The 144179-nt window shown below is 43.2% G+C and overlaps 1 protein-coding gene across 1 annotated transcript; it reads left to right on the forward strand.

Moving 5' to 3' along the window:
- Window positions 1-58045: 58045 nt before the first annotated feature.
- Window positions 58046-117716, forward strand: LOC123996351 (BMP/retinoic acid-inducible neural-specific protein 3-like). The gene is made up of 8 exons (XM_046299725.1): window positions 58046-58652; window positions 59053-59381; window positions 86472-86662; window positions 86843-87027; window positions 92243-92348; window positions 92716-92952; window positions 96277-96499; window positions 115847-117716. Exons 2-8 carry the CDS (start codon window positions 59107-59109, stop codon window positions 116961-116963), a joined length of 2334 nt encoding a protein of 777 aa, XP_046155681.1. The 5' UTR covers window positions 58046-58652; window positions 59053-59106; the 3' UTR covers window positions 116964-117716.
- The last annotated feature ends 26463 nt before the right edge of the window (window positions 117717-144179 follow it).

Below are 144179 nucleotides of genomic sequence, written 5' to 3' on the forward strand. Positions count from 1 at the left end.
TTGAGTCCCAAAAGCTGGCACAGATTAGAAGGAAATGACAAGATACAAGCTACAGATCTTGCTAATGAGTGAAGCCAGGTGGCCTAACTCTGGTTCCAATGAGAACCAGCACTGGAGCAACAGTACTACACTCTTGCCAAACATACCCTAGTAAAACTGACTATCCTACCGATCCTTGACTTCGGCATTGTAATTTGCAAAATAGCCTCCAACACTCTATTCAGCGAACTGGATGTAGTCTATCACAGTGCCATCCGTTTTGTCACCAAAGCCCCATATACTACCCACCACTGCGACCTGTATGCTCTCGTTGGCTGGCCCTCACTACATATTCGTCGCCAAACCCACTGGCTCCAGGTCATCTATAATTCTTTGCTTGGTAAAGCTCCACCTTATCTCAGCTCACTGGTCACCACCGTCATCATTCCTCCTGACAGAGCTGGTGTAACTGAGTCAGGTTTTAGGCCTCCAGTTCTGACAACAAATCTTCGATAGGATTGAGGTCAGGGATTTCTGATGGCTACTCCAATACCTTGACTTTGTTGTCCTTCAGCCATTTTGCCACAGCTTTGGAAGTATGCTTGGGGTCATTGTCTATTTGGAAGAGCCATTTGCGACCAAGCTTTAACTTCCTGACTGATGTCTTGAGATGTTGCTTCAATATATCCACATAATTTTCCATTCTCAAGATGCTATCTATTTGGTGAAGTGCACCAGTCCCTCCTGCAGCAAAGCACCCCCACAACATGATGCTGCTTCCCCCGTGCTTCAGGGTTGGGATGGTGTTCTTTGACTTGCAAGCCTCCCCCGTTTTCCTTCAAGCATAACGATGGTCACCATCGCCAAAGTTATATTAATGTTTCATCAGACCAGAGGACATTTCTCCAAAAAGTCCAATCTTTGTCACCATGTGCAGTTGCAAACCGTAGTCTGGCTTTTCTATGGTGGTTTTGGAGCAGTGGCTTCTTCCTTGTTGAGCAGCTTTTCAGGTTATGGCCTGGTTTTACTGGGGATATAGATACTTTTGTACCTGTTTCCTCCAGCATCTTCACAAGGTCCTTTGCTGTTGTTCTGGGATTGATTTGCACTTTTCACACCAAGGTATGTTAATCTCTAGGAGACAGAACGCGTTTCCTTCCTGAGAAGTATGATGACGGCTGCGTGATTCATAGGTGTTTTTTCTTGCGTAATATTGTTTGTACAGATGAACGTGGTACCTATAGGCATTTGGGTATTGCTCCCAAGGATGAACCAGACTTGTGGAGGTCTACAATTGTTTTTCTGAGGTCTTGGCTGATTTCTTTTGATTTTCCCATGATGTCAAGCAAAGAGGCACTGTGTTTTAACCTGTTGCGACGAGCAATCCCGTATCCGGGAGCGTAATTATAGCCTCAAGCTCATTACCATAACGCAACGTTAACTATTCATGAAAATCGCAAATGAAATTAAATAAATCTATTAGCTCTCAAGCTTAGCCTTTTGTTAACAACACTGTCATCTCAGATTTTCAAAAAATGCTTTTCAAACATAGCTACACAAGCATTTGTGTAAGAGTATTGATAGCTAGCATAGCATTAAGCCTAGCATTCAGCAGGCAACATTTTCACAAAAACGAGAAAAGGATTCAAATAAAATAATTTACCTTTGAAGAACTTCGGATGTTTTCAATGAGGAGACTCTCAGTTAGATAGCAAATGTTCAGTTTTTCCAAAAATATTATTTGTGTAGGAGAAATCGCTCCGTTTTGTTCATCACGTTTGGCTGAGAAAACCCCCCGAAAAATCAGTCATTAAAACGATAACTTTTTTCCAAATTAACTCCATAATATCGAAGGAAACATGTCAAACGTTGTTTAGAATCAATCCTCAAGGTGTTTTTCACTCGTGGCAGTTTGGTTTCTCCTCTCTTCAAAATGGAAACATGCACGCACCTGGAGATTACGCAATAGTTTCGACGGAGGACACCGAGCGGACACCTGGTAAATGTAGTCTCTTATGGTCAATTTTCCAATGATATGCCTACAATTATGTCACAATGCTGCAAACACCTTGGGGAAACGACAGAAAGTGTAGGCTCTCTCCTTGCGCATTCACAGCCATATAAGGAGACATTGGAACACAGCGCCTTCAGAATCTGGGGCATTTCCTGTATGAAATTTCATCTTGGTTTCGCCTGTAGCATTAGTTCTGTGGCACTCACAGGCAATATCTTTGCAGTTTTGGAAACGTCAGAGTGTTTTCTTTCCAAAGCTGTCAATTATATGCATAGTCGAGCATCTTTTCATGACAAAATATCTTGTTTAAAACGGGAACGTTTTTCATCCAAAAATGAAATACTGCCCCCAGAGGTTCAAGAGGTTAAGGTACGCCTTGAAATACATCCGCAGGTACACCTCCAAATTATGTCAATTAGCGTATCAGAAGCTTCTAAAGCATGACATCATTTTCTGGAACTTTCCAAGCTGTTTAACTTCTTGCGTCGAGCCATCCCGGATCTGGTATCGTGACGACAGCCTCAAGCTCATTACCATAACGCAACGTTAACTATTCATGAAAATCGCAAATGAAATGAAATTAATCTATTTGCTCCCAAGCTTAGCCTTTTGTTAACAACACTGTCATCTCAGATTTTCAAAATATGCTTCTCAACCATTGCAAAACAAGCATTTGTGTAACAGTATTGATAGCCTAGCATAGGATTATGCCTCTCTTTCAGCATGCAACATTTTCACAAAAACCAGAAAATCATTCAAATAAAATCATTTACCTTTGAAGAACTTCAGATGTTTTCAATGAGGAGACTCTCAGATAGCAAATGTTCAGTTTTTCCTGAAAGATTATTTGTTTAGGACAAATTGCTCCGTTTTCTGCGCCACGTTTAGCTACGGAAAAAAACCTGTATCCAGGATTGTGTAAATCTATCCGCAAGCTCATTAGCATAACACAACGTTAACTATTCATGAAAATCGCAAATGAAATGAAATTAATCTATTTGCTCTCAAGCTTAGCCTTTTGTTAACAACACTGTCATCTCAGATTTTCAAAATATGCTTTTGAACCATAGCTATACAAGCATTTGTGTAACAGTATTGATAGCCTAGCATAGGATTATGCCTCTCTTTCAGCATGCAACATTTTCACAAAAACCAGAAAAGAATTCAACTAAAATCATTTACCTTTGAAGACCTTCAGATGTTTTCAATGAGGAGACTCTCAGTTAGATAGCAAATGTTCCGTTTTTACAAAAAAAAAATATTTGTGTCGACTAATCGCTCCGTTTTGTTCATCACGTTTGGGTAAGGAAAAAATAAATAAAATTAAGTCATTAAAATGCGAACTTTCTTCCAAATTAACTCCATAATATCGACAGAAACATGGCAAACCGATGTTTAGAATCAATCCTCAAGGTGTTTTTCACATATCTATCGACAATAAAATCCATCGTGGCAGTTGACTTTCTCTTCTGAAGAAATGGAACGCGCATGGACCTACAGATTACGCAATAATAATTTCGACAGAGGACACCGGGCGGGACACCAGGTAAATGTAATCTCTTATGGTCAATCTTCCAATGATATGCCTACAAACACGTCACAATGCTGCAGACACCTTGGGGAAACGACAGAAAGGGCAGGCCCACTCCTGGCGCATTCACAGCCATATAAGGAGACATTGGAACACAGCGCCTTCAGAATCTGGGGCATTTCCTGTATGAAACTTCATCTTGGTTTCGCCTGTAGCATTAGTTCTGGGGCACTCACAGATAATATCTTTGCAGTTTTGGAAACGTCAAAGTTGTGTCTTTCCAAGGCTGTCAATTCCATGCATAGTCGAGCATCGTTTCATGACAAAATATTGCACTTAAAACGGGCACGTCTTTTTATCCAATAATGACATAGCGCCCCCATAGGTTGAAGAGGTTAAAGGCACAGTCAACTTAGTGTATGTAGACTTCTGACCCACTGGAATTGTGATACAGTGAATTATAAATGAAGTAATCTGTCTGTAAACAATTGTTGGAAAAACTACTTGTGACTAGCACAAAGTAGATGTCCTAACCGACTTAGCAAAATTATAGTTTGTTAACGAGAAATTTGTGGAGTGGTTGAAAAACAAGTTTTAATGACTCCAACCTAAGTGTATGTAAACTTCCGACCTCAACTTTACATACATTTTTCTATTGTGTTTTGACTGTACGTGTGTAACTCAGTGTTGTTGTTCTTGTCGCACTGCTTTGCTTTATCTTAGCCAGGTCGCAGTTTTTAATGAGAACTTGTTCTCAACTGTCCTACCTCGTTAAATAAAGGTGAAATAAAAGTAAAAAGTAAACAAAAGTTTATTGGCAATTTCTCGCATTGAATAGCCTTCATTTCTCAGAACAAGAATAGACTGACAAGTTTCAGAAGAAAGTTATTTGTTTCTGGCCATTTTGAGCCTGTAATCAAAACCAAAAATGCTGATGCCCCAGATACTCAAATTGTCTTAAGAAGGCCAGTTTTATTGCTTCTTTAAATCAGAACTACAGTTTACAGCTGTGCTAACATAATTGCAAAAGTGTTTTATAATGATCAATTACCCTTTTAAAATGATCAACTTGGATTTGCTGACACAATGTGCCATTGGAACACAGGAGTGATGGTTGCTGATAATAGTTCTCTGTACGCCAATGTAGATATTCCATTTAAAATCAGCCGTTTCCAGCTACAATAGTCATTTACAACATGTATTTCTGATCAATTTGATGTTATTTTAATGGACAAAACATGTGCTTTTCTTTTAAAAACAAGAACATTTCTAAGTGACCCAAAACTTTTAAACGGTAGTGTATGTAAATTGTAGCTAAGAAAATAATACTAAGTATGTTGTGTAGTAAGCTGTTAGTTACCGCTCTGCCTCCCCCTAATTGGTCCCTTTCCACTCATAATTTAGCCTACTGCTGTAACTTGGTGGTGCATGTGTAGCCTGTAGCCGGTTTTAGAGAAATGTAATATTGTAAGAGCTTTCTTTGTCTGCTTATATGACCCCTTTACTTATTATACAGTTCTGACTTGGTGTACAGGGAGAATATTGTATGAATGACCAATGTTCTGAATTCTGTCGCAGTACATTTCAAAAGTGCGGAACAAATAGATATATTGCCTATGTCAGTCCTAGCTCGCTCATTAATGTCTTAATCAAAATTACAGATAGCCTCTTATCCGCTCCTCATTCTCTTATGCCATAGTTTGTACATTCAAGTACAGATGGCTATTTGCTCCATCTATGTTACTGAAAAGAATGCTCTGCTGTTGGAATATCTTTATGTCGGACCTAACAGTTTGTGGCCACTGTTTGTCACCATTACAGTGCAATTCATGTGCTGTTTAGCGTTGTGTGATGTTGTATAATGGATTTATTGGTATGCATCTAAAACATTTTTTCTGAGTTGGCCCCATCAAGATTATCATGATAAAATTGCCACTGGTCATAGATTTAGCTGGTAACACAAAGTGTATTGGCATGGTAAAATAAAATGGCTAGAGCTCACTCTTACATGTGAATAATTTTGCACACCCAATTTTTCAGTTTTTGATTTGTTAAAAAAGTTTGAAATATCCAATAAATGTCATTCCACTTCATGATTGTGTCCCACTTGTTGTTGATTCTTCACAAAAAAATACAGTTTTATATCTTTATGTTTGAAGCCTGAAATGAGGCAAAAGGTCGCAAAGTTAAAGGAGGCCGAATACTTTCGCAAGGCACTGTACATTTTAGAATAAGGCTGTAACGTAACAAAATGTGACAAAAGGGAAAGGGTCTGAAAACTTTCCGAATGCACTGTATATATTTATATTCCAGACTCTGACATTGTTCATTCTGATATTGCTTAATTTCTTTCTTTTTACTTTTTGGATTGTGTGCTTATTGTGGCTAGGTATTATTACTGCACTGTTGCAGCTAGAAACACATGCATTGAGCTGCAGCTGCGATAACATCTGCAAATCTGTATATAAATCCAATAAACTTTGATTTAACCAAACACAATTCAATATCCCTTTTGCAATACAGTAATAGCCTCTTCAAAATCACTTTCAATATCACTTTTGCAATACGATAAGTAGCCGATTAACTAGTCAATGATGTTAACTTCTCCAACTAAAACAAAAATAAAAGTTAGATAACAGGAATAAACCAGTGGCTCAGATTAAATGCCTAAACATTAGATATCCTTTAAATGTTGATATTTGGTTGCATTGTCAACCAAACACAATTCAACAAATGTTTTGTAAGTTAAGGCTATTTACAAACTAATGTAACAGTGTTTATTCAACCTTAAAATTAGTAGCAAATCCGTGGCCAAATTGTGAGGTTAACCTACAGTAACAATAAATGTCTCTATTTAATCACAGAAAGTGTGCATGTTCAAGATAGCATGCAAAAGTCACAGGTTTGTGGATATCTTCACAATTGCTCTAATAATTTGGGTCTTGAACAGCATTGATCACTTGAGCTATGCACTCTAATGCAATCTAATCTCAACTGCAATCCAGGTCATTTGGTTGTTCTAATAGATGAAGGACAGTGATAACACATTAACACATGATAACGCAGCAGTCTAAGGCACTGCATCTCAGTGCATGAGGCGTTACTACAGACAACCTGGTTCGGTTCCAGGCTGTATCACAACAGGACATGATTGGGAGTCCCCTAGGGCGGCGCACATTTGACCCAGCGTCATCCAGGTTTGGCTGGTGTAGGCTGTCATAGTAAATAAAAATGTGTTATTTTTTAAAACATTTTTTAATTCACCTTTATTTAACCAGTTAGGCCAGTTGAGAACAAGTTCTCATTTACGACCTGGCGACCTGGCCAAGATAAAGCAAAGCAGTGTGACAAAAACAACATCACAGAGTTACACATGGGATAAACATGGGATAAACAAATGTACAGTCAATAACACAATAACACAAGTTCTTAACTGACTTGCCTAGATAAATAAAGGTAAAACAAAAATCTAAATGAAGTTGTTGTATACTGTAAATACAAGATTTCTGACATTTTTTTCCATTGGAATTTGGTTGTGCTTTTAGATGGTTGAAAGCATAGTGATAACACATTGGGAGTTTTGAAAGTCATTTTGAATGGGTGAAAAAAGGTTGAAATCTCATTGATCAACATCACAACCAAATATTACGCACATTTCCACGTTGAAATGGCATGGTGTGACCAATGGGTGGACAATAGACATGGTATGTGATGGAAATCATATCTGCATTTCACACCATAAGAAACACAGGGAGGTGATGGGTTGTGGGTTACAGACAAAACTAGAGGACAGAGTTTGGCCACCCATCTATTTCTGTCGTTTTATATAGGTCTGGTGTGGTAGACATGGAACTCTAGGGGATAGTATTTCAGTATGTACTGTACAGTACAAGAGGGAATCTTGCCTGTGGTGCTCAGGACTAGGAAGGTCAGGAACAACATAGCTGTTGCAGTTGTTCATGTACTGATAGTGGGAATGAGCTTTACCAAGCATCTATTTAATACGGATTTATACCCTCCACGGTGTTTACCCTTATCTAGCCATAATAAAAATGTCCATCACTAGCGAAAATGGCTAATGCAAAATGTGATTGTTGGCTGTCTTTACTTGCCTCTTGGGGATAGGGCTGTTTACTGCCCCCGCTGGAGTAATTGCGTGCCCATAGTAAACACATTTTTTTTCTCAAAAGTTGCTAATATATGCAAATAAAAAATATTATTGAATAGAAAACACTCTAAAGCTTCTAAAACCGTTTAAATTATGTCTGTATGTAAAGCAGAACTCTCAGGGCAGTCATTCTCCCAAACTCTCTCTTGTCATCAGAAAAGTTGGCCCAACTTTGACGTCATCGCTCCCACCCTTCCCAAGCACCTACAGGTCTGGGAACAGTCTCTTCGTCTTCAGCGCGATCTCAGCTTTCAATGGAGATTCTCATTGTGAAATTCGCGCACTCACGAGAGTTTTGGCGGGCCGAAACCTTTCGGTCACACAAAAAAACAGGTCACTCTCATGTGCGCTCTGCTCCGGTCCTGTCTTTTTTCCAAGATCGATTATACAATGCATGCGTTTCTGTTCGTCCTCACGATTGCTGTACACCTTTATAACATGTTAAAGCTTGATTATGAACTTAGTTTGACAAGTTTAGTCGACATATAATATGTAAGTTCGACGTTTTGGTGCGCATCCACTTGACTTTTGGCTACATTTCAACCGAAATGTGTCGTGTTTGAGAACCGAAAGACACAGACTGCAAAACTAAACGCTGTTTTTGGTAATTATAATTCCTTCCAGGTCTTCTGATGGAAGAACAGCAAAGGTAAGGGAATATTTATGTGGTAAATTTGGGTTTCTGTGGACTCCAAGATAGAGGAGCCATAATGCTACTTTTTGAGCGCCGACTCATAGTATAGCCTAGTGAACGAAACCTGTAACGTTAAAAATAAATGTAACACAGCGATTGCATTCAGAAGAAGTGTATCTAACTATATATATGTAGAACATGCATATTTAGTCAAAGTTTAATGATGTGTATTCCCTGTTAGCTGACGTTATCTGCCGGAGCTATCGTCATTTCTCAGGACATTTGAGTAGCATTTTTTGAACGATGCATCATTGAAAACAGAGATTTATGGATATATATAGCATATTATTGAAAAAAACATAAATGTACTGTGTAACATGTTATATTACTGTCATCTGATGAAGATTTCAAAAGGTTAGTGCATTATTTTTCTTTTAATCCTGCGTTTGTTGATTGCATATTTTTTTTAACTTGGCTATGCAAATTAGCTGTGTCTTCGGTGGTGGTTTGACATAAATATGTGCTATGTTTTCGCCGTAAAACATTTTAGAAATCTGACTTGCTGGGTAGATAAACAAGGTGTTTATCTTTCATTTGAGCCATTGGACTTCCATGCGCCACCTTCCAGCTGAACGTGTGGGGGGGGGGGTGTTCCAAAATTGGAACCCTAGTCCCCTTCTGGTTAAAGCTAGATTGCACCCAAAGACGCAGCACCTGTACGGTACACTCCTGTTCGGATCTGAGCACACCAGATTTTCCAACTGAATTGGCTCTACTTTCCATCCTGTATTCCTAGTGACAGCAGCAGAGTGGTGTGAGCTTTGTGAGTGCGGTCAGGTGCTGATGCAATGTCTCGCCAGGTAGACCGAGGTATAGGCTCACTACCTTCAACAACCACATCAGAGTGAGGATTATATTTCACATGCATGACTTCATGGGAACACTTGGTACTCCCAAGCTTTCCACATGTCTCGTGTTATCTTTTTGGATGTTTCTGGTTTGTTTCATTTACCTACACAGAGGAACAAACTCTCTAATAATGGTATTGTTGTTTCAATCTTGATTCAATATTTATTGAAATTGCCTTCTAACAGGGACACGCATGTAATTTGCAGATTTTGCTAATAAGAAAATAATTCCTTTAAAAGTCCCTCCTTGACGTTCAAGGAACAACACGGCTCCGTTGAATAGAAAGGCCCTACCGGATAACACAAATGTCATGCATAGTAAATTGGTGTGAAAATGACTGTCCAGAACAGTTTATAATGAAGACAGCAGCACCCACCCTGCCTCTGCTACCACCAGGCTTCTTTCTAACAGCATTCCCATCATGGATGCGGCCCTGCTCTGACTGATAACGGTGTGTACCATCTCCTATTCTCCCAGCCTCTTCCCAGGAAGAGTTGCTCAGTGTGATTGGTTTGGGCGGCCGGTCTGAAAGCCTGTGCATAATGCTCACATCATTTTCACACCACATGTCGCTGGAAATAACAGCTGCCTGGCCCTAGCTCCATACTGTGTGGCCCTAGCTGTCTCTCGATCGTTCTTTCTTTCTCTTTCACTTTTTCTCTCTCACCCTCTTCATCCTGCAGTCCTAAAGACAACGCACCGCCAAAGGAGTAGTACGCACACTGAGAGAGAGAAAGAGAATGAGACAGACAGTTTGTCAGTATCCACTCAAGCAAATGTCTGCACACATGCACGCACACACATGCATAAAAGGGAAAGGAGGATACCTAGTCAGTTGAATGCAACTGAATGCATTCAACTGAAATGTGTCTTCCGCATTTAACCCAACCCCCTTAAGGGTTCTCAGCAAAGCATTGAGTCGTCTGTATTCCACAAAATTAGTATTAGTACGCTGAGCCAAAGCCTTGGCATTAGCTTGGGGAGGTAAAACGAGTCTTCATGCAAGGTTATCATCAAGTGAATGTGGTTCAACAAAACACCTCCATTACAGAGGCACACAGACAAACACACACAGACAATATGATATATTAAAAAAATATATAATCTTATCTTCATCGCACAACCCCAAAACATCAATAATTAATTTGTGGATAAGAAACCATCCCTTAAGGACAAATATCTTAATCAGTGTTTAACACTAGCATGGAGGGAAACAAATGGATTTTAACTTTCCTTTTTTATCTTCCTCTCAGCTTTACATCAATTGTATAATATCCTGCCTCTGCCTCACCTGCTCAAGGAGTTGGTTGCAATTATAAACTGAAAAGTGGGAGAAAACAGAAAGTTCCAGAGTTGTCTGGTGACAGTAAATAAATGGATTTCTGTCACCCTGGTGCGCATAGTATTAAAGTGTGTGTCCATTTGGTTTTAACACAACACTTCAGAGAATGAAAATAATCTAAAGGAACTCAATGAGATTCTCTTTCTCTCTCTCTCTTCCATCTCCACATCTGCCTGCTACAAGCTTTATTATCACTCACTTAGTGCTGCCGCAACAACCATACAACACATCTATCAGCACTCAGAACTCTGTTATTACTGTGTGTAATACCATGACATTTGAAGGACCTTTGAGAAAAAATGTACCTTCAAGTTGAACCTGATTCTAGACTGCTCTGCTTGGTTCATCAACTGGAAACATGTCATGGTTCTGAGAGAAAAGGATAGTGAAAGAGAGAGGGGGGGATAGATAGAAGAGTAGAAGAAGCATGTATGGTTTCAGAGGGCTATGTTGAGAAACTAGAAGTATAATTTTAGTCTTTTGTTAATGAGTTGAGCATGGCTGACAGTGTGCAGGTATCTTCATTGCACTGAACTCCCAGCATAATTCTAAGTAATCTCCACAACCTCAAGGTGCACTGTTGAACAGAGCTTTGTAGCTAATACATAGCATACAATGACAGAGACCAAAAGCCTGTTGTTGAATCAAAGTTCAATACCAGTAATGAAAGAAGCAATTGCTTTTTATTTTTGTATTTTTTTTAAGAAGAAACCTGGCCCACACCTTTACTACAAACCCATACATTTCTTCTGGGCTGACATCACTGGAAAGTTGTAATTGTATAGTTATATTAGCTTTTGTATGGGTTATTTAGCTGCCTAAGGGTCTATTGTCTGTCCCAGTCTCTGTCTCTATTTCTCTGACTTTGCAGTCCTCTCACACAGGCTCAGAGCTCTGCTTTGGACAAACACAGCAGTCTTTTCATTAAGTAGCCTCCACTGTTTCCAGTCCCCTAAATATTTCTCCCCTCACACCACAGCCTCTTCTAGCTCCACACTGGCTGCTCTGTTTAGCCTCTTTGTGACCAACTCATTTGCACCTGTTCCTCTCTCTCTCTCTCTCTCTCTCTCCCACTCACTCACTGCATCGAGGTGCCTTTGAGAAAATATACTGGCATCTAGCTCTATGAAAATTCCCACAATCGATGGTTTGGGTGAGGAAAACATAATGCTTGTTAAAGTGAAGATTAAGGTTTCTCTCTCTCTCTCTCCCTCACCATCTCTTTCCCTAACCCTCTCTCACACGCTTTCTCTCAAACTCTTTCTCTCTGTCTCCCTCTCTCTCCTTCTCTCTTTATGTTAATATATGCTGTAAGCCTCCATAGATTCAGCTGAGTCAGTGTTTACTATAGCTCCTATGATGCTATATTAGGGAGGAAGTATAGCAGATCTTTAGGATCCCAGTCCTAGACGGTTTGCTCATCCTTGGCACATTTGCTGAGATTTGTTAAAATAAAGATATGGTTGCACTGCAGCAGGCAGATAGGAAGAATAGAAGGTCCTGAACAGAAACAGAGGGCCATATACTGGAGCAGACACTAGTCTAGCATGAGGGAAAGCCATCATCATTGAACGCCTCTCAGGGAGAGAGTGAGAGAGAGAGGTAGGTGAGAGAAAGGGAGAGAAAGTGAGAGTGATGGTGAGCAGCGACAGAGAGGTAGCCAGAGAGAAAGAGAGGCAGTGAAGGGTGTCAATATATATAACAAATGTAATTAAAGTATAATTAGGAGAGTCATTACCTGACACCTCTGTCATGCAGGTGAAAGAGGACCCAAAAGCGACTTGGCGAAAACAGAGTCTTTAATCCAGTAAAGTAAATACAAACAAAAAACACAACTTTCACTCGAAATGACGAGGACAAACTGGAGACTCGATCTTGAACAGCAGGTGAACAGCAGGTTGCCTCGGGAAGGCACTTGAACCAGACAGACTCAGACACCTGCTCACCACGCAGCATCTGAGGAAAACACGACACGACAGGGCGATACACAAACACAGCACGGTGAATTCTAGACAAGGAACCGACAGGACAGGAACGGAACACAAAGGAAGAAATAGGGACTCTAATCAGGGGAAAGGATCGGGAACAGGTGTGGGAAGACTAAATGATTGATTAGGGGAATAGGAACAGCTGGGAGCAGGAACGGAACGATAGAGAGAAGAGAGAGCGAGAGAGTGAGAGAGGGAGGGGGAGAGAGAGGGATAGAAAGAGGGAAAGAACCTAATAAGACCAGCAGAGGGAAACGAATAGAATGGGAAGCACAGGGACAAGACAAGATAATAAATGACAAAACATGACAGTACCCCCACTCACCGAGCGCCTCCTGGCGCACTCGAGGAGGAATCCTGGCGGCAACGGAGGAAATCATCAATGAGTGAACGGTCCAGCACGTCCCGAGACGGAACCCAACTCCTCTCCTCAGGACCGTAACCCTCCCAATCCACTAAGTATTGGTGACCCCGTCCCCGAGAACGCATGTCCATGATCTTATGTACCTTGTAAATAGGTGCGCTCTCGACAAGGACGGGAGGGGGAGGGAAGACGAACGGGGGTGCGAAGAAAGGGCTTAACACAGGAGACATGGAAGACAGGATGGACGCGACGAAGATGTCGCGGAAGAAGCAGTCGCACAGCGACAGGATTGACGACCTGGGAGACACGGAACGGACCAATGAACCGCGGAGTCAACTTACGAGAAGCTGTCGTAAGAGGAAGGTTGCGAGTGGAAAGCCACACTCTCTGGCCGCAACAATACCTTGGACTCTTAATCCTGCGTTTATTGGCGGCTCTCACAGTCTGTGCCCTGTAACGGCAAAGTGCAGACCTCACCCTCCTCCAGGTGCGCTCACAACGTTGGACAAACGCTTGAGCGGAGGGAACGCTGGACTCGGCAAGCTGGGATGAGAACAGAGGAGGCTGGTAACCCAGACTACTCTGAAACGGAGATAACCCGGTAGCAGACGAAGGAAGCGAATTGTGAGCGTATTCTGCCCAGGGAGCTGTTCTGCCCAAGACGCAGGGTTTCTGAAAGAAAGGCTGCGTAGTATGCGACCAATCGTCTGATTGGCCCTCTCTGCTTGACCGTTAGACTGGGGATGAAACCCGGAAGAGAGACTGACGGACGCACCAATCAAACGACAGAACTCCCTCCAAAACTGTGACGTGAATTGCGGGCCTCTGTCTGAAACGGCGTCTAACGGGAGGCCATGAATTCTGAATACATTCTCGATAATGATTTGTGCCGTCTCCTTAGCGGAAGGAAGTTTAGCGAGGGGAATGAAATGTGCCGCCTTAGAGAACCTATCGACAACCGTAAGAATCACAGTCTTCCCCGCAGACAAAGGCAGACCGGTAATGAAGTCTAGGGCGATGTGAGACCATGGTCGAGAAGGAATGGGGAGCGGTCTGAGACGACCGGCAGGAGGAGAGTTACCCGACTTAGTCTGCGCGCAGTCCGAACAAGCAGCCACGAAACGGCGCGTGTCACGCTCCTGAGTCGGCCACCAAAAGCGCTGGCGAATAGACGCAAGAGTGCCTCGAACACCGGGATGACCAGCTAACTTGGCAGAGTGAGCCCACTGAAGAACAGCCAGACGAGTGGAAACAGGAACGAAAAGGAGGTTACTAGGACAAGCGCGCGGCGACGCAGTGTGCGTGAGTGCTTGCTTAACCTGTCTTTCAATTCCCCAGACTGTTAACCCGACAACACGCCCATAAGGAAGAATCCCTCGGGATCAGTAGAAGCCACAGAAGAACTAAACAGACGGGATAAGGCATCAGGCTTGGTGTTCTTGCTACCCGGACGGTAAGAAATCACAAACTCGAAACGAGCGAAAAACAACGCCCAACGAGCTTGACGGGCATTAAGTCGTTTGGCAGAACGGATGTACTCAAGGTTCTTATGGTCTGTCCAAACGACAAAAGGAACGGTCGCCCCCTCCAACCACTGTCGCCATTCGCCTAGGGCTAAGCGGATGGCGAGCAGTTCACGGTTACCCACATCATAGTTGCGCTCAGATGGCGACAGGCGATGAGAAAAATAAGCGCAAGGATGAACCTTATCGTCAGACTGGAAGCGCTGGGATAGAATGGCTCCCACGCCTACCTCTGAAGCGTCAACCTCGACAATGAATTGTCTAGTGACGTCAGGAGTAACGAGGATAGGAGCGGACGTAAAACGTTCTTTTAGAAGATCAAAAGCTCCCTGGGCGGAACCGGACCACTTAAAACACGTCTTGACAGAAGTAAGAGCTGTGAGAGGGGCAGCAACTTGACCGAAATTACGAATGAAACGCCGATAGAAATTAGCGAAACCTAAAAAGCGCTGCAACTCGACACGTGACCTTGGAACGGGCCAATCACTGACAGCTTGGACCTTAGCGGAATCCATCTGAATGCCTTCAGCGGAAATAACGGAACCGAGAAAAGTAACGGAGGAGACATGAAAAGAGCACTTCTCAGACTTTACGTAGAGACAATTCTCTAAAAGGCGCTGTAGAACACGTCGAACGTGCTGAACATGAATCTCGAGTGACGGAGAAAAAATCAGGATATCGTCAAGATAGACAAAAACAAAGATGTTCAGCATGTCTCTCAGAACATCATTAACTAATGCCTGAAAAACAGCTGGCGCATTGGCGAGACCAAACGGCAGAACCCGGTACTCAAAATGCCCTAACGGAGTGTTAAACGCCGTTTTCCACTCGTCCCCCTCTCTGATGCGCACGAGATGGTAAGCGTTACGAAGGTCCAACTTAGTAAAGCACCTGGCTCCCTGCAGAATCTCGAAGGCTGATGACATAAGGGGAAGCGGATAACGATTCTTAACCGTTATGTCATTCAGCCCTCGATAATCCACGCAGGGGCGCAGAGTACCGTCCTTCTTCTTAACAAAAAGAACCCCGCCCCGGCAGGAGAGGAAGAAGGCACTATGGTACCGGCGTCAAGAGACACAGACAAATAATCCTCGAGAGCCTTACGTTCGGGAGCCGACAGAGAGTATAGTCTACCCCGAGGAGGAGTGGTCCCCGGAAGGAGATCAATACTACAATCATACGACCGGTGAGGAGGAAGGGAGTTGGCTCGGGACTGACTGAAGACCGTGCGCAGATCATGATATTCCTCCGGCACTCCTGTCAAATCGCCAGGTTCCTCCTGAGAAGTAGGGACAGAAGAAACGGGAGGGATGGCAGACATTAAACACTTCACATGACAAGAAACGTTCCAGGATAGGATAGAATTACTAGACCAATTAATAGAAGGATTATGACATACTAGCCAGGGATGACCCAAAACAACAGGTGTAAACGGTGAACGAAAAATCAAAAAGAAATAGTCTCACTGTGGTTACCAGATACTGTGAGGGTTAAAGGTAGTGTCTCAAATCTGATACTGGGAAGATGACTACCATCTAAGGCGAACATGGGCGTAGGCTTCTCTAACTCTCTGAAAGGAATGTCATGTTTCCGAACCCATGCTTCGTCCATGAAACAACCCTCAGCCCCAGAGTCTATCAAGGCACTACATGTAGCACCCGAACCGGTCCAGCGTAGATGGACCGACAAAGTAGTACAGGATCTTGATGGAGAGACTTGAGTAGTTGCGCTCACCTGTAGCCCTCCGCTTACAGATGAGCTCTGGCTTTTACTGGACATGAATTAACAAAATGTCCAGCAACTCCGCAATAGAGGCACAGGCGGTTGGTGATCCTCCGTTCCCTCTCCTTAGTCGAGATGCGAATCCCTCCCAGCTGCATGGGCTCAGACTCTGAGCCAGAGGAGGGAGATGGTTGCGATGCGGAGCAGGGAAACACCGTTGATGCGAGCTCTCTTCCACGAGCCCGGTGACGAAGATCTACCCGTCGTTCTATGCGGATGGCGAGAGCAATCAAAGAGTCCACATCTGAAGGAACCTCCCGGGAGAGAATCTCATCCTTAACCACTGCGTGGAGTCCCTCCAGAAAACGAGCGAGCAGCGCCGGCTCGTTCCACTCACTAGAGGCAGCAAGAGTGCGAAACTCAATAGAATAATCCGTTATGGACCGTTCACCTTGGCATAAGGAAGCCAGGGCCCTAGAAGCCTCCCTACCAAAAACTGAACGGTCAAAAACCCGAATCATCTCCTCTTTAAAGTTCTGGAACTTGTTAGAGCAATCAGCCCTTGCCTCCCAGATAGCTGTGCCCCATTCTCGAGCCCGGCCAGTAAGGAGTGAAATGACGTAAGCAACCCGAGCTCTCTCTCTAGAGTATGTGTTGGGTTGGAGAGAGAACACAATCTCACACTGCGTGAGAAAGGAGCGGCACTCAGTGGGCTGCCCGGAGTAGCAAGGTGGGTTATTAACCCTAGGTTCTGGAGGCTCGGCAGGCCAGGAAGTAACAGGTGGCACGAGACGTAGACTCTGGAACTGTCCAGAGAGGTCGGAAACCTGAGCGGCCAGGTTCTCCACGGCATGGCGAGCAGCAGACAATTCCTGCTCGTGTCTGCCGAGCATGGCTCCTTGGATCTCGACGGCAGTGTAACGAGCGTCTGAAGTCGCTGGGTCCATTCCTTGGTCGGTTCCTTCTGTCATGCAGGTGAAAGAGGACCCAAAAGCGACTTGGCGAAAACAGAGTCTTTAATCCAGTAAAGTAAATACAAACAAAAAACACAACTTTCACTCGAAATGACGAGGACAAACTGGAGACTCGATCTTGAACAGCAGGTGAACAGCAGGTTGCCTCGGGAAGGCACTTGAACCAGACAGACTCAGACACCTGCTCACCACGCAGCATCTGAGGAAAACACGACACGACAGGGCGATACACAAACACAGCACGGTGAATTCTAGACAAGGAACCGACAGGACAGGAACGGAACACAAAGGAAGAAATAGGGACTCTAATCAGGGGAAAGGATCGGGAACAGGTGTGGGAAGACTAAATGATTGATTAGGGGAATAGGAACAGCTGGGAGCAGGAACGGAACGATAGAGAGAAGAGAGAGCGAGAGAGTGAGAGAGGGAGGGGGAGAGAGAGGGATAGAAAGAGGGAAAGAACCTAATAAGACCAGCAGAGGGAAACGAATAGAATGGGAAGCACAGGGACAAGACAAGATAATAAATGACAAAACATGACAACCTCTGCAGTGGGATTTGGATAATCCACTCAACAATCCTTCAGTGAATGGATTGCGTCTTATAAGACATATTTTTTTTCAGGGTGACTGACTTGCTGAATGATAGGAGCTGAACTCACAATACCCTTCCTGAGACTGACAATCAAAGGTAATGCCCAATCAATTCAATCAAATGTGATGCCCAAGCAATGTCTACCTAGTTTGATCAAAGTACACAACATTATTTTGTAAACTGGGGATGTCATTAGACATAACATGTATCTGGGTGTGTCATCAAAAAATATATCTGACCACTGCCGAACAAAAAGTTATGTAGGCTACGTTTGTTACACTGCCAAAATGGCATGTCAAAAATGGCAAGTCAAATTATCTGCCAGTGCAGATCTACCAGATAAACCTACTTGGTAAGATTTTCTTAAAATAAGAGAAAATATCAAGTTGACTAAAACCAGCCTTAAATCGTAAAATAAGTGAAAAGGGATCGATTTCAAGCTTCTCTGTCTAGTTTTAAGCATGGCTAGTTTAGTGAAAAATAAGCATTTTTGTCTTTTTTCCGGAACACAATCTTTGATGAAAATGTCTAGAATCAAGATGTGAACTAAAACAAGCACAAGGCTGACAATAAGACTGAAATTGTCACGACTTTGACCGAAGTCGGTCCCTTTCCTTGTTCGGGCAGCGTTCGGCGTCACCGGCCTTCTAGCCATTGCTTTTGCCATTGCATCGTTTTACACGCCTGGTTTCAATCCCCAAGTTACTTGTTCATTATTTAACCCTCTGTTCCCCAAATGTCACGGTTGTCGTAAGAACGGGACCAAGGCGCAGCGGATGTTGAGTTCCACATATTTATTGCAAAGTGAAACTTAAAGAAAAAACAATAAATTAATAAACAAACAACTCAACAATATCCCACAAACACAGGTGGGAGAAATATCTACTTAAATATGATACCCAATTAGAGACCACGATTACCAGCTGCATCTAATTGGGAATCATACAAAACACCAACATGGAAAATATAAACTAGAACACAACATAGAAATGATAAACTAGAATACCCCCTAGTCACGCTCTGATCTAGCACACCATAGAGAAACAAGGGCTCTCTATGGTTAGGGCGTTACAGTACCCCCCCCCCCCCCCCCCCGCACAAAGGTGCGGACTCCAGGCCACAAAACCTGAAACCAAATGGGGGTTTAGGGGGGGTGACTAGCGGCGGTGGCGGCGTCGGTGCGGGTCGTAGCCCCCACCCCCCCCGGACCCCGGATCCGACCATGGCGCCGGGCTGAACACCATGCCTGGACTGGGAACCGGCGCAGAGGAGGGCTTCGGCCCAGGAGCTGGGTTTGACGCCGTGCATGGACTGGGCATCGGCACAGAAAAAGGCTCCAGCCATGGAGCTGGGCTTGACGCCGTGCCTGGACTGGGCACTGGCGCAGAGGGCTCAGGCCCTTTAGCTGAGTTGGACGCAGTGTCTGGACTGGGCATCGGCGCAGAAGACGACTCCGGCCATGGAGCTGGGCTGACCGTCATGCCTGGGCTGGTCACTGGCGCAGAGGAAGACTCCGGCCTTGGAGCGGGACTGGACACCGTGCCTGGACTGGGCACCGGCGCAGAGGAAGGCTCCTGCCATGGAGCGGGACTGGACACCGTGCCTGGACTCTCCGGACCGTTGACCGTTGCTGGTTGTTCCGCACTGTGGACAGTCGCAGGAGGTTCCGCACTGTGGACCGTCGCAGGAGGTTCTGGACTGTGGACCATCGCAGGAGATTCCGGACTGTGGACCGTCGCAGGAGGTTCCGGACTGTGGACTGTGGTAGGAGGTTCCGGAAAACTAACCGTTGTCGGAAGCTCTGGACTGGGGACTGTCACCGGAAGCTCTGGACTGTCAACCGTCTCCAGAAGCTCTGGACTGTGAGCCGTCTCTGGAAGCTCTGGACTATGAACCGTCGCCCGAAGCTCTGGACTGGGGACCGTTGCCAGAAGTTATGGACTGGGGACCGTCGCCGGAAGCTCTGGACTGTGAATGAGCACTGGAGGTCTAGTGCGTGGAGCCAGTAGAGGTGGCACCGGACTGGTGACACGCACTTTAGGGCAAGTGCGGGGAGCAGGCACAGGTCGCACCGGACTGGGGAGGTGCACCGGAGGCACCGGACTGGTGGCACGCACTTCAGGGAGGTTGCGAGGATCAGGCACAGGATGTACCGGACTGGGGAGACCCACTGGAGGCCTAGTGTGTGAAGCCGGCACAGGTGGTACCGGACTGGGGAGGCGCACTGGAGGCCTGATGCATGGAGCCGGCACAGGCTGCACTGGACTGGTGACACGTTCTTCAGGGCGAGTGCGAGGAGGAGACACAGAACGTACCGGACTGGGGAGGCGCACTGGAGACCAGAAGGCTGGAGCCAGCCCAAAAAATTATAAACTAGAATACCCCCTAGTCACGCCCTGACCTACTACACCATAGAGAAACAAGGGCTCTCTATGGTCAGGGCATGACACCCATGGTTTTTGTGAGTGATTGTTTGTATGTATACCGTCCGTTATTGTGGGCTAGTTTATTGTCTTGTATATTTTTGTATTCTGAGTAAAGAACGTTCATTACTCATATCTGCTGTCCTGCGCCTGACTCCTCCACACCAGCAACACACAGGCTGATTACTGAATCACTCACCTCGAATGGAGTCAGCAGGAGCAGACATCCTCCCTGTGGCGATAGAGGAGCGTGTCCAGCAGCACGCGACCATGTTGCAACATCTGGGCACCGAGTGCTGCAGACGATGGATTGTTGGGAGAGAGGAGGAGGATTTCTAGCGCCTCACCCAGCCCCACTACCGCCGACCCCACTGTCCACACCTCCTTCACCCAGTCCCAGTCTGATTCGGCTGGCGCTCCCAAGGGAGAATGATGGGACAGCTGCCGGATGACAGGGGTTCCTACTCCAGCTGGAACTATCCCTGTCGACCGTCCAACCGGATCCTTCGGGACTTGAGAGCGTGTCTGCTCTCATCTCCTGCCTGTCAGGCAAATTCCTGGAGTGGGCCAACGCCGTATGGACCATTACGCAGAGTTCACCCGTCGATTTCGGGCAGTTTTCGACCACCCTCCTGAGGGTCGAGCGGCGGGTGAACGTCTGTTCCACCTGAGAAAGGGGATGAGGAGCGAGCAGGATATCCCATTGGACTTCCGGACCCTGGCCGCCAGCGTGGGATGGAACGACAGGGCCCTGATCGATCACTACCGTTGCAGTCTGCGCGAGGATGTCCATCGGGAGAAACACCACCCTCACGTTGGACCAGCTGGTGGACCTGTCCATCCGTCTGGACAATCTGCTGGCTACCCGCGGACGTCCGGATCGGGGCCTGTCAGTTCCATCCCCCAGCACCTCCGCTCCAACGCCATGGAGCTAGGAGGTGCTGCGCTTAGGGCGACGGGAGGAGGGGCCATTCGCTGCACCATCTGTGGCCGCAGAGGGCACACTGCTGGTCGGTGCTTGGGGGGAGTCAAGGCAGCAGGCAGGGCACTATCATGTCACCCCAAGTGAGTCGGCACCAGACTCACCCAGAGGCTCCTGTTGCTCCCATGTATGTATTTGTTACATTTCCTGAGTTTTCCCTGCATTCCCAGCATAAGGCACTCGTAAATTCAGGACCAGCTGGGAATTGTACTGACCGTTCTTTTGCCCATAGTTTAGGGATCCCCCTTGTTGCTGTGGATATGCCTTTCCCTGTGCACACCCTAGATAGTCGACCACTAAGGTCAGGGCTAATTAGTGAGGCCACCACTCCACTTGACATGGTTACGCAGGAGGGTCACAAGTAGAGAATAAGTCTCTTCCTTATTGATTCTCCTGCATTTCCTATGGTGCTGGGCCTACCCTGGTTCGCCTGTCATGACCTCAATATTTTGTGGCAACAGAGGGCTCTCAAGGGGTGGTCATGAAAGTGCTCAGGGAGGTGTGTGTGCGTTTCCACCGGTGCGAAAAGTCCAGACCAGGTCTCCACTGTGCACAACCCCTCAGAATATGCCGATTGGCTCTTGCCTTCTGTAAGAAGAAGGCAACTCAATTATCACCCCATCGACGGAGGGATTGTGTGATACATCTCCTGGTAGATGCAACACTCTCCAGGTTTAACGTGTATCCTCTGTCATTGTCACCTACTACCGGCGGTTTATCCATGTTTCCATAGCATTCGGCTCTCCACTTCACCTGTCTCCTCGAGTTTCTTTTTTGTGAAGAAGAAGGATGGAGGTCTGCGCCCGTTTATTGACTATCACGGTATTAATCAGATCACTGTGAGGTAACCCGCTGCCTCTCATCGCCAGTGCGATCGAGTCAATGTAGGGGACGCGCTTCTTCACAAAATTGGATCTCAGGAGTGCTTACAACCTGGTGCGTATCCGGGAGTGGGACGAGTGGAAGACGTAATTTAGTACCACTTTAGGGCACTATGAGCATCTCGTCATGCCGTACGGGTTGATGAATGCTCCATCAGTCTTCCAGGCCTTTGTTGACGAGATTTTCCCGGACCTGCACGGACAGGGTGTAGTGGTATATATTGACAATATTCTCATATACTCTGCTACACATGCCGAGCATGTGTCCCTGGTGTGCAGGGTGCTTGGTAGACTGTTGGAGCATGACCTGTACGTCAAGGCTGAGAAATGTCTGTTCTTCCAATAGTCTGTCTCCTTCCTAGGGTACCGCATTTCCACTTCAGGGGTGGAGATGGAGAGTAACCACATTTCAGCCATGCGTAACTGGCCGACTCCCACCACGGTAAAGGAATGGCAGCGGTTTCTAGGGTTTGCCAACTACTACCGGAGGTTTATCCAGGGTTTTGGTCAGGTAGCGGCTCCCATTACCTCACTGCTGAAGGGTGGACCGGTATGAGTGCAGTAGTCGGCTGAGGCGGACCAAGCTTTTAGTCATCTGAAGGCTCTGTTTACCTCGGCTCCCGTGCTGGCTCATCCGCATACCTCTTTGGCGTTCATAGTGGAGGTGGACGCGTCCGAGGCTGAGATAGGAGCTGTGCTATCTCAGCGCTCGGGCACGCCAACAAAGCCCTACCCTTGTGCTTTCTTTTCGAAGAAGCTCAGCCCCTATGATGTGGGGGACCGGGAACTGTTGGTTGTTGTCAAGGCTCTGAAGGAGTGGAGACACTGTCTTGAGGGGCCTAAACACCCTTTTCTCATCTGGACTGCAATCCGCAATCTGGAGTACATCCGGGCGGCGAGGAGACTTAACCCTGGCAAGGCAAGGTGTGCCATGTTCTTTACTCGTTTTGTTTTCACTCTGTCCTACAGACCAGGTTTCCAGAATGCTAAGGCAGACGCACTGTCCCGGGTGTATGACACAGAGGAGCGGTCCATGGATCACACTCCCATACTTCCGGCATCTTGCCTGGTGGCACCGGTGGTGTCGGAGCTGGACGAGGACTTCGAGCGGGCGTTACGCACAGAGCCCACTCCACCCGTGTCCAGGTGGGCACCTGTACGTTCTGTCTGCTGTCCGTGACCGTTTGATCTATTGGGCCCACACGTCACCCTCCTCTGGTCACCCTGGCATCGGTCGGACGGTGCATTGCCTTAGTGGGAAGTACTGGGGGTCCACCTTGGCCAAGGACGTGAGGGTTAATGTTTCCTCCTCCTCGGTGTGCGCCCAGTGCAAGGCTCCCAGGCACCTGCCCAGAGGGAAGTTACATGCCCTACCTGTTCCACAACAGCCGTGGTAGCACCTGTCGGTGGACTTCCTGACGAATCTTCCTCCCTCACAGGGCAACACCTCGATCCTGGTCGTTGTGGATCGGTTTTCTAAGTCCTGCCGTCTCCTCCCTTTGCCCTGTCTCCCTACGGCCCGACAGACTGCGGAGGCCCTGTTCACTCACGTCTTCCGGCAGTACGGGGTACCTGAGGACATAGTCTCTGATTGGGGTCCCAAGTTCAGATTTCTGCGGTCATATTGCCAGGACCAGCTGGGGGAGTGGGCGGTGTTCATCCCTTGGGCAGAGATGGCCCAAAACTCACTCTGCCACTCCTCCACTAACTGCTCTCCCTTCCAATGCGTGTTGGGGTATCAGCCGGTTCTGGCACCTTGGCATCAGAGCCAGATCGAAGCTCCTGTGGTGGACGAATGGTTTAAGCGGTCGGAGGAGACCTGGGACGCCGCCCATGTGCACCTGCAAAAGGGGCGTGAGGCGGCAGAAGGCCGAACGTCGACCGTCACCAGAGTGAGGCCCCTGTGTTCGCGCCGGGGGACCGGGTCTGGCTCTCTACCTGAAACCTGTTCCTCCGCCTGCCCTGCCGGAAGCTGGGTCCGCGGTTTGTGGGGCCATTCAAAGTCCTGAGGAGACTGAACGAGGTATGCTACAGGTTACAGCTTCCCCCAGATAACCATATTAATCCCTCGTTCCATGTGGCTCTTCTCAGGCCGGTGGTGGCTTGTCCACTCCAGGAGTCTGAGGTGCGGGAGGTTCCTCCACCCCCTCTGGACAACGAGGGGTCCCCGGCATCATATCTGCTGTCCTGTGCCTGACCACACCAGCTACACACAGGCCGATTACAGAAATTTTATGAAAATTAATATTGGCACGTTTCAACCACCTTACAATACAGAAGAATGCAAACCACTTTAAAACAAGAAGTTCCTTTTCAAATAAATTGCATTTATTTCAACAAGGTGCACTCCACGACGTACTTCAACATATGGCACTCCACAATGAACCTAAACATCATTTAAACTCAAAAGTGAAAGCATAGGTTTTTCTATTTGATTGTATAAGTTAAACTTTTAAACGTCCAAGTTAAACGTTTACGAAAAAAACTAGGGTCGATATTTTGTGATAATTCAAACATAAAACTGGAATACATCAGTTATGATTTGAATGTGTCACATTTATTTATGCTTAGAAATGCAACAGCCTCAACCCACATCGAACACAGCATGAACATTTTTCAAGTTCAAATCAATATTTTTGGTGTAATCCAATGATTTGGATTGAGACCAGGCTGCATGATGGGTTAGGGTTAAAGTGACTGTCCATTGCTTCTGAATGTACTTGATACTGATAACAACTTATGTACCTTACACAATCACTTCTTTGCAACCAAGATAATACATTTTCTGATCAACTTTTTTAATGGAACTTCTCTGTTGACTGTTACCGTGTTGGATTACGCATTTGTTGAATATCAAGATACTCTTTGCACTTCGTATCAACGTTTGTTTCATTTCTAAAGTAACAGCTCAGCAACAGACACAGAGCAAAGCACATTAATTCAAGTTTTGATTGGATTATCAACATTATAGCTAGTTTCAACTGTCAATAAAAATGCAGTAAACATGTGAGGAATGTTCAGATACAGATCTGGGAAGAGGACTGTTTGGAGGACCTAGAGTTGTGTTGAAATAGTCTTTGGCTAGGGCACAAAGAGCTGCAGTTAGTTTCGGAATGGGTAGCGAGGAATAAGTTAGTCCTAAATATTTCCAAATCTAATAGCATTGTATTTGGGACAAATCATTCACTAAACCCTAAACCTCAACTACATCTCATAATGAATAATGTGGGAATTGAGCAAGTTGAGTTATTGTGGATTGTAAACTGTCATGGTCAAAAAATGTTGATACAATAGTAGCTAAAATGGGGAGAATTCTGTCCATAATAAAGCGCTGCTCTGCATTCTTAACATCACTATCAACAAGGCAGGTCCTACAGGCCCTAGTTTAGTCGTACCTGGACTACTGTTCAGTCGTGTGGTCAGGTGCCACAAAGAGGGACCTCTGAAAATTGCAGTTGGCTCAGAACAGGGCAGCACCAATATAATTTGTTTTCCGCTTTGACATTACATAGTATTTTGTGTAGATGGTTGTCAAAAAAATTACATTTAAATACATTTTAATCCCACTGTGTATCAACAAAATTTGGAAAAGGTCAAGGGGTGTGAATACTTTTTGAAGGCACTGTACATGAGTTTTATGATATGGAAATGTTAATTGCACATTTGGACTGGTGTTTGGCAAAGCTTCTATGACATCATTTAAAAAAAACATTTTTATAATCCTCAGCATCTCATCTATCAAAATACACTGAGTCCTCATAATTTACGGCGTTTCCCTCACTCAGACAACAAATGTGCAAAAGTTGCCCAATTACCGGGAGGGATGCTCTGCATTCTTAACAACACTATCAACAAGGCAGATCCTACTGGCCCTGGTTTTGTCACATCTGGACTACTGTTCAGTCGTGTGGTCAGGTGCCACAAAGAGGGACCTCTGAAAATTGCACTTGGCTCAGAACAGGGCAGCACGGCTGGCCCTTAAAAGTACACAGAGAGCTAAAAATACACATTATGGAACAGCGGTACTGTGAAGTAACACAAACATAGGCACATGCATACAAACACATGATAACATACACATTATAAACACACGAACAAATGGATTTTGTGTTGTAGATAAGTGGTAGTGGAGTATGGGCCTGAGAGCACACACTTAAAGTGTGTTGTGAATTCTGCAATGAATGTATTGTAATGTTTTTAAAATTGTGTACTGCCGTAATTCTGCCAGACCCCAGGAAGAGTTAGCTGCTGCCAAGGCCGCAGCTATGGGGATTCATAATAAATACAAATGCAAATGCAATAGAAGCAAAGGAGATAAAGCACCCCCTCCTGCAGCTGGGTTTTGGGGAAGGTAGTGACCGGACAGGTCCCAAATGCCACCATGCAGTTGGGACCTTCACCAACAATCAGGACAGGGCAGGAGAGGGAGGGAGATCGAGAGCGAAGCTTAACATGTTACAAAATATTTAGGTTACAAAAAAAACAAGGCCATCACATTAATCAAATCAAATCAAATTGTATTTGTCATATGCTTTGTAGACAACAGGTGTAGACTAACAGTGAATTACTTACTTAACATGTAACATGTAATAACAATAATAACATTACTTAACATGTTATAATAAAAGTAAGTATAAATACACACTGAGTTATGATAACTTAGCTATATACACGGGGTACCAGTACTGCGTTGATGTGCAGGGGTACGAGGTAATTGAGGTAGATACAGCGACTTCAGAAAGTATTCATACCCCTTGACTTATTCCACATTTTGTTGTGTTACAGCTATCAGGTATGAAGGCAAGACCCAGATGCAGACCACTTCGAATTAACCATAGTTTAATATTCCAACAGGGGCAGGTCAAACCAGGCAGGGGTCAATATACCAGAGGGGGGGCAATGGTACCGGGTGGCAGGCAGGGTCAGGGTAAGGCAGAGGTCAGTAATCCAGAGGGGGGCAAAGGTACAGGTCGGCAGGCAGGCTCAAGGGCAGGGGCAGGCAGAGTCGGCAGTCGGGCGGGCTCGGAGTCAGGACAGACAAGAGTCAAAACCAGGAGGGCGAGAAAAAAAGAGACTGGAAAAGCAGTAGCTGAGACACAAAATGCTGGTTGGCTTGAACAAACAAGACGAACTGGTAACAGACAAACAGAGAACACAAGTATAAATACACAGGGGATATTGGGGAAGAAGGGCGACACCAGGAGGGGGGTGGAGATAATCACAAAAACAGGTGAAACAGATCAGGGTGTGACAGCCTGAATTTAAAATGGATTAAATTGAGATTTTTTGTCACTGGTCTAGACACAATACCCCATAATGTCAAATTGGAAATGGAACCCCTTTGTTATGGGAAGCCTAAATAAGTTCAGGAGTAAATAGTAACATAATAGGTTGCATGGACTCACTCTGTGTGCAATAATAGTGTTTACATGATTTTTGAATGACTACCTAATCTCTGTACCCCACAAATACAATTAGTTGTACGGTCCCTCAGTCAAGCAGTGAATTTAAAACAACAAAGACCAGGGAGGTTTTCAGATGCCTCGCAATAAGAAAACAGACATTGAATATCCATTTGAGCATGGTGAAGGCCACTGCTACTCCTAGGGAGAGTAGCAATAGTGCTGAACTTTCTCCATTTATAGACATTTTGTTTTACCATGTACTGATGAACATCAAGGTTTTTAGAGATACTTTTATAACCCTTTCCAGCTTTATGCAAGTCAACAATTCTTAATCTTAGGTCTTCTGAGAACTCTTTTGTTTGAGGCGTGGTTCACATCAGACAATGCTTCGTGTGAATAGCAAACTCAAATTTTGTGAGTGTTTTTTATAGGGCAAGGCATAGGGCAGGGCAGCTCTAACCAACATATTCAATCTCGTCTCATTGATTGGACTCCAGGTTAGCTGACTCCTGACCCCAATTAGCCTTTGGAGAAGCCATTAGTCTAGGGTTTCACATACTTTTTCCAACCTACACTGTGAATGTTTAAATTATGTTTAAATTATGTATTCAATATAGGCAAGAAAAAATGTAAAACGTGTGTGTTATTAGTTTAAGCACACTATGTTTGTCACGAATCTCGCCGAAGATGGTGCCTCTTCCTGTTCGGGCGGCGCTCGGCGGTCGTCGTCGCCGGCCTGTTTGTTGCCATAGATTCCCTTTCCGTTTGTTTCTGTTTATTGGGTTTAATTGGGTACACCTGTTTTGAGTTAGTGTTTGTTTGTAGGCTATTTAAGGGCACTAGGCCCGCTGGGTATTTGTGCGGGCTTGTTTTCTGTTATCTAGTGTATGAGTGTTATCAGTATTTTTCCGGACAGTTTTAGTCCGTTGTATTTTGGGACGGGTTATTTCATGCGCCCTGGTGTTCTGCATGTCGTGGTTCCACAGTCTATGGAATAAAATATCCAGCGCTTGACTCCTCCACTCACCATTGTTAGAAGTTGTAACAGAAGCCCGCACCACCGAAATGGAGTCAGCAGGAGCAGCGACCACCCCTCTCCCAACTATGGAGGAGCGCGTCCATCACCATACAGCTGTCCTCCATCGGATCGGTACAGCGATGGACCAGATGATAGAGAGGATGGAGCGGTCTACTGACGTCTACCCCAGCTCCCCCACAGACGACGCCACCTACTCCACCTACGTCGTCCTCTGGGTCCAGCACATTGCGTCTCTCCCCCCCCGAGGGAGTACGATGGAGCGGCGGCTGGGTGGCAGGGATTTTTGCTCCAGCTCGAGCTCTACCTGGCTACCGTGTGTCTGGCTCCCTCGGGTGAGGAGAGTGTGAGCCTCCTCATCTCCTGTTTAACGGGAAGGGCCCTGGACTGGGCCAAAGCTGTCTGGAACAGACCAGACTCGGCTCGGGACAACTACCTGGAGTTCACCCGCCGTTTTCGAGCTGTGTTCGACCACCCACCAGAGGCCAAAGCGGCGGGTGAGCGACAGTTCCACCTCAGACAGGAGATGAGGAGTGCGCAGGACTTCGCGTTGGAGTTCAGGACCCTAGCTGCTGGTCTGGGTGGAATGACAGGGCCCTGATGGACCATTGCCAGTGCAGTCTCCGGGAGAACGTCCGCCGGGAGCTAGCTTGTCGGGACACAACTCTCTCCCTGGATGAACTGATAGACATGTCGATTCGATTGGACAACCTGCTAGCTGCCCGCGGGCGTTCAGAAGGGGTCCAGTCAAGTCCACCTTCCAGCCCTCCCGCTCCCACTCCGATGGAGTTGGGAGGAGCTGCATCTAGGGAGACCGGAGGAGGCTCCTCCTGTGCCTATTGTGGACGGAGAGTACACACTTCAGACCGGTGCTGGAGGAGTTCCTCTGGGAGTCGAGCTGGCTGGCGGAACACTTCTCGGCCACCCCAGGTGAGCAGGCACCAAACTCACCCAGAGCTCCCTGTTGGTCACATGTTTTTGTTTATTTTTTTCCCTGTGTTTTTTCCCTCTCTTCAGCATAAGGCGCTAGTCGATTCAGGCGCAGCTGGGAGTTTTATGGATCGCGGACTCGCCCGTAAGTTGGGTTTCCGTTAGTGCAGATAGACCCACCTGTCCCCGTGCACTCCTTAGATAGCCGACCGTTAGGGGCAGGGCTGGTCAGGGAGGCCACGATTCCGCTGGACATGGTAACGCAGGGGGATCATAGGGAGAAGATCAGTTTCTACCTTATTGATTCACCTGGGTTTACAGTGGTGTTGGGGGTTCCCTGGCTGGCTATTCACAATCCCCTCATTTCCTGGAAACAGGGGGCTCTTCAGGGCTGGTCAGACGAGTGTTCGGGTAGGTGTATAGGAGTTTCCATCGGTGCCACGACGGTGGAGAGTACAGACCAGGTTTCCACCATCCGCATTCCCCCAGAATATGCCGATTTGGCTATCGCTTTTAGTAAGAAAAAAAGCAACCAAATTACCACCCCATCGACGGTGGGATTGCGTGATAAACCTCCAGGAGAATGCTGCACTTCCCCAGAGTCACGTGTACCCACTGTCACAGGAGGAGACGCTGGCTATGGAGACATATGTCACGGAAGCTCTGAGACAGGGGTACAATCGGCCTTCCATGTCACCCGTCTCCTCAAATTTATTTTTTGTGAGGAAAAAGGAGGGAGGTCTGCGTCCGTGCATTGATTATCGAGGTCTCAATTCGGTCACAGTGGGTTTTAGTTATCCGCTACCTCTCAACGCTACGGCGGAGGAATCATTCCACGGAGCGTGTTTCTTCACAAAATGAGACCTCAGGAGCACGAATTATCTGGTGCGTATTCGGGGAGGAGACGAGTGGAAAACAGCGTTTAGTACCACATCAGGCCACTATGAATACCTCGTCATGCCGTATGGGTTGAAAAATGCTCCAGCCGTCTTCCAATCCTTTGTAGATGAGATTCTCAGGGACTTGCATGGGCAGGGTGTGGTAGTCTATATTGATGACATCTTGATTTATTCTGCCACACGCGCCGCACATGTCTCCCTGGTGCGCAAGGTTCTTGGGCGACTGCTGGAGCATGACCTATACGTCAAGGCTGAGAAATGTGTGTTCTCCAAACCAGCCATTTCCTTCCTGGGTTATGCATTTCGCTTTCGCTGTAAAGTATAATTTCAAAATCTGAGACGACAGGTCCGGGAGCGTTGTCATCATCTGACACTAATTAGCATAACGCAACGGACATAAATATTACTAGAAAATATTCTTATATTCACAAGTGAAATATATTGAAACACAGTTTAGCCTTTTGTTAATCACCCTGTCATCTCAGATTTTGAAAATATGCTTTACAGCCAAAGCAAGACAAACATTTGTGTAAGTTTATCGATAGCCTAGCATAGCATTATGCCTAGCTAGCAGCAGGCAACATGGTCACGAAAATCAGAAAAGCAATCAAATTAATTTGTTTACCTTTGATGAGCTTCAGATGTTTTCACTCACGAGACTCCCAGTTAGATAGCAAATGTACCTTTTTTTAAATATTATTTTTGTAGAGAAAATAGAAATCGACCGAAAATTGAGGTCAGGACAACGCCGAAAAATATTCCAAATTAGCTCTATAATATCGACAGAAACATGGCAAACATTGTTTATAATCAATCCTCAAGGTGTTTTTCAAATATCTATTCGATAATATATCCACCGGGACAATTGGCTTTTCAGTAGGACCGAGAGGAAAAATGGCTACCTCTGTATTTTATGCAAGAATCACTCTGAGAGCCATCAGGTGACCACTTACACAATGTCGTCGCTTACGCTCATTCTTCAACATAAAGGCGTGAAACTACGTCGAAATGCTGTAGACACCGTGGGGAATACGTAGAAAAAGGAAACTGGTTGATAGCCCATTCACTGCTCAATAGAGACGCATCGGAACGCAGAGCTTTCAAAAAATGAGTCACTTCCGGATTGGATTTTTCTCAGGCTTTCGCCTGCAATATCAGTTCTGTTATACTCACAGACAATATTTTGACAGTTTTGGAAACTTTAGAGTGTTTTGTATCCTAAGCTATCAATTATATACATATTCTAGCATCTTGTCCTGACAAAATAGCCCGTTTACTTTGGGAACGTTATTTTTCCAAAAAATGAAAATACTGCCCCCTAGTTACAAGAAGTTAACAAAAGGCTAAGCTGTGTTCGCTATATTTCACTTGTGATTTCATGAATATGAATATTTTCTAGTAATATTTTTTGACTGTTGCGCTATGCTATTCAGCGGTTGCTGATGACAAATATACCAGATCTGGGATGTGTAGTTCTAAGAGTTAACTTCCTTGTTCAGAGGCAGAACGATAGTTTTTTTACTTGTCAGTTCGGGGATTTGATCTAGCAACCTTTTGGTTACTGGCCCAACACTCGAACCACAAATAATGCATCAAGACAAAAACTAAAACAGGAAATGCCCGTGCTCAGGTCTGTTCAACGCTGGTCCGACCAATCGGATTCCACGCTTCATGATTGCTTCGATCACGTGGACTGGGATATTTTGCGCATAGCGTCTGACAATAACATTGATGAAAACGCTGATTCGGTGAGTGAGTTTACTAGCAACTGCATCAGTTATGTTGTACCCAGAGCGACTATTAAAACCTTCCCCAAACAGAAACGGTGGATTGATGGCAGCATTCGCGCAAAACTGAAAGCACGAATCACTGCTTTCATTCAGAGCAAGGCGACCGGAAATATGACCGAACACAAAGAGTGTAGCTATTCCCTCCGCAAGACAATCAAACAAGCTCAGCGTCAGTATAGAGACAAAGTAGAGTCGCAATTCAATGGCTCAGACATGAGAGGTATGTGGTAGGGTCTACAGTCAATAACGGACTACAAAAAGAAAACCAGGCCGTCGCGGACCACGATGTCTGGCTTCCAGACAAACTAAACAACTTCTTTGCTTAATTTGAGGACAATACAGTGAAACCGATACGGCCCGCTACCAAAACCTGTGGGCTCTCCTTCAATGCAGCCAACATGAATAAAACATTTAAACGTATTAACCCTCGCAAGGCTGCCGGCCCAGACTGCATCCCTAGCTGCGTCATCAGAGCATGTGCGGACCAGCTGGCTGGTGTGTTTATGGACATATTCAATCATTCCCTATCCCAGTCTGCTGTTCCTACATGCTTCAAGAGGGCCACCATTGTTCCTGTTCCCAAGAAAGCTAAGGTAACTGAGGTAAATGACTATCGCCGCGTAGCACTCACTTCTGTCATCATGAAGTGCTATGAGAGACTAGTCAAGGACCATATTACCTCCACCCTACCTGACACCCTAGACCCACTCCAATTTGCTTACCGCCCCAATAGGTCCACAGATAATGCAATCGCAATTACATTGCACACTGCCCTAACCCATTTGGACAAGAGGAATATCTATGTAAGAATGCTGTTCATTGACTACAGCTCAGCATTTAACACCATAGTACCCTCCAAACTCGTAATTAAGCTTGAGACCCTGGGTCTCGACTCCGCCCTGTGCAACTGGGTCCTGGACTTCTCCACCCTGCTGATCCTCAACACTAGTGCCCCACAAGGGTGCGTTCTCAGCCCTCTCCTGTACTCCCTGTTCACCCATGCCTGCGAGGCCATGCACACCATGCACACCTCCAACTCAATCATCAAGTTTGCAGACGACACTACAGTGGTAGGCTTGATTACCAACAATGATGAGACGGCCTACAGGGAGATGGTGAGGTCCCTCAGAGTGTGGTGTCAGAAAAATGACCTCACACTCAATGTCAACCAATCAAAGGCAATCATCGTGGACTTCAGGAAACAGCAGATGGAGCAGTCCCCTATCCACATCGACGGGACAGTAATGGAGAAGGTGGAAAGTTTTAAGTTCCTCTGCATACACACCATGGACAAACTGAAATGGTCCACCCACACAGACAGAGTGGTGAAGAAGGCGCAACAGCGCCTATTCAACCTCAGGAGGGTGAAGAAATTTGGCTTGTCACCAAAACACTCATAAACGCTTACAGATGCACAATCGAGAGCATCCTGCCGGGCTGTATCACTGCCGTGTGCGTATGGCAACTGCTCCACCCACAATGACGAGATGGCCTACAGGGAGGAGATGAGGGCCCTCGGAGTGTGGTGTCAGGAAAATAACCTTACACTCAATGTCAACAAAACAAAACCGATGATCGTGGACTTCAGGAACAGCAGGTGGAGCAGCCCCCTATCCACATCAACGGGACAGTAGTGGAGAAGGTGGAAGGTTTTAAGTTCCTTGGCATACACATCACGGACAAACTGAAATGGTCCACCCACACATACAGAGTGGAGAGGCTGATGAAGAGAGGCTGATGAGATTTGGCTTGTCACCAAAAACACTCAAACTTTTACAGATGCACAATTGAGAGCATCCTGTTGGGCTGTATCACTGCCTGGTAAGGCAACTGCTCCACCCACAACCATAAGGCTCTCCAGAGTGTAGTGAGGTCTGCACAATGCACGATTCTTGTATGACATAGCAGATGCAGACCTTTTCCAGTCACACCCACTTTTCTCTGTCAGACCCAATGCTTTGCAGTTGATTTAGTATACATATGAAATAGAGGTATGCAACCCACTTGGATCACGGGTCTAAAAATTGCTGAAGGTTTACTATTCATTAGTAAATATAGATCCTAAAAATATATATATATATATATCAAAGCTAACTGCAATCAGACTTCTTGCCATTGCTAAATTAAGAGAACTTGCTATATTAAGTGACCTTTCTCACCATGGTGTTGATGTGGTCCTGGAGAGAATTCGGAATGACTTGGATGTGTTGTATTATGGAGAAAAGATCCAAACTTCCAATGGTAAAATTGATTTATCTGGTTCATTTATTTCTGTTTGTGGTGACAATTTAGCCCAACATGAGCTTGGTAGATCAAGGAGGGACTTGGGTTTGTGTACAGCAAATGCAGGCACTGAGTGTACGTTTGAAGACATGCAAAGGAACTTTGATGAGAAGGATTTTGTCGGAAGGGCATTGGACATGTACATTAGGCATAGCCTTGAAATAGAGAAGGCCCGCACAGATTTTCAGATTTTTTTGTTGACAAAAATAGGATTAATAGAAAAAGTAATCTAATTGAATTTACCGGCTTCTCTCTCATACAACAAACACCACAAGATATTATACATATACACTACCAGTCAAAAGTTTTAGAACACCTACTCATTCAAGGGTTTTTCTTTATTTTTACTATTTTCTACATTGTAGAATATTAGTGAAGACATCAAAACTCTGAAATAACACATGGAATCATATAGTAACCAAAACAGTGCTAAACTAATCAAAATATATTTTATATTTGAGATTCTTCAAATAGCCATACTTTGCCTTGATGACAGCTTTGCACACTCTTGGCATTCTTTCAACCAGCTTCACCTGGAATGCTTTTCCAACAGTCTTGAAGGAGTTCCCACACATGCGGAGGACTTGTTAGCTGCTTTTCCTTCACTTTGCGGACCAAATTATCCCAAACTATCTCAATTTGTTTGACGTCTGGGGGATTGTGGAGGCCAGGTCATCTGATGCAGCACTCCATCACTCCCCTTCTTGTTAAAATAGCCCTTACACAGCCTGGAGGTGTTTTGGGTCATTGTCCTGTTGAAAAAATAATAATAGTCCCATTAAGCCCAAACCAGATTGGATGGCGTATCACCGCAGAATGCTGTGCTAGCCATGCTGGTTAAGTGTGCCTTGAGTTCTAAATAAATCACAGACTGTGTCACCAGCAAAGCACCCCCACACCATAACACCTCCTCCTCCATTCTTTACTGTGGGAACCACACATGCTGAAATCATCTGTTCACCTACTCTGTGTCTCACAAAGACACAGTGGTTGGAACCAATAATTTCAAATTTGGACTCATCAGACCAAGAACAGATATCCACCGGTCTAATGTCCATTACTCGTGTTTCTAGGCCCAAGCAAGTCTCTTCTTCTTGTTGGTGTCCTTTAGTACTGGTTTCTTTGCAGCAATTCGACCAAGAAGGCATGATTCAAGCAGTCTCCTCTGAACAGTTGATGTTGAGATGTGTCTGTTACTTTAACTCTGTAAAGCATTAAGGTAACTCTGGGACTTCCATTCCAGTGGCGGTCCACATGAATGCCAGTTTCAATATAATGCTTGATGGTTTTTGCGACTGCACTTGAATAAACTTTCAACTTTCAAAGTTCCTTATTGACTGATCTTCATGTCTTAGAGTAATGATGGACAGTAATTTCTCTTTGCTTATTTGAGCTGTTCTTGCCATAATATGGACTTGGTCTTTTACCAAATAGGGTTATGCTCGGTATACACCCCTCACCCCCTGCCTATCTTGTCACAGCACAACTGATTGGCTCAAACACATTAAGAAAGGAAATAAATTTTTAAGAAGGCACACCTGTTAATTTAAATGCATTCCAGGTGACTACCTCATGATGCTGGTTGAAAGAATGCCAAGATTGTGCAAAGCTGTCATCAATCTAAAGGGGCAGCAGGTAGCCTAGTGGTTAGAGCATTGGACCAGTAAGCGAAAGGTTGCAAACTCAAATCCCTGATGTGACAAGGTAAACATATGTTGTTCTGCCCCTGAACAAGGCAGCTAACCCACTGTTCCTAGGCCGTCATTGAAAATAAGATTTTCTTTTTTAAATTGACCTGCCTAGTTAAATAACGGTTTAAAAAAAGGGTAGCTATTTGAAGAATCTCAAATATAAAAAGTATTTAGATTTGTTTAACACGTTTTTGGTTACTACATGATTCCATAGATGTTTTTTCATAGTGTTGATGTCTTCAATATCATTCTGAAATATAGCAAATAGTAAAAATAAAGAAAAACCCTTGAATGAGTAGGTGTTCTAAAACTTTTGACGGATGTGTAATTCTTAATATAATAATAATAATAATAATATATGCCATTTAGCAGACGCTTTTATCCAAAGCGACTTACAGTCATGTGTGCATACATTCTACGTATGGGTGGTCCCGGGGATCGAACCCACTACCCTGGCGTTACAAGCGCCATGCTCTACCAACTGAGCTACACAGGACCACAAGGCATTGCCCCTGCGGAAATTAAATGTGTATTGAAACAACTCATTCTCTCAGGGCAGATGGACACATTCATTGGAGCCATGCAAAATGTTCCATACTCAACACTTGATATAACAGACAGATCATGTCCAATCACGGTTAACATCTTGGCATCGAATGGCGACAAACCTTCTGGACAAATGTTGGTTCTCTTGAAAATGTTGCCTTTTTTTGTCGAATGATATTGAAGAAAATGTATGTATACTTTTCATGCTTGAGTTGACAGAGATTATACAAATACGTTTTGCCACAGCGATGTCTCTTCAAACCATTTCAAGACTCATTATTCTGGGTTCGAGCCCAGGCTCTGGCGCAGCCGGCCGCAACCGGGAGGCCCATGTGGCGGCACACAATTGGCCCTGCGTCATCCGGGATAGGGAGGGTTTGGCCGGTAGGGATATCCTTGTCTCATCGTGCACTAGCGACTCCTGTGGCAGGCCCGGGCGAAGGGCAGGCTGACCAGGTCGCCAGTTGTACGTTGTTTCCTCCGACACATTGGTGCGGCTGGTTTCCGGGTTGGATGTGCATTGTGTCAAGAAGCAATGCGGCTTGGTTGGGTTGTGTTTCGGAGGACGCATGGCTCACGACCTTTGCCTCTCCCGAGTCCGTATGGGAGTTGCAGCGATGAGACAAGACTGTAACTACTACCAATTGGATACCACGAAATTGGGGAGCAAAAAGGGGTAAAATTTAAGAAATGTAAAAAATAAAATGTATTAATCAAGCAACATTTGAAACATAAAAAAAGAAAATCCTGATAAAAATGCAACACCCAACGAACATAACTTGCTTCACCTTCCCGCATGCGATTTGAATCAAAACACAGTTTTTTAAGCAATGGTCTTCTAAATTTGATTACAAATCATTGGAAATGCACAATCAGCTGTTTGAATGCAGTCATATAGTGAATGGCTCACAGCACGGCATTTTTTTTACAGGAAAGGGAATTGCGCCCACTCTCTGAGATGAAGAATGTACAATATGTTCAGTCAAAAGTTAGAGACTTCTGTAGTATTCAGTGTCATTCAAGTGGCTTGTTCTAAATGGGAATAGATATACATGTCAAAGAATTTGATTGTTAGCAGCGTGAATGACAATATTCAAGAATTTAGACTGATAAACGACATCATTGTAGCAAACTCTTCCTACTCTTTATATGAATATCAGCCTTATCCCAGCTGGACAAAAGAAATACCTACGGTGAATTCTGCACGTGTGAAAAATAACATTTGATTTATAATACATTCGGTCTGAAAAGGGATTTGTTAGCATATAAAGTTGCTGTTCCTAACATTTCCCAGGCCACAGATTTGGTAGATGCTGAAAAGCATATCGATTTTAAGTCCTACTTCTCACTCACGTTCAAATGCAGCATGTGCGGTTTGTTCCAGTGAAGTATTATCTTGATGGATGTCCTTTAACCTCTTGAACCTATGGGGGCGCTATTTCATTATTGGATAAAAAAACGTGCCCGTTTTAAGCGCAATATTTTGTCACAAAAAGATGCTCGACTATGCATATATGTCATGTTTTGTCTTATATTGTCTTGTCATTTTGCTTTTCCTTCTGTTCGTTTTCCCCCTGCTGGTCTTTTTAGGTTCGTTCCCCTTTTTCTCTCTCCCTCCCTCTCTCTCTTCTCTCTATCGTTCCGTTCCTGCTCCCAGCTGTTCCTATTCCCCTAATCAATCATTTAGTCTTCCCACACCTGTTCCCTATCTTTTCCCCTGATTAGAGTCCCTATTTCTCCCCTTGTTTTCCGTTTCTGCCCTGTCGGATCCTTGTATATTGTTCACCGTGCTGTGTCTTTGTATCGCCCTGTCGTGTCGTGTTTCCCTCAGATGCTGCGTGGTGAGCAGGTGTCTGAGTCTGCTACGGTCAAGTGCCTTCCCAAGGCAACCTGCAGTTTATTATCGAGTCTCCAGTCAGTTCTCGTGATTACAAGTGGAATTGTTTTTTATGCTTTATTTACCGCTCCGAATTGTCTAGGAGTATTGCTATTTCCTTTAACTGGATTAAAGACTCTGTTTTCGCCAAGTCGCTTTTGGGTCCTCATTCACCTGCATAACAATATAATTGACAGCTTTGGAAAGAAAACACTCTGACGTTTCCAAAACTGCAAATATATTATCTGTGAGTGCCACAGAACTGATGCTACAGGCGAAACCAAGATGAAACTTCAAACAGGAAATGAGCAGAATTTTTGAGGCTCTGTTTTCCATTGTCTCCTTATATGGCTGTGAATGTGCCCTGAATGAGCCTACGCTTTCTGCCATTTGCCCAAGGTGTCTGCAGCATTGTGACATATTTGTAGGCATATCATTGGAACATTGGCCATAAGAGACTACATTTACCAGGTGTCCGCCCGGTGTCCTTTGTCTAAATTGGTGCGTAATCTTCAGCTGCAGGCATTTTCCCATGGGATTCAGAGGAGAAAGCACACTTCCACGAACGATATATCATCAAATAGATATGTGAAAATCACCTTGAGGATTGATTCTAAACAATGTTTGCCATGTTTCAGTCGATATTATGGAGTTAATTTGGAAAAAAGTTTGGCATTTTGATGACTGAATGTACTTTTTTTTTGGTAGCCAAACGTGATGTACCAAACGGAGCGATTTCTCCTATACAAAATAATCTTTTGGGACAAACTGAACATTTGCTATCTAACTGAGAGTCTCCTCATTGAAAACATCCGAAGTTCTTCAAAGGTCAATTATTTTATTTGAATGCTTTTCTGTTTTTTGTGAAAATGTTGCCTTCTGAATGCTAACGCTAAATGCTACGCTAGCTATCAATACTGTTACACAAATGCTTGTTATGCTATGGTTGAGAAGCATATTTTGAAAATCTGAGATGACAGTGTTGTTAACAAAAGGCTAAGCTTGAGAGCTAGCAGATTTATTTCATTTCATTTGCGATTTTCATGAATAGTTAACATTGCGTTATGGTAATGAGCTTGAGGCTGTATTCACAATCCCGGATGGCTAGAATCAAGAGGTTAACTAATCTTAAAAGTTCTGTTCAAAACCACACATGTTCCACTTCAACTACTTCAACTCCACTTCAACTACAACAGGCACCCCAATGCTGATCTTTTTTGAAACACCCTAACGGAGTTGCCAATAACCAGATGCATCTGGTTTTCAGGGATACAGCTATCTTCAACTTAACTTCCTTTTCTGCTGAAAACCAGATGTGGGAACTTTGTTTAGGCTTTTCTTCTACGCCTGCTATGTTAGGTTAGCTCTGGTAAAGATCGGATGTGAAAAAAGCTGATGTGATTGGTCAAAACACCAATTAGTGAAATAAAATATTAGAATTGGTCTGCCTGTGTGTTCACAGCCAAAGTGACACATCCATCATGTCTATCTGGATGACTTAAAAGTAAACAACGTTATCCAATCGAAAAACCCTTGACTAACACAATTCAGGATATGACCCAGATGCAGACACCGGAGACGGAAGGTTCAATATGCAGAGTAGTTTATTAAAACCACAGAAGGCAGGCAAGGGCAGTTTGGGGACAGGCAGATGACTGTAACCAGGTACGAATGAGTCTGATAGGTACAGGGCAGCAGGCATGCTCAGGGTCAGGACAGGCAGAAGTTCATAAACCAGGTAAGAGTCAGATACAGGACAGCAGGCAGGATCGGGGACAGGGCAGGCAGAAGAGGAAGAACTAGCAAACAGGGACTAAAGAGAACAGAAGTACAGGGAAAAAAAACATGCTGATAAGCTTGACTGGACAAGACAAACTGGCAACAGACAAACAGAAAACACAGGTATAAATGCACACGTGATAATGGGGAAAATGGGCAACACCTGGAAGAGGGTGGAGACAAGCACAAGACAGGTGAAACATCAGTGTGTGATAGTATACCCCTCTGTGGACGCCACCTGGTGTCCTATCCGGGCACATACCTGATTGACCTGGGTGCAGACGATGGAATTCAACGATGAGGGCTGGGTCCAGGATGAGGGCCGGATCCCAGTCAAGCAGGTACTGGGATCTCCTGCCCCGAGGTCGAACACTCAGGAGGTGCCTTATCGTGTATGACGGATGGCCGTCGATGAGACGGGGCAGAGGGATGGGCCTTGAAACAAGGAAACAGAGGGCTGTGAGACAGAGGTTTAATTCTTGATACATGAGTGGGATGTATACGGGGCGCGGGGCAACAGAAGATGAACAGCAGAGGGGCTAAGAATCTTAGAGATGGGAAAAGGGACTCCGCCCAGAGGGTCAGATCCCGAGTGGGCAGCCATACCCTCTGCTCGAAATAATAACGGGGAGCCGGGGTCCGGTGGCGGTCCGCCTGTTGTCGATACCTGAGGTGGTCTTGAGAAGAGTAGGCTCTCTTACAGGTATGGCGACAGTGGTGGACGAACATCTGGGAAGAGGGTATGCTGACCTCTTGTTCAGAGAAGAGCGGGGGCTGATAACCCATTGAAAGGCAAGAGAACAGTGGCTGAGCAGGGAAGGGTGTTGCAGGCTTATTCCACCCACATGAGTTGCTGGTTCCAGGTGGTTGGGATGGCGGAGGCAACAAAGAGTCGTTTCCAGGTCCCGATTGGCTCGTTCTGACTGGCCATTAGATTGGGGGTGAAACCCAGAGGACAGGCTGGCAGATGAAACCAATGAGCATGCAGAACGCCTTCCAGAACCGGGACGAAAATTGAGGACCACGTTCAGGGACCATGTCCACAGGAAGTCCATGGATCCATAAGAGATGTGCTGCACCATGATTTGGGCCGTCTCCTTGGCTGAGGGTAGCTTGGGGAGGGGAATGAAGTTGGTGGCTTTGGAAAAGCCTGTCCACCACCGTAAGGATAGTGGTGTTGCCATCAGATGGAGGGAGACCAGTTACGAAGTCCAGGGATACATGTGACCAGGGACAGGAAGTGGTTGAAGGAGGCCAGACGGAGCTTGCCAAGGAATCTTATTCTGAGCACAGACAGTGCAGGCGGCAACGAATGCAGAGACATCAGAAAACATGGTGGGCCACAAAAAGTGTTTGTCACACAAAGGCCAGGGTCCGACGGGATCCAGGGTGCCTAGCAAGCCTAGAGGAATGAGCCCATTCCAGGACCGTGGAGTGGGCAGTGTCTGGAACAAACATCCAGTTATCCATCCCTCTCGCCCCCAAGGTCCAACTGGAACGCTGCGCGTCACGGACATGGTACTCTATTCCCCATATGAGTGAAGCCGCCAGACACAAGGTAAGAAGGATGGTCTTGGGGTTCAAGGGTGTAGCAGTGGGGCAATAGCAGTGTGAAAGCGCATCCGGATTAACATTCTTGGAACCGGAGGGAAGGAGATGGTAAAGTTGAACCGAGTGAAAAACAGGGCCCAAAAGCAGAGCCCAGCTTGCCTGGAATTGAGATGCTTGGCGGTGTGGCGATATTCCAGGTTCTTGTGATGTCCACACAATGAATGGATGTTCCGCCCCTTCTAACCAGTGCCTCCACTCCTCCAACTCCATATTCACCGCAAGTACTTCTCGATTTCCAACATCATAATTCCTCTCTGTGGTGGTAAGACGATGGGAAAATAAGGCGTAGGAACGCAGCTTTAGGTCAAGGGGAAAACGTTGGGAGGAGGACTCCACTCTCACCTTTGATGCGTCAACCTCCACCACAAACTGACGTGGGTGTCAGGGAAAATATATGGAGTAAAAAGTACATCATTTTCTTTAGGAATGTAGTGAAGTAAAAGTTGTCAAAAATATTAATTGTAAAGTACAGATACCCCCGAAAATGAGTAGTACTTAACTTAAGTACTTTATACCACTGTTAAATAATTAAGTGCTTTGAGAGACTAGTCCAGGATCATGTCACCTCTACCTTACATGTCACCCTAGACCCACTTCAATTAGCTTTACGCCCCAATAAATCCACAGATGATGCAATCGCTATCACTCTGCACACTGCCCTATCCCATCTGGACAAGAGGAATACCTATGTAAGAATGCCATTTATTGACTATAGCTCAGCATTCAACACCATAGTACATCCAAGCTCAACACTAAGCTCGAGGCCATGGTTCTGAAGGCCGCCCTATGCAACTGGGTCCTGGACTCCCTGACAGGACGCGCCCAGGTGGTGAAGGTAGGAAACATCATCTTCACTCCACTGATCCTCAACACTGGGGCCCCACAAGGGTGCGTGCTCAGCCCCCTCCTGTACTCCCTGTTCACCCATGACTGCGTGGCCAAGCACGACTCTAACTCAATCATCAGGTTTGCAGACGACACAACATTAGTAGGCTTGATTACCAACAATGACGAGACAGCCTACAAGGATGAGGTGAGGGCGTCAACAAAACAAAGGAGATGAACGTGGACTTCAGGAAACAGCAGAGGGTTCATCCCCCTATCTACATCGAAGGGACCTCAGTGGAGAGGATAGAAAGCTTTAAGTTCATTGGCGTACACATCACTGACAAACTGAAATGGATCACCCAAACAGACAGTGTGGTGAAGGCACAATGTCAGGAGGCAAAATAAATTTGGCTTGTCACCTAAAACCCTCAAACTTTTACAGATGCTCAATTGAAAGTATCCTGTTGGGTTGTATCACCGCCTGGTACGGCAACAACGCATTACCGGGGGAAAACTACCCGCCCTCCAGGATCCCTACAGCACCCACTGTCACAGGAAGGCCAAAAAGATAATCAAGGACATCAACCACCCAAGCCACTGCCTGTTCACCCTGCTATCATCCAGAAGGCAAGGTCAGTACAGGTGCATCAAAGCTGGGACCAAGAAACAGCTTCTATCTCAGGGGCATCAGACGACAGCCATCACTAGCTCATTAGAGGCTGCTGCCTATAGGCATAGACTACAAATCACTGGCCACTTTAAGGAATGGAACACTAGTCACTTTAATAATGTTTACATAATTGGCATTACACATCTCATATGTATATACTGTATTCTATACTATTCTACGGTATCTTAGTCACTTAATGTTTACATATCTGGCATTACTGATCTCATATGTTTATACTGTTTTCTATACTATGCTACCGTATCTCATTCACTTAATAATGTATCTTGCATTACTCATCTCATATGTATAAACTGTATTCTATACTATTCTACTGTATCTTAGTCCGTTCCGCTCAGACATCGCTCTTCCATATGTATATAGTCTTAATTCATTCCTACTTAGATTTGTGTGTATTGGGAATACAGTATGTTGTGTAATTTGTTAGCCTTGTTAGATATTACTGCACTGTCGGAGCTAGAAGCACAAGCATTTAGCTACACCCACAATAACATCTGCTAATCATGTGCATGTGACCAATAACATTTGATTTGATTTATAGGTCCATCACCTCTCTAGAAACGTAGAGGTGTAGGAGATTGATCACTTTCCTGTGATACAAAATATTTCATTCTTTCCTGAGGACACAACCTTGACTCCACCACTAATTTCTTCACACATCCCAGTATTTAAGACAGCTGAACATTATTTGTGGACTTTCCAAAACCACCCGTCTCTGTCCCACTGTTGGTGACAGCTGACGGGGTGTCGTAAAGTTATCCTACCAGTGACCTTCAGCCTGTAAAGCTTTAGTCCAGCCTGGCCATGTAATCTGCTGTCACAGTGTGTGTCCAAACAGCATCTGGCCCTGCATTTTACTGCCTGCCCACCTCTGACAGACAGACAGAGAGACTGCACCCGTCTCCATCTATTCTCACTATATTAGGAACCTATAACCACAGAGATGCAGTTGCCATGGAACAGTGCCAATAAACTCAAGGGTTTGCATGTTGTTGTGTCATCACATAAAAGCCTTCGACAGGACTGAGGAGATGTGCACAGTAATACGGCGGCAGCGTAGCCTAGTGGTTAGAGCGTTGGACTAGTAACCGGAAGGTTGCGAGTTCAAACCCACGAGCTGACAAGGTACAAATCTGTCGTTCTGCCCCTGAACAGGCAGTTAACCCACTGTTCCCAGGCCGTCATTGGAAATAAGAATATGTTCTTAACTGACTTGCCTGGTTAAATAAAGATAAATAAAAATACCTGACCTTTTTGTAAAACTAAATAATCAGCCGAGGAGCCTGATATCATCAGTGACCCAGCAGGATGTCAGTGTTGTTGGGATCATGATTCTGAACAGGATGCATCCCATCAAGCAGACCCTTAGGGGGGGCTCTCTGACCTGGGTCAGCTCTCTTAGAATGGAGACAATGCTTTGCACGTCAGTCAGGGAATCACACCCACATACACTCATATCATGCATACACAAGCTCTTGCACAAATGAACACACCCACACACAGATGCAAGGGCAATGTTAAACTGTTACAAGGTAGAACAAGATATAAGAATAAATATTTTCATCTTGCTGATTTGACGTAATCTCCACATGTCATGTTTGTGATTATCTTCCAATATTCAACTGCACTCTGTTCCTTGCATAAACTTTTGAGCAAAAGTTGTTAAACCAATGTTGCTTGGCACCTGTATTTGTACAAATAACAAAGACACACCGACACACACACACACACACACACACACACACACACACACACACACACACACACACACACACACACACACACACACACACACACACACACACACACACACACACACACACACACTTGTATAACTAACCTTGTGAGGAAACACAATTTAGTCCCATTCTAATCTCTAAACCTAACCATAACCCTTGCCCTAACCTTAACCCCCAAACCTAACCTTAACCCTAACTCCTATTCCTACCCCTAAATCTAACCCTAGTGTTTAACCCTAACTCTGAACCTAATTCTAACCCTAACACTAACCTTAACCCTAAAACCCCTAGAAACAGCATTTGACCTTGTAGGGACTAACAAAATGTCCCCAGTTAGTAAAATGTTTGGTCCCCACAAGTATGAATAAACACCTCCACACACACATTTTTTTTTTTACTGATTAGCATCATGTTGAATATTCTGATTTGCTTGTATACAGTACTCAGGTACATCCACATTCCACAGGTGTGTGTGATGCAGAGCAGAGCAGAGCAGAGCAGATTGGGTTCTAGCAAGCTGTTAGCATCACTGATGTAATGATAATTATGATAGTCAGCCATGCCATTAGTTACAGTAATTAGCCCAGGCCTCACCACCGCATGGAGAGCGGGAAATGGAAAATAGTGGGACAGACCTCTATGATAAGGCCAGGCCACCGTCCTACAAGCTTACAGCGTTCTGGGCCTAAATCATTTATCACCTGCTATTGCTGTACACGGAGGCTGCACTACTTCCTATCAGTGACCTATCAGTGACGAACACGCCCCATTCTGGAATTTTGGAGATTAACTAAAAACAAACCCAAAATATTACCGTTGATTGTTTGTATTCCCTCTTATAAAATCCACTCCAAATGCAATTTGTTTTGTTATGCAACCCGTCTATAAATTAATTGGTTTCTCCTAACAGGAGTGGAAAGATTCTGAATCTAAAATAAACATTTTGGGACCACAAATGGTTTCAATTCCCTAGTGGTTAGAATGTCTAGCTGTTCACCGGCTTAACCTTAGCATATTAACATAGTTGGTTTGTCCAGCCCTCAGGCACCAATCCCCTTCACGGATAAACTGAAGGCCTAATGGACAGTGGTAATTTTAGGTTACGTATTCCCATCCGATACATATCCTGCCTTAACTGTTAATAGATACTGTAGCTGTGTATGTGAGTGGAATCATAATTCTATTGAGGATGGAATTTGGTTTGTAGCGCAGGGTAACTGGCCTTGGTATGGAAGTGGTTAATTATGCATGACATTTGTTGTAATCATCTTGTTTGTCTTAATTGTGTGCTTTTAAAATGTAAATTGTATGGATCAGGTCCAAAACACCTTGTGCCAAGCCTTTGATATTACTAATTGCCCCTCTGCCTACTGTTACTCTTAGATTTACAATTAACAAGGAGAAAGAATCCATTTGGATCATCGGGTTCAGCATATAATTTTCTCTCTTTTCCTAACCATTAATTACATGCATACTGTAATTCAATGACATTTTCTGCTTAAATTGACCGGCAAGGTCTCTATGTTCCGCATAACATATTTTTACTGGTGAGTAAAAATCCAAGGGTTGGGCTGACTCGGTAGAGCCAAACTTCCAAGCCCATTTTATGCCTTCCAGTCTTCAAAAGGAAACTTGAGTGAATGAATCTACTGTTGATCACTTTCTTGGCTTGGAGTGTTGAAAACATTGTGAGGCTTTATTAAACAGTCTTGAAGCCTTTGGAAGGGAACTAAAGTGAACTAGAGTGCATGTGCACAATACTATAGCAAAACAAATCAAATTTGATTAGTCACATGCACAGGTGTAGGTAGACCTTACAGTGAAATGCTTACTTACAAGCCCTTAACCAACAATGCAGTTTTAAGAAAAATACAACAACAAAAAAAGAAACAAAGTAACAAATAATTAAAGAGCAGCAGTAAAATAACAATAGCGAAGCTATATACAGAGGGTACTGGTACAGAGTCAAAGTGCAGGGCACTGGTTAGTCAAGGTCATTGAGGTAATGTATGCATGTGGGTAGAGTTATTAAAGGGACTTATGCATAGATAATAACAGAGAGTAGCAGCAGTAGAAAAGAGGGAGGGTCGGCAGTGCATATAGTCTGGGTTGCCATTTTATTAGATGTTCAGTAGTCTTATGGCTTAGGGGTAGAAGCTGTTTAGGCTACAGGGCAAATCGCCTTGGTTTAAACAATATAATATTTTTTAAACTCTACTACCATTATAAGAGTTGCAAAATATTTTCAGCACATGATGATGATGATGATGATGATGACCAGAAATAAATCATCCAACAGTCTAACTCACTTACAGTGCCTTCGGAAAGTATTCAGACCCCTTGACGTTTTCCACATTTTGTTACGTTACAGCCTTATTGAAAAATTTGATAAATATTTTTTTCTCATCAATCTACACACAAATACTCCCTAATGACAGAGCAAAAACTGTTTAGAAATGTATGCATAATTTATTAAAAAGAAAAAAGAAAAATATCAAATTTACATAAGTATTCAGACCCTTTACTTAGTACTTTGTTGAAGCACCTTTGGCAGCAATTACAGCCTTGAGTATGACACTACAAGCTTGGAAAACCTGTATTTGGAGAGTTTCTCCCATTCTTCTCTGCAGATCCTTCCAATCTGTCAGGTTGGATGGGGAGCGTTGCTGCAGAGCTATTTTCAGGTCTCTCCGGAAATGTTTGATCGGGTTCAAATCCAGGCTCTGGCTGTGCCACTCAAGGACATGGAGACTTGTCCCGAAGCCACTCCTGTGTTTTCTTGGCTGTGTGCTTGGGGTCGTTGTCCTGTTGGAAGGTGAACCTTCGCCCCAGTCTGAGGTCCTGAGCGCTCTGGAGCAGGTTTTCATCAAGGATCTCTCTGTACTTTGCTCCATTCTTTTCCTCCTTGATCCTGACAAGTCTCTGAAATACACCCCCACAGCATGATGTGCCACCACCATGTTTCACTGCCATCCCAGACGTGACTCTTGGCATTCAAGCCAATGATGGTGAATCTTGGTTTCATCAGAACAGAGAACCCATGTTTATCATGGTCTGATAAACTTTAGGGGTCTTTTGGCAAACTCCAAAAGCGGGCTGTCATGTGCCATTTACTGAGGAGTGGCATCCGTTTGGCCACTCTATCATGAAGCCCTGATTGGTGGAGTGCTGCAGAGATGGTTCTCCTTCTGGAAGTTTCTCCCATCTCCACAGAGGAACTCTAGAGCTCTGTCAGAGTGACCAAGGTCCTTCTCCCTCGATTGCTCAGTTTGGCCGGGCAGCCAGCTCTAGGAAGATTCTTGGTGGTTCCAAACTTCTTCCATTTAAGAATGATGGCGGGACCTGTGTTCTTGGGGACATTCAATACTGCAGAAATGTTGGCTTGGTTATATAGACAGGTGTATGCCTTTCCAAATCATGTCCAATGAATTGAATTTACCCCATGTGGACTCCAGTCAAGTTGTAGAAACATCTCAAGGTTTATAAATGGAAACAGGATGCACCGGAGCTCAATTTTGAGTCTCATTACAAAGGGTCTGAATACTTATGTAAATAAGGTATTTCCGTTTATTTAATTTATTTGCAAACATTTCTAACATTGTCATTATTGGGTATTGTGTGTAGATTGAAGCTTTTTTTTAAAATCCATTTTAGAATAAGGCTGTAATGTAACAAAATGTGGAAAAGTCAAGTGGTCTGAATACTTTCTGAAGGCACTGTACATCATCTAAACGAAAACAGTTAAAGAAATAATGATGTCTATTTCTCTCCTTTGTTAAACTATGAATCAAACTACATAATGATTATCTTGTGAATCTAAAAGAATCCACTTGTAGTAATCCCCAACCAGTCCATCTATGTCTGTACAGCAGCACGACTCTATTTCGGGAATATACATTCAAGTGTCTGTACTGTAACCAGCCAACATTATGTCTTCAATAAACAAATCACAACACATGATACTGATCTGACAAAGTAGTGACAAAAGGTGTCAAGTATCTGGTAATTAAAATATTATCTTTGGTAACTCTTCCCTGGTTGCTTGTCACTGAGACACTTCATTGGTGTTAATGAACAAGCTATAATGAATACTCTATTGACTTTTAGGCAGTTGTATAGAGAAAATACTGTTCATACCTGACAATGTCACCTGAGTAACACTTTATTAGAGGTCTGCTTAAGAGCTGTTTAAACACTATTACATTATTCATTGGCCAATATTATCAAATAAATACAAACAAGCTGAGCATTTATGAAACATTACAATGATATGAGCTACCTATATATGACAATGGTATGAGCTCACCTCACCTGCCAAGGACACCATTTTTGCAAACTGCAGCCCCTGCAACAGAAACCTATCCAGACAAGTCCTCATTATTCTGTTGAGCCACGGCAACCTGGACAGACAGCCTGTGCTTTCTATCCCTATAATGAGCACTCTGCTTTGACACACTCTTAGATTTTCCTCTGGCTTTCCAACTGTTCTTTCCATGGCCAATCAGATAGAATACTGGCCATCAATTGCAAATCACTTTGACCATCTTTTTTTTCTAAACACTCACGATTAGACAGGCACGCACACACACATGCATAGCTCAGTCACACTTATCATTGATTCTGATCTATAAATAAAATATTGCCTCATGGTTCTCTCCACCATTGGGTAGTTATGCCATGTTGAGACACGTCAGTACACGAGTCACCTTTTATAGCACCAAACAGAAGCAGGTGGATGACCAAAGAGGAACCAGACTTCTGGGTTTTATCCAAGGAAAGTGAAAAAGCATAGTGTAGGATCCAACATCAGTTTTATTATCAAGGATCCAGTGCTACAGTTGGCTGTGTTCCTTTGTCATAGTTTGCACACAAACAAGGCTCTGGGCAAAAGTGGTGCACTATAGGCCTATGGGGATTATGGTCTGAGATCAAATAAAATACCATTTTATTAGTCACAAGCTCCAAATACAACAGGTGTAGACCTTACAGTGAAATCCCTACACATGAGCCCCTATCCAACAGTGCAGTTTCAAAAAATACAAACAAGAATAAGAGATAACAGTAACAACTAATTAAAGAGCTGGTGCAGTCTTTGTTTGGGGGGGACACCGGTAAGTTGAGGTAGTATGTACAAGTAGGTAGAGTTATTAAAGTGACTATGCATAGACGTTAACAGAGAGTGGCAGTGGTACGGAGGGGGGGGGGGACGCAAATAGTCAGGCTAGCCATTTGATTAGATGTTCAGGAGTCTTATGGCTTAGGGGTAGAAGCTGTTTAAAAGCCTCTTGGACCTAGACTTGGCACTCCGGTACCACTTGCCGTGGGGTAGCAGAGAGAACAGTCTATGACTAGGGTGGCTGGAGTCTTCGACAATTTTTAGGGCCTTCCTCTGACACCTCCTGGTATAGAGGTCCTGGATTGCAGGAAGCTTGGCCCCAGTGATGTACTGGGCCGTTCGCACTACCCTCTTTAGTGCATATGGTCAGAGGCCAAGCAGTTGTCATAACAGGCAGTGATGCAACCAGTGCTCTCGATGGTGCAGCAGAAACACTTTTCAGTCTCCTCGGGGGGGGGGGGGTAGGTTTTGTCGTGCCCTCTTCACGAGTGTCTTGGTGGGTTTTGGACCATGTTAGTCTGTTGGTGATGTGGACACCAAGGAACTTGAAGCTCTCAACCTGCTCCATTGCAGCCCCGTCGATGAGAATGGGGGTGTGCTCGGTCCTCTTTTACCTGTAGTCAACAATAATGTCCTTTGTCTTGATAACATTGAGGGAGAGTTTGTTGTCCTGGAACCACACGGCCAGGTTTCTGACCTGTATTGATGCATTGCCTGTTTGATGGTTCGTCGGAGGGCATAGCGGAATATCTTTTAAGCTTCCGGGTTAGAATTCCGCTCCTTAAAAGCGGCAGCTCCAGTCTTTAGCTCAGTGCGGATGCTGCCTGTAATCCATGGCTTCTGGTTGGGTCACTGTGGGGACTGCGTCATCGATGCACTTATTGATGAAACCAATGATATACAGTGGGGAGAACAGGTATTTGACACACTGCCGATTTTGCAGGTTTTCCTACTTACAAAGCATGTAGAGGTCTGTAATTTTATCATAGGTACACTTCAACTGTGAGAGACGGAATCTAAAACAAAAATTCTGAAAATCACATTGTCTGATTAAGTAATTAATTTGATCAAATACTTGTTCTCCCCACTGTATGTGGTGTACTCCTCATTGCCATTGGAGGAATCTCGGAACATATTCCAGTCTGTGCTACCAAAACCATTTTTTTATTGATCTAGGCACTGGTGCTTCCTGCTTTAATTTTTGCTTGTAAGCAGGAATCAGGAGGATGGAATTATGGTCAGATTTGCCAAATAGAGGGAGAGGGAGAGCTTTGTATGCATCTCTGTGTGTGGAGTATAGGTGGTCCAGAGTTATTTTCTATCTGGTTGCACATTTAACATGCTGATCGAAATTTGGTCAAACTGATTTAAGTTTCCCTAACTTCAAAAAATAAGTTACAAACAACGCAGATAAACAAACAAAAAAACAAATCGGTTGCGTGAACGTAAAACGTCTGCCTTCTGCTCCGGCACCATTTTAGGGAGATGACTCCCTATGATCGTTTAATGTCTATCTGAAGTCTTTACTCTCATTACAGAGGATTGGATAGAAGGCACAGCTTTAAGAGTTAGAATTATGTTTCCTTGAGCTCAACCTCCTGAGAGCTGATGACATGGTGGGGAATCGACTCAGTCTTTCGATTTCAACTCTTCTATGAACAGCACAGCAAACATATCTCATCATGATTCAATAGTGTTGGTTTTCTAATGCAATCTTCTTTTGATCGTCTGCAGGAATGCATTATATACCTTTTCCTTCTGCTCTACCTCCGTGTGACATGCTCAGTGTCAAACGCATCAATTCAAAGGAATAGCAGAGGTAGATTACAGTCTGAGACCTGGATTATCTTTCAAATTAGGTTTGAATAACATAGGCCTGTAGATATACCAAAGTGGTGTGATGATGTTATCAACCATGAAGAACTATCATCATCAATCTTCCTCTTCCTCTGCTCACCGTCCTCATCATCATAGGGCTAAGGGAGAGGCTAGACGAATCCATGGAGAACGGTCCCAAAAATTAGAATGGATTGATTTTGGTCCATGGTCCATGCACGTTTGTAACGTATAAAATGCACTATTTTCAAATTGGTAAACAGAGGGTAAAACAAATGTTTTGCCCATGCTACAGGCGGCTATATCAGTCCGCTAATACAGGACTAGTAAAGGCCAGGTTCATTACTTTTGTAAAGAAAATAATTATATGTATTTTGTTTTAATTCAGATTTTTCAGGATTAGCACCCCTACTTCCCACTGCTATGGCCAGGACAACAACCTCTCCCTCAATGTCAGCAAGACAAAGGAGCTGATCGTGGACTACAGTAAACTGAGGGCTGTAGTGGAGCGGGTCAAGAGCTTCAATTTCCTCGGTGTCCACATCACTAGGGATCTATCATGGTACAAACACACAAACACAGTTGTGAAGAGTGCACGACAATGCCTCTTTCCCCTCAGGAGGCTGAAAAGATTTGGCATGGGTCCTCAGATCCTGAAACAGTTCCACAGCTGCACCATTGAGAGCATCTTGACTGGCTGCATCACCGCTTGGAATGGCAACTGCTTGGCATCCGACAGCAAGGCGCTACAGTGGGTAGTGCGTACGATCCAGAACATCACTGGGCCGAGCTCCCTGCCATCCAGGACCTCTATACCAGGCGGTGTCAAAGAAAGGCCCTAGAAATGGTCAGAGACTCCTCTCTCTGCTACTGCACGGTAAGCGGTAGCAATGTCTCACCATGTTTCAGTTACACTCCGATAGGTGTCTGCGTCACATACAGTATCTTCTATAGTTTGTCTTCTTGTCTGTTTTTCAGCATAAAGTACTCTGTAGCCACTTAGTGTGGACAACAGGTGAGACCACACACACACACAATAACAGTCTCTCTTCTTCACTTCATCCCTCTCCCCCTTCTGCCTAAATCCTCTAGGTTATACCAGCTGTTTTGGTGAACCCCTCCTGCATCTGAACTGGCTGACACAGTGGGCACAGCATGATCATAGGTGAGATGTCACTTGGTCGAGTCAACAGGAAGTATTATTAAAAGAGATGCTTTACATTGAAATACAGACAGAGATGTAGTAGTCCCAGAGTGACTGACCATGTTAGAATAAAAAAATAACAAGGCATGCTCTCTCTATCCATCTGTCACTCATCTGCAGTTATGTTTTGATGTGAGAGAGGAAGCCAGTCCTGTCATCGCCATCTCACCCACTCTAAAGATAGCCACTCTATAGGAGAAAGCCCTGCCTTCAGCTGTTTGCTTAGAAATTCTAGGGACAGTAAGGAGGCCTGCGTCTTGTGACCATAGCGTACGTGTAGGTATGTACGGCAGGACCACATCGGAAAGATAGGTAGCAGCAAGCCCATTTAATACTTTGTAGGTTAGCAGTAAAACCTTGAAATCAGCCCTTGACGTAACAGGAAGCCAGTGTAGAGAGGCTAGCACTGGAGTAATATGATCACATTTTTTTGGTTCTAGTCAAGATTCTAGCAGCCATGTTTAGCACTAACTGAAGTGTATTTAGTGCTTTATCCCGGGAGCCGGAAAGTAGAGCATTGCAGTAGTCTAACCTAGAAGTGGCAAAAGCATGGATTGATTTTTCTGCTTAATTTTTGGACAGAAAATTTCTGATATTTGCAATGTTACGCAGATTGAAAAAAATCAGTCCTTGAGACAGTCTTGATATGTTCGTCAAAAGAGAGATAAGGGTCCAGAGTAACGCTGAGGTCCTTCACAGTTTTATTTGAGACGACTGTATAATCATCAAGATTACTTGTCAGACTCAACAGAAGATCTCTGTTTTGTCCAAGTTTAAAAGTAGAACATTTGCCTCCATCCACTTTCTTATGTCTGAAACACAAGCTTCCAGGGAGGGCAATTTTGGGGCTTCACCATGTTTCATCGAAAAGTACAGCTGTGTGTCATCCGCATAGCAGGAAAAGTTAACATTATGTTTCTGAATGACATCACCAAGAGAAAATATATAGTGAAAACAATAGTGGTCCTAAAACGGAGCCTTGAGGAACACCGAAATGTACAGTTGATTTGTCAGAGGACAAACCATCTACAGAGACAAACTGATATCTTTCCGACAGATAAGATCTAAACCAGGCCAGAACTTGTTCATGTAGACTTGGATTTGGGCTTCCAATCTCTCCAAAAGAATGTAGTGATCGATGGTCTCAAAAGCAGCACTAATGTCTAGGAGCATGAGGACAGATGCAGATCCTCGGTCTGACGCCATGAACAGGTAATTTACCACATTCACAAGTGCAGTCTCAGTGCTATGATGGGGTCTAAAACCAGACTGAAGCATTTCGTATACATTGTTTGACTTCAGGAAGGCAGTGAGTTGCTGAGCAACAGCTTTTTCAAAAAATTTAGAGAGGAATGGGAGATTCGATATAGGCTGATCATTTTTTATATTTTCTGGGTCAAGGTTTTGGCGTTTACAAGAGAGGCTTTATTACTGCCACTTTTAGTAAGTTTGGTACACATCCGGTGGATAGAGAACCGTTTATTATGTTCAAAATAGGAAGGCATGAAGCAGCTCTTTCAGTAGTTTAGTTGGAATATGGTCCAGTATGCAGCTTGAAGGTTTGGAGGCTAAGAGATACAGTATTAAAAAACTTGAGTTTCTCCCTTGATCCTAGGTCCTGGTAGAGTTGTGCAGACTCAGGACAACTAAGCTTTGGAGGAATACGCAGATTTAAAGAGTAGTCCGTAATTTGCTTTCTAATGATCATGATCTTTTCGTCAAAGACATTCATGAATTTATCACTGCTGAAGTGAAAGCCATCCTGTCTAAGAATGGTGATTTTTAGTTAGCTTTGCGACAGTATCAAAAATACATTTTGGATTGTTCTTATTTTCCTCAATTAAGTTGGAAAAATAGGATGATCAAGCAGCAGTGAAGGCTCTTCGATAGTGCACGGCACTGTCGTTCCAAGCTAGTCGGAAGACCTCCAGTTTGATGTAGCGCCGATCCAATTTTCTGGAAGCTTGCTTCAGAGCTCGGGTAGTTTCTGTATACCAGGGAGCTAGTTTCTTATGACAAATGTTGTTTGTTTTCAGGGGTGTGGCTGCATCTAGGGTATTACTCAAGGTTAAATGGAGTTCCTCAGTTAGGTGGTGAACTGATGTTTGTACTCTGACATCCTTGGGTCGGTGGAAGGAGTCTGGAAGGGCATCTGGGAATCTTTGGGTTGTCCGGGAATTTATAGCACAGCTTTTGATGATCCTTAGTTGGGGTCTGAGCAGGTTATTTGTTGCGATTACAAACATAATAAAATGATGGTCCAGGATTATGAGGAAAAACATTAAGATCCACAACATTTATTCCACGGGCCAAAACTAGGTCCAGACTATGACTGTGATAGTGAGTAGGTCCCAAGACATGTTGGACAAAACCCACTGAGTCGATGATGGCTCTGAAAGCCTTTTAGAGTGGGTCTGTGGACTTTCCCATGTGAAAATTAAAGTCACCTAAAATTAGAATATTATCTGCCATGACTACAAGGAACGACAGGAATTCAGGGTACTCATTGAGGAACGCTGTATATGGCCCAGGAGGCCCGTAAACAGCAGCTGTAAAAAGTGATTGAGTAGGCTGCATAGATTTCATGACTAGAAGCTCAAAAGACGAAAACGCAGTTTACAAACTGAAATTTGTTATCTTAAATGTTAGCAACACCTCCGCCCTTGCGACATGTGCAGGGGATATGGTCACTAGTGTAACCAGGAGGTGAGGCCTCATTTAACATAGTAAAATCATCAGGCTTAAGCCATGTTTCAGTCAGGCCAATCACATCAAGATTATGATCAGTGATTAGTTCATTGACTATAACTGCCTTGGAAGTGAGGGATCTAACATTAAGTAGCCGTATTGAGATGTGAGATATCACTATCTCTTTCAATAATGACAGGAATGGAAGAGATCTTTGTTCCAGTGAGATTGCGAACACCGCCATGTTAATTTTTGCCTAACCTAGATCGAGGCACAGATACGGTTTCAATGGGGATAGCTGAGCTGACTACACTGACTGTGCTAGTGGCAGACTCCACTAAGCTGGCAGGCTGGCTAACAGCCTGCTGCCTGGCCTGCACCCTATCTCATTGTGGAGCTAGGGGAGTTAGAGTCCTGTCTATGTTCGTAGATAAGATGAGAGCACCCCTCCAGCTAGGATGGAGTCCGTCACTCCTCAACATGCCAGGCTTGGTCCGGTTTGTGGGTGAGTCCAAGAAAGAGGACCAATTATCTACAAATTCTATCTTTTGGGAGGGGCATAAAACAGTTTTCAACCAGCGATTTAATTGTGAGACTCTACTGTAGAACTCATCACTCCTCCTAACTGGGAGGGGGCCAGAGACAATTACTTGATGCCGACACATCTTTCTAGCTGATTTACACGCTGAAGCTATGTTGCGCTTGTTGACCTCTGACTGTTTCATCCTAACATCGTTGGTGCTGACATGGATAACAATATCCTTATACCCTCTACACTCGCCAGTTTTAGCTTTAGCCAGCACCATCTTCAGATTAGCCTTAACGTCCGCAGCCCTGCCCCCTGGTAAACAGTGTATGATCGCTGGATGATTTGTTTTAAGTGTAATACTGCGGGTAATGGAGTCGCCAATGACCAGGGTTTTCAATTTGTCAGAGCTAATGGTGGGAGGCTTCGGTGTCTCAGGCCCCGTAACGGGAGGAAAAGAGACCAGAGAAGGCTCAGCCTCTGACTCCGACCCGTTGCTTAGTGGGGAGAACTGGTTGAATGTTTCTGTCGGCTGAATGAGCGACACTGGTTGAGCATTCCTACAGCATTTCCTTCCAGAAGCCATGATAAAATTGTCCTGCTGTGGTGACTGTGCGAGGCGATTTATACTACTATCTGTACTTAGTCGTGGCCTCATCCTTTCCTACACTTAAATTACCCTTGCCTAACGATTGCGTATGAAACTGGGCTTGCAGCACAGCTATCCTCGCCATAAAGTGATCGTTCTCCTTTATATTATGAGTACAACGACTGCAATTAGAAGGCATAATGTTAATGTTACTACTTCGCATCGGCTGGTGGAGGTCCTGACAAACCACGACCAGATAAAGTGTCTGGGGTGAAGAAGTTGAATGAAAAAAGTTGAGCGAGGGAAAAATATATATATAAAAACGGTAATTAAAAAGTAAAACAATCGTAAAGTTGGCCGGAAATGACGCCTGTCTCACAAGTCACCACAGATCACAAGACCATCTTGGAAGCCCTCACTACTGAATGCACTCACTACTGTAAACCGCTCTGTATAAGTATGTCTGTTAAATTAATACATTTAAAAATATATATATATTTGTCAATTTGTCATGTAACTTTAATGGCCCGAGCCAAATTGGTGTTTTGTTATGTCATATTTTTTTGTCCTGCAAGGTATTTTCCTCCCTTCAACCTGGATCTGAAACTCCACATCTTTTGTATAATTAACGAATGGTGTCTTTCAAGCTTTCAAGTGCTGAGACAACATTACAATCAGCACAGCCCAATAACCTACGACAAACATTTAGCCGATATAAGATGTGTAGCCTATAGTCAGATGTTGTGCCTCTCAAATATTTGTATTCGACAAATGGCCCCTGATTTATTCTGACAGAAGTGAAGAGCCTAAACTCTAAACTCTTGACCATCCGTGCCATTATACAGCCAGAGCTAAACCCTGCCTCTCTTATCTCCATTCAGCCAATGGGGAGTGGGGTGGGCTCGGTTTGGGAATACATTTGACATTTTAACCGTGCTCGAGAGCAAACCAGCGAATATCATTCTGATACATGCCACCACACTGACTGGAGTACAAGAGAGCATCGCACTCGAGTGCGTAGTGCTCCAAGTGCGTCTCAGTTAGAAAAGTGGATAATCTGGCTTTTTTGGCGTTGAGGGGAAAGCAACCACCTATTTATGCATTGTGTTTTTTCTTCTAAGGAACATCATAAACAACGTATTTTCCCTCGGAAAAAAACAACAGAAAATTCACCTGGAAGGTGGCAATTGATTTTCCTCCAGCTGAATGAGCAGCGCGCCCTTGTTCGTCTCTGTCCGGTGCGCTGTTGCCTTCTCCTTCCTTTGGATTTTACATAATCGAGTGTAGCCGACCCACTGGAGGTATGATGCGGTAAAAAGGAGCTCCAGCCATTCAGGTGGATGTCGCTCAGTCACTATTTTTTTTACTTCCCATGGCCGTGTTTTATAGCGTATGATCGTCTGACGCGGTAAACGGAGGTTTATCCAGTTGGGTCTCGATCCCATGCGAGTTCTCATGCATTGTGCTGATCACAACTTTACGGTCCACTCAGAAGATCCGCTGGGGCGAAATTGTAACAATAACTTCACCGATAAGCTTTGTACCACACCGTTCGCAGAATCAGGTAAAATGATTGTCTACTATGTTCTACCACGAATGTGTAAAAATAAAGTAGCCTATTAATTGTAGACAATTTGACCCCTGTGTTTTAAAATACTATTTACATTATCATATTAATTTGGTTGTTTATTGATTGGAAAACGTATACATTATGTACAATACACACTACATTATAGTATTTAAATCGCATAGACTTACTGAAAAATAGTCAGGTTGCCTAGCTAATGGAAGGTCAAGTAATGACAAGTATTTCACTGTGATGACACAAGCACAGTGACACACACACACACACACACACTGTGGTGACATGTTAGCCTCTGGTTATTACTCTCATTACAAAACTCACACACTCATCCCCTTCTCTAACATATAATCATCCTGTCTTTCTCCCTCCTATCGTTCAGGACAAGGGGAGAGAAGTTTGGGGAGAATGAGGAGTCGTCGGGTGCGGGGGAAGCATGAGCGGCCGGTGTATCACTGTTAGACGGGTGGCTCTGATGGTTCTATGGGAGTGTACAGTTCTAAGCCTCCTACAGTGCTGGGTGGTAGGGGCGGCAGCCAGCAGGGCTGGGGCAGGAGCTGGGGCGTCTGCAGGGGCAGGGGGCTCCAGCGACGCCACGGGGCCCTTCGCCTGGCTCCTGTCTGACAAAGGGCCTTTTCATCACTCCCGGGAGTTTTCTGACTTTACGGAGCGCTTCCAGCAAGGATTCACCACCAAGTACAAGATATACAGGTGAGTCTGTCTGCATGACTTAAGTAAAGATGCCTGCAGGGTTTAGCGAGACTGTTGAGATCATTGAAAGTTTGTTGAGTAGCAAGGTTCAGAGTAAGATCAACATTATGGTTTAGAGATACCTGTACAGGTGACATTGATACAGGTGAGATTGCCAGTGAGTGTGTGTTGCAAAGCAGAGGGGTTTAGCCTTACAGCTGGCATTTCTAGTTTCAAAAGAACAGGGAGGACGAGGCAGTTTGCAAAGTCTGGCAGAGTGGCCGCATATATCGCAGCTCACAACCAGTGTTCTTCATCAATAACATATACTGCACTGACTGCTGGCAAGGTCAGGTGGATGAATACTGGGGGTTGTTTGCTGTAGTGAGTGCTGTCGTTGTCACCTGTCCATACCTGTTGTGTTTATTGTGATTTTTCCATTTTCGTGCAAGGCGTGTGTGTGATTTTGCATGTGTGTCCCTGGTGTGTTTGTGTGATGTTGTCGGCATGGGATTGCTGGAACAGCATAGTGGATGATACCAGCTAAAGGTTCCTGACTGACAGTGGCGTTTGGCTGCTGGCTGAGGTGACACAGCCAGGCACAGATGGGGAATGTAACGCTGCTCTCTCTCTCGCTCTCTCAGTGCTCCAGTGACCTGTTCAGTCAGGACCAGGGAAAGGGAGTCAAGAGGTCTGTGAGTGTTAGCTCTCTCTCTCTGTGCCTTACTCCCCCCTGCTGGTGACTCTCAGCACAGAGCTACACCTGCTGAATCTGGAAGAGGAAGGGCAATAGTATCTTAGAATTTCAACACCTCAGTCAATGTGATCCCTTATTAAGGACTGTGATATGTAAGATAAGCTCTCCCTTCTCCTGTGCAAGCGATAGTTATTTTGAGCTGTTATGTTGTGCCATAAAAATAAATGTTCGAATTTTCACTCGTTTTCATAGGCAACGCATGTAAAGCATTTTTATCAAAAGCATTCACTTTTCATGTGAAAACACAGAATCCTACTCATCATACATGCTTAATTACGTCACATTTGTTTTGAGCTGACTCTGCTGTCAGCCAGAGCAAGGCACCTGGCTCACACCCTGGAGGCAGCCCGGATCCAAAACGAGTGCAATCACTTTTCATCCGGTTTAAACTCCTAGTACCAGGGTAACGCTTGCCAGATAAACAAATCCCTAAATACCCTTGCCATTCAACTGCATTAGAGCAGAATTCTAGATTGACAGTGGAATCAACCAATCAAACTTTGGCTACCATAAATTGGGTGTGCAGTGTGGCTGTTGCGGGTCGCATTATTCTGTGCTGGTACTGTTATGTCTCTGTGAAAGTTGCAGCCCTGTTTGATTAATTCATGATGAAGCAATGCTTTTGATGACATCTGCATTAGAGCTATATGTAATGTTGGGTGCATATAGTGACGTTATGACTCTTTGTCTCAATATTTGAGTTTGATACAATGTTTTGGAATAGGTCTAGGTCAAATAGGCCTAGGTCGAATAGCCACGGTTCGCCACCGACAAAAACATGTTTGTTCTGGAGAGGCATCTTGATCAACGCCTACAAGATTGAATCATACAATAGTGTCGTTCAATGGCTGGTAACTGTATGCGCTGGTTTATTTTCAGAGCCATCGAAAGGCAGACAGTTCCCATTGCCTATAGAATAGTCCTCCAAAAGGGAAATAATTTCCCGTAGCCTCACAAATCCATTTTCCAGTTACATAGAACATAAACTGCTTCAAATGGTTAAGATATAGACTCAGCAAAACCTCTTTTCTCCCCCAGCCAAAGGTTGAGTGATGCCTCAGGACCGTTACAGTAGCGTGTCCCTGTAGCCCTGGGAGTCGTGACGAGGAGCTCGTAGAGCACAGGGCTTATGGTTCCTGACAAGTGTGTGATGGGGGAGTTATATGGGGCAGAGGTCTGTGGTGTCACCTCTGCCATAGCGACTGTGTGTGTAGCAGAGGTCCATGGTAACGTCTGTTCCAGAGCCTATGCTGTGTGTCGGTGGTGACAGAACTCTCAGGGGCAGCCGAGTGAAGAGGTGAGGAGTGTTGATGGCTGTGTGTGCTTATGTGCACAGTCTTGCGTGTGTGTGAGTAAGCTATACAGATGTAGGATCTTCATTTGATCACTCTTTGTTGCTGAGAACTGCAAACTTGTAGTGTATTCAAGGTTTAAAAAGGCTTCTAAAGTTTTTAGTTTCCACTTTAAACTGTCAGACTTGATTTGCACTAACATTTATCAACTCTACAAAAAAATCTATTAATTTGAATTCACATAATTTACGTTTCATGTTGCTTCTGGATTATTTTCCACCTGTAGCAAACTGGCTCTTATTAATTAAGTATTCAGACCCTTTGACTTTTTCCACATTGTATTGCGTTACAGCCTTATTCTCAAATGGATGGATCGTTTTTTGTTCCCCATCAATCTACACACAATACCCCACAATGACAAAGCATAAACAGATTTTTCTAAATGTTTACAAAAAGACCCTTTTGATCTCCGGTGACTCATTTTTCCATTGATCATCCTTGAGATATTTATACAGCTTGATTAGAGTCCACCTATGGTAAATTCAATTGATTGGACATGATTTGGAAAGGCACACTCCTGTCTATATAAGGTCTCACAGTTGGCAGTGCATGTCAGAGCAAAAACCAAGCCGAGGTCGAAGGAATTGTCGGTCGCTCTCCAAGACTGTAGCTCTCCAAGACAGGGATATGTCAAGGCACAGATCTGGGGAAGGGTACCAAAACATTTCTGCAGAATTGAAAGTCCCCAAGGACACAGTGGTGTCCATTCTTCTTAAATGTAAGTTTGGAGCCACCAAGACTCTTCCTAGAGCTGGCCACCTGGCCAAAATGAGTAATCAGGGGAGAAGAGCCTTGGTCAGGGAGATGACTGAATGCCAGAGTGTGGAGATGGGAGAACCTTCCAGAAGGACAACCATCTCTGCAGCACTCCACCAAACTGCACTTTAAGGTAAAGTGGCCAGACGGAAGCAAGTCCTCTGTAAAAGGCACATGACAGCCCACTTGGAGTTTGCCAAAAGGCACCTAAAGGACTCTCAGACAAAGATTCTCTGGTCTGATGAAACCAAGATTGAACTATTTGGCCTGAATGCCAAGCGCCACGTCTGGAGGAAACCTGGCACCATCCCTACAGTGAAGCATGGTGTTGGCAGCATCATGCTGCTGGGATGTTTTTCAGTGGCAGGAGACTAGTCAGGATAGGGAAAGATGAACGCTGCAAAATGCAGAGATGTTCTTGATAAAAACCTGCTCTAGAGTGCTCAGGACCTCAGACTGGGGTGAAGGTTCACCTTCCAATAGAATGATGCCTCTAAGCACACAGCTAATACAACGCAGGAGTGGCTTGAACCTGATCAAACCTCTCTGGAGAGACGATAGCTGTGCAGCTCCGCTCCGTTCCCCATCCAACCTAACAGAGCTTGAGAGGTTCTGCAGAGAAAAATGGGAGAAACTCTCCAAATACAGGTGTGCCAAATACAGGTGTGCCAATCTTGTAGCATCATACCAAAGACTCAAGGCTGAATCACTGCCTAAGGTATTTCAACAAAGTACTGAGTAAAGGGTCTTTATACTTATGTAAATGTAATATTTCTTATTTCATGTAAATGTTGTAAAATTTCATTATGGGGTATTGTGTAGCTTGAGGGAGATTCTGTTTTTTCAAAGAAGGCTGTAATGTACCAAAATGTGGAAAAAGTCAAGGGGTCTGAATACTTTCCGAATGCACTATGTGTGAGATATTCCAGGCACTGCTACAGTAATGTGTCCTTGCGCAGAGTGTGAGATCCTGGCTCGTCTGCTTTGTTGTGACAATAGAGACACAATGATGATCGACAGTGAACATGGTGTGTAGCTCCACCCTGCTCTGCCAAACCCCATAGATTATAAACCAGGCCATATGATGGCTGTTTACAGTGAAGGTGATTACATTCACACCTGCCTCTGGTAAGGAGAGAGGCCGGGTACTAAATCCACATATGTTAGGCTCCCTCCATTATGTGACAGTCGCCTCATTTTGTGGCCCAGGCTAAAGACCTAGGATCGGGACTAGGGAGAGGGTAATACCTTAATGACCCTGTTGTGTGATGAGAATTAGCTCATCATCCTGGAGATATAGCGATACGCTACAGTGACTATTACATGCAATTCTATCCTAAATCCATGATGCTGAATCCATATCACATTGTTTACGTGAACCATACCAAGTAAATCATTCTCTGGTGAGTGTTTGATCCTTTTTGGTGGTGTTGGTGGCATGTTCACTATTGGGATCATTATTCAGAGAGGATCATAGCTGTTCTCCATCTCACTTTTCCCTTTTCTCTTGCTTGCCGTCTCTTGCTCTCTATCACACAAATTAAGCAGCTCAATTAGGAAAGTTGATCTGTGCTCCTTTGAATGTGAAGCTGGCTATTGACTTGAAGCTGGCATAGGGGCTGTTTACTTCAATGTCATGTGTGGTGACTTTGAGGTCGTTGCAATCAAAAGGATATTTTTTCCTGGTTCTAAAAATTAAAAACTATTCCTCTGTTGCTGATGGGGTGTGCACATTGTCACAGTAGCTTCATCCCTGAGAGAGAGAGAAACGCACAATGTAAGATTTCAACTTGTAAAAGAGCACAGCCTGTACAGTAGAAGCTGTGCACTGTTATTTAAAAAAAATGTTAAGTCAACAGAGGTGCTGAACATTAGCTGTACATTGACAGAACATGTTTGTAGATTCAAATGACATTTGAAAATCTTACAATTACAGACATTTAAATTTAAGTGACAAACTGTTAATTAACATTCTCTGCTTTAGCAGGGAAAAATTACAGTAAAAAAACATTTGATTTTAAAGTGTTAAGATGACTGAAACTTATTGTAGAAATGTTCCAAATAGACAATTTTAGGGGTACATTAATGTATGTTTACAGTAATTCCATAAAAACACTCATTACTTTTTTTTAGTTTTATAGATTTACTGTTAAACTGTAAATATACAGTAATGTACCCTTACTTGGCTATTTGGAACATTTCTAAAATATGTTTCAGTTATCTTAACACATACTTTAAATCAGAAATTACTGTTAAGTCTTAATTAAGCTGTAAATCAACTTGACAATTTTTTTTAAATACATAGTCACATTTTGGGGTAAATCTGAATATTTCATAATATTGAAAATGTATATTTTGATAAATCAAATTAGGGGTTTCAGAAGTAAATAAACTACTGTATATAAAATGTACTTACATCAGAAATTATTATTTTACTGTAATTTGCCTTCCAAAGCAGTGAATCTGTTAATGTCTAATTTCAAGATTTTCACATGGCTTTTCAACCTGAAAATGTTCTGTAATTTTACAGTATTTAAAAAAAATGTATATTTACAATATTGCCCTGTAAATATATGGGCCATATCTATAAAATTACAGGACAGTATTGTAACTGTCAAAAGCATGGCACCACAGGGTGCCAAACATTAACAGTAAAATTACAGAAAAATGTCATTCAATTGACGTGTGAGAATCTTAAAATTAGACATTTTCACGAAGAGTAAGAATGACAGAAATGGTTCATTAAAATGTCCTGCTTTGGCAGGCTAAAATTACAGTAAAACAAGTAATTTTATTAAATGACCATATTTACAATGTATTTTTATAATATTGGCTAGTTAATTTACATCCGAAACCCCTTACCTTAATTGAAAATGTATGTATGTGTTAGGATTCAAGTTAATGTACAGGATCAGATTGTTCAAACATTTCCAGTTAGATTATTTGCCTCAAAATAAGCAGATTATGTAATTATCTAGTAGAAATTGATGATTTAAAATATTAATTTAAAACCCAAATCATTCATAAACAAGTTTTCATATGCGTCTATCTGTCAGATATAAAACACATCGTTAACAGTAGGCCAAGGGCCTCTGATATTGGCAAAGCAACTTGCTGTGCATGATTCTTCAAATGTGTGTTAGTGATGGGCTGGAGAGGACCTGAACAGAAGCTCTCTAGGAATAGAATTGGCGAACCCTGTGGTAGGCTATAACTTACAATAGTTTAATGCAGTGTACAAGTGGATAGGGAATAAAATGTTATGGAAGCAAATCCATAGACTCCTTTATAGGAGCATAACATGTGGAGAGTCAACTCATGCATGCTCCTTCCCTCTACTTCAAAGCCAGAAAAATGATATCCCCTCATCATGAACATCTCTGGAGCACCTGATGAAAGCATATTTATAACACCATTAGAAATGTATGTAAAACAGTTATTATTTTTTTTTTTTTTTTTGGGGGGGGGTAAAAAAATACACATTACAAGTACATTTCAAAACTTACCCAGCCACTGTTTTATTTGAAGATATTATCAGTTGTATAGCTTATGGATGTTCACCCCCTAACATAATGGTTTAAGATGGCTTGATGGTTCATGTTTTTACTATTTGATTCTCCATTTAGAACACCTGGGGGTATCAGAAACAAATATGGATTTTTGTTGTTTATGAAACTTGAATTTGACCTCACTGCTATCATCTCAATAAACAAACTTCCGTTTCACACAGAGTAGTCACATTAGCAAGCTAGTTTAGATAACTACCAGGGATGAATAAACTGTTATTATTGAGTTCTGTGACATTCAGAATGCAAACGGCGCTGCTCTATAAACAGAACCAAAAAACTTCCAGGGTCATTTTCTCTAAACAGCTGCTCAGTGATAACTCTGGTGTAATTAGATCAGCTCTGAAAAATAACTGTTGTGAATGAAGGTTGAAATAATAACGTTGTCTTGTAGTGTATTGTTATATACCTCACATCTTCAAGAAATGGATAGGGTCCTCTCTCATGAATCAAGGCAGGCCTCGCAGCACAGCCTCCCTCTGAATGGAACTGACAAAAAAGCACAATTTACACCATTGTTATTAAAGTGGTTGTAAAATAAAAACTACGGAGCAACCTGAGCAAAAAACAGACAACTAACTTACACAGTCCTTACACAATTCCATGTCCTATCTCCTCACCTTCACAAAATGCAGTTAATTAAGAAGGTCTGAAGGAAGGCCTATTGAGGTATTCAAGAGTTATTTAATGGCGGAAAATATCAGATTTCATCTTGAACAGTCCTGGCAAACTGGATTTAATCTCAGTGACGAGGCTCATCTTCCAAAATGTATTTTTAAAATATTTATTTATTAACCAGGTAGGCAAGTTGAGAACAAGTTCTCATTTACAATTGTGACCTGGCCAAGAGGTGGCCAAAGGAAGAGTTGGTTTTGGAGGTGACCAGAGGGATATAACTGCTGGAGCGTGTGCTACGGGTGCGTGCTGCTATGGTGACCAGCGAGCTGAGATAAGGGGGGACTTTACCTAGCAGGGTCTTGTAGATGACCTGGAGCCAGTGGGTTTGGCGACGAGTATGAAGCGAGGGCCAGCCAGCGAGAGCGTACAGGTCGCAATGGTGGTCAGTATTTGGGGCTTTGGTGACAAAACGGATGGCACTGTGATAGACTGCATCCAATTTATTGAGTAGGGTATTGGAGGCTATTTTGTAAATGACATCGCCAAAGTCGAGGATCGGTAGGATGGTCAGTTTTACGAGGGTATGTTTGGCAGCATGAGTGAAGGATGCTTTGTTGCGAAATAGGAAGCCAATTCTAGATTTAATTTTGGATTGCAGATGTTTGATGTGAGTCTGGAAGGAGAGTTTACAGTCTAACCAGACACCTAGAATATGTGGACAACTACAAATACCTAAGTCAGAGCCGTCCAGAGAGTAGTGATGTTGGACAGGCGGGCAGGTGCAGGCAGCGATCAGTTGAAGAGCATGCATTTAGTTTTACTTGTATTTAAGAGCAATTGGAGGCCATGGAAGGAGAGTTGTATGGCATTGAAGCTCGCCTGGAGGGTTGTTAAGTGTTCAAAAAAAGGGCCAGAAGTCTACAGAATGGTGTCGTCTGCGTATGGGTGGGTCAGAGACTCACCAGCATTGATGTATACAGAGGAGAGTCTGTCCAGGAATTGAACCCTGTGGCACCCCCAGAGACTGCCAGAGGTCCGGACAACAGGCCCTCTGATTTGACACACTGAACTTTATCAGAGAAGTAGTTGGTGAACCAGGCGAGGCAATCATTTGAGAAAACAAGGCTATCGAGCCTGCCGATGAAGATGTGGTGATTGACAGAGTCGAAAGCCTTGGCCAGGTCAATGAATACGGCTGCACAGTATTGTTTCTTATCGATGGCGGTTAAGATATCATTTAGGACCTTGAGCGTGGCTGAGGTGCACCCATGACCAGCTCTAAAACCAGATTGCATAGCGGAGAAGGTATGGTGGGATTTGAAATAGTCAGTAATCGGTTTGTTAACTTGGCTTTCGAAGACCTTAGAAAGGCAGGGTAGGATAGATATAGGTCTGTAGCAGTTTTGGTCAAGAGTGTACCCCCCTTCCCCTTTGAAGGGGGGGATGACCACAGCTGCTTTCCAATCTTTGGGAATCTCAGATGACACGAAAGAGGTTGAACAGGCTAGTAATAGGGGTGGCAACAATTTTGGCAGATAATTTTAGAAAGGGTCCAGGTTGTCTAGCCTGGCTGATTTGTAGGGGTCCAGATTTTGCAGCTCTTTCAGAACGTCAGCTGACTGGATTTGAGAGAAGGGGAAGGCTTGGGCGAGTTGCTGTGGGGGGTGCTGTTGACCGGGGTAAGGGTATCCAGGTGGAAAGCAGTGGCCAGCCATAGAAAAATGCTTATTGAAAATCTCAATAATAATGGATTTATCAGTGGTGACAGTGTTTCCTATGTTCAGTGCAGTTGGGCAGCAGGGAGGAGGTGTTCTTATTCTCCATGGACTCCCTACAAAGGTAAAAGGTGGGATCTACGTAATTTTCTTTACTGCAAAACCGGACATAAAAGTATTATTTTTTTTGTAAGACAGACAGCAATTTCTGATACTCCATTATATATTCTGAACAACTTGCTTGTTCTAGTGTCAGGAACTGATTACAAATTATCAAAGCTGTTTGATCAAATTCGTAGTTATTGCGTTTTGCCTGTAGGGATTCTTTCACATATTATTCTCTGATCAATAGGCTGTAGATTTAACACCACCAAAAAGAAGGTGTGCTATTATTACTAATACCTGCTCCTTCCATGACAGACTGACCCATGATCCCTTATTGATGTCACCTGTTAGATCCACTTCAATCAGTGTAGATGAAGTGGGGGAGACTGTTAAAGAAGGATTTAATCCTTGAGACAATTGAGACATGGATTGTGTATGTGTGCCAGTCAGAGGGTGGATGGGCAAGACAAAATATTTAAGTGACTTTGGGGGTATGGTAGTAGGTACCAGACGCAGCTGTTTGCGTGTTTCAAGAACTTCAACGCTGCTGGGTTTTTCACACTCAACCGTTTCCTGTGTGCATCAAGGTCTACTATCCAAAGGACATCCAGCCGACACCAGGCCAGTGGTCAAAAACGGGTCATTGATGAGAGGACAGAGGAGGCTGACAAGAATTATTCATAGAAACTGACTGGCTACAGTTAGTCAACTGACAGTCCAGTACAACATTTGTGCCCAAAGACCCGTAAATAATGCACAACTCGCCTTACCTTGACACATGGGGTATGGCAGCTGACGATCTTAGGGTTACACTCCTTTCAGCAAGAAAGTGTGGTTGCAGTGGGCTAAGGAATGAAAACAGTGGAGAATTGGAAAAATGTTCCCTGGCCTGATGAATCCTGGTTTGTGCTTTTTTTTAGGCTGGTGGTGGTTTGGGGTGTGTTTTCATGGCACACATTGGTCCCCTTTAAAAAAGTGGACCAACAGTTTAATGCCACATAATATCTGAACATCAGTTGCATCCCTTCATGGAAGCAGTGTATACATCTGCAAAACCGAAAATTGTTTTTTTATATAAAAAACAAAATATATATATATATTCCCCCCCCCCAGCAGGATAATGCCCTATGCCACAAGGTTAGAATTGTCCAGGAATGGTTCCACAAACATGACAGTGAATTCGGCTTACTGCAGTGGCCTGCCCAGTCACCAGATATCAATCCAATTGAGCAGCTGTGGGATGAGATGGAACGAGCTACACCCAGCCAACTTGACACAACTGTGAAGTATTGGAGTCAACATGGGCCAGCATCCCTGTGGACCACTTTTGACACCTTGTAGAGTCCATGCCCCAACAAATTGAGGCTCTTCTGAGGGCAAAATGGGGTGCCAATCAATTTTAGGAAGGTGTTCCTAATGTTTTGTACACTCTGTGAATAGTAATTCAGTTTATGCAGACCATGATGCATGCATGCCCAGAGTATAAAAACAAATGTATATATATATTTATTTTACCCCCTTGTTCATTGGGTAACTGTGTAAAATGGCTGGAAATATGTTCTTTGCTCTAGCGCCTTGCTTTATCTAATGTTGAATCACAATTGAGTATTTTATCTGAAATCCACATGCTGGTGTGAAAGTCAAACACCCTACACATGGTGCAAATAGGGTAACCCCACTTGGGAATGGTAACGTGGCTTTCACTACATCAGCCTCCTCAAACATCCAGCCGTGCTTTCCAATTGCCTCACTGCTGCCATCCCAATTCTTACACCAATGTAGCAAACTTCAATGCAGAGAAGGGAACCTGGGTCACTGCCATGAAAAGCATACACCATACACATTGCGCCAATAGGGTAAACCCACTTGAGAATGGTAACGAGGCTCATATTATCGAGGACCACTATATTGCTCCCTCCAAATGGGAAGGCACGATTCTGTGCTTCAACCACATCGGCCTCTTTAAATGTCTGGCAGTGCATTCCAATGGCCTCACGGCCACCATCCCAATTCTGGCACGAGAGTAGCGAACGGCTGGGCAGGGAAGGGAACCTGGGTCACTGGCATGAAAGGAAAACTCCCTATTAACAAGGTTAACCCACTTGGTGGGAATTGTACCGTCACTATAATACATTTGCAAATAGCCTACTTAAAGAGTTCACTCAAATTACAAAATTACATTTAGGCTTTAATTACCCTGTAAAGTATGACCTCAATCCATGCTTTGGTTTAGCTTCCCCTGGCACTGTTTCCAAATGCTAATATTTTTAGCATTTACATTTACATTACATTTAAGTCATTTAGCAGACGCTCTTATCCAGAGCGACTTACAAATTGGTGCATTCACCTTATGACATCCAGTGGGACAGTCACTTAACAATAGTGCATCTAAAACTTAGGGGGGGGTGGGGTGAGAGGGATTACTTAACCTATCCTAGGTATTCCTTAAAGAGGTGGGGTTTCAGGTGTCTCCGGAAGGTGGTGATTGACTCCGCTGTCCTGGCGTCGTGAGGGAGTTTGTTCCACCATTGGGGGGCCAGGGCAGCGAACAGTTTTGACTGGGCTGAGCGGGAGCTGTACTTCCTCAGTGGTAGGGAGGCGAGCAGGCCAGAGGTGGATGAACGCAGTGCCCTTGTTTGGGTGTAGGGCCTGATCAGAGCCTGGAGGTACTGAGGTGCCGTTCCCCTCACAGCTCCGTAGGCAAGCACCATGGTCTTGTAGCGGATGCGAGCTTCAATTGGAAGCCAGTGGAGAGAACGGAGGAGCGGGGTGACGTGAGAGAACTTGGGAAGGTTGAACACCAGACGGGCTGCGGCGTTCTGGATGAGTTGAAGGGGTTTAATGGCACAGGCAGGGAGCCCAGCCAACAGCGAGTTGCAGTAATCCAGACGGGAGATGACAAGTGCCTGGATTAGGACCTGCGCCGCTTCCTGTGTGAGGCAGGGTCGTACTCTGCGGATGTTGTAGAGCATGAACCTACAGGAACGGGCCACCGCCTTGATGTTAGTTGAGAACGACAGGGTGTTGTCCAGGATCACGCCAAGGTTCTTGGCGCTCTGGGAGGAGGACACAATGGAGTTGTCGACCGTGATGGCGAGATCATGGAACGGGCAGTCCTTCCCCGGGAGGAAGAGCAGCTCCGTCTTGCCGAGGTTCAGCTTGAGGTGGTGATCCGTCATCCACACTGATATGTCTGCCAGACATGCAGAGATGCAGAGATGCAGAGATGCGATTCGCCACCTGGTCATCACAAATCTCATTCACGTCATGGGACCGATATGAGCGTATTTCATATATGTCCAAATCATCCGAAAGTATCTACAATTGAGTGTAAAGGTCAACACAGTAACTTAGATGATTTGAACAAAATGTGCAGAAATGCTATTATCGGTGCCATAACTTGAATGGGATTTGTGCCACCAATGCTAAAACGTTAGCATTTTGGAAACCGTTCCAGGGAAACTCAACCAAAGAATGGATTGCTGTCACCCCTTTTCCATGTACTCCTAACAGGGCAAGAAAACCAATATGTAATTTTGGAATTAGGGTGAACAAGAAATGCTTACCTTACATTAGAATGTGTGGCACAAATCCAATGCAAGTCAATGGTACATACAGTACCAGCCAAAAGTTTGGACACCTGCTCATTCCAGGGTTTTTATTTTATACTATTATCTACATTGTAGAACAATAGTGAAAACATCACAACTTTGATATAACACACATGGAATCATGTAGTAACCAAAAAGTGTTAAACAAGTCAAAACATATTTGAGATTATTCAATGTAGCCACCCTGTGCCTTGATGATAGCTTCATGAGGCAGTCACCTGGAATGCATTTAAATTAACAGGTGTGCCTTCTTAAAAGTTAATTAATGGAATTGCTTTCCTTCTTCTTAACTTGTTGGGGACTAGGGTTCCATCTTTGGAACACCCCCCCACGTTCAGCTGGAAGGTGGCGCTTGGAACGCAAATTTATTCCTAAAAAATATTTAACCTCCACGCATTAAGTCCAATAGCTCAAATGAAAGATAAACAAGTTGTTTATCTACCCAGCAAGTCAGATTTCTAAAATGTTTTACGACGAAAACATAGCACATATTTATGTCAAACCACCACCGCAGACATAGCTCATTTGCATAGCCAAGTAGGAAAAAATATGCAATCAACAAACGCAGGATTAAAAGAAAAATAATTTCACTAACCTTTTGAAATCTTCATCAGATGACAGCAATATAACATGTTACACAGTACATTTATGTTTTTTCAATAATATGCTATATATATCCATAAATCTCTGTTTACAATGACGCATCGTACAAAAAATGCTACTAAAATGTCCGGAGAAATGACGATAGCTCCGGCAGATAACGTCAGCTAACAAGGAATACACATCATAAACTTTGACTAAATATGCATGTTCTACATATGTATAGGAAGATACACTTCTTCTGAATGCAATCGCTGTGTTACATTTATTTTTAACGTTACAGGTTTCGTTCACTAGGCTATACTATGAGACGGCGCTCAAAAAGTAGCATTATGGCTCCTCTATCTTGGACTCCACATAAACCCAAATTTACCACATAAATATTCCCTTACCTTTGCTGTTCTTCCATCAGAAGACCTGGAAGGAATTATACTTACCAAAACAGCGTTTAGTTTTGCAGTCTGTCTTTCGGTTCTCAAAAACGACACATTTCGGTTGAAATGTAACAAAGTCAAGTGGATGCGCACCAAAACGTCGAACTTACATATTATGTCGATTAAACTTTGTCAAACTAACTTCATAATCAAGCTTTAACATGTTATAAAGGTGTACAGCAATCATGAGGACGAACAGAAACACAGGCACCGTTTAATCGATCTTGGAAAAAAGACAGGACTTGAGACAGGAAGTGACCTGTTTTTTCGCTTGACCGAAAGGTTTCGGTCAGCCAAAACTCTCGTGAGCGCGCGATTCTCACAATGAGAAGCCCCATTGAAAGCTGAGATCGCGCTGAAGGCAGAAAGACTGTTCCCAGAACTGTAACTGCTTGGGAGGGTGGGGGCGATGACGTCAAAGTTGGGCCAACTTTTCTGAAGACAAGAGAGAGTTTGGGAGAATGACTGCCCTAAGACTGCCCTCTGCTTTACATACAGACATAATTTAAACGGTTTTAGAAGCTTTAGTGTTTTCTATTCAATAATATTTTTTATTTGCATATATTAGCAACTTTTGAGAAAAAAAATGTGTTTACTATGGGCACGCAATTACTCCAGCGGGGGCAGTAGACAGCCCTATCCCCATGAACTTCTTAATTAAGGTAGAGGGGGCAGCATTTTAACTTTGGATAAATAGTGTGCCCAATTTCAACTTCCTGCTACTCATGCCAAGAATATAAGATATGCATATTATTAGTAGATTTGGATGGAAAACACGCTGAAGTTTCTAAAACCGTTTGAGTCATGTCTGTGAGTATAACAAAACTTAAGTAGCAGGCAAAACCCTGAGGACTAACCGTTCAGATTTTTTTTAGGTCTGTCTGTTCAGTAGTTTTCATTGGGAAAGGATATTTCTTAGGCACTTGTTTTCAGTTCCTACCGCTTCCACTGGATGTCACCAGTCCTTGGAATTTGGTTGAGGTTATTCCTTTGTGCAATGAAGAAGTACGGCCATCAAGGAAATGGGTAACACTATTGAGTTGTGCAAGACTTGAAAAGTAGCGTTGGTTTGTTTTCTTCCTGTATTGAACACAGATAGACCCGTCTTCAATTCAATCGATTTATTAACGTTTAAAAATACCTAAAGTTGTATTACAAAAGTAGTTTGAAATGTTTTGGCAAAGTTTACAGGCAACTTTTGAGATATTTTGTAGTGACGTTGCATATTTGGAAGCTGTTTTTTTCTGGATCAAACACGCCAAATAAATTAACATTCTGGATATATAAGGACGGAATTAATAGAACAAAATGACCAATTCTCATGTTTATGGGACATATTGGAGTGGCAAAAAAAGAAGCTCGTCAAAGATAAGGCATGTTTTATATTTTATTTCTGCGTTTTGTGTAGCGCCTGCAGGGTTGGAATATGCTACTCTCTTTGTTTACTGTTGTACGATCATCAGATAATAGCTTCTTATGCTTTCGCCGAAAAGCCTTTTTAAAATCTGACATGTTGGCTGGATTCACAACGAGTGTAGCTTTAATTAATATCTTACAAGTGTGATTTAATTTAAGATAGATTTTTATATTTTATTTGAATTTGCCCCGCTGCATTTTCCCTCGCTTTTGGCCAAGTGGGACGCAAGCGTCCCCTATACCATAAGTAGTTAATGCATTTGAGCCAATCAGTTCTGTTGCGACAAGGTAGGGGTGGTATACAGAAGATAGCCCTATTTGGTAAAAGACCAAGTCCCTATTATGGCAAGAACAGCTCAAATAAGCGAAGAGAAACGACAGTCCATTACTTTAAGACATGAAGGTCCGTCAATACGGACATTTTCAAGAACTTTGAAAGTTTTTTTTTTTCATGTACAGTCGCAAAAACCCATCAAGAGCTATGAGAGAACTGGTTCTCATGAGGACCACCACAGGAATGGAAGACAAAGTTACCTCTGCTGCAGAGGATAAGTTCATTAGTTAACTGCACCTCAGATTGCATCACAAATAAATGCTTCACAGAGTTCAAGTAACAGACACATCTCAACATCAACTATTCAGAGGAGACTGCGTGAATCAGGCTTTCATGGTCGAATTGCTGCAAAGAAACCACTACTAAAAGACACCAATAAGAAGGACAGACTTGCTTGTGCCAAGAAACACAAGGATATTAGACAGGTGGAAATTTATCCTTTGGTCTGAGGAGTCCAAATTTGAGATTTTTGGTTCCAACCTCTGTCTTTGTGAGATGCAGAGTAGGTGAATGGATGGTGTTCACATGTGTGGTTCCCACCGTGAAGCATGGAGGAGGAGGTGTGGGGGTGCTTTGCTGGTGACACTGTCAGTGATTTTATTTAGAATTCAAGGCACACTTAACCAGCATGGCTACCACATCATTCTGCATCGATACGCCACCCCATCTGGTTATTGCTTAGTCCCACTATCATTTGATTTTCAGCAGGACAATGACCCACAACACACTTGCAGGCTATGTAAGAAGGAAAGTGATGGAGTGCTGCATCCGATGACCTGGCCTCCACAATCACCTGAACTCCACCCAATTGAGATGGTTTGGGATGAGTTGGACCGCAGAGTGAAGGAAAATCATTCGTGGGAACATCTTCTAGACTGTTAGAAATCTATTCCTCATGAAGCTGGTTGAAAGAATGGCAACAGTGTGCACAGCTGTACTCAAAGAATCTGAAAAATATATATATTTAGATTTGTTTTTTCACTCTTTTGGTAGCTACATGATTCCGAATGTGTTTTTTCAAAGTTTTAATGTCTTCACTACAATTCTACAATGTAGAAAATGGTCATAATTTTTTTTTTTAAGCCTTGAATGAGTAGGTGTGTCAAACTTTGACTGGTACTGTATATTAGCATTTTCACACTTCATGTCCAAATCATTGATTTTTGAAGCAATGGCCAGGTAAAAACAAACTGGGGGTGAACTTTCCCTTTAAATGAGTAACAACCTGGGACTCTTATGTTAAACAGTAGGCTATCAATAGGCCTTATAATTGGTACTGTTCATAGTGTTTGTGGACTATTTCTTAAATTTCACTGCCTTACTAGAATTGTAAAATAATCAGAAGTGAAGGTGCATTGTTTGAATGTAGTTTCAGTGCTCCAATTCCAGTGTTTTAGCACTCCAATTCCAGTGCACCCCTTTGGGTCCCTAGGACCAGCATTAAGAAACACTGCCTGGGGTATCGGGTTTACATATCCACCGCCATTGGACGTTGCCATTAACTTTCATTCGCTGGTCGGACTGTCTGTCAACATGTTACAGAAATATTGCCCATGTTCCTTTAGTTAAGACTTCTGGGTTCTGATTTGATATTTTCAAAAATTAGATTTTTTTTTGCCATTTCATTTAACTTAACTAGTTAAAACGACTCACTTAGAGAAATTCTTTTTTACAGTGTTGGTAGGCCAATCATTTTCAAATTCAGAGCTCTAGTTGCAAGGTCAACCATCTGTGTCGCGAAGAGAAATATTTGGCCAAACAGATTAATATCTTGACTTTGAGTTAATCTTGGGATGAGACCCCCTTCAGCCCCCATCTGTGCCCTGGACACCATATGTGAATTGATCGCCCCCCCCCATCTACTCTTCAGAGTTCGTACTGTTGGGTGACCTAAACTGGGACATTCTTAACACCCCGGCCGTCCTACAATCTAAGCTAGATACCCTCAATCTCACACAAATTACGAAGGAACCTACCAGGTACACCGCTAATTTCGCAACTATGGGCACCCTCTTAGATATCACCCTGGCCAACTTGCCCTCTAAGTACACCTCTGCTGTCTACAACCAGGATCTCAGCGATCACTGCCTGCGTACATAATGGGTCCACCCCTCATCACTCTCATCACTGTCATCACTTTTTAATCGTCCTGGCCCGGGTATCCTGGAAGGATATTGACCTCCTCACATCAGTAGAGGATGCCTGGTTGCTCTTCAAAAGGGCTTTCCTCTCCATCTTAAATAAGCATCCCCCATGCAAAAAATGTAGAACTAAGAACAAATATAGCCCTTGGTTCACCGCAGACTTGACTGCCCTTGACCAGCACAAACATCCTGTGGTGTTCTGCATTAGCATCGATGGATCACCACCCTGGATGGTTCCGACCTTGAATATGTGGACATCTATAAGTACCTAGGTGTCTGGATAGACTGTAAACTCCTTCCAGACTCATATCAAACATCTCCAATTGAAAATCAAATCTAGAGTCGGCTTTCTATTCCGCAACAAAGCCTCCTTCACTCACGCTGCCAAACTTACCCTAGTAAAACTGACCATCCTACCGATCCTCGACTTCGGCGATGTCATCTACAAAATTGCTTCCAACACTCTACTCAGCAAACTGGATGCAGTTTATCACAGTGCCATCCGTTTTGTCACTAAAGCACCTTATACCACCCACCACTGCGATTTGTATGCTCTAGTCGGCTGGCTCTCGCTACATATTTGTCGCCAGACCCACTGGCTCCAGGTCATCTACAAGTCCATGCTAGGTAAAGCTCCGCCTTATCTTAGTTCACTGGTCACGATGGCAACACCCATCCGTAGCACGCGCTCCAGCAGGTGTATCTCACTGATCATCCCAAAAGCCAACACCTCATTTGGCCGCCTTTCGTTCCAGTTCTCTGCTGCCTGTGACTGGAACGAATTGCAAAAATCGCTGAAGTTGGAGACTTTTATCTCCCTCACCAACTTCAAACATCTGCTATCTGAGCAGCTAACCGATCGCTGCAGCTGTACACAGTCTATCGGTAAATAGCCCACCCATTTTTACCTACCTCATCCCCATACTGTTTATATTTATTTACTTTTCTGCTCTTTTGCACACCAATATCTCTACCTGTACATGACCATCTGATCATTTATCACTCCAGTGTTAATCTGCAAAATTGTAATTATTCGCCTACCTCCTCATGCCTTTTACACACAATGTATATAGACTCCCCTTTTTTTCTACTGTGTTATTGACTTGTTAATTGTTTACTCCATGTGTAACTCTGTCTGTTAACACTGATATTATTTATCTTGGCCAGGTCGCAGTTGCAAATGAGAACTTGTTCTCAACTAGCCTACCTGGTCAAATAAAGGTGAAATAAAAAAATATCTTGGCCAGGTCGCATTTGTAAATGAGAACTGGTTCTCAACTGGCCTACCTGGTTAAATAAAGGTTAAATAAACATGTTTTAAAAATGAGCATGCACACAAGGTAGACATATAAGAATTGTGGCTTTGCAAGAGAAAATAAAAATGTTGAAGAGAAACTTCTAGTGAGCAGTCAACATGACACGAATATTTCATTTCTTAATTGTTAAATAGATTTTTATTTCCACTTTTTTGTTTGACATTGTATCTTTCTAATTTATTTTTAAGCTTGCATGCATTATTTCAAATATGTTACTTATCTTCGCTGCTGTCAGATGCCACTCCAAATTTGGAGGGTGAGGGAGAGCTTTGTACGCATCTCTGTGTGGAGTAAATGTGGGCTAGAATTGTTTTCCTCTGGTGGCACATTTAACATGCTGTTAGAAATGAGGTAAAACAGATTAGAGTTTTCCTGCATGAAGGCTACTAGGAGGCACCGCATATGGATGAGTGTTTTCCGCTTTACTCAAGACTGTATACAGCCACTACTGGTGATTATTTTTTTTTATACTATTTACTCCTTGAAAGTGGCAGCTTTAGCCTTTAGCTCGATGTGTATGTTGCCTGTAATCCATGGCTTCTGGTTGGGATATGTGTGTACATTCACTGTGGCGACAATGTTGTCGATGCACTTATTGATGACGTTGGTAAACTCCTCAATGCCATTGGATGAAAACCCAGAACATATTCCAGTCTGTGCTAGCAAAACAGTCCTGTAGCTTAGCATCCACGTCATCTGACCCTTCCATATTGAGCGAGTCATTGGTACTACCTGCTTTAGTTTTTGCTTGTAAGCAGGATTTAGGAGGATAGAATTATTGTAAGATTTGCCAAATGGAGGGTGAGGGAGAGCTTTGCATGTGTATCTGTGTGTGGAGTAAAGGTGGTCTAGAGTTTTTTTTATTTTTTTATTTTTATGAAAAAAAAAAAATTCTGGTTGCACGTGACATGCTGGTAGAATTTAGGTAAAACAGATTTAAGTTTGCCTGCATGAAAGTCCCCGGCCACTAGGCATGCCGCGTCTTGATGAGCATTTACTTGTTTGCTTGGGGCCTTAAATTGCTTGTTGAGTGCGGTCTTAGTGCATCGGTTTGTGGTGGTAAATAGATGGCTATGAATAATATAGATGAGAACTCTCTTGGTAGATGGTGTGCTCTACAGCTTATCATAAGGTATTACCTCAGGCGAGCAATACCTTGAGACTTATTTAATATTAGACATTGCGCACCAGCTGTTATTGACAAACCGATACACATGCACACAATGTATGTCTACAATATGTTTGAGTTAATTTAGGTCTTAAAACCACTACTTTAATCAGAAGTTACTGTATTTTGGTTGTGTATTTCCATAACTGTTAAATTGTTATTTTATTCACAGTGAACGAAATGTCTTGACTCTGATTTCCACGTAAAAGTACATTTACATACAGTATGTTAAAATAGAATGATTTCCCTAAAAAAAAATCATAATTTGTTATAATTGACAAACCATTATTTTACAAGAAACATTTTAAGTTAGAGCTGATTACTGTCATTTAAAAGTGTTCATTATCCAGAAAAAAAGGAAATTACTGTAACAATGAGTTTTCTGTGAAATTATGTGTGCCAAACTGTCAATTTCTAGGCAGCGCAACTGAAATATTCAATGGCTAGGACAAACATCCATTCTTCCCACAGTTGTGCCAAGTTGGTGTCCAGTCTTGACACTTAAACTGGTGTGCCTGTCACCTACTACCATATCCTGCTCAGAGGCACTTAAATATTTTTTCTTCATTTTCCCTCTGAATTGCACAGATACACAATCCATGTCTCAAGGCTTAAAAGTCCTTCTTTAACATTTTTTAATCTTTTTATTGATTACACATTTAACCCCTTATTGTCCAAAACTACCTCTGTACTTCCATTCATTTGTATGGGTTACCTTTTAGATAGTCGTAGAGCGGAGAGGCCTAATTCAAACGGAGAATACCATTGTATTTGTGAGAGTCAACCCCTTTCTACTGTGGGGTCATATTAGTTTGTAGGCCAAACAGTTCAGATGGTTTCGTGAGAAGACTCTGCCACTTTCTACCACAGATGTGGAAGGGCGACATACTTTAGGAGGATGCAGTGAATTGAGACGCAGCCCATGCAAAGAACCTATATTTTTAGGTTAAACTAACAGATTTTGATGGGGATATTTTTATTATGTTACTTATATTGATGCACTGGTCATCAATAGACGTTGGGGGTTGTATTGCATCTATGTCCAGCTCCTGTGAAAAGTTTGGATGTTTGTAAAACCCTCCAGACTAAGTTGCCTTGATTAATATTACAGTATATGCCCACGTGGAGCAATTACAGTATGGTGCCTGTAACTGTATTTGGACATGGCCTATTTAAAACAAGTTGTTGTTGAATTGTTTTATGGAATTTAATTACAATTCACTTTTTTGTTGGTCTTACCAATAGTGAATTTCTTACTTATTGACCACGTTTGGCATGTCCATGGCTGAGACATACTGTAATTTACAGTAGACCTAGCCCTTATATTAGTGGAATGCTATGTTAAACAATATATTTTCATAGGCCTATTGAAGCCATGCAATTACTTAGAACAATATAGACTTCAAACATGTTCAACATAATATGGTATCCCAGGAGGTCTACCCCTGGGGATGGTAATAGAGGGGAGGTACGTGAGGTGATGTTGGCTCCCTCTGCTGGGAATACAGGAGCTGGGCACCCCGATATGGACAGCTAAGTGGTGGTAATTAGAGGAAAGTGCCAACCAGCTGTGGAGGCTAAATAAAAGGAGCATGATGGCACACCGCGCGAGAGAAGGGAGAGAGATGGACACCGGTTTAGAGAGAAGGAAGACCGAGCAAAACCGTACTTATTTCTTTGATATATTTATTTTCTGTCTTAAGTAGAGTTGTTTTTCTGACTAATGCCTCCCTGTCTCTGTGTCAATCTCTGCATGCTCAACCCAACACCCCACGGTTTACCACATATGGTGGAGAAAGCGGGCAACTAAATAGATGTAGGTGCCGTGGGGTCGAGTGTGCGGAGATAACCATGGAGGAGCTGGCAGCTCAGGTCATCCTCAGCCAGCAGAAGCAACCGGCTCTCCAGGAGCAAGCGCTGGAGGAGCAACACCAACAAAACCGCAGACTGGTAGCGGAGGTAGCCACTGACCAGGCTGCGAATTATGAGGGACTCAAACGGGAGATACTAAGCCGTTATGGGTTCAATCTCACACTCCGTAAACAATTGGTCCACGACTGGGCCTTTGACCCCTCTCGATGCTCAACAAACCCGTCCTGGATAAATACTTTCGGCCCTGCCCTACGAGATGAAGAAGACTGTGAGCATGTAGAATCCCAGGAGCCTGGAAGAATTGCTGACAGTGGTGGAAATTCACCAGAACATGCAGGACCTGCTGAGAGGGGCTCGAGCGTAGAGAGGAGACATGGCGAGGGGGTCGACCAACACAAAGAGAGACGAGGAGCGGAAGGGGGCCTGGACGGGACCAGCCGAGGATGTGAAGCGGGAGGGTGACCCAAACTGACAACGCTTGACCCCAATCAGAGATGCTGCTATGAGAGTGGTGAGCTGGGGCACCTTGCGTGGACCTGTCCCGGCTTGGAGGCCATGCCCTCCACATCTCCCAGCTCGGGGATAACCCGGATGGCGAGTTACGTCACCTCCTGTTGGGCGCACACTGAGACGGCCCCTCCGATAGTTCCGGTAAGAATCAATGGCATTGACACCAGTGCTCTGCTGGACTCCAGTAGCATGGTGAACCTGGCCCACGTGCAGTGGCTCACGTGAGAGGGGAAGGAGGAACAAGGGGACGAGGAGGGGAGTGTCCTGTGTACATGGGGACACGAAGAGGTACCCAATGGTGGCTGTGAGGATAACCACCCCAAAGGGGGAGTGCCAGATGCGCGTGGGAGCTGTGCATAACCTACCAGTGTCCATTCTCCTCGGCCGAGACTGCCCTCTCTTCCAGGCACTGTGGAGGAGGGACCTGGGGAGGCGAGCACGGAAGAAAAGGAAAAGAGACTGTGGCGTGTGCCACCCAACCCCCGCCACAAGAGGTGTCCACTGGGCCTGAGTCGGACCCGGAGAAGGGAGACGACCCCGCTCCGGCAAGCGAGCCACTGTGCAAGGAAGACCTCCGGCTACACTTTATGGAGTTAGACGGACCTCCCAACATGGGAATCCTCACGGGTCAGTTGTGGACGGCCCAATTAGAAGACCCAAATCTCCAGAATGCTAGGGCCCAGGTGATGCCGGTGGATGGCGTACTGTTACCTGGGTTAAGTAATTGGTGCTACCCCCACTTCGCAATTAAGCATAATTTATTGTATCAGGTAGTGAAGCATAATGGGGAGACCAAAGACTTGTTACTCATACCCAGCCAGTATGTTAGGACTGTGTTGCAGCTTGACAACACCCACCTGCTTGGGGAACACCTGGGGGTGGAGAAAACCAGGGAGCGGATCGGGAACCGGTTCCACTGGGCCGGAGTCAAACGCGCCATGGAGGACTACTGCCGTGGTTGCCCGGAGTGCCAGATCATAGCTCCGAGGGTGCAGTATCAAAACCCTTTGGTTCCCTTACCCATTATAGGAGTGCCATTCGAGCGGTTGACAATTGATCTGGTGGGTCCGTTGGTAAAGAACGCAAGGGGACACCAATACATCCTGGTATTCATGGATTACGCCACCTGTTAACCTGAGGCAATACCGCTACGCACGGCGGCATCCAAAGGTATCACACGGGAGCTCTTCCATTTATTCAGCCAGGTGGGCTTCTGCAGGAAATCCTGACAGACAGGGCACCGTGTTCATCTCTTGTGTGATGAAGGATGTCTGCAATCTGTTACGAATCAAACAAGTGAGGACCAGTGTGTACCATCCACAAATCGATGGGCTGGTGGAACGCTTCAATAAGACCCTGAGACATGCTGAAGAAGGTCATCGAGAGAGACTGGAGGAACTGGGACCAGCTGCTGCCCCACCTGATGTTTTCAGTGCGTGAGGTACCCAAAGCATCCATGGGGTTCTCCCCCTTTGAGCTCCTGTATGGCCATCGGCCGCGCGGGCTGCTGTACCTAGCCAAGGAGGTCTGGGAAGAGCAGCCGACCCCCACAGACCTTGTGGACCATCAGATCCACACTGTTGCGGGAGAAAGTGTGTAAACGGCCATACCAGAAGCCCGGAGGGTGGTGGTCCAGCGGGAAGTGACAACAATGCTAGAAATGGGGGTACTGGAGGATTCTCAGTGAGTGATCTAGCCCCATAGTGCTGGTTCCAAAACTGGACGGAACCATCCGCTTCTGTAATGACTTCCGGGGCCTGAATGAGATCAGTAAGTTTGATGCCTACCCCATGCCCTGGGTGGACGAACTGATCGACCACTTGGGGACAGCGAGATACGTCAGCACCTTGGACCTAACGAAGGGGTACTGGCAGGTGCCCCAGGTAGCGGCCTTCCAGGAGAAGACTGCCTTCTCCAACCCGGGGGGGCTATACCACTACCGCGTTCTGCCTTTCGGGCTCCACGGGGCTCCAGCAACATTTCTGCGGCTCATGGACTGAGTATGTGGCCGCACAGTGAGTACGCAGCGGATTATCTAGATTACATAATTGTGAGTCCCAATTGTCACTGCACATCTGCAAGTTACAGGCTGTGGTTGATGCGCTAAGGGATGCAGGTCTGATCGCGAACCCCCACAAGTGCAAGCTGGGCTACGCCGAAGTGGAATGCCTGGGATATCAGATTGGGAGGGGAAATGTGAAACCCCAAGAAAAAAAATTGCTGTGGTCCTTCTGTAGCTCAGTTGGTAGAGCATGGCGCTTGTAACGCCAGGGTAGTGGGTTCGATCCCCGGGACCACCCATACGTAGAATGTATGCACACATGACTGTACGTCGCTTTGGATAAAAGCGTCTGCTAAATGGCATTTATTATTATTATATTAAGGATGGCCGGTCCCCTGAACAAAGAGGCAGGTAAAGTCAGTCCTGTGGTTAGCGGGCTACTACAGTAGATTTGTACCTAACTTAGACGCAATAGCTTCTCCCCTGACAGATTTAACAAATGCACGACTACTCCAGACGGTGCGATGGATGGAGGACACAGAGGCGGCTTTCCAGACCCTGAAGTATGCGCTATGTTCGCACCTGGTACTTGTCAGCCCGGACTTCTCAAACTCTCCTGGTCCAGACAAACGTGTCTGACACCGGGGTAACGGCCGTTTTTGTCTCGAGAGCGGGAAGGCGAGGAGCACCCCATCATGTATGTCAGCAGGAAGCTCCTCCTGATGGAGAAGAAGTACTCAATTGTCAAGAAGGAGTGCCTCGCCGTGAAGTGGGCCCTCGACACCCTCAAGTATTACCTTCTCGGGAGGAAGTTCACCTTGATTACTGACCATGCCCCGCTCGTGTGGATAGCATGAGGTAAGGACACGAATGACCGTGTCACCCGCTGGTTCCTGTCCTTACAGCGATTCTCTCTGTCATCCACAGGTTAGGGGCCCAGCACGGCAATGTGGACGCCCTATCCAGGAGGGATGCAAACCTAGCCCTGAGCATGCCTCCCTCCCAGTCAGGGCTAAGGGGGGGGGTGTTGTGTGGTATCCCAGGAGGTCTACCACGGGGGATGGTCATAGAGGAGACGTACGTGAGGCGATGTTGGCTCCCTCTGCTGGGATTCCGGGAGCTGGGCACCCCGACATGGGGAGGTAATTAGAGGAAAGTGCCAACCAGCTGTGGAGGCTAAATAAAAGGAGCACGATGGCACACCGCGGGAGAGAGACACGGACACCGGTATAAAGAGAGATTGAAGACCAAGCAAAACCGAAGTTATTTCTTTAATATATTTATTTTCTGTCTTAAGTAAAGTTGTTTTTCTGATTAACGCCTCCCTGTCTCTGTGTCAATCTCTGAACATTCAACCCAACACCCCACGGTTTACCACAATAGGCTATTTAGCAAATATGGGATTGTCTTACATTTTTGTTATTTTGTTTCTGTAGGGTATTTTATAAACTAGACTACAGCATACTGTTTGAATTGGAGTTGAAAACAATGCAATACATAAGACTGTTAATACACAACTTAAAGCAACCATGTACTGTATTTAGACATGGAGCACGTTCTGATTGGGCAGTGAGGGGTCAAGCCCTATGTGCCACCGCCAGCTACTGCACCCATAATTACCACTGTGAAAATAGCAAAAATATTTCTGACACACCGCCTGGCCTATGGCACTACTGCCAGTGCTAAGATTTACCATTGCGTTCTTTAACATTTTTAATAAATAAAGCAGTGCGTGTCCTAGCATCCCTACAGGGGGCCAGTAGTGGAATTGCCCAGTGCTAATGCTAGCTAATTCGCTAGGGTGTTTGTGTGTGCCCTTGCTAACCAGCATCCTTAACTGTACATCAACAAGCCTGGCGAGGCTTTGTGTCGATCATGGTTAAGCTCTGCTCTACTCTCTCCCTCCTCTCCCCCACGGCTCAGTGGCAGGAATACCAGTAATTGACCCTCGTTATGGAAAAACGGCATCGTGAAACAGGCCCTAATTAGCTGATTCCTGTTGGCTACTTTTTTATGTGTTTTTCTTCCCTGGGGGGACTTTCCCCCCAGAAAAGTGAGTTTTTATTGACGGCTACTGTGGACTCTTGAGCGTGTGTGCGGGTGCGTGCCCGTGTGTTTTCCCTGATTGTTCCACGACAGACCTGAAACTATTCCGACCCACAGTAGATCACCTCCATTTTTATTCCATTAAAATCTGCAGTACTAATTTCAGTTTTACATTGATCCTTTCGCTCCATAATAGGCTTGACCACTGAAGCCTGGTTATTATGGGCTGTTTGAGCTGCATGGTAATCTGTAAGGACCGACGCTGGAGTAGAGAAGCAGGTACGGGGAGTCAAACATTTAATCGGAACAGACATCGAACAAGAGAGGAACAGCATCAGGACAAGGACATATGACAATCAATGCTGAAGCAGGAAACAGTGCGGGGGAACAGAGAGACATAGGGGAGGTAATGACAGAGGTGATAATAATTGCTGATTTGTGTAATGGGGGGGGGGGGACAGGTGTGCGTAATGATGGGGAGCCTTGTGCCCTCGGAGAGAAAGAGAGCACCGTTCATATTTTAAGAAATGGCACCGGAGATGTCATGGCGTGCAGACAAATTTCCCACCCAGCATTGCCTGAATCTAAAAATTAGTCTCCGCACCAAGCGTAAGGCTGTTGGCTGGCTGTAACATCCTCTTGAGACCTTTTTCCTCTGTCTTCACTATGACTATGAAAGAGGGTGTTTGCAAATGAAGCCTGCTGTGTGTGGGTGGGGGGGGTGCATGTGCAAATCGCTGCCTGTGTTTGTTTGTGTGTGTGTGCTAATGTGTGACTGTGACATTGCAGGGAGTTTGGCCGCTGGAAAGTGAACAGCCTGGCTCTAGAGAGACAGGACAACAATGGTCTGGCCCTGCCCCTGGACCCAGAGTTCCTCCAGACCATCAGGCACCTGGGCAGACGGCCCAGCCTCAGCTCCATTACAGACAGCATCATCAGGAAGTACGGAACACACTTTCTGCTCTCAGCCACCCTGGGGGGTAAGAATAATATGTATTTATTGATGTTCTTTTAACCCAATCCTCTGTATGTTGCTGATGCTCAGCGTCAGAAACGCAAACAGTAAATTCTCTCTTTGCTGTAAAGGTGTCATATTGAATGTGTTCTATTCCCCAGCCCAGTTCTCAGTGCATATTCTGCTCCACTCTGTGTGTGTTTAGGGGAGGAGTCATTAATGATCTTTGTGGACAAGCGGAGGTTGAGTAGAACGGTGGAGACAAGAGAGGCCAACGGTACAGCCGTGACTCTAGAGGCCCTGCATCAACTGGCTGCCTCTTACTTCATCGACAGAGAGAGCACCCTGCGCAAGCTGCACCACATCCAGATAGCATCCACAGCCATTAAGGTAAACCTACAAGCTGCACCACATCCAGATTGCATCCATGACCTCCCCCCCCCCCACACACACACACACATTCATTCCCAGAGCCCTCTAGCTGGGTCCATTAATCACTGTGTCAGTCATTATTACTGAGTAATGAGTGATCGGCTGAGTTTGCCCTTTGCACAGCAGGACATGTTTGTCAGACTCCGTATTCGGGGTGATTCGTTTCCATGTGAGCCTGTGATTTGTTTACATGTACCTGTGGCAATGAGAGGATTATCATTGAGGAATTTCCAATGTATAGACATCTGGTATGAGAGCAGTGTTTCACCAGCTGGTGAGCCACTGGTGTCGAATTTACATTTATTTAGAAGTGATTGTTTAAAACTGGACTGCTAGACTGTTTTGTACATCTTGAGGTTTGGGGACCAACTTCTAAAGAATGTGGGGGAGGGGAGTAGGTGTGTGCTAAAATACATGTGACAGTCATACCTGACACAATTGTACAGTTCAACATTGATTTTGAACATTATCTAAGATGATGTAGAGTTATAAACTCACTTGTAGTTTGAAAGCATCCATCTGTTTATCATTGACTTTTCCCAGTGCTATCCCATCTTTGGCCACCACAGACAGATAAGGCCATATATTCCTTAAAGTGAATTGGCAACGGGACACATGGCTTTGTTGGCAGCGTTCTCGTGGACAAAGTGCTGCTAAAATCGTCTGATTGAGATGAATGGAGCAGAAGTCCTCTGAGGTGCATTTGTTTAGGAGGCAGTTTCAGTGACTGATGTGAAATATTCACAGCATCAGCTGCCTTTAATTCAGGCCATGGATTTTTACCTCGTCAAGATGAAGACTGATGGCAAAACAAAAGCATCTCTTAGAAAGAGGGCACCGGACAACGGCTTTAAGAGAACAGATTTCAGGAGGAGAAAAGCCTGTTGTCCTGGTATAATGTAGGAGCTATAGCTATAACACTTCAGGTGAAAAATAAAGGGAAAGGAAAAAGAAAGATGGGAGGCGAAGGGAAGTGGTGCCTCTACAATTACGCATCAGAGTGATGAATCCTCGGTTCTATTTCAACAATTTCTTAGAGAGCTTGCCCCATTTGTCAGCCATTTTGGGTATGAGTTAAGGTGTCACGCTAATGAATAGAAGACTTATGAAGAATACTGGGGTTCCGCCATCTGTAATAATCGGTGCTTTAACCTACCGGTGAGCAAGAAACACTGGCAGGTGATACTAACAGTGCTGGGTGGACATAAATCAAATGGTTAAAGTTTGATTTACAACCCAGGTCCATTTCTACTAAGGTTTATTACAATTAGCCTGAAAAACAACAAGCCATCGATGGGGAGAGGACAGGACTGCTGCGGTGTTTAGTCACTCATGTTCTCTTATGGTTCATTTGTAGGGGAATAAAGATAATTTGTGTGGCTGAGCTTTGGAAATCTAGTGAGAAAATATGGTTGCAGTTGTTCACGATGTAGAACAGATTTGATGTGGATAAATAAAATAAAAAAACACTGTCTTGTTTTATCCCTTGTGTATCAATGAATTATTCATTTCATACAGATGTTGTCATCTTCGTTATAAAATTGTTGTGTCCTCTTTAACATTTTGCCATGTCCTCCCCCGTCAGATGTAAAAACAAGAGGAAGTTTGTTATTTTCTATCAAGGTCTTATATACTCTGGGAGAACTTTACAAATTAGATAAAGGTATGAGCTGCAGTTGGCTTCACTTACCCTTTAACCTCTGTCTGGGTCATCGTCAGTCAAGCTACTAATATACAAGTTGTGAGTAATCTTAACCTTTAGCCAGCTCTGTTTCCTCTCTCTGCAACATTGTCTGCCAAGAGCACCATAATTATTAAGCTCTGAGAGAAGGGAAAAGGGATGATAATTTGTTCCAAATCAAAAGGAGTCTCTCTCTCAGCCCCATCCAAGTTGGGAAACAGACTCTAATCTAAAAAAAACAGCATATCATAGTTTGCCTTGCCACAGTAACTCCTACTTTCTTCTCTTAAAGGTCCTCTGCTGCTCCCCTGCGGATTTCAATGAGCCTCCATTTATTTAGGGGGCACAAATATAATCTCATGCTAGTTTATTTTTTCTCTCTTCAAGTCGATAAGCTGATCCCCAGCTCTGGTTGACATCGTAGTGTAAGCCAGTGCAACAAAGTGGTTTTAAAACATCTTGCCGGAATCCTCAAAGAATGTCTAAACACGCGTAAACACATCTAGGATGCAAATGGGGATATGCTGCATCTACTAAGGCTATGCCTAGTGATTAAAAACAGGACGATTCTCTGTGGTGCCGTGAAAAAAGCAATTTCCGAAGAAGCGCCGGTCCCAAACATTAATGCCATTCCATACTTTTTTAACAGGTTGGTGTATAGGCCTCTTAATACCCATTATTATTTAAATATCTGACATCTGGGGCTCACTTACTGGCATTTTATGTATTATATTCTGATTTTGTGGAATTACTCATAGGTGGAATTAACAGAAGGCATGATCTTCATCAGTTTCTATGCTTCTGCCTTAGTGGTATAATAATACTATTAATAATGCTCGCATTTAGAAAATAATTGAGCTTCCTTGTCATTTGAGGCATTGCACCATGCATATAAAAGTATACAAGGGTTGTTACTGCATTGCTTTGGAGCACTTGGGATATGCTTATATTTTCATTCTCGCTTTAAATCATTAGCTATTCCCAAACATTAAACACTTGCAAGACCTTTAACCTGTTAAGACTCTAGGGGCAGTATTTCATTTTTGGATAAAAAGACATGCCCGTTTTAAGCGCAATATTTTGTCACGAAAAGATGCTCGACTATGCTTGGAATTGATAGTTTTGGAAAGAAGACACTCTGACGTTTCTAGAACTGTAAAGATTTTCACTGTGAGTGCCATAGAACAGAATCTACAGGCAAAACCAAGATGTTTGAGTGACCAGGAAATCAACAGGATTAAATTATTTTATTTGATCCCTTTGCTGGTGTTTGTGAATGTTGCGTGCTAAATGCTAACGCTAAATGCTAAGCTAGCTATCACCACTCTTACACAAATTATTGATTTTCTCTGGTTCTAAAGCATATTTTGAAAATCTGAGACAACAGGATTGTTAAGAAAAGGATAAGCTTGAGGATAGGCATATTTATTTCATTTAATTTGCAATTTTCAGAAATCGCTAATTTTGCGTTATGGTAATGAGCTTGAGGTTGTAGTCACGATCTCCCCAGGGGCAGATTCTTTGGCTGAGGCAGGACGGGACTCTGGTCTCTGCCTTAATCAGAAGAAGCATCCATACTGTGAGTGAGTGCTGTTCCTGTATAGCAAGTCTCATGTGGCTCAGTTTGGTAGATCATTGCGCTTGCAACGCCAGGGTTGTGGGTTTGAGTCCCACTAGGGACCGGTACGAAGTAAAAAAAATGATGCACTCACTACTGTTACTCAGTTTGGATAAGAGTGTCTGCTGAATGACTTAAATGTAGAATATGATGATGCATACCAGACTTGTCTCCATCACATAACCAAGCAGCACATTCCTATTCCAGGAAAGCCTTTAAGAGCAATCGCCAGTCCCATTAAATGCAGCTGTTAGAATTTCTGATAGTCAGCACTCGATTATGGCATATTAATACAACCCCCGCTCGCTCTCTCTCTACCTCCTCATTTACATTTTTCTATCCACCAAAGTCCCAATAAGTTACTGAACATACTTTTATACAAACAACTGTTAAGACCTTTTTTGTTTTTGTCCTTTCTATAAGAAATGGATTTAAGTGTGCGTATGCTCGGCTTCACTTGGTCCTTGTTGCAGATGGTCTCATTGCTATGCATAGAAAATCCAGATTTAAATTAAAACATTTCCCTTTAAGTTGGACATCTGTCTGTGTTAGAAATTTATCTGCCCATCCCTCTAGACATTTCACGGATTTTAATTATTTTCGTCGAAGCATCAATAAAAAAAAATAATGGAAATGCCGTCGATAGGCCTGCTGAAGTTGAGGTTTTTAATCTCTCTTTCTCAACCCTCTTCCCCCCTCTCCATTTCAAAGTAACTCAAACCTCAATGTTGAATTAAAAATAATATTTTGTGATTGTCATATAATGAATCACTGCTGCTTATGTATGAAGGTTGGTCATGGTTATGGCATATTCATGTTTTGAATGCGTACCTTTTTGAAACAGTTAAGTTTCTGTTCTTCATGTTCTTTCCTGTGTCTCACCCTTCCCTCTGTTTTCACAGTGACCTTAAAGTAGGTGTCAAAGAAAGACAACTTTTCTGCCCACAGAGGGAAAGGAAAGTGTCCCCTTTCTTCTGAATGTAGAACCATAGTTCCTCATTGATCTACACTGGTGATGTGGTTACTTTTATTGGCCCTTTGGGGAAATATTAAAAGAAGGAGCCACTGTGGCATTAGGGGAGAATAACTTGCAAGTGACGAGGAGGGAGATGGATAGGCCCACAGGCTGCCAGACTTGGAATGGTGGCAGAGAAACCTTGATATACGGGAGCTTTAAATCAGCCTTTTGTCAAGGAGGATTGAGCTGTGATTGTGAACGATCTAACCGCTCACCCAGAGGAGAAGAGATCCAGTGTCTTTCTCATTTGTCAGCATGAATCTAGTGATATGTCTGCCAGGCTTGCATGTAACTGCATCTTTCAAGACTTAAAGCATAATTGGAAGCTCCCACCGAAAAAAATTCTTCGTTCTTTCTTTTACTTTTTTGCAGACTCCACATTCTTCTCTCCCTTGTGTCAGATGACAGTGTTTTTTGGTTGCATTGCTACTGTATGTCATCGCTTTCTCTGAGTAGACAAGAAACCACCTCTCAACCTTAAGCTTATTCATGTACTATACTTTTTGGATATAACATAATGTGGCCTCTGAACAGAGAATTATCATCTAACAGACTATACTGAATAGTGGATATGTCTAAATGCACAACCTTGGTGTTGCATCATATACCAAACAACTGAACTACTGTACTACTACTTGTAATGTTTGTTGATGTGAACATTTAAACATGTCTCAATAAGGTATAAAATATTTAGTCCTGTGGAAGTACAGATGGTAGGATCTGAGTGAGCATACTCTTGTTGTTGATCTCATTCCACATGACATTCAGCTCTGCATCCCTACATTTTTTATGACTTTAGTGGCTCTCTTTTACAGTGTAGTGGAGTATTGCCATGTGCCTCTGTCTTTCCCGTTAGGTGACCGAAACCAGGACGGGCCCTCTTGGATGCAGTAACTATGACAACCTGGACTCAGTCAGCTCTGTTCTGGTTCAGAGCCCTGAAAACAAGATTAATCTGCAAGGTCGGCCATCCATAATTGAACCCACCCAGACATTCTGATGGAATTGTCAGTTTATATTCTCTGCCAAACGTTAGACAAGAGGCACCAGAGTGTCGAAAGGATTTTAGCTTCAATTCGTCTTTGTCTGGCATTGGAAACCGAACCTCTGGATTCCTAAGTGGATCACAGGGATTTGTAGACATGTATGATCAAGACAGTGGAAATGTATCTATAAAGTGACCAGAAAATACCTCTTCTGTCCTATAGTAACTTACAGTAGAAAGTCTATAGTTAATACAGTATTTGAGTCTAGTTTACATTATTACAGTCATTTGTCTTGAAGTTTAGCCAGTGTTGTCATATAAACTGTACCATGTCCTCTCCTCAGGTCTCCAGGCCATCCTACCAGAGTACCTGAGGGTCAGGTTCGTCCAGGCTGCTCTAAGCTACATCGGCTGTAACGTGGAGGGTCAGTTTGTGTGCCGAGACAATGACTGTTGGTGCCGCTGCAGCCCAGGCTTCCCCCAGTGTAATTGCCCCGACGTGGACCTGAGGGCCATGGAGGCCAGCCTACTGCACATCAGAGACACCTGGAACATGGCCAACCAGGACTTTGAAGAGTCGGGTATGGGAGTATGACATGATGATACAGTCACAGAGGTGTATATAGATCATTTGTAACATTCAATATACTTGCACAAATGTACTGCAACTGTACGTCAAATCAAATGAAATTGTATTTATCATGCGCCGAATAAAAAAGTACCGTAAAATGCTTATTACAAGCCCTTAACCAACAATGCAGGTCAAGAAAGAGTAAATTTTCTTTTTTCACTTTAATTTGATTTATTTTTAATATTTTCTTAAGTAAAAAAATAAAAAGTTACAATTACAAGGACATATACAGGGAGTTCCGATACGGAGTCAATGTGCGGGGTACAGGTTAGTTGATGTAATTTGTACATGTAAAGTGACTATGCCTAGATAATGAACAATGAGTAGCAGCAGTGTAAAAAGGGGGGGGGGGTGGATTGGGGGTTAGAAGCTGTTAAGTCTTGTTGATTTGGGGTAGTAGCTGTTAAGGAACCTTTTAGACTTGGCGCTCTGGTACCGCTTGTCATGCAGTAGCAGAGAGAACAGTCTATGACTTGGGTGACTGGAGTCTTTGATCATTTTTTGGGACTTCATCTGACACCGCCTAGTGTGTATATATATAGGTCCTAGATGGCAGGAAGCTTGGCACCAGTGACGTACACAGCAGGAGGCACTAGCCTCTGTAGCACCTTACGGTCAGATGCAGAGCAGTTTCCATACCAGGCGGTGATGCAACCGTTCAGGATGCTCTTGATGGTGCAGCTGTAGAATGTTTTGAGGATCTGGGGACCAAAGCCAAATCTTTTCAGTCTCCTGATATATGCCACAGAACCTTACACAACACGGAATCAGTGTGACGTCTGCTGTCTATGGGTTCACATGTATATTTAAAGGCTGAATTATTCATATTAAATGTCCGGGTCACACTTGAGAAGTCTGTAAACGCATACAGCAACTCCAGAAAGTATTTACGCCCCTTGACTTTTCCACATTTTGTTGTGTTAAAGCCTGAATCTAAAATTGATTAAATAGAAATTTGCTGACACTGGCCTAAACACAATACCTCATAATGTCAAAGTACAAATGAATAAAAACGAGTGAATAATTATTCAACCAATTTGTTATGGCAAGCCTAAATATGTTCAGGAGTAAACATTTGTTTAACAAGTCAAAAAATAAGTTCAATGAACTCTGTGTGGAATAGTGTTTAACATGATTTTTGAAAACCTCAACTCTGTACCCCACACATACATGTAAGGTCCCTTAGTTGAGCAGTGAATTTCAAACACAGATTTAACCACAAAAACCAGGGAGGTTTTCCAAAGCCTCGCCAAGAAGGGCAGACATTGAATATCCCTTTGAGCATGGTGAAGTTGCTTTTCTACACCCAATCACTACAAAGATACAGGCGTCTTTCCTAACTCAGTAGCCGGAGAGGAAGGAAACTGCTCTAGGATTTCACCATGAGGCCAATGGTGACTTTAAAACAGTTGGAGGGTGTTTAATGGCTGTGATAGGTGAAAACTGAGGATCAACAACATTGTCGTTACTACACAATACTAACCTAATTGACAGAGTGAAAGGAAAGACTACAGAAAAAAATATTCCAAAACATGCATCCTGTTTGCAAAAAGGCAGTAAAGTAAAATGGCAAAATATATATATATATATTTATATATATTAACTTTGTCCTGAATACCAAGTGTTCTGTTTGGGGCAAAACCAACACATCACCGAGTACCACTCTTCATATTTTAAAGCGTGGTGGCGTCATCATGTTATGGATATGATTGTCATCGGCAAGGACTAGGGAGTTTTTTAGGATAAAAATCAACAGAATAGCTAAGCACAATCCTAGAGGAAATCCTGGTTGTCTATTTTCTAACAAACACTTGGGAGACAAATTCACCTTTCAGCATGACATTATCCTAAACACAAGGCCAAATATACACTGGAGTTGCGAGTCTTTACCCAGAAAGATCCACAGCCGTAAACGCTGGCGATTTTAACATGTACTGTATTGACTCAGGGTTGTGAATACTTATGTATATGAAATATTTGTGTATTTCATAAAATAAAATAAACATTTTCACTTTGTCATTATAGGGTATTGTGTGCCGATGGGTGAGGAAGAAGTTATATTTAATCCATTTTGAATTTAGGCTGTAATAAAACAATGTGCAATAAGTCAAGCGGTATGAATACTTTCTGAAGACACTATGTTTAATTCACATGGCCCATGCGAGGGACTAAACCCACAACCTTGATGTTGGCAGCATTATAGTGTAACTGTCTGAGCCAGTTGGACCAATTATACCCTTCACACCATCTGCCCTACTGCATTGTTGATGTGAGCTGTTTAATTTGCCCAGGTTCAGTACCTGTAGTTCTGCAGTGGTTTGCCTCAGAGCAGAGCTGTGGGAAGGCATTAAGAGAGAAGCATTGTTACCTAGCTGTTTTCATCGTCTGACAAGATAATAATGGTGGGAAGAGGCCTGGGCTTTCAGGGATGAGGTGTCATTGTCGTGGCAGTGAAACAGCGCTCTAGTCTTGGCATGAACAGACTTTTTTTTTTGTGTCCTGGGAATGGTGCCAGCCTAAGCAGGTTTACTCGGGGTGCAATGGAGCACACTAATTCATTTGAATGCAGCAGCTGGAGGCTGATTTAAAACATGTAAACATCCTTTACCGAGCACATCATGGAATCTAATGGCCGTAAAGTCACTACTATGTTTACTTCTAATTGCAGTCTGAGATCTCTCTCCTAATATAGCGACGGTTTATCAAAAATTCACAGCAGTACATATTACACCATGGCTAATCACTTTGAGAGCGAATGACGATTGTAATCAGAGATAATCAACATCACTGTTAATTGTAAATATCACTGTCACTTTCTCATTACAGATGAATTAGAATTGAATTCTGAAAAATCTATTCAATCATGAAAGCATATATCGATTGCTCTGAAAATCGTTTTTTGCCCCCTTTGACTCGTTAAACCTAACACTTACCATGAAGCAAAGTAATATTTTTTGCTGCTTTTCAATCTGTTTGGCTGTTGTGCCTCTGCACACAGAGCCATGAGCTTGCTTTGCCAGGAGCTGGCTGGGTTCTTGGTGTTTCAAACAGAGACACAGACCTACATTTATTTCTGCCTCTTTCTATTAGCATATGCATCACTTCCATTTTCCCCAACTGCGGCCCGGCAAATCAAGTCCCATGTGCTCTCTCTAAAGTGATCCCTTAATGCCGTCTGACTTTATCAGACAAAATGAACAGAATCATATAAATAAATAAGCAGACCAGAACGACAAGGGGGCATTAAACCTCTCCACACCTGTCTGCCTTTCAGAGGAGTTCCAGAACTTTTTGCGGAGACTCCCGATGTTCTACGCCCTCAACACATCTGCCATCCAGTACTTCTGGAAGATGGAGCCGGCCGTCCACCAACGCTACAGACAGCTGGAGCTCAGCAGCAGACAGCTCATTGCCAAATCCCGACGAATCGTCAACAAACTCTTCACCCTCAGCAAGAGGTGTCGGACACAGCCGAAAGTCATTGTGCTGAGAGAGAGGTGAGACTGTATTATGATAAACGTTCCCTGTGTAGTTTAGATGGCATGTAAAATACCAGTCAAGTTTGGACACCTACAGTACTTGTTCCAGGGTTTTTCTTTATTTTTACTATTTTCTACATTGTAGAATAATATTGAATCAAATCAACTTTATTTGTTACATGCGCAGAATACAACAAGTGCAGACCTTACCGTCAAATGCTTTCTTTTAAGCCCTTAACCAACAGTGCAGTTCAAAAAGAGTTAAGACAATATTTACCAAATAAATTTAACTTAAAAATGTAATAGTCTGGTGGTCATTTGATTAATTGTTCAGCAGTCTTATGGCTTGGGGGTAGAAGCAGTTGAGGAGCCTTTTTGTCCTAGACTTGGTGGTCCGGTACCACTTGCCGTGCGGCAGCAGAGAAAACAGTTTATGATTTGGGTGACTGGAATCTGACAATTTTATGGGCTTTCCTCTGACACGGCCTATTATATAGGTCCTGGATTGCAGGAAGCTTGGCCCAAGTGATGTACTGGGCCGTACGCACTACCCTCTGTAGCTCTTTACAGTCAGATGCCGAGCAGCTGCCATACCAGGCGGTGATGCAACCGATGGTGTAGCTTTAGAGGATCCAGATCTGGGGACCCATGCCAAGTCTTTTCAGTCTCCTGAGGGGAAAAAGGTTTTGTCGTGCCCTCTTCATGAGTGTCTTGGTGTGTTTGGACCATGATAGTTCGTTGGTGATGTGGTCACCAAGGAACTTGAAGCTCTCGACCTTCTCCACTACAGACCCATTGATGTTAATGGGGGCTGGTCCGGCCCGCCTTTTCCTGTAGTCCACGACCAGCTACTTAGTCTTGCTCACATTGAGGGAGAGGTTGTTGTCCTGGCACCACATTGCCAGTTCTCTGACCTCCTCCCTATAGGCTGTCTCATCGTTGTTGGTGTCAGCAAACTTAACGGTGTTGGAGTCGTGTTTGTTTGGTCGTGGGTGAACAGGGAGTACAGGAGGGGACTGAGTACACACCCATGAGGGGCTCCAGTGTTGATGATCAGCATGACAGACGTGTTGTTGGCTCCCCTTACCACCTGGGGGAAGCTCATCAGGAAGTCCAGGATCCAGTGACTGCACTTGAATACATCTGGTATCATATAAAACATTTAATATTTTCTTCAAAGTAGCCACCCTTTGCCTTGATTACAGCTTTGCACACTCACTTGGCATTCTCTCAACCAGCTTCATGAGGTAGTCACCTGGAATGCATTTAAATTAACAGGTGTGCCTTGTTAAAAGTTACTTTGTGGAATTTCTTTCCTTCTTAACCAGTTGCGACGAGGAAACCCATATCCGGGAGTGTAATCATAGCCTCAAATGCATTAGCATAACGCAACAAATATAAATACCCCTAGAAACTGTTCCTATTCATGAAAATCGCAAATGAAATAAATATATTCAAATACATGCTTAGCCTTTTGTTAACAACACTGTCATCTCAGATTTTCAAAATATGCGTTACAGCCAACGCTAGACAAGCATTTGTGTAAATGTATCATGGCATAATGCTATGCTAGGCTCTGCTGGCAGCAGGCAACATTTTCACAAAAATAAGAAAAGCATCCAAATTAAATAATTTACCTATGAAGAACTTTGGATGCTTTCACTCAGGAGACTCCCAGTTAGATAGCAATTGTTCCTTTTTTCCAAAAAGTATTATTTTTGTAGGCGAAAAAGCTCCCGTTTCTTCACCATGCTTGGCTGAGAAATCGACCGAAAAATGCTACAACTATAACGCCAAACTTTTTTCAAAATTAGCTACATAATATCGATAGAAACACGGCAAACGTTGTTTAGGATCCATCCTCAATGTGTTTTAACAAATGTATTCGATAATATATCCATCGAGGCAGTTGGTTTCTCATAAGAAGCGATTGGAAAAATGGCTACCTCAGTATTTTACGCAAGGTTTTCTGCGGGAGACGCCATGTGTCCACATGCCATATATGGTCCCTTACAGCCATTCTTCAAGGGAAATGCCTAAAAAGATGTCACAATGCTGTAGACACCTTGGGGAAAACGTGGAAAACATAAGCTCATTCGTAGCTCATTCACAGCCATATAGTCATTGGCATGAGGCGGTTTCAAAAAATGCGGCACTTCCTGGTTGGATTTTTATTTGGGTTTCGCCTGTAACATCAGTTCTGTGGCACTCACAGACAATATCTTTGCAGTTTTGGAAACGTCAGTGTCTTCTTTCCTTAGCTGTCAATTAAATGCATAGTCGATAATCTTGTTGTGACAAAATATCTTGTTTAAAACAGGAACGTTTTTCATCCAAAAATTAAAATAGTGCCCCCTAAATCCAACTGGTTAATGCATTTGAGCCAGTTGTGTTGTGACAAGGTAGAGGTGGTATACAGAAGATAGACCTATTTGGTATAAGACCAAGTCCCTATTATGGCAAGAACAGCTCAAATAAGCAAAGAGAAACGACAGTCCATTACTTTAAGTTCTTATGGTATAGGGGATGCTTGCGTCCCACTTGGACAAAAGCCAGGCAAAATGCAGCGCGGCAAATTCAACTAAAATGTGTGATTTTAAAAAGGCTTTTCGGCAAAAGCATAAGAAGCTATTATGATGATAGCACAACAGTAAACAGAGTAACATATTTCAACCCTGCAGGCGCTACACAAAACACAGAAATAAAATATAAAACATGCCTTACCTTTGACTAGCTTCTTTTGTTGGCACTCCAATATGTCCCATAAACATGACAATTGGTTTGATTAATTCCATCCAGATATATATCCAAAATGTCAATTTATTTGATGCGTTTATTCCAGAAATAAACAGCTTCCAAATTTAGCAACGTCACTACAAAATATCTCAAAAGTTGCCTGTAAACTTTGCCAAAACATTTCAAACTACTTTTGTAATACAACTTTAGTTATTTTTAAATGTTAATAATCCATCAAATCAAATTGAAGACGGGTCTATCTGTTTTTAATAGAGGACGAGAGGAAACTAACGCTACTTTTCAAGTCTTGCGCACTCAACAGCGTTACCTTTTTCCAACATGGCTGTACTTCTTCATTGCACAAAGGAATAACGTCAACCAAATTCCAAGGACTGGTGACATCCAGTGGAAACGGTAGGAACTGAAAAAAAGTGCCTAAGAAATATGGTTTCTCAATGAGAAATCACTGAACAGAGACGTCAAAAAAACTGAGCAAGTTTGTTATACTCACAGACATGACTCAAACAGTTCTAGAAACTTCAGTGTTTTCTATCCAAATCTACTAATAATATCCATATCTTATATTCTTGGCATGAGTAGCAGGAAGTTGAAATTGGGCACGCTATTTATCCAAAAGTGAAAATGCTGCCCCCTATACCTTAAGAAGTTAAGACATGAATGTCAGTCAATCTGGAAATGTCAAGAACTTTGAACGTTTCTTCAAGTGCAGTCACAAAAACCGCCAAGCGCTATGATAAAACTGGCTCTCATGAGGACCGCCAGAAAGGAAGACCCAGAGTTACCTCTGCTGCAGAAGATAAGTTCATTAGAGTTAACTGCACATCAGATAGCAGTTCACAGAGTTCAAGGAACAGACACAGTGCAAAATGTACTGTTCAGAGGAGACTGCATGAATCAGAACTTCATGGTTGAATTGCTGCAAAGAAACCACTACTAAAGGACTCCAATAAGAAGAGACTTGCTTGGGCCACAAGCAATGATCATTAGACCGGTGGAAATCTGTCCTTTTGGTTCCAACCAACCTATCTTTGTGAGATACAGAGGTTAACCTGTTAATCCTACCCCCTACTTTTTCGAACATTCTGTTAAAAATCGCGCAACATTTCAGCGTCCTGCTACTCATGCCAGGAATATTGTATATGCATATGATTAGTATGTGTGGATAGAAAACACTCAGACGTTTCTAAAACTGGTTAAATCACGGCTGTGACTATAACAGAGCCTGTGTTTCATCGAAAGCGCAAGAAACTGATCACTGAAAACTGGAAAAAGTATCAATGCGCCACTTGCATGTATTGTTTATGGGAAACCAAATTACATGGGGCTGAGATTGCAAGTCCTACAGCTTCCACACAATGTCGCGAGTCTTGTCAATTGCCTGGGCTTTGTTTCTTGGTCAAAGGAGTAAGAGAGAGCCCATTCCTTCCGGTCTCCGACAGGATGTTTTGGAAGATAAATTTTCGACCATGAGTTCAAGACGTGGAGCTATTGAATACACATCTTCCCGTGATCAATTTTATAGATTATTAACGTTTACTAATACCTAAAGTTGGATTACAAAAGTATTTCGAAGTGTTTTGTGAAAGTTTATCGTCTACTTTTTTAATTAAAAAAAATGACATTGCGTTTTAAAACGCTGTTTTTTCCTGGATCACACACTCTTCATAGATCGATATTTAGGGTATATATGGACCGATTTAATCGGAAAAAAATACCCAATAGTGATGTTTATGGGACATCTAGTAGTGCCAACAAAGAAGATCGTCAAAGGAAATGAATGTTTTATATTTTATTTCTGCGTTTTGTGTAGCGCCGGCTATGCTAATTATTTTGTTTATGTCCCCTTCAGGTATTTCGGGGTGTTGCATGTTATCAGATAATAGCTTCTCATGCTTTTGCCGAAAAGCATTTTAAAAATCTGACTTGTTGGCTGGATTCACAACGAGTGTAGCTTTAATTCAGTACCCTGCATGAGTGTTTTAACGAGTGCTATTAGCATTTAGCGTAGCACATTTGCATTTCCTGATGGCTAGATGGGACGCCTACGTGTCGGGTGGAGTTAAGAGGTTAATGCAACCGCTGTGTCAGATTTCAAAACTTTACGGAAAAAGCAAACCATGCAATAATCTGAGTACAGCGCTCAGACAACAAATCAAGCCATACAGATATCCGCCATGTTGGAGTCAACAGAAGTCAGAAATGGTGTTATAAATATTCCCTTACCTTTGATCATCTTCATCAGAATGCACTCCCAGGAATACCAGTTCCACAAATGTTTGATTTGTTCGATAAAGTCCATAATTTATGTCCAAATACCTCCTTTGTTAGTGCGTTCAGTTCACAAATCCAAACTCACGATGGCAGGTCCAGGCGAAAGTTCAGAAGAAAAGTCATATTACAGTTCATAGAAACATGTCAAACCATGTATAGAATCAATCTTTGATTGATATATGCATATATTAGCAACTGGACCTGAGTAGCAGGTAGTTTACTCTGGGAACGCTTTTCATCCAAACGTGAAAATGCTGCCCCCTATCCCAAACAGGAACACAACACTTTGTTTTCAGCAGAGACCTGAGAAGGGTTTTTGTAGAAATAATTGTTTCGATGCTGATGACTTGGTCCCGGTCTAGTCTCCCTGCAAAATTTCCAGGCCATGTAAGAAATCTGCCTGAGAATCCCTTTTGTGCCTGAATAGACTCGGGGATGTTGTGAATGTCCCAGTCAAAAATGGCTGCTGTTCAGACATACACATTGTTGATAGGCGAAGGGAGATGAATTCTGTACTCTGCATATTGCTTTGACATTTCTGCACTGATTTATTTTGTTTCTTATGTTCAAAAGAGTTCACAGGCAATCAATCAGAACATGAGATAGCATCTCCAATTTCACCAACCCTCTTGTCGGGTGAAACTCTGCTGTGCTTGTGTTTTTTCATTTTCTTCTAAATGTGTTTTAGAAAAGGTTTCACTTGGCAAAACCAGCCCATATTTCTTCGTCAGGGGAAAATTGACTTTAACAAGCATAGACTGATTAATAAAACAAACTCTATTTCATACATTAGATATACTGAGAGCTTTGATTTTAATAGACTACATACAGAGAATACAGTAGTTACCTAGATCTGACTAATACAGTCAGCCATAATTTATTTAATTCATTCATGTTTATTATTTAGATAGAAAATCCCATTTAGAGAACATCCATTTCATTAGTCTTTCCTTTTACTGTTATTTTTCACCGTCAAGGACTATATTTTGCTCAGTGAATGACTGTATTCTGTGGTGTTGTGTCTTTTTGTATGACTTTCCCTCTTTTTGACAAAACTACCTATAATGGATACAAATAAAAGGTCTGTGGCCATGAGATTGTCATAAACTACGTTAATTTTTACTAGTCTCCTAGTACTACTGCTATTGTGGCTCTAACACAGAAGTGATCATGTACATGAAGAGTCTGACTCTGACATATTTCTCTTAATGGTTTTTAGTAAAGCAATACAAGCTACTCTCTGCCCCTCCAATGTCCATTATAGGTTTCTTTGCCCCTTCCGTTTCTCAACCTTATGGTGTTTCGACAAATTGTTTCATGGATGCAATTCAAAAAGTAAATCCAGTTATCCACAGAGAATTGGGTGCCAGCACAGAGATGCAGATACACAGGCTGTTTTTTCGGCAGGTCCTAAGGAGGTGCACATTAGTTTGCAAATTCATCATGTAAAAACTGGTGCACTGGCATATTCCAAACCTAACGCCAGGTTCGGCTATTTACCTGTCTAACATCAGCTTGCTTGCGCTGAGGTTGAAGGGGTGGCAATATTTGAGGTGTGTTCTTAACAAGTTCAAAAGTCACAATTTCATGCAGTGCTAATGGGAAGTTTTAAGACTCACAAAAAGCAGGTCTTAACTGTAATGCAGTAGATAATGGCATGGATTTTGAGAGTGAAAGCACACCCTATCCAGCCATGATGCACAGTGCCCATAGAAGGAGAGATGTGCCTTTTGTGCAGGTGAATCTCATATTTAGAAACAATTGATTTTTTTCCACCCCCATTTAATTTGATTTAAAAAATAACAAGCATAGCCTGCCCTCCCCTTAACCTCTGACTCACCATCCCGCGTGAGGGAGCGTAATCATCGACTGACACTAATTAGCATTACGCAACGGACATAAATATTCCTATAAAATATTCCTATTCATGAAAACCACAAGTGAAATATATTGAGACAGAGTTTAGCCTTTTGTTAATCACCCTGTTGTCTCAGATTTTCAAAATATGCTTTACAGCCAAAGCTAGACAAGCATTTGTGTACATTTATTGATAGCCTAGCATAGCATTTTGTCCAGCTAGCAGCAGGTAACTTGGTCACGGAAATCAGAAAAGCAATCAAATCAAATCGGTTACCTTTGAGCTTCGGATGTTTTCACCCACGAGACTCCCAGTTAGATAGCCAATGTTCCTTTTTTCCAAAAATATTATTTTTGTAGGCGAAATAGCTGTTTGTTCTTCACGTTTGGATGAGAAATCACCCGGAAATTGCAGTCTCAAACGCTCCATAATATTGAGAGAAACATGGCAAACGTTGATTATAATCAATCCTCAAGGTGTTTTTCAAATATCTATTCGATAATATGTACACTGGGACAATTGGTTTTTCAGTAGGACCGATTGGAATAATGGCTACCTCCTGTATTTTATGCTAGAATCACTCTGGGACCAGTTGCGCAATGTAGCCGCTTACGGGTATTCTTCAATATAGATGCATAAAACATCACAATGCTGTAGACACCTTGGGGAATACAAAGAAAAAGTCATCTGGTTGATAGCCCGTTCACTGCTCAATAGGGACTCATTCGAACGCAGAGCTTTCAAAAGATGAGTCACTTCCGGATTGGATTTTTATCAGGCTTTCGCCTGCAATATCAGTTCTGTTATACTCAGACAATATTGTTACAGGTTTGGAAACTTTAGAGTGTTTTCTATCTTAAACTGTCAATTATATGCATATTCTAGCATCTTGTCCTGCCAAAATATTTTTTTCCCAAAAATGAAAATACTGCCCCCTAGTCACAAGTTAATATAGGCTGGTTTAGCAACAACACAGTGCGTCTTTTATATCGTGGCCATTAGCCAAGTAGACTATGAATAAGGAGGTTTTAAATTGTCTACTGAGAGTGATTGGAAATGTTTTTGATGCAACTGGTCAGGATGTTCTCGATGGTGCAGCGGTAGGACCCAGGGCAGCGTGCCAAAGTTCTTCAGCCGCCTTAGGAAATAGAGACGCTGTTGTGCACTCTTGACATGAGTGGTGGTTTTATTGGTCCAAGACAAGTTCTCGGTGATGTGGACTCCAAGGAACTTCAAACTTGTGACTCTCTCTACTACTTCAGTCCCATTGATGTGGATCAATGGTAGAGTATCCATCCCCTTGTCCAATTACCAGACACGCTCCTCCAAACTTTTCAGTCTTCCTATGCCATATCAACCAGGTAAAAAATATATATTTGCCTTGCACATACTGTAGGTAACGATAGAATCGAGAGGAGCCTAGTATTTTGTATAGAAGTATGAATATTATGCGTAAAGACGTGTAGGCCTACATGTGCACACAGTTCCACGAAATGAGAGAAGTGATTTATGGTATATTTCTGACTCGATCCTATTTAGACATATTGTTGTTGGTTTAAAAAACAGATTGGTTTTTAATCAAATTAAATAAAAAACAAACTTATTAGAAAGATTTATCGTTAATGGGTTTATGGTGAGAACATGCATGGCTCGAAAGTAATGTCATTTCAGCTGCTAATTCTGGATAAGCGCTAATATGATCTGTAAAATGGTTCCATTATGTTTATAAAACATAACATTTGCAAGCAGTATCACAGTGAGTGGACATTTCCTCATTCTCTTTATATTGGATCTTTATCCAGCTCCTGTGAAAAGTTTGGATGTGCATAAAACCCTCCATAGTTTAAGTTGTCTGTATTATATGCCCACAAGGAGCAATTATGGTGCCTGTAACTGTATTTACACATAGCCTATTTAAAACAAGTTGTCAAATTTGATAACAATTATACAGTTTTTATAGGCATTATCAATAGCCAAGTGAATTTAATATTGCTTATTGACTACATTTGGCATGTCCAGACTGCAATTTTAGCCAGCAGCATACCACCCTGCGTTCCACTGCTAGCTTGCCACTGAAGCTAAGCAGGGTTGGTCCTGGTCGGTCCCTGGATGGGAGCCTCTTTCATATTGTCAAAAAAAATATCATAATCCCCCAGGGCAGTGATTGGAGACATTGCCCTGTGTAGAGTACCATCTTTCTGATGGGACGTTAAATGGGTCCCCTGACTCTCTGTGGCCACCAAAGAGCACATGACACTTATCATTGTAACCCTGGTGTCCTGGCTAAATTCCCAATCTGGCCACCTAGTCATTCCCAAGCTTCCAATTGACTCATTCCTCTCCCCTGTAACTGTTCCCCAGGTTTTTGCTGTAAATGAGAATTTGATTTCTGTCAACTTACCTGGTTAAAAAAAGGGTTAAATTCAAATTAAATTAATTAAAATGTACAGTAGGCCTAGCCCCTATCATTGTGAATGCTATAGCCTATGTTTAACAATGTATTTCCATATTGATGCAATTACAACACTGTGGACTGCAGATATGTTTAACATATTTTGCAAATATGGGGCAGGCTATTTAACAAACGAGACTATAACGAACTAATATTCAAATTGGGGTTGAGGACAATGCAATAGATAACACCATAAATACACAACTTGAAGCAACCACAAATTTAGCCATGGAGCACGTTCTGTTTCCCCAGTGAGGGGCCAAACCTCGACAATCCCACAACTTTATTAATCAAAACCCAGCTTTTTCACACTACCGCCAGCTACTGCGGCCATCATTCTGGTTGTAAAAATATAAAAAATATTTCTGACACACCCCCGAATCTATAACACTACCGCCAGCGCTAAGATTTACCATTGCATTAGGTTTGTTAAAATAGAGCACACAGAGGTATCCACTGTCTCTAGTGTTGGATGTCTGTGAAAAGCTCTGACAAATTACAAATTAGATCTCACCCCGTGGGGTCAAAATGGTCACAAGAACGGTGAGCAAAAGTCCCAGAACCACACGGGGGGACCTAGTCAATGACTTGCAGAGAGCTGGGACAAAAGTAACAAAGCCTACCATCAGTAACACACTACACCGCCAGGGACTCAAATCCTGCAGTGCCAGACGTGTCCCCCTGCTTAAGCCAGTACATGTCCAGGCCCGTCTGAAGTTTGCTTGAGAGTTTTTGGATGATCCAGAAGAAGATTGGGAGAATGTCATATGGTCAGATGAAACCGAAATAGAACTTTTTGGTAAAAACTCAACTCGTCGTGTTTGGAGAACAAAGAATGCTGAGTTGCATCCAAAGAACAGCATACCTACTGTGAAGCATGGGGCTGGAAACATCATACTTTGGGGCTGTTTTTATGCAAAAGGACCAGGACGACTGATCCGTGTAAAGGAAAGAATGAATGGGGCCATGTATCGTGAGATTTTGAGTGAAAACTTCCTTCCATCAGCAAGGGCATTGAAGATGAAACGTGGCTGGGTCTTTCAACATGACAATGATCCCAAACACACAAATGAATTCATTAAAAATCCTGCAATGTGATTTTCTGGAAAAATACAATCTCATTTTGTCTGTCATAGTTGAAATGTACCTATGATGAAAATTACAGGCCTCATCTTTTTAAGTGGGAGAACTTTGTCACGCCTTGGTCATTGTATTTTGTGTTTTTGTTATATGTTTGGGTAGGCCAGGGTGTGACATGGGTTTATATGTTGTATTCGTATTGGGGTTTGTATTATTTGGGATTGCGGCTGATTAGGGGTGTGTCTAGTTAGGCTTGGCTGCCTGAGGCGATTCTCAATCAGTCAGGTGCTTGTCGTTGTCTCTGATTGAGAACCGTATTTAGACAGCCTGACTTTCGCTTTGTATTTTGTGGGTGTTTGTACCTGTCTCTGTGTAGTAGTCACCAGATGGGCTGTAATTAGTTTCACGTTTCGTTTTCGTATTTCAGTTATTTCATGTACCGTTTTCCTTCATTAAAGTCATGAGTAACCTACACGCTGCATTTCGGTCTGACTCTCTTCTTACAACAGACGAACGTCGTTACAAACTTGCACAATTGGTGGCTGACTAAATACTAAATACCCCACTGTAGTTACTTCAGAAAGTATTCACACCCCTTGGATTTTTCCCCAAAACATGATTTTTTTTGGTAGATAATGGCGCCGGAGGAGATGTCTTCCGTTTTACAGTCTCCTAACCAATTGTGTTATTGTGGGGTTTTTTCCGTTGTTTGTAAATTATTTTGTACATAATGTTTCTACTACCGTCTCTTATGACCGATTTTTTTTTATTTATTAACGAGTCCGATGCAAAGGATTTACTAAAGACATCCGACAATGCCCAAATCCCTGTAATTTGCATGAGACAGAGACAGAGATATCGGGGAGGTAGGGGGTGCCTTGTACGGATCTGACAGCAAGTGGGTAATCTGCCTCTGCCATCAGTACTATTAGCCAACATACTATCATTGGATAACAAAATAGATGAACTATGATCACAAATATCCTTCCATCTTATATTTCACCAAGCCGTGGCTGAACGAGGACATGAATAACATTCAGCTGGTCGGTTTTATGCTGCATCGGCAAGATGGAACAGCCGTCTCCAGTAAGACAAGGAGTGGCGGTCTGTGTATATTTTTAACAGCTGCTGATGTACGGAATCTAATGGTAAGGAATTCTCTAGGTTTTGCTTGCCTGAGGTAGAATATATGTAGGCCACACTATTTACTAAGTTTTTATCTATATTCTTTGTAGCTGTCTATTTACCACCACAAACCGATGCTGGGACTGACTTCACTCAATGAGCTGAGTACAGCCATAGGAAAAAGCTCATCCACTGGCTAAGATCATAGTGGCCGGTTGATTTTAATGCAGGGAAACTTAAATCTGTTCTACCTAATTTCTACTAGCATGTTAAATGTGCAACCAGAGGAGGAAAAAACTCTGGACCACCTTTACTCCACACACAGAGACACGTGTACAAAGCTCAGAGACATTGGCCATGTGGTGCCAGGATAACAACCTCTCCCTCAATGTGATCAAGACAAAGGAGATGATTGTGGAATACAGGAGGAGGACCGAGCACACCCCCATTCTCATCGACGGGGCTGTAGTGGAGCAGGTTGAGAGCTTCAAGTTCCTTGGTGTCCACATCACCAACAGACATTCATGGTCCAAACACACCAAGACAGTCGAGAAGAGGGCAAGACCAAACTTTTTCCCCTCAGGAGACTGAAAAGATTTGCCATGGGTCCTCAGATTCTCAAAACGTTCTACAGCTGCACCATCGAGAGCATCCTGACTGGTTGCATCACTGTCTGGTATAGAAACCGCTCAGGATCTGACCAAGGCACTACAGAGGGTAATGCATACGGCCCAGTACATCACTGTGGTACCAGCGCTACCAGAGCCCCAAGTCTTGGTCCAACAGGCTTAACAGCTTCTACCCCCAAGCCATAAGACTCCTCAACATCTAATCAAATGGCTAACCAGACTCCTCTTTTATGCTGCTGCTACTCTCTGTTTTAAATCTATGCATAGTCACTTTAACTCTACACACATGTACATTTTACCTCAATGACCTCGACTAACCTGTGATCCCGCACATTGACTCTGTACCGGTACCCCCTGCATATAGCTTTGCTACTGTTATTTTACTGCTGCTCTTTAATTATTTATTTTTATTTTTTCCTTATCTATTTTTTACTAAACCCATATTTTTCTTACAAGCCCTTAACCAACAATGCAGTTAAGTAAGCATTTCACTGTAAGGTCTACACCTGTTGTATTCTGTGCATGTGACGAATAAAATGTGATTTGAACATTTGATTTGAAGTGGGATTAAAATGGATTTTGTATTTTCTTTTATCTACACAAAATACTCTGCCAGTGGAAGAACACTTCCAACATTTGAAAAATAAAATACTAATAAATGTATATCTTCATTAGTAAACTCAATACATGTTAGAATCACCTTTGGCAGCGATTACAGTTGCTATTATCTCTGGGTAAATCTCGAAGTGCTTTATAAACCTGGATTGTGCAAAATCCTTCAAGCCTTATAAAATTGGTTGTTAATTGCTAAACAACCATTTGCTGGTCTTGCCATAGATTTTCAAGCGGATTTAAGTTGAAATTGTAGTTCGGCCACTCGAACATTCACTGTCTTCATGTTAAGCAACTCCAGTGTAGTTTTGGCCTTGTGTTTTAGGTTACTGACCTGCTGGAATGTGAATTAATCTCCCAGTGTCTGGTGGAAAGCAGACTGCACCAGGTTTTCCTCTAGGATATTGCCTGTGCTTGGCTCCATTCCGTTTCATTTTATCATGAAAAACTCCCCAGTCATTAACGATTACAAGCATACCCATAACATGATTCAGCTATCACTATTCTTGAAAATATGGAGAGTGGTACTCACTAATGTGTTATGGATTTGCCCCAAACACAACATTTTGTATTTAGGACAATGTTAATTGCTTTGCCACATTTCGTTTCAGTATTACATTTGTTCCTTGTTGCAAACAAGATGCATGTTTATGAATATTTGAATTCTGTACAGGCATCCTTTCACTCTGTCAATTAGGTTAGTATTGTCGAGTAACTACAATGTCGTTGATCCTTCCTATCACAGTCATTAAACTCTGTAACTGATTTAAAGTCACCATTTGGCCTCATGGTGAAATCCCTGAGTGGTTTCCTTCCTCTACGGCAACAGAGTTAGGAAAGACGCCTATATCTTTGTAGTGACTGGGAGTATTGATACAATATCCCAAGTGTAATTACTAACTAATAAATATCATGTTCAAATGGGTATTTAATGTCTGTTTTTTTTTACCATCCTACCAATAGGTGCCTTTTTTAGCGAGGCATTGGAAAACCTTCCTGGACTTTGTGGTTGAATCTGTGTTTGAAATTCACTGCTCGACTAAAGGATACAGAGAGGAGGTAGTCATTCAAAAATCATGTTAAAGGCCTCCCGAGTGGTGCAGCGGCCTAAGGCACTGCATCGCAGTGCTTGAGGCGTCACTACATTCCCGGGTTCGATCCCAGGCTGTGTCACAGCTGGCTTTGTCACAGCTGGCTGTCATTGGGAGACCCAGTGCGGCTTGGCAGGGTTGTTTTGTAGGACGCATGCCTCTCAACCTCCGCCTCTCCCGAGTCCGTAGTGGAGTTACAGCGATGGGACAAGACTGTAACTACCACTTGGATATCATGAAAAAGGGGTAAAAAGCACCCAAAAATATTAACTATTATTGGACAAGCAACTTATGTGACTTGTTAAGTACATTTTTACTCCTGAATTTATTGAAGGTTTGCCATAACAAAGGGGTTGAATACTTATCGATCCAAGATATTTCAGCTTTTGATTTCTTATTAATTTGTAAACATTTAGAAAAAAAATATTCCATTTTGACATTGTGGTCTATTGTGTGTAGGTCAGTAACAAAATATTCTCAGTTTAATCCATTTTATATTCAGGCTGTAACACAACAAAATGTTCAAAGGGTCAAGGGGTGTGAATACTTTCTGGTGTATTAGAATACATTATTTGTACTATTACATTTTTTAAAATGTATTTTCCATTCAATCTAATGGGGTCCTGTTTTCTGCTAACAATGCCTGCAGTACTATAGTCGGCCTTCAACTTCCGTGGCTTCAATGAGAGGGAGCATTGCTACATGTAACACCTCTTAAGTTACCACCCACCTTCTCGCTCACCTCACCCCGTCTCTCATGGCAACACGACTCCAGTAGTATTTACTTATCCCCGCCATGAAGTATTCTGGGTCAGCGTGGTGGGAGAAAAACATTCCTGGCTGAGCAGAAGTTCCAGTGAGAAGGAGAGATATGCACAATACCCATGTGGGCGACAAAACCAGGCCTAGTAGATATAAATGTTTCTGCAGCTACAAAGAGATTTGATTAACAAACATGGATAAAATTGATAAAATGTCTTATAGATAAATAACCCATTATAGATCCCTTGAGGCTGGCTTTTAAGGGAGAGCATTTTATTTTCAATTTTTCCACTTTCATATATTTTCATAAACTGTCATCAATTCTTCATAAACTGTTGGTGTGTGCACATATATCCACTAAAATTCAGTATCTATCATTGTTTACAGTATGTCTCATCTGGGGTACTGAAAATACCATGACACCCTGCCTGCATATATTTATGAATTAAACACTGCGACAACCTACTGATATGACCAGATATAAAATACTACAGGGTAATACCTAATATGTTATTTTGTTAGGAAAATACAGCTGTATCATGACATGAACCCAAGGAAGATGGAATTTTGTATTGGGGAATGTGAATATCTAGTCATTCTAGTGAACTTGAGATCCCCAAAGTGACTACGTACACTACCGGTTAAAGGTTTGGGGTCACTTAGAAATGTCCTTGATTTTGAAAGAAAAGCTCATTTTTTTGTCAATTTAAAATGAGATCAAATTGATCAGAAATACAGTGTAGACATTGTTAATGTTGTAAATGACTATTGTATCTGGAAACAGCTGATTTTTAATGGAATATCTATGTAGGTGTATAGAGGCCCATTATCAGCAACCACCACTCCTGTGTTCCAATGGCATGTTGTGTTAGCTAATCCAAGTTTATCATTTTAAAAGGATAATTGAGCATTAGAAAACCATTTTGCAGTTCTTAGCACGGCTGAAACCTGTTGTTCTGATTAAAGAAGCAGTAAAACTGTCCTTCTTTAGACTACTTGAGTATTTGGAGCATCAGCATTTGCGGGTTCGATTACAGGCTCAAATGGCCAGAAACAAAGGACTTTCTTCTGAAACTCATCAGTCTATTATTGTTCTGAGAAATGAAGGCTATTCCATGTGAGAAATTGCCAATAAATTGAGTATCTCGTGCAACGCTGTGTACTACTCCCTTCACAGAACAGAGCAAAATTGCTCTAACCAGAAATAGAACGAGGAGTGGGAGGCCCTGGTGCACAACTGAGCAAGAGGACAAGTATATTAGAGTGTCTAGTTTAAGAAACCAATGCCTCACAAGTCCTCAACTGGCAGCTTCATTAAATAGTACCCGCAAAACACCAGTCTCAACATCAACAGTGAAGAGGCGACTCCGGAATGCTGGCCTTCTAGGCAGAGTTGCAAAGAAAAAGCCATATCTCAGACTGGCAATAAAAAAAATAAGATAGGCAAAAGAACACAGACACTGGACAGAGGAACTCTTCAACCTATCTCTGACCTGGTCTTTAATACCAACTTGTTTCAAGCAGGCCACCACAGTCCCTATGCTCAAGAATGCCAAGGTAACCTGTCTAAATTACTGTTGCCCCGTAGCACTCACATCTATAACCATGAAATTCTCAGAAAGGCCTGGACCCACGCCAATTCGCATACCGCCCCAACAGATCCACAGATGATCATTATTGCATTCCACACCACCCTCACCCACCTTTACAAAATAAATACCTATGTAATTATTGTGTTCATTGAGTAAAGTTCAGTTTTCAACATCAAAGTCGCCATCGTACCCCCCCTCCCCTCCCCCAAGCTCATTTCCAGACTCAAGTCCCGAATACCTCCCTATGTAACTGGATCCTGACTTCCCCTGGCAGTGAGGGTAGGCAACAACACATCCGCCAGGTGGACCATCAACATGGGGGCCCCTCAGGAGTGTGTGATTAGTCCCCTCCTGTACTCCCTATTCACCCATGACTGTGTGGCTGCACACTACTCCAACACCAATACAGGTGCAAGCACGCCCCCATCCACATTGGTACATTGTTGGGGCTGTAGTGGAGCAGGTCAGGAGCTTCAAGTTCCTCTGTGTCCACATCACTAAGGAATTAATATGGTCCCCACACCCACCCTTTTGTGAAGCGGGTACTTCAGTGGCTGTTCCCCTCAAGAGGCTGAAAAGATTTGTCATGGGCCCCCATATCTTAAAGAGGTTCTACAGCTGCACCATTGAGAGCATCTTAACTGGCTTCATCATTGCTTGGTACGGCATCTGCAAGGCATCCAAACGCAAGGCGCTACAACAACCGCAAGGCGCTACAGAGGTTTGTGAGTACATCAATGGGACCAAGCTACCTGCTATCCAGTACCTCTACACCAGGCGGTGTCAGAGGAAAGCTCAAAAAATGATCAGACTCCAGCCACCCAAGCCATAGACGGTTCTCTCTGCTACCGCACGGCCAGCGGTACCAATGCGGTACCAATGCACAAGTGTGGAACCTACAGGACCCTCAACAGCTTCTACTCCCAAGCCATGAAACTGCTTAATAAGACTGCTAAATAGCCAATCAAATGCCCACCAGGACTACCTGCATTTACCCTTTTTTGCACTAATTCTCTTGCGCTAACTCTGCATACACACTGGACTCTACCCACACACTCACACATACAATTGAAGTCATAATTTTACATACACTTAGGTTGGAGTCATTAAAACTCATTTTTCAACCACTGCACTAATTCCTTTTTAACAAACTATAGTTTTGGCAAGTCTGTTAGGACACCTGCTTTGTGCATGACACAAGTAATTTTTACAATAAATGTTTACATACAGTGTATTATAAGTAAAATAATCGATCACAATTCCAGTGGGTCAGAAGTTTACATACACTAAGTTGACTGTGCCTTTTAACAGCTTGGAAAATTACAGAAAATTATGTCATGGCTTTAGAAGCTTCTGATAGGATAATTGACATCATTTGAGTAAATTGGAGGTGTACCTGTGGATATATTTCAAGGCCTACCTTCAAACTCAGTGCCTCTTTGCTTGACATCATGGGAAAATCAAAAGAAATCAGCAAAGACCTCAGAAAAAAATTGTAGACCTCCTTCATCCTTGGGAGCAATTTCCAAACACCTGAAGGTACCACGTTAATCTGTATAAACAATGAGGAAGGAGACGCGTTCTGTCTCCTAGAGATGAACATACTTTTTCCCCTTTTTTTCTCCCCTTTCCTCCCCAATCTTCGTGGTATCTAATTGTTAGTAGTTACTATCTTGTCTCATCACTACAACTCCCGAATGGGCTCAGGAGAGACGAAGGTTGAAAGCCACGTGTCCTCTGAAATACAACCCAACCAAGTCGCGCTGCTTCTTAACACAGCGAGCATCCAACCCAGAAGCCAGCCGCACCAATGTGTTGGAGGAAACACTGTGCACCTGGCGACCTGGTTAGCGTGCACTGCTTCCGGCCCGCCACAGGAGTCGCTAGTGCGCGATGAGACAAGGATATCCCTACTGGCCAAACCCTCCCTAACCCGGATGAAGCTAGGCCAATTGTGCATCGCCCCATGGACCTCCCGGTCGCGGCCGGCTGCGACAGAGCCTGGGTTCGAACCCAGAGTCTCTGGGGCCCTAGACCACTGCGCCACCCGGGAGGCCGAGATGAACGTACCTTGGTGCGAAAAGTGCAAATCAATCCCAGAACAGCAGCAAAGGACCATGTGAAGATGCTGGATGAAACAGGTACAGAAGTATCTATATCCACAGTAAAACGAGTCCTATATCAACATAACCTGAAAGGCTGTTCAGCAAGGAAGAAGCCACTGCTCCAAAACTGTCATAAAAAAGCCAGACTGTGGTTTGCAATTGCACATGGGGACAGAGATCGTATTTCTTGGAGATATTTCCTGTGGTCTGATGAAACAAAAATATAACTGTTTGGAAGAACACCATCCCAACCGTGAAGAACGGGGGTGGCAGCGTCATGTTGTGAGGGTGCTTTGCTACAGGAGGGTCTGGTGCACTTCACAAAATAGATGGCATCATGAGTATAGAAAATTATGTGGATATATTACCCGAAACGTTTGACCCAAGTCAAACAGTTTAAAGGCAATGCTACCAAATACTAATTGAGTGGATGTAAACATCTGACCCACAGGGAATGTGATGAAACAAATAAAAGCTGAATTAAATCATTCTCTCCACTATTATTCTGACATTTCACATTCTTAAAATAAAGTGGAGATCCTAACTGACCTAAGACAGGGAATTTTACTAGGATTAAATGTCAGGAATTGTGAAAAACTGAGTTTAAATGTGTTTGACTAAGGTGTATGTAAATTTCCGACTTCACTGTACTTACACTGACACCCCAACACTCACACACCAAACACAGATATAATACATACACCCACACATCGCATGAGCACACATGCATATTGACGCCACACTCACACACACATTTGAAAAGGACAAAGCAAGCATTTCACTGTTAGTCTACACCTGTTATTTACGAAGCATGTGATAAATTGAATTTGATTTTATCCTTGTGCAGATAGTGTTCAAAAGGGGTTAAATGCGGAAGACACATTTCAGTTGAATGCATTCAGTTGTACAACTGACTAGGTATCCCTCTTTCCCTTTTCCCAGAACTGCAAAGTGTTTGGCCACACAGAGTGCATTTCCTGTAGAAAACAGTCTGGAAGTTTATCTTCATTGTGTTTATCTGTGTTTTGCAGGTCCTTCACCTACTGGCTGAACTTTATCTTGTCCATCATGTACTGCAGTGAAAACAACCACATAGGTTCATACCTGGAGGAGACAAGGAGCTGCTCTTGCCCCTATGAACACCCGTCCTGCCAGGGTGTCATACCCTGCACCATGGGCGAGGGCTCCTTCTGCGCCTCCTGCTCCTACGACAACCGCTCCCGCTGTGCCACATGCAATCCTGGGTACATGCTCAGCCAGGGGGTCTGCCGCAATGAGGTGCCGGACTCCACAGACCACTACATCAGCTTTGAGATGGACCTGCTGGACCTGGAGCTGAGATACCTGCTACAGAAGAAAGACAGCCGTATTGGCATCCATGGGCTCTTCGTCAGCAATGATGTCCGGCTCAACAACTGGTTTGACCCGTCGTGGAGAAAGAGGATGCTGCTGACACTGAAGAGCAACAAGTACAAGTCCAACCACGTCCACATGCTCCTCGGGATGACCCTGCAGATCTGCCTTACTAAGAACAGCACCCTGGAGCCAGTGCTGTCTGTCTACATCAACCCCTTCGGGGGCAGTCACTCTGAGAGCTGGATCATGCCTATACACCAGAACAGCTACCCCGACTGGGAAAGGACTAAACTAGACATTCCCCTGGACTGTTACAACTGGACGTTGACTTTGGGTAACAAGTGGAAAACATTTTTTGAGACTGTCCACTTCTACTTGCGGAGCCGGATCAGTGCTCCGTTGCCCCAAGGGAACGGCTCAGTCTACTACGAACCTTTAGAGTTCCTGGAGCCTGGTAAGAACCTGGGCTACATGAAAATAAACAGCATCCAGGTGTTTGGCTACAGTATGCACTTTGACCCAGAAGCGATCCAGGACCTGATTCTGCAGCTGGACTACCCGTACACTCAGGGATCGCAGGACTCAGCCCTGCTGCAGTTGCTAGAGATCAGGGACCGGGTCAACAGACTGTCCCCTCCTGGACCTCAGCTCCTGGACCTCTTTTCCTGCCTGCTGCGCCACCGCCTGAAATTATCCACCACAGATGTTGTCCGAATACAGGCAGCGTTGCAGATTTTTTCTGCCAAACAGCCAAACTCCATGGAATACGAAACAACCAAATTATGTAGCTAATAAGGGGCCGGAGTCCAACTACACAGATGCTTGTGCTGCTATTACACTGACTTGATTACAGTTAAGAGCAATTTTGTAAGGCACTGAGGGACATTTTCTTTGTTTTTATGATGTTGAGCGCTGTTTATTGGGATTCATGTAAAATTCTATATTTCTGGAAAGTGTGTGTCATACAAACACAAGGGGGCTTCACCATGCCCACTTTGCCTTTTTAAATGATAAGAATAAGAAACAGAGTTTATTTCTGACCGTGATGGATATAAAAGATGTATCCTCACTGATATGTTTCCCATAAATTTCACAGATCTCAATAATCCGTTAAAATGTGAAGCTTTTGCTGATAATTAAGTGTTATCTCAACAGTGTGTTTGGTTTGACACCAGCATGGCTTTACTTAGGTCTTTCACTTTGTTATTGAACACACCATTTTGTATTATCATACTCTTCTGTTGAATCCCACTACACCCCATGTGTCCAGAGCTAAATGAGATGCTAAGGAAATCAAATGTTCCTTGTTTTTCATAGGTTTAAATTCCCACACAGGCTTTTCTATTTCACATATTTGTAAAATTAGTTATACAATACTTCAGACATGCAGAAATAAAACACCATACACGCAATGGCTAGTATGTTTATGTTTTATTTTTTATAATGCAGTCGTTTGTCAACAGTTATGAAACAATGTCTATATGATGTATGAAAACATTCTGAATTTGCTAATTCACTAAATAAAAGTCATTTTTACGTGCCATCTGTAAATAGTTTAGATGTTTTATCTAGTGGATATTTTTATCAGAGATAATCTATGTATGATGAATCAATTTCATATTTATATTTGATCTTTGGTTAATTAATCTAGATTATATCATATCTGATGCATATCTTTGTCAGTTAAGATTATATTTCAAAATCAATCTCTTCTCTGAAAAGGAAATGCTTCATGCAAACCACAGAATATAAGATGTTCCATTCAGTCCTTCAGTGTTTTGAGAGGATTTTTTATCCTGTAATTTGAGAGAAATGTTGCCTTGAATGAACCTTTGCAATTTATCTGTGTAAAGGACTTCGACAAGGCAACATTGCCCGACAACAAAATAATATATTGAAGTCACAACAAACCCTAGAGCACAACTCGCTCCAGTGTTTGGCATAAAACGCCAGGTGACTTATTCTTCAACTAATGACTTGTCCCCTTGGATATCCTTGAAAGCAATCCAGCCAATTCACTGCAGGAAAAAAGTGTAAAATACTAAAAGAGTGGTAGCCTGGAAAGTTTCCCTACAACTTCAGATGATCATCAATCAAAGTGGAGGCATTCCTTATTTATTGATTCACTCTCTCTCCGTTCTGTCTGTCATTATTTAGTACTTTTCAGAATTTGTGAGAATATGAGGTATGAATCTTTTTTATGTGCCAATATGAAATCTGGCTTTAAGAAAAAAAATGTTAAATGCTCAGGTTAATTGGACGTCTGATGACATAACAGTGAAACAAAAGTGTCCATCGGTACACTTGAAATGTGAGTTTCAAGGACTTTCAATTGTCTTTGTTTTAATTACATCCCACTGGGCACTAACTGGTTGAATTAACATTGTTTCTACGCAATTTGTCAACCTATTGTGATGTGGAATCTACGTGGAAAATGCATTCGATTCGAAAAAGTCATTAATGTAAACTTGTTTTTGATGGTGAAATTTCAACCACAGGTTTATGTCATCATGCTAACTACATTTCAACATAGAAAGGTAGTCTATAAATTATTTTGAATTTGTTTATTTAAAACATCAGATCTTGAAAGTAAAATCCACTATCAGAAAAAACCAATAAGCTGGGCAGAACCTCCTACTGGAGAATGAATCTATCTACAGCAACCGTTTGTTCTCCCATTCAGGATTTTAACCAAGCCCTGCTTAGCTATGATATTTGTCACTGACTATTACCAATATGTTATCAAGAGAATGATGTTGAGTGATTTCCACTTAAAATCTAAATAGATTCACTGCTGCTATCGAAGTCATTCCAAAGGGTAGATTTAACAGTGCAAATTAACGTGACTCATATAACATCAATGATGCTATTTAGGCCTATATATTTTTTTAGTTAACTGTTATTTAAAGTTGAACAGACAGCATTTAAAAAATATATATATTTTTAAAATCTGTTCAAATACACCCCTAGGAAGAATGTAATTTTTTTGGTACATTTTCTGACAAGCGAGCACTTTTTTTCACGTTTCCAGAAATTCTTAGAATGTTTGGGAATTACGTATGTTAAGGCATTTGAGAAAATGTTATAGTAATATAGAGTGGGAAAGTGGCCGTGTGTTTGGACAATTAATAGACACTACAGTAAATAAAACCTAATAAAAAAAGTATCATCCAGGACTGGAGTCTACACAGGCCGTTGCACCATAGCCAATCAGAGCTACAGTAGGCCTTTACACAAACATCCATTTGCCACAAGGACCTGCCATCATTCACTTTTAACTGACCTGTGTGTTTTTAGAAAATTAGAACGCATTTGGCGCAAGCCACAAATTACACCTGAATGGATTTCTGCAAATATATAAATAACACGGGAGTCCTCTTACATTTTGGAACTTTACAGTCCTATTGATCAAACCACAAAAAGGTAGGCTATCTTTCCTTATATGCCAATCATCAACAGCAAGATGAACAACTAATGCTAGCCAGAGCAAGAGGAGGTAAAATCGAACGAAGGAACATTAGATAAACCCTCTCAAACCTTTTGAGCTAGTTGGCTGTCAAAATTGCACCAATAAGTGATGGTCTTCTTTCTGCAGCATGCCTGCCATATGCATGCTTCTCACAACAAAGCATCCAATCTAAATGGCTAAAGTTGGCACGCTTACTAGCTAGCTACTTCCAGACACAAATGAGAGAACACCTCACTTTGACTATTTTACTTGCCGTAACAGAGCTGGTTAGGGTGTTTACATGTTATCTAGAGCATTCGTGACTAACAATTACTTTCTTGCCTATGTTTACTGACACAGGTCGTATTCAGCATGTTGCACATTCTTATTCATCACTTATTATGTACTTTGGCACACTCAGATGAGAGTGCTCTGAAATAGGAGTAGATAGTCAGAGTAAATTTGCAAACACAAGAGATATGCTAACTGGGTAACAGTCGTTCAAGTTCAGCATAGCTAGCTAGCTAGCTGGCAAAACAATTCATATTTCTTGCTAGCTAAGCAAAAGACACCTGACTCTTTACCTATGTAGCCGAAAAACGACTTGAGGGAAGAAGTCAGTCAGTCATTCACCCACTCCTGCAATGACATAACATTCTACTAGCAGCTAGCTAGCTAACGTCAGGTTCTGTGTTTTTAGATTTCTATATAAATAGATACGCTAGCCTATTAGCCATTAGACTTGTGGTCATTGCACTTGCTAGTTTGATTGTATTGACATTCCCAGCCTTAGTTACATTTGTCTGTTTTTGTCCAAAATATTGCTTCATTGAAACTAAAACAGTGCATCCCGAATGGAGGCAGCAAACAATACTCCATGCCAGCTGTGATTTACAACATGATAGCAATATTTTTGGGACTGCCAAGAAAAGTATTGGTGAATTATATTAATCATGCATTGATCTGCATCCACCTATTCTGCCAACAATGCTTTACTGTACGTCATGGAATGTTGATAAAAAATATAACCTATTTTTAAAACCTCTTATAAAGTTGGTTTTGTAGCACAAACTTGGAATCTGATATTTTTGACTGATATTATGATTGTCTGTTTGTTTCATATCTCCAAAGTAGTTCAAATGCTGTCAGTTACACTTTAACCAGGCAAGTAAATTAAGAATAAATTATCATTTACATTAACAGCAGGTAAAAGGCAGGAGATATGCTTATTCAAAGTTTTGAATTTCAGTTATTATAGCGCCCCCCCTTGAGCCTATCGGTGTAATTTTGAAAATGCTGGATCTCTATGGCAAGATGCATAATTGACTCAATTTTTGTCAATTTTTGTCACTGGTGTCTGAGACATTGCGTGTGACTAACATACCAACGGATGAAGACAGATCCATTGGGGGGGGGGGGGGGGGCATATAACAGTGTTTTAGCCCTACATCTTGAAAATAGAAATAAGAAAGAAATAAGCTAAATAAAATGGATAGAGCCCTCTACACAACTTCTCCAATGAGTCTTGCAAGAGAACTTGGTGACAGCTTGGTAAGTGTGTTCTGTCTCGTATGACTACTGGGTGTATCACTGACCATGATCAAAAAAGGCAACAGTAAACCTGTAGTCCCTCACGAATGATGCAGCTCCCCCTTGAGCCAATAAGTGGAATTTTGTAAAATATGGATCGCTACGACAAGACACATTTTACCCAAAAAATACATCTAATTGGGCCAGTGGTGTCTGAGATATTGTGTGGGTTAGCTAGACTCGTGTCCCTGACCATATGTGCCAAATGTCAGCATTCTGAGTCAAACAGATAAAGAGATATAAACATGTTCCCGTTATAGCGCCACAATGAGGTTGATATGTAAACATATTATTTGGAGCCTAGAATTGGGCCAGTTATCCGAAAGGTTGCTGGATCGAATCCCCAAGCTGACAAGGTAAAAATCTGTCGTTCTGCCATCATTGTAGGCTATCATTGTAAATAAGAATTTCTTCTTAAATGACATGCCATTTTAAATAAAGATTAAATACATTTTTTAAAATATGAATGTTCTTGCATGTTTTGAGTGTTTGCAACATATGTACCAAATTGTGTTACAATACTAATATCCTTGATGTATTTATAGGCATTTATGTACCAGGCCACATCCACGAAAATGTTTATTGGCAGTGTTGTTTTGGGTAATAACTGGAAAAAATTGTCCATAGATGCCACATCAAGTTCCATGCATAACAGTAATTCGGTGCCAGAAGTGTTTTCACAAAATTAAAAATGGCGGAAATTCCGTCATGGAACCCATCACCTTATGGGTCCCTGAAGCAAATGTGTTCTTTGTGAGGAGAGGGACCTTTGTACCTAATTTCATGACTTCATATCAAACGGGGTGAGGCTCATGACCTTTCAAAGTTTGCATTTTCAATCTCTTATTATAGTACCACCATCTGGCCAATCAGTGTAATTTTGTAAATGCTGGATCTCTATGGCAAGAGACATCATACACCAAAGTTGAGTTAAAACTGGGCCAGTGCTGTTTGCGATTTTGTGTGTTTCTAATGTATGAACAAATAAATCTGCGAATGAATAAACAAATGAAAGTACAGACGGACGGAGAAAGATCCACATTCCCCTCCCCGGATTTCATCATTGGGGATAATAATGTGAGGCAAAATGGAAAACACAGACAGAAGACACTGGCTACAGCACAAATACAAAATTGACAAACAGTGGATGTGTGTGACATCGAGTGAGAACTAGAAACAACTGCATGTCTCAAAACCCTGTTTATCTATTTGTCTTTTGAACTCCTTCAGGGACACCAGATCTTGGAGATTTAGGTTGGCTTGGAGGGAATTCCAAGACCAGGGGGCTGAGTAATGAAAGGAACTTTTTCCATGCTTGGTTCTAATTTGCTGTACGATTAGCATAAGACAAGATTGAGATCTGAGCTTGTTTGTGTTTCCATTTCAAGCTAGAAGAGCGGATAGATAAACTTTACCTAAAATGACCTCAAGAATGTACCAGTGTTTGAGCCTGCGTTTTGCTAGTACACTGCAAAGACCACCATGATGAGTTAGATGTCTCTGATTGGTAACAAAATGAAGGCTTCATGATACAGATTCAAGAGCCTTCAGTGTAGAGTTTTAGGCTTACACATAATAGTATCACCATAGACCAACACAGAGAGAAAGGTACAACAAATCAACCATTTTCTGGCGGCAAAAGAAAAACAAGATTTGTGCAGGTAATAAAACCCAATTCCCAGCATGTGTTTATGGACAAGGTTCTCAACATGGGTGTTGGAACTCAACTTCTCATCCTCCCTGTTGTAACCCTCAGTTATGAATGGTGGAGAACATATATTCCCTATGTACTACATTCCAGGCCAGAGTGTTCTGTTATTGACAGCACCTTCCTCAAGCTATCAATGATGGAGCACATTTCCCCTCTGCACGCATCAATGTGCAAAGGGGGGTCAGACCTTCCAGTCACTGAGTAGCTTACAAGACGCCCCTATCACAAGAACAATAAACTCCTCTCCGTTTCCCCTTTTTATGACTGATTGTCTCCTGAAGGAGGTCTAAGAGACAAAGAACAGGTGATTTCTGCAGATCAGCAGAACATCTTGACAATGTACATGTGTCACTGGGGATTACCAACTAGACTTTCGGGTACCCTAGATGTGGATTCCAAGGGGGGGCAGGCTATGATATTCCTTGTAACAAGAAGGAAAAGTAGCAGCAATTGTGGAAGTGACATTTAAACTGATTTCTGAACAAAGTACCAAACAGAAGGACTCATGACTGGTTGGCATAACTTGATATTTTTCTTCTGATTTGTCTGTCTCTAAAAGGGTTATAATGTGTATTTGCTGAGACATGGAATTAATGCATTTGACTTAAGACATGTTTAGAATCTATAGGATATGTATTTCATCCTAGGGACTGTTGACCTGTTTTCTCTACAGTATAAACATACTGTCAATACTTATGAGGAAATCTTAGATTTATCTCACTTGTCAAAAATTGAATGGATTCTTGGGATCAACGGGGTGGTCCCGTGGTACCTTGTCTGGCCTATCAGCCCGCCCTATGTGAGTATCCCTATAATTACAGGACTTGCTAACAGACTGTTATATCAACTTTCTTTGCGGTGCAGCCACACCAGTTGAACAAATTATCCACATTACCTTGGAACCAAACACCTATTGATGAGACCTATCCCACTCAGACAGAAGCAATCATCCTAGAGGTGATCCTGCGGAATGTACTGTTTGCTCATTCAAGACTAACTGACTGAGTTCACAATCCACCCCGGCTGGGATCAGAGGAAGAATTCACTGCACAGGAAAAAGCTGTAATCAACTTTACTCTCCTTGACTGAGGACTGAGAGAGAGAGGAGTGGGTATAGCTCTTTCTGCTATGAGCTACTTCGGCCTGCTGACCTCAGCACTACTGTGGAAAGAGAACTGGACAACAAACCCTTTACCCCAGCTCCATCTCATCCTAACGGAATCCAACTGGGCAGGCAACACCGACATGCAAGTCGGTGTTGCATTCTTACTTTCCTCTGAAAGTGGCGCTGTTTGTGTTAAGTGGTGGAAGTCATTGAGCATTGTAAGAGGGTAGGTATAATTTACAAACCAATGATCAATACTGTCCTGGCACTGTCAACATCGGATGTTAACTGGTAGCCAAGTCCATGTATATTCCTGGAAGGTGAGCTCTATAGTTTCACGGTTGTGAAAGCCTATGTTGATGAAGCCCTCTCACATATTCTCTTTCAATGAATAAGATCATAGCATCCTCAAAAGTCCTGTGAATGTGTTGTTGAGTACATACGCCTATTCTGATCTGTGGAGCTTCTCTCCTCAATAACTGTGTTGTATCCCATTGTACCCTGTCTTAATTTTTGAAGCTAGGTGGTACTATTTTTATGTTTGGAAAAATAACGTTCCCAAAGTAAACGGCCTATTTCTCAGGACCAGATGCTAGAATATGCGTATAATTGACGGATTAGGATAGAAAACACTCTAAAGTTTCCAAAACTGTCAAAATTTTGTCTGTGAGTTAAACAGAACTGATATTGCAGGCTAAATCCAATCAGGAAGTGCCCCTGTTTTTTAAATCTCTCTGTTCTTATGCATCCATATTGCCCATTTAACCTGTTGATCCTACCCCCTACTTTTTCGAACATTCTGTTAAAAATCGCGCAACATTTCAGCGCCCTGCTACTCATGCCAGGAATATAGTATATGCATAGGATTAGTATGTGTGGATAGAAAACACTCAGACGTTTCTAAAACTGGTTAAATCACGGCTGTGACTATAACAGAATGTGCGTTTCATCGAAAAGCGCAGGAAAATCTGATCACTGAAAATGGGAAAATATATCAATGCGCCACTTGAATGAATTGTTGAATGGGAACCACATTACCTGGACCCGAGATTGCAATTCCTACAGCTTCCACACGATGTCAACAGTCTTGTCATTTGCCTAGGATTTGTTTCTTGGTCAAACGAACAAGAGACAGCCCATTTCTTCCGGTCTCCGACCGGATATTTTGGTTGAAATTTATCCGGACATTATTTCAAGACGGAGAGCTATAGAATATACATCGCCTCGTAATCAATTTGATCGATTATTAATGTTTACTAATACCTAAAGTTGCATTACAAAAGTATTTCGAAGTGTTTTGTGAAAGTTTATCATCGACTTTTTTAATTTAAAAAATGACGTTGCGTTATAAAGCGCTGTTTTTTTCATTGATCACACAGTCTTCATAGATCGATATCTAGGCTATATATGGACCGATTTAATCGAGAAAAAAAAGACCCAATAGTGATGTTTATGGGACATCTAGGAGTGCCAATAAAGAAGATCGTCAAAGGTAATGAATGTTTTATATTTTATTTCTGCATTTTGTATAGCGCCGACTATGCTCATTATTTTGTTTACGTCCCCTGCGGGTCTTTAGGGGTGTTGCATGCTGTCAGATAATAGCTTCTCATGCTTTCGCCGAAAAGCATTTTAAAAATCTGACTTGTTGGCTGGATTCACAATGAGTGTAGCTTTAATTCAGTACCCTGCATGTGTGTTTTAATGAACGTTTGAGTTTTAACGAGTGCTATAAGCATTTAGCGTAGCGCATTTGCATTTCCAGATGTCTAGATGGGACGCCTGCGTGTCGGGTCGACCTAAGAGGTTAAAGGGATATCAACCAGATTCCTTTTTCCGTGGCTTCCCTAAGGTGTCAACAGTCTTTAGACATAGTTTCAGGCTTTTATTTTGAAAAATGAGCGTGAAGGATTACTTTGCGTAAGTGGATAGGTGGGGGCTCTCAGAGTGAGTTGGTGCGCAATTGAGTAAAACGGCCATTGTTCCTCCCGCTGTTATGGAAAAAGCTACACACTCGGTTGATATATTATCAAATATACATTTTAAAAACTACCTGAGGAATGATTGTAAAAAACGTTTGGCATGTTTCTGTGAACATTATGAAGACTATTTTGAATTTCCGTCTGTGTTATCGTGACCGCTCTTCCCTGTGGATTTCTGAACATAACGCGACAAACAAATGTCGGTATTTTGGGTATAAAATCATCTTTATGGATCAAAAGGAACATTTGCTGTGTAACTGGGAGTCTCGTGAGTGAAAACATTCGAAGATCATCAAAAGTAAATGGTTCATTTGATTGCTTTTCTGATTTTCGTGACCAAGCTTCCTGATGCTAAGTGTACATAATGTTATGCTAGGCTATCGATAAACTTACACAAATGCTTGGATTGCTTTCGCTGTAAAGCATCATTTCAAAATCTGAGATGACAGGGTGATTAACAAAAGGTTAAGCTGTGTTTTCCTATATTGCACTTGTGATTTCATGAATATGAATATTTTCTAATAATATTATTTGACTGTTGTGCTATGCTATTCAGCGTTGCTGATGACAATTATCCCCGATCCAGGAGGGGTGGTTCAAAGAGGTCAACTACCTAATGATACAGCTATTTAGCCTAGTAAGTAAAACCGTGAATGTGATTTTTTGTGGCATTGAAGTCATTTGCCAGTGACTGGGTTTTTGCAGTTCCAGAACTAACGACTATTAAAACTTCTTCGGCATCAGTGTCCCTTCCACAGGACGGTTTTGCTAACGTAGGCTAATGCAATTAGCACGAGGTTGTAAGTAATAAAAAGCAATAAATCCCAGGACATAGACATATCGGATATTGGCAGAAAGCTTACATTCTTGTTAATCTAAATGCACTGTCCAATTTACAGTAGCTATTACAGTGAAATAATACCATGCTATTGTTTGAGGAGTGTGTACAATTTTGAACATGAAAAGTTATTAATAAACAAATTAGGCACATTTGGGCAGTCTTGATACAACATTTTGAACAGAAATGCAATGGTTAATTGGATCAGTCTAAAACTTATACACAATAAAGTACCTGGGCTGGAATAATACATTTATGCCTTTCTCTTGCATTTCAAAGATGGTACAAAAAAATACAAAAGAACAGTTGTTTTTTTCTTTGTATTATATTTGACCAGATCTATTGTGTTATATTACTTTCGCATTTCCATGAACTTCAAAGTGTTTCCTTTCAAATGTTACTAAGAATATGCATGTCCTTGCTTCAGGACCTGAGCTACAGGTAGTTAGATTTGGTTATGTTATTTTAGGTGACAATTGGGGAAAAAAGGGGCTAATCCTTAATCAAGAATGATCATTTTATTAGACAGAGTATTCCTTGAGGTACCAGCCTGCCACCAGGACCACTATATCAGGTGGTGGGAAAGGAAGGCCGGAAAATCGACTATTTTCTCTGCTGCTGCACGGCAAGAGGTACCGATGCATCAAGTCTGCCACCAACAGGCTCATGGATAGCTTCTATCCCCAAAGCAATATGACTGATAAATAGCTAACAAAATAGCTACATGGACCAAATTTACCTTGTATCTTTATTGACCTTTTATTTCAGTATTTGCCCTGCACACTCACACACTGTCACTCAAACACACACAAACACTTACTCCATCATTTGCTCACTCACACATAATAATAATAATAATAATAATAATAATAATATAATAATAATATAATAATAAAAAATAACTCTGATGTGTAGATTTTCTGTCATGCAGGTGAAAGAGGACCCAAAAGCGACTTGGCGAAAACAGAGTCTTTAATCCAGTAAAGTAAATACAAACAAAAAACACAACTTTCACTCGAAATGACGAGGACAAACTGGAGACTCGATCTTGAACAGCAGGTGAACAGCAGGTTGCCTCGGGAAGGCACTTGAACCAGACAGACTCAGACACCTGCTCACCACGCAGCATCTGAGGAAAACACGACACGACAGGGCGATACACAAACACAGCACGGTGAATTCTAGACAAGGAACCGACAGGACAGGAACGGAACACAAAGGAAGAAATAGGGACTCTAATCAGGGGAAAGGATCGGGAACAGGTGTGGGAAGACTAAATGATTGATTAGGGGAATAGGAACAGCTGGGAGCAGGAACGGAACGATAGAGAGAAGAGAGAGCGAGAGAGTGAGAGAGGGAGGGGGAGAGAGAGGGATAGAAAGAGGGAAAGAACCTAATAAGACCAGCAGAGGGAAACGAATAGAATGGGAAGCACAGGGACAAGACAAGATAATAAATGACAAAACATGACAGTACCCCCCACTCACCGAGCGCCTCCTGGCGCACTCGAGGAGGAATCCTGGCGGCAACGGAGGAAATCATCAATGAGTGAACGGTCCAGCACGTCCCGAGACGGAACCCAACTCCTCTCCTCAGGACCGTAACCCTCCCAATCCACTAAGTATTGGTGACCCCGTCCCCGAGAACGCATGTCCATGATCTTATGTACCTTGTAAATAGGTGCGCTCTCGACAAGGACGGGAGGGGGAGGGAAGACGAACGGGGTGCGAAGAAAGGGCTTGACACAGGAGACATGGAAGACAGGATGGACGCGACGAAGATGTCGCGGAAGAAGCAGTCGCACAGCGACAGGATTGACGACCTGGGAGACACGGAACGGACCAATGAACCGCGGAGTCAACTTACGAGAAGCTGTCGTAAGAGGAAGGTTGCGAGTGGAAAGCCACACTCTCTGGCCGCAACAATACCTTGGACTCTTAATCCTGCGTTTATTGGCGGCTCTCACAGTCTGTGCCCTGTAACGGCAAAGTGCAGACCTCACCCTCCTCCAGGTGCGCTCACAACGTTGGACAAACGCTTGAGCGGAGGGAACGCTGGACTCGGCAAGCTGGGATGAGAACAGAGGAGGCTGGTAACCTAGACTACTCTGAAACGGAGATAACCCGGTAGCAGACGAAGGAAGCGAATTGTGAGCGTATTCTGCCCAGGGGAGCTGTTCTGCCCAAGACGCAGGGTTTCTGAAAGAAAGGCTGCGTAGTATGCGACCAATCGTCTGATTGGCCCTCTCTGCTTGACCGTTAGACTGGGGATGAAACCCGGAAGAGAGACTGACGGACGCACCAATCAAACGACAGAACTCCCTCCAAAACTGTGACGTGAATTGCGGGCCTCTGTCTGAAACGGCGTCTAACGGGAGGCCATGAATTCTGAATACATTCTCGATAATGATTTGTGCCGTCTCCTTAGCGGAAGGAAGTTTAGCGAGGGGAATGAAATGTGCCGCCTTAGAGAACCTATCGACAACCGTAAGAATCACAGTCTTCCCCGCAGACAAAGGCAGACCGGTAATGAAGTCTAGGGCGATGTGAGACCATGGTCGAGAAGGAATGGGGAGCGGTCTGAGACGACCGGCAGGAGGAGAGTTACCCGACTTAGTCTGCGCGCAGTCCGAACAAGCAGCCACGAAACGGCGCGTGTCACGCTCCTGAGTCGGCCACCAAAAGCGCTGGCGAATAGACGCAAGAGTGCCTCGAACACCGGGATGACCAGCTAACTTGGCAGAGTGAGCCCACTGAAGAACAGCCAGACGAGTGGAAACAGGAACGAAAAGGAGGTTACTAGGACAAGCGCGCGGCGACGCAGTGTGCGTGAGTGCTTGCTTAACCTGTCTTTCAATTCCCCAGACTGTTAACCCGACAACACGCCCATAAGGAAGAATCCCCTCGGGATCAGTAGAAGCCACAGAAGAACTAAACAGACGGGATAAGGCATCAGGCTTGGTGTTCTTGCTACCCGGACGGTAAGAAATCACAAACTCGAAACGAGCGAAAAACAACGCCCAACGAGCTTGACGGGCATTAAGTCGTTTGGCAGAACGGATGTACTCAAGGTTCTTATGGTCTGTCCAAACGACAAAAGGAACAGTCGCCCCCTCCAACCACTGTCGCCATTCGCCTAGGGCTAAGCGGATGGCGAGCAGTTCACGGTTACCCACATCATAGTTGCGCTCAGATGGCGACAGGCGATGAGAAAAATAAGCGCAAGGATGAACCTTATCGTCAGACTGGAAGCGCTGGGATAGAATGGCTCCCACGCCTACCTCTGAAGCGTCAACCTCGACAATGAATTGTCTAGTGACGTCAGGAGTAACGAGGATAGGAGCGGACGTAAAACGTTCTTTTAGAAGATCAAAAGCTCCTGGGCGGAACCGGACCACTTAAAACACGTCTTGACAGAAGTAAGAGCTGTGAGAGGGGCAGCAACTTGACCGAAATTACGAATGAAACGCCGATAGAAATTAGCGAAACCTAAAAAGCGCTGCAACTCGACACGTGACCTTGGAACGGGCCAATCACTGACAGCTTGGACCTTAGCGGAATCCATCTGAATGCCTTCAGCGGAAATAACGGAACCGAGAAAAGTAACGGAGGAGACATGAAAAGAGCACTTCTCAGACTTTACGTAGAGACAATTCTCTAAAAGGCGCTGTAGAACACGTCGAACGTGCTGAACATGAATCTCGAGTGACGGAGAAAAAATCAGGATATCGTCAAGATAGACAAAAACAAAGATGTTCAGCATGTCTCTCAGAACATCATTAACTAATGCCTGAAAAACAGCTGGCGCATTGGCGAGACCAAACGGCAGAACCCGGTACTCAAAATGCCCTAACGGAGTGTTAAACGCCGTTCTCCACTCGTCCCCCTCTCTGATGCGCACGAGATGGTAAGCGTTACGAAGGTCCAACTTAGTAAAGCACCTGGCTCCCTGCAGAATCTCGAAGGCTGATGACATAAGGGGAAGCGGATAACGATTCTTAACCGTTATGTCATTCAGCCCTCGATAATCCACGCAGGGGCGCAGAGTACCGTCCTTCTTCTTAACAAAAAGAACCCCGCCCCGGCCGGAGAGGAAGAAGGCACTATGGTACCGGCGTCAAGAGACACAGACAAATAATCCTCGAGAGCCTTACGTTCGGGAGCCGACAGAGAGTATAGTCTACCCCGAGGAGGAGTGGTCCCCGGAAGGAGATCAATACTACAATCATACGACCGGTGAGGAGGAAGGGAGTTGGCTCGGGACCGACTGAAGACCGTGCGCAGATCATGATATTCCTCCGGCACTCCTGTCAAATCGCCAGGTTCCTCCTGAGAAGTAGGGACAGAAGAAACGGGAGGGATGGCAGACATTAAACACTTCACATGACAAGAAACGTTCCAGGATAGGATAGAATTACTAGACCAATTAATAGAAGGATTATGACATACTAGCCAGGGATGACCCAAAACAACAGGTGTAAACGGTGAACGAAAAATCAAAAAGAAATAGTCTCACTGTGGTTACCAGATACTGTGAGGGTTAAAGGTAGTGTCTCAAATCTGATACTGGGAAGATGACTACCATCTAAGGCGAACATGGGCGTAGGCTTCTCTAACTCTCTGAAAGGAATGTCATGTTTCCGAACCCATGCTTCGTCCATGAAACAACCCTCAGCCCCAGAGTCTATCAAGGCACTACATGTAGCACCCGAACCGGTCCAGCGTAGATGGACCGACAAAGTAGTACAGGATTTTGATGGAGAGACTTGAGTAGTTGCGCTCACCTGTAGCCCTCCGCTTACAGATGAGCTCTGGCTTTTACTGGACATGAATTAACAAAATGTCCAGCAACTCCGCAATAGAGGCACAGGCGGTTGGTGATCCTCCGTTCCCTCTCCTTAGTCGAGATGCGAATCCCTCCCAGCTGCATGGGCTCAGACTCTGAGCCAGAGGAGGGAGATGGTTGCGATGCGGAGCAGGGAAACACCGTTGATGCGAGCTCTCTTCCACGAGCCCGGTGACGAAGATCTACCCGTCGTTCTATGCGGATGGCGAGAGCAATCAAAGAGTCCACATCTGAAGGAACCTCCCGGGAGAGAATCTCATCCTTAACCACTGCGTGGAGTCCCTCCAGAAAACGAGCGAGCAGCGCCGGCTCGTTCCACTCACTAGAGGCAGCAAGAGTGCGAAACTCAATAGAATAATCCGTTATGGACCGTTCACCTTGGCATAAGGAAGCCAGGGCCCTAGAAGCCTCCCTACCAAAAACTGAACGGTCAAAAACCCGAATCATCTCCTCTTTAAAGTTCTGGAACCTGTTAGAGCAATCAGCCCTTGCCTCCCAGATAGCTGTGCCCCATTCTCGAGCCCGGCCAGTAAGGAGTGAAATGACGTAAGCAACCCGAGCTCTCTCTCTAGAGTATGTGTTGGGTTGGAGAGAGAACACAATCTCACACTGCGTGAGAAAGGAGCGGCACTCAGTGGGCTGCCCGGAGTAGCAAGGTGGGTTATTAACCCTAGGTTCTGGAGGCTCGGCAGGCCAGGAAGTAACAGGTGGCACGAGACGTAGACTCTGGAACTGTCCAGAGAGGTCGGAAACCTGAGCGGCCAGGTGCTCCACAGCATGGCGAGCAGCAGACAATTACTGCTCGTGTCTGCCGAGCATGGCTCCTTGGATCTCGACGGCAGTGTAACGAGCGTCTGAAGTCGCTGGGTCCATTCCTTGGTCGGTTCCTTCTGTCATGCAGGTGAAAGAGGACCCAAAAGCGACTTGGCGAAAACAGAGTCTTTAATCCAGTAAAGTAAATACAAACAAAAAACACAACTTTCACTCGAAATGACGAGGACAAACTGGAGACTCGATCTTGAACAGCAGGTGAACAGCAGGTTGCCTCGGGAAGGCACTTGAACCAGACAGACTCAGACACCTGCTCACCACGCAGCATCTGAGGAAAACACGACACGACAGGGCGATACACAAACACAGCACGGTGAATTCTAGACAAGGAACCGACAGGACAGGAACGGAACACAAAGGAAGAAATAGGGACTCTAATCAGGGGAAAGGATCGGGAACAGGTGTGGGAAGACTAAATGATTGATTAGGGGAATAGGAACAGCTGGGAGCAGGAACGGAACGATAGAGAGAAGAGAGAGCGAGAGAGTGAGAGAGGGAGGGGGAGAGAGAGGGATAGAAAGAGGGAAAGAACCTAATAAGACCAGCAGAGGGAAACGAATAGAATGGGAAGCACAGGGACAAGACAAGATAATAAATGACAAAACATGACATTTTCACTGTAGAGTTTATGTCATCTTATCATAGATGTGAATATCTCAGATGACAACCGAACTGACATCATATTCATTAAGTACCACTGCATATGCTCAATTGTTTGGATTACCAGAATATAGTTCATTTCCCAAAAGAAATTAGGTATTTATGATTGCCATAAACCAACCCCCCAGGCCAAAGTCATGAAAACAGGTAGTTCACAAACCACTCCAGAGTATGACCAGTAATCCCAATACACTTTAATCTCTGCACCAAGAGAATGGTCTACAATGTTAAAAACCTTTGACAAGTCTATGATAACAGATACAGATGCAGCTTCTTATCCTGGGCACAGTGAATATCACACCCTCAAAGTTGTGAGGGACCTGAAACCTGATTGTATACCATTCAAAATGTTTTTTTTCCTGGAGGTTAACCTTAAGCTGCCTATTGACTAGGGACTCAAATACCTTTGCCAGAACAGATGATTTAGATATTGGCCGATAATTATTAAGTAGAGTGGGATCAGCTCCATTCAAAAGAGGAAGGACAAATGCTGATTTCTACAACCTGGGGGTTTCATTACATTCTAGGGTGAGGTTAAAGATGTATGTTAAAGGGGGAGCAATGATGTTTGCAGCTAATTGTAGTCGGTGGGGTTTTCAGGGGCAGGGGATTTTTTAACATAAATTTAACTCTATCAAATAATGTGTCTGCATCATGAAAATGTTCATTAAAATAGTTCAGAATAGAGGTTCTCAGTTACCACCTGTGAGTCATATTTATATTTAAAGACAGATATTGAAATTGCAGGGGTTTTGTAACATAAGTCAGAATGGTTTCCAAAAACTTGTATTTTATGTATATAGCAACACCACCACCCTTAGATCTGCAATCGAAACAAAAAAACATTGTATCCATCAATATCAATGTTTTTGTCACTGATATATATATATATATATATATATATATTATATTAAAAACCTCAGACACAGATGTATTTATGGTTTCTTATATATTTATGCTTGTATATATAAATATATACAGTGGGGCAAAAAAGTATTTAGTCAGTCACCAATTGTGCAAGTTCTCCTACTTAAAAAGATGAGAGAGGCCTGTAATTTTCATCATAGGTACACTTCAACTATGACAGACAAAATGAGAAAAAAAATCCAGAAAATCACATTGTAGGATTTTTTATGAATTTATTTGCAAATTATGGTGGAAAATAAGTATTTGGTCAATAACAAAAGTTTGTTGGCAATGACAGAGGTCAAACGTTTTCTGTCTTCACCAGGTTTTCACCAGGTTTTCACACACTGTTGCTGGTATTTTGAATGGGGCCATGTAACGTTTATCTCAATACTTTGTTAAATACCCTTTGTTGGCAATGACAGAGGTCAACCATTTTCTGTAAATCTTCACCAGGTTTTCACACACTGTTGCTGGTATTTTGGCCCATTGCTCCATGCAGATCTTCTCTAGAGCAGTGATTTTTTGGGGTTGTTGCTGGGCAACACAGTATTTCAACTCCCTCCAATTAGGGAAAGAGCTATTTGTAAGTTTAAAGCTTTAAACCAGCAAATCAAATTGTTTGGGGACAGAGTTGATGGAGATAACCAAGCACTGAAGGTGATCCTTGATAAAGATTGCCACTCCCCCACCTTTGAAGGATCTGTCTTGCTAAAAAAAATGAAAACCAGAAAGGTTAACATCAGTATTCAAAACACTCATCCTTAATCATGTCTCAGTAATGACCAACACATCTGAATTGGAGTTGTGAACCCACACTTTCAAATGATACATTTTAGGTAATAAGCTTCTAGTGTTAACGTGCAGAAAATCCAGGATTTTAGGAGAGCAGAAATCAGTGAAGCAGATATCAGAGCACAAATAGAATTGGGGCTAACAACAGTAGGTGGGCAAGGGTGTTCATGCACATTTCCAGATATGATCAACAGTAGTACAATCAAGGCACGGCATACTACAGGGAGAGCTCTGCAGTGCTGATTTATGACATTTGAATGTGCATCAGATGGCAACAAGATCATATTGTACAGCAATTTCATCAGGTAACATGAATACAAAGCCGGCGAGAGGTGGTTGGAATAGGATGGGAGGCCAAAAGTCTGTGTAACCAATAGAGTGTCAAAGACCCAAGTGTGGGATCAAACATAGTATGTCCAACGGTTGGGTAAAGAAACTTTGTAGTCAACAAAGTATGCAGTAGTCATGAGGCAAATAGCAAAATTCCCAAGAAAAAAATATATATATAACGACTTGGGGCTAGCCATTGTAAATTCAGAGTCACTCCCCCAACAGTGTCTGAGTGCTGGAGGCGAGCAAAAGCTCAGGAGAGAGGGGTGAGTGTGGTGGAGGTACCTCTACCAGGCATTGGGAGACAGGCCAGGGCGAACGGTGAACAGATTGCCAGGTGGAATCCAAGCAGCAGTACAGCAGGCAATGGGACTATGTGTCACACCCACTTGGGAGAAGCTTTTTTTGGTTGAATATAGGTTGTAATCTCATTGTACAATATCGCAACTAAATATTACCTAATTACCCATGTTGAAATTACATGGTGTTCCCAGTGGGATGTAGGTGGGTGCAGGTATAAGTTATGTTTGGTCAGTAACAAGACGTTGCCATCCCTAATAAAATCCCATCGCTCATCCCAGCAGCTGGCGTAGTCGGCAGGACACCAGCAGTAGGCTATACTACATGGGTAGAAAATTGCTTCACCAAAGGTCAGGCACGTGTGTGGAATCTAGTTTCCAGTGACAGGAGGAGAATAACCCAGCTTTGGCCCTCTCTGTCTCTAACATTTCCATTGATGGATGGCTGCTGGAGGAAGAGAGACAGGCAGCGTATCAAAGCTCATTATCTCAGGTGTTTCTCTCACTAGCTGCCAGTCTCTTGTAATCTATAGAGTTTTATGTCTTACTCTGGGTCCTGGAATAAAGGAATTTCACCTGAGAGGCCTCGGAGTGAAAAAGCTTAGGGTTGTCTCGACAGCAGGCCTGATGGGAGACAAATGTTTACATTCTGGTTTAAATCTCCCAACCCTAGCTCAGCTTTAGCTTCATCACCCAGAATGACAACTGGAGGCAATGAGACTCAAACATTCCACAGCATCCTCTGAACAGCTCAGACACAAGGAGTGAAACAGGAGGACAATAGTAAATAGAAAACAACAGGGGTGGTCAACCCTCCTGCCAGAGAGCTACTGTGCTCTCCTGCTTTAACAAATCTGCCTTACAAATCAGCTGCTCATCAGGACCTTGATTAGCCAAATAAGGTGTGTTAGATCAGGGCTGGAGTAAAAGCCTTAATACCCAGTATCCACCAAAACATCTCAGGTTCTTTAGTGCATCCTTGTGTAGAACTATCTCATGCTGATATTACTTTATTTGCTGTAATGGCTCTCCCTCTGAAGCAGTACAAAACAAATCTATTGAGTGTACCACATATTTATATTCATGGTCCAACTAATGTCATTCAGTCGACAAGGCAAGACTCAACATAGATTTTCATAAAGACCTCATTATTCCTGAAATGTTTCATAATTGTTGTTTTATTGTTTAGTGGATGTTTATTCCTCAGCTAGGTACTGTAGAGCTCCCCATGGTGTAATCTCTGCATCCTTCTCCAAATGATCTTCATAGTTCACCACACAACTGCAATCAAGTGCAATTCCCAATGTGACACCTAGTTTCCCCCGCCCACCGCTAAAACAGTAATATCTGAACTCATATAGCCTTAATAGTAGCACTAAAACATAATGTTCATGCATGAAAGTGAAATAGCACAGACTTCCGAATTTGGTGGTCTGAAGGTGACATTATTACAACGAGGCACAATTCTCTGAGAAAATGTTCCCTTAGAAACTTTTATCTATGAGGTTAGAGACAAGGTATTCCTGTGGTGAATGACTTTACCAGAATAACTCCATAAGTCTATTCATTTCCTACACAGTCAGAACAGAGTGGAAGTCAAAGAGTTGGGAAGGGAATTGACATTCCCACGGCCTACCTACAGTGTACTTGAGCTGAATATTTTGAGTACAAATGTTTAGGTGCATAAATTATATTTATGCGCATTAGGTTTCTCTGCCAGAGGGGCTGAGTGAAACTAATTTAGTGGCAATAAAACAAAATTAATGGAGTACAAGCATCAGAGCACATAAAGAGGTAATTCTGTCTGAAAGTAACATTAACATCCTGAGAGTGTAATTGTGAAAAGGGGGCCTATAAAAATAGTGATTTGGTCGGCCAAATGCAAATGAATGCGCCTCTCACTTGACTCGACTCTGCAACTCCTCCAAGTTTCAATCAAGCATGACATTTCTGCTGGGTTAGAAAAGGCAAGGCTTTTCTCTAAATCATCAGATTTTTGCATAGCTCTGAAATAGGCTGCATGAGATGCATTTGATAAGGAAGTAGAGATGAGGGGGATTCTGAATATATGTCCCTTACCTCATTTGACACGGGACCATTTAGGAGTGGCATTTCAAAGGAATGTCCTTTCCATTCGCTCTCCAATAACTAACAATGATTGGTGCCTTTTATTGAAAGAGAACAGGATGGAAAACTCATATCCACAATAAGGGTGTGAAGTTGTAAGAACATACAGGTCCAGGCACTACTTATTTTGGTGCCATTTGGATTTACTGTTATAGTTCATATTTATTTCTATATTTCAATATTCATATATAATTCAGATTAATATTTTCAAATGGGGTAACTGCTTTTGTGTTATTTCCTTGTGGAAATCTCTACAGTGTTTGTCTGTTACAGTAAGGACCCCATTCAATCTCCTAAAAACACCATGCTGTTGTAAATACTGTGTTGTTGCATTGCCATCTTGTATACCACATTCAAAGTGGTGTCAGAGCATACGGAGAGTAATTGCATGGCTGTTGCAGTATTGAATGGGTCAGTAAGCGCATTCCTCTCAGATCTCTCCTCATTCTTCTATCAGTGAAAACAGGAAGGAGAAATACAGTGCTCCAGGAAAAACATCACAGTGAGCCCTCTTTTTCAACCTACTGAAGAAGTATATTAGTGCCTGTATCTATTCCAATTGCTTATGATAGGTGAAAACCACTTCTTCCTTCTGGGACAAGAAATGCACATTTGAAAAATGGCCCAGACGTGCTCCTAGGTTCCCAACCTCAATCTATGATGCAGTGGCACATTCTGAGCGTCTTCTTCAGAGTCGCAGCACACAACCACCAGGGCTTGGCCATGTTGCCCAGGCAATTATTAAAGCACTCTCGCCCAACCGCACCTGCCCACTCTGCACTGCCCCACACCATGCCGCTCCGCTCCATGCCCCTCCATGCCACGTGTCTCCAATGTCACTCCAGGGCAAGATGCAGTTAAGGTGGACACCCCCCGTTCAATTTAACATGGAAACTAATGCAGGGGCAACATGTAGAGAATGAGGTACCATAGCATTGTTATGGCTTGTATGTGCATCTATTTGTGAAAGCATTTCTGCAAATCGGGCTCTCAGGCATGCCTCGCCATGAAGTGTGCCAAGTGCTCAGATTCATGAGGAGCTAGGATGAGATTGTCTTAATTGTGACAAAGCCAGGAAGGAAAGGCGTTCTGTTACAGTGCTGTAATATTAACCAAGGACATACTCTAACCCAAGACAATGAACATCAGTGGAAAAAATAGTTTGACAGTAGAGCCTCACTTTTCCCCACTGGAGGGACTGGCAATGAAGTTCAACGTGCAGGATACGTAATTATTTGTTTTTTATAACAATGCTTCTCTGTGAGGTAAACATTGGATAAGCGGGTATAGTGGGCGACTCACAGAGCCTCTGAGGGTTATTGGAATCCACAAACGCCTTGTTTGTCCCCCCCTCCAAATTTTCATATATAGTTTTAGGGACTTTTTATTGGCACAGTGCGCTGAAAGGAGTTGACACGGTTTGACAAACAGAATGACAGCTTGATGCTTGCCCCTTGCACCCCTGTAGTAATCTGAGCCCTAGTCACCTTTCTCCAGGGTATTTCGTAATTTCCTCATGGCTCTCTCTCGCTCTCTTTCTTTCTCCTTCTCTGGTATATACAACTGCCTGACATGGGGCACCTCCCAATTATGTGCATCCTGATACCTGCCAAGGCTAATGAGGAGAGGTACCGGAGCAGCAAAGTCAGAGCATTTGGATTAATGGGAGTTGTTCAGCAGGGAAGTTTGGGAATAGCAGGTACTCTACTCTATTCTCTCTAGCAGTTCATTACTGTGGATATATGACATTTGGAGCAGAGAGCTGAGTCGCTGGCTAATGATACAGTGGGACAAACACTGGGGACAGGTTGGCTCAGTCAGGACTGGAGACACCTGAGGAGGTTTCTGCCAGAGGGAACGTCAAACAAAAACAGCTCTATTCTTCCTGTCTGTAGCAATATGTAGCATGGACCCCGTCCATGGACACTGTGATACGTCTGTATGCAGCACCTTAAATGAAGAGGTACTGAAGAACAAAAGATTAAAGATTTGGTACCACAAACCACGTTTCCATCCATAGTTTTTATGCGAGTAATGTCCTACTGTATTAAAATGAAATCACGACAGCTATGATGGAAACAGGAAGTTTCGGTACAGTTTGATAAATGGCGATAGATCATTTGTTCGTTCGACATGGTGGGATGTTTTTGTGTCTGTAAAATTAATTATGCAAAAAATGGTGGCAGAAACGCAATGATATGGTGTGTGGTCTTCCCACTATAACTCTGGAAACCATGCAGTATATAAGGCTACAGATTAAATAAATTACAGGGTGGTGAAAGCAGTGGCGTCAGTGCCGTTTAAGATGAGGGAGGACAACATTTTTTCCCATGAGAATGGCCTTATTTCTATTATTATTGGATGAATCTCATTCATATTCCATTCACCCAGTTCAATATAACAGCGATAGGTTTAGGCTACTTGATACTCAAACTTTCCCTATTCCCATCATGAGGTTGCTCCAACCTAGCCTATGAATGAAAGTTTACAATGTAGGTGAACACAGGTTGAGAGAAAACATTTGAGGTGACAGGCAGTGACACATGGACAGACAATGACATTACCGCCTTGCACACTCTTGCCTGCATCTAGCTGATATAGGGTGTAATCATTAGTCCAACAGTTGCAAACGAGAGTTTCTATTGGACAAATTCAGATATGTTCATCCCGGTTTTGTTACGTTTGCTTCCGTTTAAGAAACGTTTTTCAACAGAATTGTCTGGAATGAATACACCCCTGTTCACACTTAAACGCAGTTCATTTTCATAGCAGCCACATTGTATTTCTTCTCGAATATATGCACTCTTCTCCTCTCACCTCTTCCCTTTGCTTGTGGACTTCAATGCGCAACACATCAGCTGTATGTGACCAGGCGAAAAAAACTTTCCAAACCAAACTGCTGCACACAGCCTACATCATTCTCACAATATTAGCTAAAGTAACGCCATAGTCAGCATAGCTAATTGAACGAATGCGTTAGTTAACCCACTACAATCTTGCAGTAACGTTAGTGTACAGTCAGTAAGCAGTGTAGTAGAAAATCGGTTCAAATATGACACAATGAAGAACTTTGAATTCAATTATAGACTTAATACAAGAGTATAACAAGCCGGAGCACTCCGCGGAACACACACCTTTTCCAGAGCCCTGGCTCCAGTATTTATCCACATATTGCATATGAGCCCATCCCACATGCAAAATTAGTTTACATTCCAATCCGTGCATCCTGCTTGTTCAGCTCAATAACGCCCATACCTGCTTTCCGTCAGATTATAATGATGACAAGACCCTTGCTTTGTTCCTGCACTTAACTAAATGCATTCTTTTGTTTGTGTATTATCTAGGATCAGCAGACTATGTGTCTCCTCAGTTTCTAGCGTGTCCAGCTATACTGAAAATACTATACATTCCTCTATTTTACAGCCCTATGCTTTGGCTCTGCACTTAGCTCAATATGTTCCTATGTATGTGTGTCTTTATCTCAGAGCAACAGACTATGTGTCTTCTCTGTCATTCCTGCATCTCTACGTCCTAAAAATATGCTAACTATGTCTATTGGTCATCAGTTAGTCATTTGACTGACCCCCTCCTTTGTATATCCCTCTGGCCTTGGTATGTCCAGCTATCCTAGCACCTGTGTCACCTTCCCTTCATGTAGTCTGTTTTTAGTGTTCAGCTATTTTATATATCTTATGCATTTGTCTATGTGTTATATTTGCACCCACAGCAGTTACACCGACAGGCCCCGGTTGCAATAAATGAGTAAAACCAAAAGCTTACCTTGACTTGGAAGAATTCCAGTGTTGTGTTGGAAAGTCATAGCCAGCTAGCTAACATAGCATCCCTCTGTTTGAGCAGGGCATTTCAGTTGGCTAAACTTGCTAGCTGCATTAAGTCAAACTGAAAGTAATTTAAAAAAAATCTCTCTTTATTTCTATTTTGCTTCTCCTTCATTTTGGAAGAAATTAATTTGTTCAAAACTGTTCAACTATTGTATTTCTCTCTCGTTGAGTCAACTATAATTATTGTGTAACTCTTTGAAAGGGGATGAGGACCATAAGCCTGCTAGGTTTTGTATTGAAGTAAAAGTACCCAGAGGAGGACGGAAGGTAGCTGTCCTTAGAACATTGGGCCTGGAACTGAAAGGTTGCTGGATCGAATCCCCGAGTTGACAAGGTAAAAACCTGTTGAACTGCCCCTGAGCAAGGCAGTTAACCCATTGTTCCTCGGGTGCCGAAGACGTGGATGTCGATAAAGGCAGCCCCCCGCACCGCTCTGATTCAGAGGGGTTGGGTTAAATGCGGAAGACACATTTCAGTTGAAGGCATTCATTTGAAGGCATTCAGTTGACTAGGTATCCCCCTTTCCCTCCGGTTACACCATGGTTCTAACCCTACAAAGTGCTTCTGAGGCTACCGTAGACCTTATTTGCAAAATTGTCTGTTTTAAATCAGGTATTTGCTGACATGATTATATTTAGCATAGTTGTATCTAAAAAAGGAAAACTTTTAAATGTATTACAATTTTTATTTTTATGAAATTCACTGAGAAGGATGGTCCTCCCCTTCCTCCTCTGAGGAGCCTCCAATAGGTGAAAGTGTTCAGGTTGATGCAGCTTTCCAATAAATATTGAGGGTCTTATGCTGGTGACATGATGAACGATGCTTAACTTGTAATGGCTGGGGGCAGTATTAAGTAGTTTAGATGACTAAGGTGCACAGAGTAAACTGTCTGCTACTCAGGCCCAGTTACGAATATATGCATATTATTATTGGTATTATAGATAGAAAACACTTTGAAGTTTCTGGAGAATTCATTTGTCTTCAGAAATGCAATGGAACTCAAGCTAACTCTCACGTGAACGCGCTTGGCCAGCTCGTGGCTCTCTGGCAGACCTCTGACTCATTTTCCCTCTCATTCGACCCCACGTCACAGTAGAAGCATCAAACAAGGTGGAAGTCTTAGGAAGTGCAATTGACCCCATAGACACTGTGTATTCGATAGGCCAAGAGTTGAAAAACTACAAACCTCAGATTTCCCACTTCCTGGTTGGATTTTTTCTCAGGTTTTTGCCTGCCATATGAGTTCTGTTACACTCACAGACATCATTCAAATAGTTTTAGAAACTTCAGACTGTTTCCTATCCAATACTACTTATAATATGCATATATTAGCATCTGGGACTGAGTAGCAGGCAGTTTACTCTGTGCATCTTATTCATCCAAGCTACTCAATACTGCCCCCCTGTCACAAAGAAGTTACCTTTTTTGGGATAGGGGGCAACATTCAGAATTTTGGATGAAAAGCATGCCCAAAGTAAACTGCCTGCTACTCAGGCCCAGAAGCTACCGTCCCACATAACCCCAAGGAGGTTAAGAGTTTATTCGGAAGTTAACAGCTCTATAAAAATTATTTTGTGACATTGTGACTTTGTGGCCCCCATACCCTACTCAATAAATTGGATGCAGTCTATCACAGTGCCATCCGTTTTGTCACCAAAGCCCCATATACTACCCACCACAGCTCGCTGGTCACCATAGCAGCACCCACCTGTAGCTCCAGCAAGTATATCCCTCTGGTCACCCCCAAAACTCTATTCTTCTTTTGGCTGCCTCTCCTTCCAGTTCTCTGCTGCCAATGACTGGAACGAACTACAAAAATCTCTGAAACTGTCAGAGCTGCTGTCAGAGCAGCTCACAGATTACTGCACCTGTACATAGCCCATCTATAATTTAGCCCAAACAACTACCTCTTTCCCTACTGTATTTATTTATTTAGCTCCTTTGCACCCTATTATTTCTATCTCTACTTTGCACATTCTTCCACTGCAAATCAACCATTCCAGTGTTTTACTTGCTATATTGTATTTACTTCGCCACCATGGCCTTTTTTTGCCTTTACCTCCCTTACCTCACTTGCTCACATTGTATATAGACTTATTTTTCTACTGTATTATTGACTGTATGTTTGTTTTACTCCATTTGTAACTCTGTGTTGTTGTATGTGTCGAACTGCTTTGCTTTATCTTGGCCAGGTTGCAATTGTAAATTAGAACTTGTTCTCAACTTGCCAACCTGGTTAAATAAAGGTGAAATAAAAAAATAAAAAAATATTGCACAGGTGCACCTTTAGCTGGGAACACTAAAAGCCCGATCTAAAATGTGCAGTTTTGTCACACAACACCATGCCTGCAGATTCCTCAAGTTTTGAGGGACTGTGCAATTGGCGTGCTGACTGCAGGAATATCCACCAGAGCTGTTGTCAGATAATTTCATGTTAATTTCTCTACCATAAACTGCCTCCAATGTTGTTTCAGAGCAATTTGGCAGTACGTCCAACGTGCCTCACATGCACATCACGTGTAACCACACCTGCCCAGTACCTCCACATCTGACTTCTTCACCTGCGGATCATCTGAGACTAGTCACCCGGACAGTTGATGAAACTGAGGAGTATTTCTGTCTGTAATAAAGCCCTTTTGTGGGGAAAAACATATCCTGAAGGGCTGGGCCTGGCTCCCCAGCGGGTGGGCTTATGCCCT

This window comes from Oncorhynchus gorbuscha, linkage group LG15, assembly GCF_021184085.1.
Source record: "Oncorhynchus gorbuscha isolate QuinsamMale2020 ecotype Even-year linkage group LG15, OgorEven_v1.0, whole genome shotgun sequence".
Lineage (NCBI taxonomy): Eukaryota > Metazoa > Chordata > Actinopteri > Salmoniformes > Salmonidae > Oncorhynchus > Oncorhynchus gorbuscha.

What these genes read in the sequence shown, in the direction of transcription:
- LOC123996351 (XM_046299725.1), top strand. Translation starts at nt 59,107, where the DNA reads ATGAGCGGCCGGTGTATCACTGTTAGACGGGTGGCTCTGATGGTTCTA. An exon ending in ACCAAGTACAAGATATACAG is followed by an intron (nt 59,382 to 86,471) that starts GTGAGTCTGTCT and finishes GTGACATTGCAG; the next exon opens with GGAGTTTGGCCGCTGGAAAG. An exon ending in GTCATTGTGCTGAGAGAGAG is followed by an intron (nt 96,500 to 115,846) that starts GTGAGACTGTAT and finishes TGTGTTTTGCAG; the next exon opens with GTCCTTCACCTACTGGCTGA.